Source organism: Cryptomeria japonica, chromosome 6 (genome assembly GCF_030272615.1).
Source record: "Cryptomeria japonica chromosome 6, Sugi_1.0, whole genome shotgun sequence".
Taxonomy (NCBI): Eukaryota; Viridiplantae; Streptophyta; class Pinopsida; order Cupressales; family Cupressaceae; genus Cryptomeria; species Cryptomeria japonica.
Window position 1 is genome coordinate 99,837,102 of NC_081410.1, and position 144,179 is coordinate 99,981,280.

The window sequence follows — 144,179 nt, forward strand, 5'->3', positions numbered from 1 at the left end:
TTTAATTGCTTCCCTTAAAGTCTTGAAACCTTTAATTGCTTCCCTTAAAGTCTTCTTAAGACTTTAATGGTTTCCCTTAAAGTCTTCAAACTTAATGGCTTCCTTCTAGAGTCTTCTTAAGCCTTTAAAGGTTTCCCTTAAAGTCTTCAAGCATTTAATGCTTTATCTTCCTTTGACTCATTTAAATAAATTAATATTTATTTGAAATGCAAATTACACCATTTAATTGAAATAAGTGATTTTATTTTAATTGAAAATCCCAAAATTCCCCCCACTTGTATTCTCCTACAAAATCCACTTGCAATCATAACCCCCTTCTAGATTCTTCTAACTCTTTCTAATTAGCCTAATTCATCCCCTAAATATTGTCACATTCCTAAGCAACTTGGAGTCACTTCTCAAAGCCCTCAAAGTCTTTAAAAGGCATTTAAGGCTTTATGTCTTCAAATGGTTAACCTCTAAAGTCTTCCAAACTATTAAAGGCTCTTACATAACCATTTATGGTTAACTCACCTTTTACCTTCGATTAGAGACTTTCCTCTAACTTAACCATCCTTTTGACTCATGGGTCTCTTCAAAGCATTTATTTCTTTGACTAAGGTAGCCATTTAACCCTTGCACATTCATTTATCCCTTGGATAAAAGGAATATCTATTAACCTAACCCTAACCCAACCCCCCAAGGTAACCATCATGTCCCCTCAATCATGTAATAATCCTTATCTCTCCTCTCAAGCCTCCTCATGGTGACACTTGTCAACATGGGATTGGATTGAAAGTCTCACATGGATTGAATATCTTTCAATCCTAACCCTTGTTAAGATTGTTCAATCTTAACCCTTCATTTCCCCATTTCTTCTATAAATAGAACCCTTCTCCTCAAGCAAAGAAGGAAGCATTAGAGTATTGTTGCTATACTGGTATTAGCATAGAGCTTTTCCATAGCATCACCATCTACACTTGCATAGCATTTTTTTATCACATCCAACCATCTTGAATCTCCATATGGCATCCACGGCTAGTGCTAAAAATTGAGAGCTACACTCATGTGGAACTTGGAGAGGAGAGGAACAAGGGAGGAGCAACTATGAGCATCTTGATTAGCATTTGGAGGAGTATAGTTTATCTATTCTATGTTTGTATGATTTCTATTTCATGCTTAATATCTCTCTTGATATGCCTGTTTAGGATAATCTTTTGTTGCTAACACTAACGTTTGTTTTTTGTGCTCTTGTGTGTGTTGCCATCAAATAGATTTTCTAATCATTTTTGCAGAGCATCACTAGGTTTAATTAGACAATACATCAATCACTTTTCCCTCTTTACAACAAAAGGAATAGGATCCAGGCAACTTGGCACTCCTTTTAGGACAAATCCAAGCATAAATACCTTTGGTTAATTCATGTTCAAATGTGTTGTGGAGAGAATGTTAATATAGATTAATTTACTAGTTAGTCTAGGATTATTTTTCACACATCACAAGTCTCGCTCTATTTTCCCCTAGTTTTGATTTGTTCCTAAAGTCTTTAATCTCATCATGCCTACAAGACACACACATCTCCAAATAGATTCAATGTCCGCACCTCAACTTTGTGTGTGTAATTTTTTCTTTATTGTGCTCTATAAGTGGTGTACTTGACCCTATCCACCCATTATTGATAACCGATCTGAGAAGTCTTTGGTTGGGTCCCCTATGTTGTGTAAATGTGTAAGGTTATTCATTCAAAGTGTTTTTCTTATATATCCTTTGTAAAATTTGTTATAGGGTACTTTTGTGGTCTATGCCTTGTAATTTGGCTTTCCTTTGGATGACTTTGCAAATTTTGAGATTTTGGAGTTTCTTATATCATCATACCTATCTAACCTATCATGTATGGCATGTCACCCCCAACAAGTTTGATTTTCCCCTCTAAGATCATTTTCCTTGAACTCCAAGATTCTAGGTTTTGTCTTCCATGCATCCTTTCCTCTACTGGCAATTTTTCTTCCTCAAGTTCTACTTTGCAAATTTTGAAATGTCAAAGTTTCTCATACTATATACCTATCTAACTTGTCATGCCTAACATTTAACACCCGACAAGTTTGATTTCCCCCTCCAAGCTCATTTTCCTTGAAATTCAATATCTTGGGTTTGGCCATCCATGTATCCTTTCCTCATTTGCCAACTTTTTCTTTACAAAGTTCCACTTTGCAAATTTCAAGGTTTTAGGGTTTCTCATACCATCATACCTATCTAAGTTGTCATGCCTAGCATGCCATCCTTGAAAAATCTAATTTTCCCCTCCAAGTCATTTTCCTTGAAATCCAAAATGTTGGGTTTGGTCATCCATGCATCCTTTCCTCAACCGTCAACTTTTCTTACCAAAATTCCACTTTACAAATTTCGAATTTTTGAGGATTTGAGATTTATCTTATTGCCATAATTATCTGAAATGACATGTTTGGCATGCCATCTCTATCAAGTCCAATTTTCTCTCTAAACTCCTTTCCCTTGAAATCCAAGATCCTAGGCTTCGTCATCCATACATCATTTCCTTAACTACCGACTTTTTCTCAAAGTTCCACTTTGCAAATTTTTGGGTTTCAAAGTTTATCATATTGTCATACATGTTTAACCTATCATGCCTAGCATGACATCCTCAACAAATCTGATTTTCCCCTCCAAGATCTTTTTCCTTGAAATCCAAGATTATGGGCTTGATCATTGATGCATCCTTTCCCTAACTGCCAACTTTTCTTCCCAAAGTTCCACTTTGCAAATTTTGAGATTTTGAGGTTTCTCGTACCATCATGCTTGTTAACCTGTCATGCCTAGCATGCCATCCTTGACAAGTTCAATGTTGGTTTCAAATTTTCTCATATTGTCATGCTCGTTGAACCTTCAAGTCATTTTTTCCCTTCTTCCCCTTTTGGATGCGAATTTTGTTGTTTGAACAAAAACCCCTACCTAACTTCCTACATGACCTGAGACACCATTAATGGCCTTGAAATGAATATGATTTGACACTTGAGGATTCTTAAAGGCCGTTGTGTACCTTTGGGCCCCTCTAATACATGATTGGTATACAAAAACATATGGTTGATGATGTAAAGGGCATGGCTTCAAGTGTATAACCATGTGAAGATGATGCAAGCAAATATGGAAAGCATGTACAACTACAAATGACCATGGTTCTTTCCTCAAGATCTCTAAGTAGTGTTGAGGATATATTCTTTCTATTGGTCAAAAAGGAAGGAAGGAGGAAAAGAAAAGTAATATTCATAGAAATCCTTAAGATTTCAATTTCCTATTTTGGTATTGTAATTATTTAGGTTCATCCCAAATTTATAATAAACACTTGTAACCTTCATAGAGTGAATGATTAAAGGTAGAATCAATCTTAGTTGATTATCTTCTTGTGTATAGTATATGTTTTTGAATGCTTGTTATTTAGTTGCTCAACCTAATGATTCTAAAATCCTTGCAACATCTTTGTAAGGTATCTTTTCAGCAAAATAAAAAGAATATATGGGTGCACTCATGGATTACTAAGTACACTCACTCAATATTCTACAACTATTTAATTCTTTTTTTTAAATGTGTGTAGAAACTAGCTAATCTATACATTTCAAAAGGCATAGTCTTTTGTGGTATCTTGATTTTAGTTATTGCACATTTTGAATGGATTCAAAAACTATGTTGCCCAACTGGATGATATCATCAATCTGCCACTTGTTCCAAGAACTATATATTAATTAGGTGTTTATCCTTACATGACTGACATGTAAGTGTATTGTGACACTATACATTGGGTTTTGCAATAAGGGAGTGCTTAATTTGTAATCATAAACCCAACATCTTAGGAAAACCCCCCAATCTTGTAGAGCCAAAAGTGAGTGAAAAAGGTCCCACCCACTTTAAGCATTGGTCCTTAACTGACAACTTGAAAAAAAGTAATCTTCTCAAATTTGACACCCCTCACACTTGGGAGATTACCAAGCCTTGGAGATTTGGGGCCGACTGCTCACGTCGCCAACAAGATCATTGGATTTCCTTCCTTGAGTCAACTTGGATTAAACGAACATTCTCTCAAACGAGAAAAAGTGTGTGCTTAAGAGAGATTGCATATTTGACCCAATGGCCTTTTATGACATGGCATTCCTCTCATTTCTAAAATAAATTGTTGTGAATTCTACCATCATGTTCTTCCTACATGGAATGGCATATTTTTTTAAATAAATATAATCATAATTGTAATTATTTTAAATTTTAAAAAATTACATTTCTTATCTATAAAGCAGCTAATCTCCGAATTGTCTATGCAGCACCCAGACTGTACCATTGACCGTGTTTGTTAATTAATTAAAAATTAAAATATGATGAATAGTCAATAGTAAAATATTGACATTGTATAATTAACAAAATTATCACAGCCAATAAAGTACAACGAGTTCAATAATTCTAAAAATCTCCAGATAACCTTGAAATTAGTTTTTAACAAAATTGGAACAAATGAGAACACCCTAACCAAATCTCAACAAATTTCAAAGCCAAAATTTCAGAACAATCAAACACTAGCAAAATGTTCCAGTTTTACATAAGTAGGCTCAAATACCCGGCCTAAAAGCTCTAATATCCTTGCGGTGTACATTCCAAATGATGAAGATCAATCTCCATCAAAAAAAATGTTGGAAAGAAAGAATAAAGAGACCATCAGAAACAGCAGTTACAGAATACATTTATTTACTAGGGAAGATTCTACATGCAGAAACATAAATTTAATGAAATCTCAAATATTATTCGACAGAAAACTAACAATCTTTCTTCTTGTCAAGCTCAAAAATGTTCTGCAGGAGTTGTGCAGAGCACATATCCCGATCTTGTGCACGTCTCATGCGAGTTGCTCTCACCCATGCAGGCTCCTTCCAGTCATTCACAGTGACAAACAAATTAGAGTAAGTCGATAATTTCTACTGTATGTCTCAAATTACAGTGGAAAATGAAATCATGTAAACTAACCTCGGGCACCAAGCAGCTAAACCCAAACTTCATCAAGAGTAATGCGTGCTCAATTAGGACAATGGTTACCAATCCAGGTCCTTTTTCCCATTTTCCATCTTCATGATGTAAACACACCAGAAGAGCACAATTTGAGCAGATTGCAATCACTCCCAGGAACTGAGTAGACACGTAACGAATCAAGCCAGTCAGCACAGTATCTTTCCACTATTGCTGTTACATTTATCAGAGATATAACCATAAAACATTTTCTGTGTATTTAAATTTGTTTTCACATTTTCAGCGGCCCTATTCTATGGTATATCTAGCACTTCCTAATCATTTGATATTATCAGCCAAAAAATAAATGGCAGAAGGTTTTTCCATGCAGTTTGAACATCTTCACTTGTATATTAAATTTGATGTATAATTGCTACAATCAGCTGTGCATGTCTTAGATGTCTCCTCTGATTTGATACAGTCAGTCAGTCTTCAAGGTAAGGGCGATACTCTGTAATGTCATCTAAACATATGTTTACAACGAATACCATTCCAGATAAGAATATAAAATCAAGTATACCTAAATCTTCATATGGGTGCTCTATATTTTAAGTGAAGGAATAAATAAATTTGGTGATGGGTTCATAGAATCAAGTTTGCAGACTCGGACTCAGAGAGTAGTCGGGAAAGTCCAACATTTTCAACTCAATACTCAACAATAAAATTAAAATTTTTAAAAAACATTTTTTTTTTTTACAAAATTCAATTACAAAATGTGTTAAATTGACATCTCAAAAGAGAAAATGCATAGTTTTCTAGCAAAAAAAAAAGTGTGAATATTGGTTTTAACCAGCATTTTACCTGCGTAGGCATTTTTACCAACGTTTTTCTTGTGCCTATAAGAACTTGCAAGTTAAACTTTTAGAAGTTTGCAGAGAGTACTTGGCAACTTAGAGAGTAATCACAGAATTTGCAACTATGCATAGAATGTTGGTGTATAGTAATTACACAACCTTTTCATGTTAAGTTTCACTTGGTTAGAATATAGATCTAAGTTTTCTTTTAATATTTGTAATAATATCCTAAAAATCCTAGTGATCTAGTTAAGAAGTTTTCTTTTAATTTGTGGTAATTGGGATTACTTCTAATAATATCCTAGTAAACTAATTAGTAGTAATTATCTTTTTTAACTGGTTAGATGGATTGAGTGTCAGTGACTTGGAGTCTCCTTGACACCTCACTCTTAGTACCTAGTTCACATGTCAATAGAATTTTCAAAACATTTTCGTGCAATGTAAGGCGTTTCCCACTAAGTTGGTTCTAGGAAATTTTGATCCAGTATTTTTTCTTCAAAGCTGATATTCAACCCTACAATTTATTCCGATATAAGATGGCTTTAATTTAATAAAAAATATCAGTTAGGCTTCCAACAGAAGATGGCTTTGCATTTTATTAAAAAATCACTTCGTTTTTTAAAGCATTTATCATCCATATATGGTTCCTTTTTTATTCAATTTGAAGTTAGTACCAAAAAAATGATGTAGAAAAATAATTCCAATTCCTCCACCCGGCAAAGATCATATAAAAACTTGAATAACAACTACATTGTACAGTAACATTAGTACAGAGTTGCAATATCCATGCTATCTTTGTCTGCATACCCCTGGTGAGTTAAGAAAGCACGCTTGTCTATGCATTGACAATTCTGATATCCACTCCTAGCCTGAATGTTATCAATAATAGCTGCAGTTAACAAAACACCTTAAAAACATATTGAATTGTCTACGCCATCTCTTTTGGAATGTACTAAAGTAAAGAAGCAAATCCAAAAATTATTAGAGCCATGTGGACCTAAGTACTTCACTATATAGATTAGCCATTGTCATTGTTCAAAACGAGGATAATTCTTGGAGAATGTGCTTAAATGGATAGATAAGGTATCTAAAAGAGAAGGAATCTAATAGAGAACAAAGTATTTAGAATTATTCTGCTTTGAATTGATGCACTGATAGATGGCCAAGTTGAGAAATTATATATATGGGTGTTCTGATACAAATACAATACCTCCTTCAGAACTTTACACGCTTTGTTAGACAGTAAATGGTTTCTCTAGTTAAGGATTGAATCTTTTATGTTGGCACAGAATTTAGCAATTCACTTATATGTCAACAAAGTATTCTCAATTCTGCCTATTATTGGGCCTATCCAAGTTGATCTGGAATCAAAGAAGAAATCAGGTGATGAATGGATGAAGCTGGATATGGACTGGATCAAAGTCAACTTTGATGGAGCTTCGAAAGGGAATCCAGGGCCCTTAGGTGCAGGATTTGTGACACAAGATTGGAATGGCAATATTCTTGCCATAGGGGCAAAAAGGCTAATGGATGGCTCAAATCATAGAAGCAATAGTTGGGGAAAAATCCCGATTAATCAGCAATCGGCGCTGCTCCCGATTAATTCCCCTAGAAAATTGGAAGCCGAGTTTCAACGATTTTTTCTGTTTTAATCGCCCAAAAAAAGAGATTAATTGCTGCGCGAAATCCCGCAAAAAAAAAAAACCGCAAAAAACCCTAGAATGTCCCCAAAATTCGATAAATAGCCGTCTGCTTTCAAGCTTACTCACTGAGCTCGTGGCTAAGGGTTAAGAGACAAAGTTGAAGTCGAAGGGAAGCAAATAGAAGGTTTTTTTTTGGTAGCACGACAGAGGGCATTACCGGCGACCTCATTCAAATTCTGAGGTATTTCTATTTACAATTCTTCCTATACTATTTACCACAGTTCTAAAGATTCTAAACTATAAATACCTCAGAATTTAGATTCTAGAACATACAAATATGTATCATTTATTCCGGTATTTCTATGTTCTAAACTAAAACATACCTCAGAACATAGATTCTAAACTATTTCTATTTACAGTTTAGAACATAGAAATACCGGAATTTACAGTTTTACCGAATTTACAGTTTAGAATAGGTATTTCTATTTACATCCCTCAGAATATAGATTCTAAACTGTATTCTGCTATCATTTAGATTCTAGAACATACAGTTTTACTATCATTTAGTAGTAAATGTTGCTATGTGTATTCTGATTACTACTATTTCTAATAGCAGAATACAGTTTACTATCATAGTTATTCAAACAAAATGATAGTAAACTGTATTATGCTCACTATGATTATTCAGGTTACTATATTACTGCTATATACAGTTTACTATAAATGATAGCAGTAATACAGGTTACTATGTTACTATAATAAGAATAGTTTACTATAGCAGATTACAGAAAACCAAAGAACTTGTCACAACCCTTAGCAGGTTAAACGGGTAATGTAGTGATAGTGTCAACGAGGATTATGTGAGCATAGATGATGTTGACACAGACTTTTGGAAGTGTAGCTGAGATAAATTTAATGTTGCAGCGTTGGTTAATATTGATGATGCTTGTAGGGAGGTGGAAAAATATAACAAAGATGTGTAACAGCAATTGTGTTTGCATTACACATTATAACAAGATGTACAAAATCCTACCATAGGCTAAAGTAATTTTCAGATTTTAAAAAACAATACAATAACAGGTGATGTATCACCTGACACAGATTTCTGATTAAAACATCTCACATCTGACATAATGCTGATTGGAACATAGTTTCTGATTTAGAGAACCCAACATGTGAAAAAAACTTAATCTCAATTACAACATAATTTCTGATTAGAACATCTCACATCTGACATAATGTTGATTAAAACAAAATTTCTGATTCAGAGAACCTCACATGTGAAATATAGATTCGGTAGCTTCTTTAGATGGACTAAAGCTTACTATGTTTAGAAAACCTAATTAAATCAATGAATTGGTGAAACATCAAGAGGGCATATCTATTTAAATGGTTAGCATCCCTTATGAAATGGTAAATCTATATTCCTCAAGCATATCTATTGAAATGGTTAGCATCCCTTATGAACATACAACTGTAACATTTAAATACTAAAAGACTGAACTAAAATGTTTTTGCAGAACTAATTCTTGATCACAATGCCATGTCAAAAAGACTTTGCGTGGACACACTGCACAGCAATTCCTGGTAGCACGAAGGTCAAGTGCAATTGGTGTCTAGAAGAGATCAGTGGTGGAATTTATCGTTTCAAATGGCATTTGTCCAAAGAACGAGGAAATAACACCTTGATATGCAAAGCATGCCCTGCAGATGTCTCATATCAGGCAAAGCAATCTCTTAACGGGATTGCTGAGAGTAAGGCCAAAAAGGCAAGAATTGGGGTTGAATTAAGTTCTAGTTTTGCAGATCCCAGGACGAACCATTTGGGTGAGGAGGATGGCGAAGATGGGAGTTTTAGGGAATGCGGATCAACACCTAATTCTATAGCACGTGGACCAAACACAGGTGGAGGAAACATTAATACTTTCTTCCAACCTTGTACTACAACAGGATCACAAACCACTTTGGAGAGTACAAGATGGAAGAAATTTGTCACTGAACAAGCAAAGAAGGCAATTGGTAATTTTTGGTACTCCTCTCACATGGCATTCCATGCTTCCAGAAATCCATATTGGCAACCCATGGTAGATGCTATTGCAGCTGTAGGACCTGGGTTTCAAGCCCCATCTTATGAGTCATTGAGGGTTGGTATGCCGAAAGATGCAGTAGAGGATGTTCAAGATGTTGTTAAACAACATCGATTACAATGGGCTAAAACTAGTTGCAGTATCATGTCAAATGGTTGGACATATATAAGGAACCAAACTTTCATTAACTTCCTTGTCTCTTGTGAGATTGGCACTGTTTTTCTGAAATTTGTGGATGCATCTAATATGATGAAATCCACAAATGCATTGTTTGAGATGTATGATGTGGTAGTTACGGATGTAGGGCCACAAAATGTGGTTCAATTTATCACAGACAATGTTGTTGCTTGTGTTGTTGCAGGGAGACTTCTGACAGATAAATACCCTTCCATGTTTTTTACACCATGTGCAGCACATTTCCTTGTTCTAACCCTAGAGGACATTGGAAAAATTGAATGGGTTAAGGTGGCATTTTAGAAGGCTCACAAGGTTACCAAATTTGTTTATAATCACACGAGGGTTTTGGCTATAATGCGCTCTTTCACAGGAGGCAAGGAGCTAGTTCAATCAGGGGTGACAAGATTTGCAACATATTTCCTTGCATTAAAAACATTATGTGAACAAAAAGGTAATTTGAGGCGAATGTTTGTTTCAGTTGAGTGGATGGAGTCTCGCTTCACAACTCAAGCAAATGGTATAGCAGTGGCAGAGTATATGTATTCTACCACCTTTTGGGAATCAATTGAACAGATTGTAGAATTTTCAGAGCCTTTAGTAAAAGTCTTGAGACTAGTGGATGGGGAAAACCCCCCATGGGATGTGTATGAGGCAATGGATAGGGCCAAGGAGGTGATAAGGAGTAAGCTGAAAAATAACAGGGATAGGTATATGCCATTGTGGGACATAATTGATAGGAGATGGGATGGACAGATGCACACTCCTCTCCATGCTACGGGATACTTGCTCAATCCTTTGTTATTCTATAAGACTGACTTCATGGAAATTGATGTTGAGATCAAACAAGGCTTCTTCAAGTGCATGCAAAAAACGTTTCCTAACTTGGAAAAATTTGATGCGGCTACGATAGTGTTGGAAGTGTACAAGCATTCTAAGGGTTTTCTCTCTTCTAGGGCTGCTATACAAAGCAGAAAGACCATTCAACCAAGTAGACTCTATAAACTTTTGACAATCTCTTTATTTTGCCAACATGCTCATTAAATTTGTTAAGATTGTAAGATATTCTTAGTCTTACAATATCACTCATATAATGTGTTTTTCAGCTGCATGGTGGGCTTCTTTTGGAGACGAAATACCAAATTTAAGGTGGATGGCAGTGTGCATTTTGAGTCAACCATGCAGCTCATCAGCTTGTGAGTGTAATTGGAGTGTTTTTGAACACGTACATTCCAAGAAACGCAACCGCTTATCACAATGACGAATGAATGACTTGGTATTTGTTCATCACAACCTCCACTTGAACATAAGGAAAGCTCAAGGTGAGAATATTAATATATAGTTGCAGTTTTTGAAATTGTATTCACTATTCATTATGTTTTTCACTTGTAAGGGAAACACTAATTTCTACATGGGCAAAATCAGGAACTATTGAGGAAGGCTTGCCAATTGACCTCGATGAGATATATCGAGAGTGTGAGTTGATTGTTGCTGATGATGATGATGATGTTGTTGTTGTTGTTGTTGTTGCTGATCGTCCGCTTGAGATTGAAGATTTTGATATCATGAGGCAAGCCAACTTTGGTCCTCGGGTTGAACGAATTAGGATAGGCTCTCACCCGGGAGCTTCATCATCAGGGCCTCCTGCCCTCTAGCATGTCATTGCCTACATTTGATATTTTGGAATTTTGTACTTAGTTTACAAGTTGACTTTGTTCAAAGCCACAAACTATATTGTAATTGACATTTTGACATCTATTACCATCTACATATTATTTATGGTGTATATTTTGTGCAACGTAATCAGTGATATGAATATAAACAACGAAAATCTATTTCCTGCAATTCATGTGTTCAAGTGTCTATTTTATTTGCCTACAATATCTCTATGCTATGGAAATGCCCTAAAATATCCAAAAAAAGTTTTTTTTTATTGTTTTTCTACAATTTTTTACGTTTTTTTGTAAATCCGATTTTTCCTAATTTTTTGAAAAAATCTTATACTTTTGTTTTGCCGATTAATTCCCCAAACAATTATTGCTTCCTTGGCTTAAATAATGAATCTGAGTTTCAGTCGGCTCTACTAGCAATAAAGTTGGCCAAGAGATTATCGATAGAAAATTTGCATTTAAAAGGTGATTCCTAAATTGTTGTTCATGCAATCATCAAGGGCGAATGCCCAGCTTGGAACTTAGATAAATTTGTCAATATTATTAGAAATATGTTGATGTCCTGTAAAAATTTTAAAATATCCCATGTTTTGAGAAATGGTAACAGGGTGGCAAACAGGCTGTCAAAATGGGCGGTATCATTAATGGAGGTTCAATTGGATTTCTTTTGGGATGATTTTTGGGAAATTTCGATCACTAAGTTATGATGGAGCGTGCGCCACCAAAAGCAGCAGTCATTATGGGAAAGGGTTCATGTTTAATGCGATGGGGATGGGGGTTACTTTTTAATACTGCCATCAAGGCTTCATTTGATGCAAAGTGCGGTTGTGGCAGCGAAGGTTGGTGAGAAGTAGTTTGGTGGTGAAGTGAGATAACATGGAAGTGAATTTCTCTTTGGTCACCCCTAAGCAGCAGTTGGCCTTTTTGGGTCGGATTTCTGAGAAGAGGCTTCACGGTATCTTTAAATTCAATGATCCTCTATTTGTGCAAATTTTAGACATATTATTTGGAAAGGAGTTCATGAAATATGAACATAGGTATCAAACAAATATTCACATAGTTTCAATGCTGGTTGCATGGGGTCTGGAACTAGGAAGTAAAGAGGACGTCCAATGGGTCATCAAGGAATGTGTTGAGGAAGATTGGACATACGAGCTGAGGCCAATTTTGGAATGGGAATGACCAAGCGAAGGCCTTCTTGTCACAGAGGGTGACTGGCTATGATGCCGGAGCATGCGGGTGAACGTGCTATCCACATCACCCCAAAAATAGAAGCAGTTACTTTTTTTTATTTTTTGTCTTGTTTTGTGTTTTCATCTGCAGGCTAGAGGTTACGTTGTAGGCTGTCCCAGTTTGGTATATTCCCATGAGTGGAGATAGTGTTTTGCATGGGCGGCTCACTCTTGAAACAGCTGTAGCGCCTATTTTAGGAGGACTGCGCATACTTTTAAAGAGAGACCAGCATATATGACAGCAAGGAGAAGTAACCCATAGGATGTGGGACAGCAGTGTTGGATTAAAGAGGGGTAGCATATATTTTTGTTGTGAGATTTGTCTGTTGAGGAGAGGGTAATCAATTTCAATACGGTTTCATATGTTTGGAGATTCTGGTTAATTCTGTAATTTTTCCTTTTGACTGTGTATCTCTGGTGATTGTGCCTCCATAAGAATTGATTTTAATTTTTTTTCATGTAAGAGATTTATTGTGTGGCTGCATCTCCTTTCTGTTTGATAAGACTCAGGTTTTGGTCTACATTAGGCTGAAAATTGGTGAGCAACCGTCTCAATTACAACCCTTATTACAATGGAGTTTGTTTAGCAATGTGGAGAAGAGGAAGGCGGAGGCGCATATTGGATGGGAAGCCTTGAAGGACTATCTTCGGGAGCGGGGTCTGCACCATAAGGACATGGGTGAAGTGTTGGTGATGCAAGGGAAAGTTGGTACAAAACGGGTGCAACAGGAGGAGGAAACGGTGATGGAGCGCAAGGACAGAGCACAAGACAAGTTCAATTTTGAAGATTATTGGGTCAATGGACCCCTCATGGCATGCAAGAAATAGATTTTGTTTAAAAACTACTATTAATTTTGTGAATTTTGTTCTTTCAGTCTAGTTGTAGCTAGATTTTTTAGTGTCTCTGGAATTTTGCATATGAACATTGTATACTGTAATAACTGTTGTCACTTTATGACACCCTTGGTCCATCACTGAGAATCAATCAGAGATACGATCCATGGACCGAGGCTGCCAGAGTTGATGAAGGAAAAAACTAGTGGATTTATGAAGTGTGAAGTGTTGTCTTGTCTGGAGGAAGTTCCTTTCCTTAGTCTTCTTTCCGAACTTCCCCGGAACCCCGAGGTTTCGAGGGTCCTTCCTTTCCTTGTCTCCTATCTTGTTCCCCAGAACTCTGGAACCCCAAGGTTCCGAAGTTCCTTCCCTTTGCCATCTCTTCTTCCCTTTCCCGGAACTCCAGAATCCTGAGGTTCCAAAGTTCCTCCCTTTCCTTCCTCCTCTTCCGTTCCCCGGAAATCCGGAACCCCAAGGTTCCGAAGTTCCTTTCCCTTGCCTTCTTCGGAACTCTGGAACCCCGAGGTTCCGAAGTTCCTTCCTTGCTGCCTTTTCCCTCTTCCCCAGAACTTCGGAACCAGAACTCCGGAACCCTGAGGTTCCGAAGTTCCTTCCCTTGCCCTTTTCTTTTCCCAGATCCGAAGTTCCTTTGCTAGGTCTCCTCTTTTCCTTTCCTTGTCTTCTTCCCTTTCTCGGAACTCCGGAACTTGTTTCCTTACCCTTCTCCAAAACTCCGAAACCCCAAGGTTCTGAGGTCCTTCCTTAGTCTTCCCCACTTCGGGAACCCGAGTTTCCGAAGTCCTCCGACTTCCTTCCGGCTTGCAACACTTCCGGATGGCGTGATCAACACTCAAAGCTTTGAATGCTCCAACGACTCTTGTGACTTGTGCGCCTTCTTTTGTGGATCTGCAGGGGTGCATTTAATGAGTTTGCAGGATTTCCATCAAGAGAAGTACACGGCCATGCTTATTGTGGTTACCGATGTCATGCCTGCATGCTCTGACTTTGGAATGTCAGTCAATCCACCTCCTTGAAGTGTCTTTCTTCTTAGGATTGCATTTTCAGAGTATGGCTAGGTTGCTTGTATGTACAGAATGTCATGTGCATGCACTTACTTGCATTCCCTGACTGACATTTCCCTACACACACAGGGGTCAAGGCTTCTCTTCCTTGACCAATGGTCTCTCCTCTGTGACCAGTTTTCTATACAAAGGCTATTAAGCCTCATTGTAAAGGGTTCTCTTCCCTGCTGGCTTGAGCTATTTTATGCTCTTTCACTTCTCTTGTATTTATCTTGCATTTCTGCAACTGTAAGTTTGGCCATTGGCCTTTGAATGAATTGAAATTACCATTCTTGCCTTCCTTCAACTTATGCATGTTGTGTATGTTTCCTTACCTTCATCATAGGTGTATGTTTTGTGGCTCTTCTCTCATATATGTTGTGTTAATTTATTTCTAAGTGGGACTTGTGGGAAATCTTCTCCCCTTTGACATTTAGCAAATTCTAACCTACATACATGCATTGGGGTCACTCATGCAACTGAAGTTTGTGCATCTCTTGGGTATTTCAGTTTATTCTTTGTGCCATTTTGGGTGGGGAGAGAAACATCTCTTATCTTGGTGCATCACCTCCTTTCATTTTAAGCATTTCTCTCTTCCCTTTTCCTCTGCAAGTTGTTAGGATAGGCTTGTGAGTAAGTTTTGAAGGGTTGAGTTGGTTCATCACCTGCACCTAGATTGAGAAGGAAGTCGGCCTTCTCCGGAGACTCAACCCCCTTGCGCAAGGTCCCACACTTCGGGGTTGTTTCCATGTTTCATGAGGTTGTTGAGTTGATAGCTCAGCAAGGGTGCAAGCTTTTGTGATAACAGTTTTTGGCATGCCCGGTGGGACAAACTTTCGATGTACATGCTAAGGATTCAGTGTTGTTATTAGTGTCTCAGCCTTTAGAGGCAGTCATCTCTCAAGCACTTGGCGACTCTGCTCAACAAGTCCAGTTCTTGTCCATGCCAGGTTCCTAGAACTTCAGAACCCCTAGGTTCCCAAGCCATCAACTCCGAAGTTCCCAAGTCCGGAACCCCGGAATCCCCAGGTTCTGAAGTGCCTAAGTCCTTAACTCTGGAACCCCGAGGTTCTGAAGTCATGCAGTCCTAAGCCCAAGCCAACTGAAGATTCGGTGTGTTCTTCAGTTCATCAAGCCTTTGGAGGCAGCATCTTTCAAGCACCTGGCGACTCTGTAATCATTTGGTGGATCTGTGGTATGTTATCAATCTCTGGTTGAGAGGGTCCGTCTTCTCTTTTAAGCATTTTGTTAAACAAGTTCCATCTCTTTCAAATGCTTTAAAATGAGTTCATATCATGGGTGTAACTTCTATTCACCCCCATTCTATGAGAATGCCAGCCATCATTTTTCCCCTCCTTACCAACAAGACCAAACTAGGACTGCTCCTAGTTTCAACCCAAATAACTTCACTTCAGCAGCAGGCGGACACTTTCCTAATGTTTGCCACCCACTCCTGCTCAACCTTCTTGGCAGCCCAACCAGCCCCAAGATGATGAAAAAAGGCAAATTGCAGAACTCAAAAGTGTGTTGCTTAATCTCACCAAGCAGCTGGAGGAGTTGAAGAGGCAACAAGAGTGGGATTTGCAACAGCAGGATCAGCTTGCTTATCAGGCTCAGCTTCAGCAACAACAGATGGGAGACCAACGACAACATGAGGAGTTCCTTGCAAGGCAGCTTGCCTCTACTAGGAAGAAAGAAATTAAACAACTAGCAACCATGGAGATGAGGCTCATACAGGAGGAGGTTTCTGCCCCTAGGGTTCCTAAGTTTGAAGTCCCAAGCTTGAGGCAGGGGAGACCTCCCAAGCCTTCAACTAACCACCCTAGTTTTAAAATTCCAAGTTTCAAGGGAGCTCCAACTATTGTTATACAAGAGCCTTCTCCTCAATGCCTTTTGCAAAACACCCCACCACCTAGGCCCTTTCCTGATGCTATCTCCCTTTTTAAGGGCGGACCTGTTGTATGGAGGATGGATGGTTCCCATCGTCATCATCATGAAGGGGTTCAATTAGCCATTGGTGAGTCTTCATATGCTCTAAAGGAGGAAGAATCGATGATGTTGTAGGAGGATATTGAGAACAATCAGTTGCAACAACAGGTCATTGAACATGAGGAGTGTGAAGGTAAAGAGGAAGACATTGTCCTCTCATTTGACAATCTTCCTTTGTTTATTGATCATGAGGAGAAGGACATGTCTACACCTCCCCCAGTGGTAGCTCTGGAGCAACAAGCGAGTGTTGAGGAGGGCACAGGGGGTAATGGTTTTGCTGTAGATTGTACGGTGGATGGATCGTGCCATGAACCTGAGGTTGTTGCATTCTGTTGCCAAGAGGAGGAAACAAAAACAAAGGGACAATCTGAAGATTTTAGATCTTCTTGTGAGGTGTGAGATTTGTGCTGATGAGTTGGATATCAACACATGTGAGTATGATGTATGTTGGTTCTCCCCTGTCCCTGAAAGTGATGATGTTGAATATGAAGTCTTCATTCAAGGTGAAGATGTTTCTTTTGGCATTGGGGATGATGTGCCTGAGCTTGAATGTTTCACTTGGGACCAACATACCAAGTCTGATGACGTTGAGCAACAACATGTTGGTCATGTCGATAGTCTTTTGGTTGCTCAACTTGACAGTATACCCGAGCTTCAAAGTTTCCAATTTGATGTGTTTGAAGAGCCCCCTTGTGCTGGCCTAGACAGAGATATGGTATACTTTTCATCACCATGTGAGTTTGAGGCCTTTTCCTTTGGTTTCAACTCACACCAAGAGGAGGTCGACTATTGTGGGGAAAATGATGCCCTCTTGTATAAAAGAGATGCCTTATCTTTTGCAAGGAGTAGTTCTTTTGATACTAGCCGACTCCTAAAAAACTCCCCCCCTGCTACTATGTGTATGCTTCATGCATTCCCGGATGTCTTAGGTGGCTATTTTCTATGGCTTCCTTATGGTGGCAAGGTGAATGGTGAAGTGTTCGGCAAGGTGAATGGTGAAGTGTTCTTTCACCACATGAGTAGTATGTGTGATCTAATGCATGCATACAAGAGATTTCAACCATTGCAGCTAGATGGTGAATGTAACAAAGGTATGAGGGGGATCGGCTCTCTCAAAAGGTTCCTCTTTGACAAAGGCAAAAGCATCAGTTGCCTCTTATTGTAACAATGTAAATATTAGTTAGGTTTCTTGTTTTCCAAAAAGTGCACGAACACAAGCTGTTCCCCTTCAGAATGGCTGATCTTGATCCTTTGCGGGTTATAGAGGAGAGAGTTTTCTTCTTTCTTGCAATTGTGACTCAGTGCCCAGTGGATGCTCAAGGCTTCTGGACTTCATGCTTAGCAAGCAAGCATCCCCAGAGGTCGCCAAAAATGTTGTCATTTTATGACACCCTTGGTCCATCACTGAGAACCGATAAGAGATACAATCCATGGACCAGCGCTGCCCCAGTTGATCAAGGAGAAGAGTACTGGATTTATGAAGTGTGAAGTGTTGTCTTGTCTGGAGGAAGTTCCTTTCCTTAGTCTTCTTTCCGAACTTCCTCGGAACCCCGAGGTTCTGAAGTTCCTTCCTTTCCTTGTCTCCTCTTTTGTTCCCCGGAACTCTGAAACCCCGAGGTTCCGAAGTTCCTTCCCTTTGCCTTCTCTTCTTCCCTTTCCCGGAACTCCGGAATCCCGAGGTTCCAAAGTTCCTCCCTTTCCTTGTCTCCTCTTCTGTTCCCCAGAACTCCGGAACCCCGAGGTTCCGAAGTTCCTTCCCTTTGCCTTCTCTTCTTCCCTTTCCCGGAACTCCAGAATCCCAAGGTTCCAAAGTTCCTCCCTTTCCTTCCTCCTCTTTAGTTCCTCAGAACTCCGAAACCCCAAGGTTCCAAAGTTCCTTTCCCTTGCCTTCTTCGGAACTCCGGAACCCCGAGGTTCTAAAGTTCCTTCCTTAGCCATTTCTCTCTTCCCGGAACTTCGGAACCCAGTTCCGAAGTTCCTTCCCTTGCCCTTTTCTTTTCCCGGAACTTCGGAACTCCGAGGTTTCGAAGTTTCTTTGCCAGGTCTCCTCTTTTCCTTTCCTTGTCTTCTTCCCTTTCTTGGAACTCCGGAACCCCGAGGTTCCGCAGTTCCTCTCCTTGTTTCCTTTCCCTTCTCCGGAACTCCAAAACCCCGAGGTTCTGAGGTCCTTCCTTAGTCTTCCCCACTTCGGGAACCCGAGTTTCCGAAGTCCTCCAACTTCCTTGCGGCTTGCAACACTTCCGGATGGCGTGATCAACACTCAAAGCTTTCAATGCTCTGACGACTCTTGTGACTTGTGCGCCTTCTTTTGTGGAGCTGCAGGGGTGCATTTAATGAGTTTGCAGGATTTCCATCAAGAGAGGTACACGGCCAGACTTATTGTGGTTACCTATGTCATGCCTGCATGCTCTGACTTTGGAATGTCAGTCAATCCACCTTCTTGAAGTGCCTTTCTTCTTAGGATTGCATTTTCAGGGTATGGCTAGGTTGCTTGTATGTACAAAATGTTAGGTGCATGCACTTCCCTGCATTCCTTGACTGACATTTCCCTGCACACACAGGGGTCAAGGCTTCTCTTCCTTGACCAATGGTCTCTCCTCTACGACCAGTTTTCTATATAAAGGTTGTTAAGCCTCATTGTAAAGGTTCTCTTCCCTACTGGCTTGAGCTATTCTATGCTCTTTCACTTCTCTTGTATTTATCTTGCATTTCTACAACTGTAAGTTTAGCCATTGGCCTTTGAATGAATTGAAATTACCATTCTTGCCTTCCTTCAACTTATGCATGCTGTGTATGTTTCCTTACCTTCATCATAGGTGTATGTTTTGTGGCTCTTCTCTCATATATGTTGTGTTAATTTATTTCTGGGTGTGACTTGTGGGAAATCTTCTCCCCTTTGACATTTAGCAAATTCTAACCTGCATACATGCATTGGGGTCACTCATGCAACTGAAGTTTGTGCATCTCTTGGGTATTTCAGTTGATTCTTTGTGCCATTTTGGGTGGGGAGAGAAACATCTCTTATCTTGGTGCATCACCTCCTTTCATTTTAAGCATTTCTCTCTTCCCTTTTCCTCTCCAAGCTGTTAGGATAGGCTTAGGAGTAAGTTTTAAAGTGTTGAGTTTGTTCAACACCTGCACCTAGATTGAGAAGGAAGTCTGCCTTCTCCAGAGACTTAACCCCCTTGCGCAAGGTCCCACACTTTGGGGTTGTTTCCATGTTTCACGAGGTTGTTGAGTTGATAGCTCAACAAGGGTGCAAGCTTTTGTGACAACAATAACATCGTAGTATACTCAAGGTAGCTAGTAGACAAGCTAGGTGGCGGATGACTCTCTGTGTCTGTACAGTTTGCTGGGATAGGTAGTATAGTATCTAGGGTTTTTGATGGTGTTGCTGAATCTGACTTTTATATTTAAAATATTAATAAGATAATAAAAATATCTACATTACCAATCAGAAAAAAAAACAAAGTATTTTCATTTCCACTATACAAATAATTTTGGATCGCTACCATTCCTTAATAGGGTCATTAATTCAAACTGTGAAACAATTCTTGACATTATATTTTTGGTACCTCAACTCATCAAACGGAAAAGGAAAGAACATATGTCAATCTCAAAGAATATGCAAAGAAATTCAGAAACAATCATAAAGGAAAAACTTTAGCAATTGTACAATGTCATATATGATATACCACATTGCACAACATTTAGGATAGTAAATTTATATTTTATGGAGAACACAACAAGCAGATTTATTTACAAATATCAAATTACTATCTTGAATGCACAGTCTTGCTTTCAACCTTTTATGAAACCATATCTAGAAATGTTTCTCAAGCTTTGTAGAATGATTGGATCACTATCCATAGAAAATCTTTTCCTTATTCTAAAAGATCCACAGAACTGTTTGCGGACTCTTTAAGTGTCTTCATTATAATAATTTGTTATCACCTATTCATTATCATGACTTGATCTTCAATAAACATAACAGAAAAAGGATTTAAAACTTTTTGGGTGATAAATTATTATCATCAATCCATTGCAAATTAAATAATCTATTTAGAATTGGATAGTATGTATGATTCAAAACTTCAATGTAACCTATAAGATTTTAGTTTTACAGATGATTTTTTTCATACATTAAAAGAAAAATGCATCTCTAATGTTCACCTCAAAAATGTTTAACCATGCTCCAATGCTTGATGCAGCACGTGGAATTGGCCTTCGTAGCAAGGCTAACAGCTTCAAGGAATCTGTACGAATCTCCATCAGATTATTCTGCAACAGGGCAGAACAACAGATTGAGAACATTGAAAATTTGAATCTATATGCACAGCTGCAATAAAGGAATTAATTGACTTGATCATCTTATTAAGTCTTTGCCACTAATCCAAATTTGCTTCTATTTTCTTCCTATCCTAATTAAAAGATCATTTAGAAAACACTTACCACAGCTGCAAAAACAAAAACCAAAGGAAATGCACAAGCAAACATGGTGACCATTCCAAACTGCAATGCCAACTCCAGAAAATCTGGGTAGTTCCGAAAACCACTATTAAATGTCCGTACAGTATTTTCATCATATTAAGCAAACATTAAAAAGAAATCAAACCGTCAATTTACCATCAAAAAGCCCATCTTCCATCCCCTCTCCTACACTCGCGGTATATGAAGGCTTCATGTATTCCTTTTCTATTCTCGATGTATGCTGAGGAAAATGTCCCTTACGTTCCCTTCTGCACAATACCAATAATATGATCCTTTATTATAATCCTTATCAATAGAAAAAATAACATCCTGTGAATTTATTTTCTGTAAAACAAAGAAAGTAACTTACTTGATGGCAAAGTATTTCGTATAGTGGTATTTTACGTAAGGACCTAGGTTCTCTACGACATTGCTCAACACCTGGAAGATATCAATCCATCTAAATCATCCAATGTTCTATCTGTATAATTAAATCCAAGGGAATAAAGCCAAACAGAAATACTCTTACCTGGGATACAATCAGTCGTTGAATCAAAAATGTTCTGAGAAGTTTGATATCCCGACGAAAAAATGCATGATAGAACAAGCCAATGTAATATTGCATGAAGTACAGGCCAAAAACCTGCAACATATCTTGTGGAAGTTGAAGCTAAACGTTAACTATAAACTAATTGAATTGAATGCACATCTGATGTAACAGTTTGACACAGTACTGTACCTTGTAAACTAAACAGTCTGCTCGAGCTTCTTTGCTATTGTGATGTTGGGTTTTAACAAGCCTTTCAGCAATGTTTCCACCAAACTTCATATAATATTGAATAGTCAAAACATACAAAACTGTTAATGCATACCTGAGAGAGAGAGACAACAAATAGTATGAAATTAATATAATATTCATTCACAACTGCAATGTGAAGAGTAATACATCAACAAAATACAAGTATTGCATTGCAAAACAAAATTCTGTTTGAAAAGATGTCTCAGCCTTGCTCCTAATGTTAAGAATGTAAAACGTACAACTTTCAGGCTACTGAATAGAAAAACTCAATTTCTGAGATCTACAAATTTTTAAAGAGGACCCAAACAGCCCCCAGATCAAAAGTTATCACTTCTGGAAGTCCCACATTGGAAATGTAAATATATCTATAACACGTAAAAGAGCAAATGGGACTTACACTTGCTAACCATCTTATGACATGTGTTACGACACATCATAAGCCATCTTTGAATGGAGATAATAGGGCCAAAATGTTGCCACCAAGTGTTGAGCACACCGATATACTGAGAGGAGGTGGATGAAGGGAGGGGAGCGGTTGTGAATCAGTATATGCCAATTTCAACTAGATTGAACATTAATTGCCATTAGCTTCTCCAAGCGTCATAAACAATCTCAAATCCAAATCATTAGAACAACTACCAGATCTTACTTTATCATTAGTGCAGCTAAGCAAGTAGTAAACACATGACACAACACATAAGAACACCAGATATATGTGGAAATCCAGAAGTAAAAAACCATAGTGAAAATAGCTGCTCGAGTCTACTGCCCAAATCTAGCCTTGCAAAGATATAATGAACAACTTAAAATATGAAATAGGTGCCAACCTATAGGAGACGCCAATCCCCTAAACCAAGATCTAGGCACCAACTCAGCATATGAGACACCAAACTCAACAATATAAAAGAGATATGAAATGTGGACCTTCAAGGCTGAATACCTAGCTTCATTCTAATTTGATCAACTTTAGAAATTTGTCATGACCCCACATTTTGTAATTATTTATACCTTCCATTTATAAGAAATGATTCATTGTTTTAATATAATAATCATGCTCTAATTATTAAATTAACGTTACCATAAAATATTATTAAATATATAATTATTGATACATAACATTTATTATATAATGTGCTACAAAATAAATATAAAATACACAACATAAAACTTAATACATTATAAATTATCACCATGCGATATCATTAAAAAGGAATCCATATTAATATATTAAAACAAAATGCTTATAAAATGTCAACACCTTAAAATAACACTAAACCTTAACTATTATCGGGTGTGTTGCAACCCGCAAAACACATGGCATACGGCGAAGGGTTTGAGGCGGATACGGTGCGTCGATTTAAGGCGCTGAAAGGAGTTGTGGGGGAACCAGGGAGCGGTGACTCCCATAGCCGCCACCTCACACCTCTCCCTCAGCAGTCGCGACCCATGGTTGGGTCCACGCGAACCCTTCCGTGGGTATTTAAGCATAATGCGCGGCGGGCGACAGTGGATGGCAAGGAGAAAAGGAAAGCGATAAAAGAAAAGGCAGGAGACGCAGGTAAGTAACTCATTTAGATCTGCAATAATATTCTCATACATCAATGGAGTTACATGCTTGTAAATAGATAAGTGTTTATTTTGTAGATGCATAAATTTGTGTAGCTATTAATTCAATATAATTATATTTAAAATGGTTAAAATACATTGTTTATATAGAAATTAGATAATGAAAAACCCATATAGTATATATTAGTATATATATATATATATATATATATATATATATATATATATATATATATATATATATATATATGGGTATACAATATGAATACATCTATACATACTAAATAAATTAATAAATAATATACAACTACTATTTAAGGATGAACAACATTATGCAATTAAGGACTTGAGGAATGATCACTACCAAGATAATAAATAAAGCAATTGCATATCCAAACCCAGTTAGATAGATGAGAAATTAGGCAACAGGGATAGCAGGAACTAGGCCTCTGTCAGGTAGGCCACCCACTGCAGTTGACAAAGGGCTTCTGGCAGTTGGGCCAAGGGGGAGTGTACCGCCCTTGGGCCTGATAAGCGCTACGGGCATCCTAAGGTAGCTTATCCTCTTGATCCCACTAGGAATTAAATATGGAATTGACTTATTGATAACAAATGAACTCAAATGAATTTTGACTAATTACGCTCTAGATAAATTAATCAATCATTAAAATTCATTGTTTACATGTTTTCTTAGATTGCGAAGTTGGGACATTACAATTGGTATCAAAGCCTGATTCTGCCATCCTGTTAAGGGTTGTTAATGCAAACTTATCAAAGGAGAACCAGAGGAAGTAGTAACCACATGGGTGAACCATTGGAAAATGAACTTAGAACATTCATGGAAAACAATGATAGAAAAACTCAAGCTCTAATAGAGCAAAATGAAAAAACAAGTCAGGCTTTGCTTCAAGCCTTACAAGATATGAATACCACCATGAATACTCTTAGAAATCATTCCAATGGCAGAGAAGAAAACTCTAACCATTCTGAAAACACTCATAATACATCTTCTAGCTCCAGGATACAAAAACCCAATTTCCTACCTAGAGAGGGAAATAATAGGGAAGAAACAAATAACTCCTCCATGAATAACACAGAAGAAATGGCCATGGCCTATACTAGATTAGGGCCAGAAGTAAGAGAGGTTGTATCTTTTAGGGAGTTTTGTGAAGCAAAGAAAAATGAGATCCCTAGGAGAAAACCATTCAGCAGGGATCTAAAACACAAAGTAAATAAACTATCAATACCTAACTTTGATGGCTCCGGAAAAATATCAGCCCAAGCATGGATACAAAAACTTAATACATATTTAAATCTCAGCCCCATGACAGAAGATGATGCAGTCCAATTTGCCATTTTACACCTAGAAGGTTTAGCCCATGAGTGGTGGTATCATGGCACCCTCACACAAGGACATGATGGTATAACAACATATGACGAGTTCACTCAGAAACTCATTAAGAGATTTGATGAGAGGAAACACCCACAAAAAGATTTCAAAGAATTAACCCTCTTAAGACAAAGGGGAACAGTGGAAGAATACATCACTGAATTTCAAAAAATTTCTGTAAGGGTCTCAGGAGTGGATGAGGACAGGCTCACCTATCTTTTTGTGGAGGGACTCAAAGACTCCATTAAAGGATTGATGAGAGCATTGAAACCTCCTACCCTAGACGATGCCATAGATAAAGCTTTGGGCCTAGAAGACACTTCAACTTGGGAGAAACCCTCCAAAACATTCACTAAAAATACACATACTAAAGAATGGCCTAAGAAGGGAAACACCTTTAAAGAAAGGGAAGAACTTAAGAGAAAGAACGTATGTTACCATTGTCATGAGAATTGGGAACGTGGTCACAGTTGCAAAGAGGGAAATGAAAGAGATATGCTTAGAAGAAAAAATCTGTGTTTTAAGTGCAAAGAAAAGTGGCAACCAGGTCACATATGTGGGAGAAAGGGCCAAGCCCACAACTTGGAAGCCTTATCTAGTGATGAAGAAGAAGAATTCAATGAACCCCCAAGAAAAAGGGAAAAACTTACCGAAGATGTGCAAGTATCATTAGCAGCAATTTCCGTAGCCTCAAAACACCATCCCTTTAGAATCAAAAGTGCGATCAAAGGGCAGAGAGTCATTGCACTACTGGATAGTGGGGCTACCCACAACTTTATTGATAAAAGCTTGGTTAAAAGGTTGAAGCTGACAACACAAGAGTTTAAGGGTTTCCAAGTAGCCCTTGTAGATGGATCCACTTCCTCATGTAACAAAAAAATCCTTCAATTAAACATAACATTAGGGAAATACCCTACCAAAGAAGATTTCTATGTGGTCGAGTTAGGGGATTCAGATGTAATCCTAGGAATTCCTTGGATACATTCCTTGGGAAGATTCTATCTCGATCACCCCAAATTGGAACTATGTTTTACTCAAAATGGACAGGAAGTGTTAATCAAAGGGTTGCATGATGGCACAACCAGAATGGTAACCTCCAAAAGAATGGAAAGGATTTTTAGACGTAATCAAGGAGAGTGGGCTGCCCAATGCTTGATACTAGACCAAAATTCAAACCAAGGGGAAGCCATCCACGTTGATATTAAACCCATTATTAGAAAACATAAAAGGGTGTTTGAGGACATCCCAAAAGGACTACCACCCAAGAGGGGGTTTGAACACACTATTGAACTTGAAGAAGGTGCAAAGCCAGTAATCTCCACCCCTTATCGCCACCCAAGGGGCTATAAGGAAGAAATTGAGAAAGCTATCAAAGAGCTTCTAGAAATGGGGCACATTCAACCTAGCTCCAGCCCTTTCGCCTCCTCCGTTGTACTGGTAAAAAAGAAGGATGGGACCATGCGGATGTGCATTGATTATAGAGCACTCAATAAGAAGACTATAAAGAACCGATACCCCATCCCTAGGGTGGACGAACTTATAGATGAATTACATGGAGCAGTATACTTTTCAAAAATAGATTTGAGATCAGGATACCATCAAATAAGATTGAGGAAGGAAGATGTTCCCAAAACAGCTTTCCGATGCCACTATGGCCACTTTGAGTTTTTGGTCCTTCCATTCGGCCTTACAAATGCCCCTGCCACCTTCCAGTCATGCATGAACCACATCTTCAGGGGACAGTTAAGAAAGTTCCTGTTAGTATTCTTTGATGATATATTGATTTACAGCAAAACTTGGGAAGCGCACTTGGGACATATAGATGAAATTTTGGGCCTACTTGAACAACATTCTCTTTTTGCCAAAATGTCAAAATGTGAGTTTGGGATGGAAGAAATTTTGTATCTTGGTCATAAGATCAATACCCATGGGGTAAAGGTGGATGAAGAAAAAGTTGAAGCCATCAAAAATTGGCCAAAGCCCAGAACCCTCACTCATCTTAGAGGTTTCCTAGGTTTATGCAGTTACTATAGAAGATTTGTTAAAGGATTTTCAAAGCTAACTTCTCCCTTAACCAATTTAACTAAGAAGGGAGCATTCTTATGGTCAGAAGAAGCCCAATCCACATTTGAAAAACTTAAAGAGGTAAGGAGTTCTTGCCCGGTCTTAGCAATTCCGGACTTTTCAGCACCTTTTGAGCTTTATTGTGATGCCTCAGGAGAAGGCATTGGAGCTGTCTTAATGCAAAAGAAACATCCCATAGCCTTTGAAAGCAGGAAACTTAGAGACATAGAAAGAACCTATTCAGTTTATGATAAAGAAATGCTAGCTATTATGCATGCATTAGAGAAGTTCAGACAATACCTGATCTGTGGGAAGTTTATAGTTAAAACTGATCATAACAGCTTGAAGTTCTTTCTCAATCAAAAAGATTTGAATGATAGACAACAGAAATGGGTGAGTAAACTTCAGGCGTATAATTTCGACATAGAATATATGAAAGGGAAATATAATGTTGTGGCAGATGCTCTCTCAAGGAAACCTTACTTGGGGTCTTTATCAGTCCTATCTATAGATTGGAAAGCAGCTCTAAGTACCGAATATGCCAAAGACCAATTCTCTAGCAACATACTAGATGGGAAGAGAACAGATGAAAATTACCGGGTAATTGATGACCTCATCCTCTACAAAAACAGAATCTATGTTCCATCAGGGTCTAATATGAAAGAAGACATTATAAGGACTTATCATGACCTTCCTTTAGCTGGTCATCAAGGGTATTATAAGACCTACAAGCAGATCAAAGAAAGATTTTCATGGAAGGGGCTGAAGGAAGATGTACTGAGGCACACCCAGGAGTGCATGGTGTGTCAAAGAAATAAAGAAGAACATACTTTCCCTTCAGGATTACTCCAACCACTACCCATCCCAAATCAAAAGTGGGAGAGTATATCCATGGACTTCATAACAGGACTCCCAAAGGTACAGAATAAGGATTGCATTTTTGTAGTAGTAGACAGATTAACAAAATATGCACATTTTATGGCCATTCCTTCAAGTTTCGAGGCATCACACGTAGCCGACATCTTCTTTAAGGAAATCTTCAAATTACACGGTTTACCCAAGACTATTGTGAGTGACAGAGATAGACGATTTCTTAGCATATTTTGGCAAGAACTATTCAAACTAGCAGGGACAGAGTTAACACCAAGTACTAGTTATCATCCACAGACCGATGGGCAAACAGAAATCGTAAACAAATGGATAGAAGGTTATCTAAGGAATTATGTTTTAGGTCAGCAGAATGCTTGGGTAAAATGGTTGCATCTTGGAGAATATTGTTACAACACAACCCATCATATGTCAATTCGAATGAGTCCCTTTAAAGCCCTCTACGGGTATGAAGCAACATCCTTTGGGGATCTCATCCGATCGGAAAGTCATGTACCCGGTGCAAAAGATTTCCTCCAGCAAAATACAAATATCATGAATGCCCTTAAAGATAATCTTCACCAAGCACAAAATCAATAGAAATTGTATGCGGACAAAAAAAGGATTGAAAGATCTTTTGAAGTAGGAGATTTGGTATTTTTGAGACTCCAACCTTATAAGCAGTCATCCATTAAAATCAATGGAGCTGAGAAATTGAAACCACGATTCTATGGTCCTTATAAAATTTTGAGAAGGATAGGTGAAGTGGCCTATGAATTAGAGCTACCTGATCACAGTAAAATACACAATGTCTTTCATGTATCCCGACTAAAAAAGGTTTTGGGTCTACACATTTACCCTTGTACCGAGCTGCCCCCAATTGATAATGAAGGGAAGTTGACTTTGGAACCTGAGCTCATCCTTGACAAGCGAGAAAGAGAATTAAGAAGGAGGACCATAACGGAGTATTTAGTCAAATGGAAGAACCTCCCTAGGGAAGATGCTACATGGGAGGGAGATGAGACCATTAATCATCTCAATCCCAGATTGCTTGAGGACAAGCAATTTTGAGTGGGGAGGGCTGTCATGACCCCACATTTTGTAATTATTTATACCTTCCATTTATAAGAAATGATTCATTGTTTTAATATAATAATCATGCTCTAATTATTAAATTAACGTTACCATAAAATATTATTAAATATATAATTATTGATACATAACATTTATTATATAATGTGCTACAAAATAAATATAAAATACACAACATAAAACTTAATACATTATAAATTATCACCATGCGATATCATTAAAAAGGAATCCATATTAATATATTAAAACAAAATGCTTATAAAATGTCAACACCTTAAAATAACGCTAAACCTTAACTATTATCGGGTATGTTGCAACCCACAAAACACATGGCATACGGCGAAGGGTTTGAGGCGGATACAGTGCGTCGATTTAAGGTGCCGAAAGGAGTTGCGGGGGAACCAAGGAGCGGTGACTCCCATAGCCGCCACCTCACACCTCTCCCTCAGCAGTCGCGACCCATGGTTGGGTCCACGCGAACCCTTCCGTGGGTATTTAAGCATAATGCGTGGCGGGTGACAGTGGATGGCAAGGAGAAAAGGAAAGCGATAAAAGAAAAGGCAGGAGACGCAAGTAAGTAACTCATTTAGATCTCCAATAATATTCTCATACATCAATGGAGTTACATGCTTGTAAATAGATAAGTGTTTATTTCGTAGATGCATAAATTTGTGTAGCTATTAATTCAATATAATTATATTTAAAATGGTTAAAATACATTGTTTATATAGAAATTAGATAATGAAAAACCCATATAGTATATATATATATATATGGGTATACAATATGAATACATCTATACATACTAAATAAATTAATAAATAATATACAACTACTATTTAAGGATGAACAACATTATGCAATTAAGGACTTGAGGAATGATCACTACCAAGATAATAAATAAAGCAATTGCATATCCAAACCCAGTGAGATAGATGAGGAATTAGGCAACAGGGATAGCAGGAACTAGGCCTCTGTCAGGTAGGCCACCCCCTGCAGTTGACAAAGGGCTTCTAGCAGTTGGGCCAAGGGGGAGTGTACCGCCCTTGGGCCTGATAAGCGCTACGGGCATCCTAAGGTAGCTTATCCTCTTGATCCCACTAGGAATTAAATATGGAATTGACTTATTGATAACAAATGAACTCAAATGAATTTTGACTAATTACGCTCTAGATAAATTAATCAATCATTAAAATTCATTGTTTACATGTTTTCTTAGATTGCGAAGTTGGGACATTACAAAATTCCTTACACAATGCATATGATCCTCAAATAAAACCGCACACTTTGATTGAGATGCTACTTGTTGTGACCATTTCACACATCACCCCATCACAAATGGTGACCCCTCTTTTGCTCAATTTTAGGAGTTTGTTAGGTTAGATTGCTAGATCGATCCTTTTGACAATGAGTAAATTTTGAGTTGATCCCATAGTTGGCATTTTGAGGGTCAGGATTTCGCATCATTCGTTGGTTTTGCACAAATTTGACTAGGGAAGGATACTTTTGGGGGATAGGCATTCCAAGTTTGCACTTCAAAGCTCAGTCATTGATCCCTCAAAAGTGCGACATAAGCTTCCAGACTCAGTCATTGACCCCCCAAAAAGTGTGACATAAGCACTGAAGCTCAATCATTGCCACATTGAAAGTGCGATTTAAGCATTGTAGATACTTTCTCGCACTAGCCTAGCACAGCGGTACTTTGATCATCATTGTTTGACAAGAACATTGCTAGGATAAAGCGATATCAAGTAAAGAAAGAGATCAGCCACTTCAAGGATACAATCAAAACTATGAACTTAACGTTTTGATCACTTCTTTTCCCTTTTGCAATCGGCGACATAAGAGATAAGACGATTTCCTTGGCTGGGCTAGATGTGCGATTTAGGCTTTGAGAGACTTTCTTTGATCATTACAATCAGTGACTAAGCATTTCCTTTGAGGATCTAAATGTACGACTTAAGGAATAAGGTGATTTCCTTTGATGGGTGAAATGTGCAACTTAAGGTTTTATCACTTCCTTTGCCCCTTTCAAAGTGTGACTTAAGGAATCAAGGCATTTCCTTTGCTACCCCAAATGTGTGACTTAAGGTTTTAGTAATTTCCTTTGCCCCCCAAGAAGTGTGACATAAGGATTAGCACCTAGCATTGCTCCCCAAGATCAGTGACTTAAGGAAATGTTTGCATGGGCCCCACGATTTGAAAGTGAAACGTTTTATTTAAATTTGAGTTTAGCAATTCAAGTCAGCCTTCGAGTTTTTATTGCAAACATTTAAATGATATTGGCCTTGTATTGAATTACCATGCCCCTTCAAGTAGATATAAAGATGCATTTGATCATTTCATTTGATCAAACTTGAACGATTTCTATTGAAGCCTGAGATTTCTTACATGCTACAGCAAATTAACCCCTTGAGCAGAGACGATTTTGATCAAGAAGCAAAGTGAAGTCATTAGGAGAATCCAAATTGATCATCTACTACAGCGAATTTGTCTCCAACTGAGGCAAAGGACATTCAAGACATCAAACTTGATCAATCAACCATAGCGAACTGACTCATTCCAATCAGTGATTTTGTCATTTGGGCAGTGACATTGTTTCTTCAAACATCAGCAAGCTGATCTACAGCAAATTTTGGAAGCAAATCTATCACCTTTACATCAACAACTTGACAAAATCCAGCAATTGGTATCAAGAGCGCACTCGTCTAGAAAGACAATTTTGTCAAGAGGCGACTAAATTGGAGTTCCCAATCTGTTTTGAAGGAATTCGTAGGTAGAACGTGGCCGGAGCATGACAAACTCTCATTAAGGAGGACCTAAAGGGAGATGCAATGGATTCCAAGATTGTATCATTTTGGAGCAACATGGGAGATATCAACTTCAGTGAAATTATCATTAAGAAGTTTCAAGGATCGCTATACACCACCACACCTTCCAAATACTCCAAGAAGATGATTGAGAGCGGAATAGTGAAAGTAGAAGGTTTCCCTCTAGCAGTGCAACGAGATGGTCGTTAATGTGCTAAGCACTATGATGCAAGTAAGAGGATGATAGTGGCACTAGATGGCAAAGAACTTGCCTATCTCTCCGAGGAAGCTATTAGGAAAGCATTCCATATACCTGAATTCAACAACATGATCTACAAGAGCAAGGACTCAACGCAAGCTCTCTTTGACGACGATCCTGACAAATGCCTAGTAATAATCAACAAATACTAGCTATTGAAGAGAAGGCTTGGCTTATCCAAGATACCCTCCAAGCTCCACAGAATTGACTTCAAGGAAGAATTCAATGATCTAATCACATTGCTCACCCGAATCGTAGGAGCTCCTCGTGCATCTCCATTTGAGAATTGGATGTTCTACTTCATGGAAATCATATCAATTGGAAAGGAGAGAATTTATTGGATGAGAATTATTAGCAACAACATTTATATACAACTCAAGAGGCTTGAGAAAACTAAGACATTCTACATGAGCTCATACGTCATATATTCACTTGCCGGAGCTCATGAATATGTCAGATTAACCTATAGAGGTCTAGTCGGTACAAGCATAGATGAACTACTCGGTGAGTAAAAAAATACTCGCAAGTTTTTTTTGCTCGCGATATTTTACAACTTAACTCACACTAAAAACTCGGCGATTCCGTGTTTAATACTCGACCGCTTGTGCATAAAGGTCAAAAATGTCAAAAATTAGTTTTATTTCATCGTTTCCTGACTTGTATTTTGCTGGAGGGGAAAAAGCTCTTCCAAAAACTTGACTACTGATTTCCATCGATTTGAAGTGGATTTGAGGTGATTTTTGAAGAAAAATCAAATTCCCAAGTAGGTTTTCTAGTTGTTGTTTTTTCTATGTTTTTTTAAAACATTTTATTTATTTTTTGTTGCATCTAGATGAATAGAAAATCATTCCTAAGTAGTCAAAAATGTTTTTGAGTGATTGTAACAAGATTTAACACTATTTTTGACAAGTTTTGTTGAATTTTTCACTCGTTTTTTGAAGAATCTCTAGTTTTTCAAAAAAAATCAAACCCTAATAGTTTTTTTAATTTGTTTAACTTTGAATGATGTATAAAAAATTTTAAACTAATTTAGATACTTTGCTAAATTGTTAAACTAAAATATTAACTTTGTCTTTCACTTTGTATGTGTAGGTTAACAGTTAACCATTAATTGAGTATGGCAAATTCATGGTATAATTGGCCACTAGAACCATGCCCATCTGGATATGTAGGCACTCGTCCTAAAGGTGCTAGAAATAGGGCTTGAAGGTATGCCTATGAAGGATCGGACCCTAGGTCGATGATTTCATTAAATGTGAAAAAGCAATTCATGGAGGCATAAACCACCTCAAATACCACCTTGCAGGCATCGAGAAGCATGATGCTAGAGTATATCCTAGGGCCACTGAAGAAATAAAAAGAGACATTAATGCCTTACTTTCAGCTGGGGAAGAGAAGAAATTGCAAAGGGAGAGGGCAAAACTAGCCATGAGAGAAGCCATAGTTGAATCTCCAGGTGCTTCAATTGACATTGAAGAAGAAGAAGCACTTCAGAGCATAGTGGGCTCTTGTAGTGGCCCACATGTCCGCAAACCCAGAACCACCTCGGCCACCACTTCTACTTCATCTAGTATAGTACCTACTGCATCACCATCAGGGACACAATCTATAGGTAGTTATTTTGTGCCTAGGAACACACCTGGGGCACAACCATCATTAGAGGCCACTGGATGGAATAGGGAGGCACATGAGAAAACAGACATTGCATGTGCTGATTTTTGGTACTTCAACAACATCCCATTCAACGTGGCAAACAATCCTTATTGGCTAAATTTGGTGACCGCAATGACAGTTTCAGGAAAAGGGTACAAGGCCCCTTCTCGCAGGGATTTGGGTGGGAGGTTAGTAAATAGTCCACTTGATTTCATTTTTAATTGTTTTTCTTATTTATTAAATCAAAATTGTGTACTGAGACCTAATTTCACTTTGCTCTTGTAGGTTGCTCACAAATGCAGTTGATACGGCAAAAGAAGTGGTGGAGGACCAAAGAAATGAATGGAGAAAATATGGCTGCACCATTCTTTCCGATGGGTGGAGAGATGGCAAAAACCGAAACATTATTAATTTTTTGGTTGCTTGCAAGGACAATGTGGTATTCTTGAAATCGGACGATGCCTCCAATAAGGTGAAAAATGCAGAAACATTGGCTGGAATGTTGGACCACATTGTCATGGAGGTGGGAGTGGAGAATGTGGTGCAAATTCACAGATAATGCAACAACATATGTGGCAGCAGGTAGAACCTTTTGAATTATCACCTTTAGCAATAACTTCTTGTTTTGGAACAATCTCACTTGTAGTAATCTTTTCTTTTACAACTGGAGTATCTTGTACTTTCTTCTTGTTGTCTCTTTTAAGCAGCGTTTTTCCTTGCAGGTAGAATCCTCTAAGATAGGCACCCCACTCTTTTTTGAACACCTTGTGCAGCACATGTCCTTGACCTTCTTTTGGAGGACATAGGAAAACTTGATTGGGTAACTCCAGTTGTGGAAGATGCAAGGAGGATCACGAAATATATTTACAATCACCCTTGAGTTCTACATTTGATGAGAGAGCACACCTAAGGGAGAGATTTGGTGAGAGTCGGTGTCACAAGGTTTACAACGATTTTCTTGACGTTGCAAAGGATTCTTGCTGCATTGAATTCTTTGAAACAAATGTTTGTGAGTCAAGCATGGCTAGACTCACCTTATTCAAAGAAGGTTGAAGGAGAGGGTGTCGCATGCTTAGTCTTCGACAACCATTTTGTACAAAAGGTTGTAAAGATTGTGAAGGTAACTTCAAAACTTGAATTTTTAATTATTTTTTATTCAAGTCTCTCATTATTAATTTGTAACTTCATTAATTAATCTTTTTGTAATTTGTATTTTTCAATTGTAGGTGTCATAGCCCTTGGTTAGAGTTCTCTGCTTGGTAGATGGGGATAAAACCCCAATGGGGCATATTTATGGGCCATGGATAGCGCCAAGGAGTCTATCAAAAAATTACTAAAGGGGGATAGACTCAAATTTGATCCCATTTGGGAAATTATTGATAAGAGGTGGAACAGTCAGCTCCACCAACCCAGTCATGCAGCAGGGTACTTCCTCAACCATTGTTTTAAGTTCAGGGGTTCTTACTCAAATCCTAATGGAGAGGTCATGGAGGGCCTCACTACATGCATTCAAAGGATGATACCTGAGGTTGAGGTGAGAGACCTCGTTGTGGCCGAACTCCAAAATTATGAGGAAGCAAGGGGTAAGCTATTCTCTTCAGAGCTAGCCAGGAGAGGAAGAACTGCTCAATCCCCAAGTATAACATTTGCCATTTGGATTTTGGGGTCTAAAGTGATTGATAAATTAATAAATTATGTTTTAACTTTTCTCTTTCCTTTCTAAATTTTCAATATTTTTTTATTTTTCAAATGCTTGGTGGCAAAGTTGGGGTGGAAATACCCCAAATCTCAAAAACTTTGCCCTCGGAATCTTATGTCAGCCTTGTAGTTCATCCAGTTGTGAGCACAATTGGAGCTTGTTTGAAACCACCCACACGAAGAAGAGGACAAAGTTAGCGCAAAAACGCCTCAATGACCTTGTCTTTGTGCAAATATAATCTTCGATTGCGCATAAGGAAGGTAGAGGAAGGACCAACTGGTCCAATTGACTTGGATGATATAGATCCTTATAGTGATTGAACATCACAGGAGCAGCCTCCATTGTTTACAGAGAATGACATCATTGATTTGGAGAGGCAAGCTATGGAGGAGGGGGTGGATTTGGTTTCACACAGGATGACATTGAGGAGGATGAGGAGGATGAGGAGCCATTGCCAGTGTCGAGAGCAGGTAGAGACATAGCTTCATCTAGGATGGAGGAAGAGCCACAACCTGAGCCAGACATACCGAGCGAGGAGGCACAATCATGCCCACAGTAGACTTCTAGGACTAGACCCTCTAGTTCTACATCTCCCCTAGTTTTTACTAGAGCTGGGAGGAGGAAGATGTAATTGTAATGATGTATTTACTTTTAGTTTTACAAAAACTATTTACTGTTTCGCTTCCAGCCATCAGCATTCCTCATGAAGATGTGATTTTGTACCCACTTTGCATTTAAATATATCTAGACTCGGCTTGTTCCTTTTGTGTTCTCATTTATTGACTCATTGGATGCATCTTCTCATTGAATTTTGCAAAAAAAATAGCAATTTTTTAAGTTGTCGAGTTTTTTGCCGAGTACTGGCTGAGTTTTTCTCGAGTTTTTTTTCAAGCCTTGGCGACTTTTTGCTAATGGCAAGTAGTTCAACTATGGGTACAAGAGCTAGGGAATTGAGGGCATGTGAGTCATACATATAGTTACAGTATCTTGGCAAGACACATTACAGAAGAGTGAATGATGCCTTCACTATGCACATCACTAGGACTCTACAAGGTGGCATTCATCAAAAGCTACCTCCATGGGCGAAAGAGCTAATAGAGAAGTTCGGTGCTTGGTTTATCCAATTTTCCAAATTCACCTACATAAGAATACAAGGATGCTCTTGCCCGCCCTATATGCTACCAAGATATCCTACCAACAAATTGAAATTGCTTGAATTGGAGAGGCAGCTGATTGCATACAACAAGGTGCAGAAGAACAAACACAAGACAAGGATTCCATTTTCAATCTCAGTCCGACAATCATTGGAGGTGTGCCCATCCTTGCAAGTGGCAGAAAAGGTGGATGAAGAATTGAAGTCCCTCCATCTTATTCCATACTTTTCCATAGACAGTTTTGATCCCTATGACAGCATCAAGAGATCAAGTGGAAGGAGGCATAAGATAAGTTGCAATTGGAGGATCATTTCATGAATGCTAAAGATGATCTAGATATAAGGAAAATAATGTGTTCGAGGCTACTGTTGTCATTTTATGACAACCTTGGTCCATCAGTGAGAACCGATCAGAGATATGTTCCATGGACCAGTGCTGCCCAGTTGATCAAGGAGAAAAGCAGTGAAATCATGGTTTAAAGTGTTGTCTTGTCGGAAGTTCCTTGGCCCTCTCTTTTGCTTCTCCAGAACTCCGGAACCCCAAGGTTCCAAGTTTCTTTGCCTTAGCCTCTTGCTCTTCTCCCCCGGAACTCTGGAACCCCCAGGTTCCGAAGTTCTTAGTCTTCAACCCCAGAACTCCGGAACCCCCAAGTTCCGAAGTTCCTTAGTCTTCAACCCCGGAACTCCGGAACCCCCAGGTTCTGAAGTTCCTTCCCCAACTACGGAGACCCCGGTCCCCGAAGTTCCCCAACTACGGAGACTCCGGTCTCCGAAGTTCCCCAAGTTCCTAAGTCTTCTACCTCGGAACTCCGGAACCCCCAGGTTCCGAAGTTCCTTGTCCAACTACGAAGACCCCGGTCACCGAAGTTCCCCAACAACGGAGACCCCGGTCCCCGAAGTTCCCCAACAACGGAGACCCCGGTCCCCGAAGTTCCCCAACTACGGAAACTCCGGTCCCTGAAGTTCCCCAAGTTCCTAAGTCTTCTACCCCGGAACTCCGGAACCCCTAGGTTCCAAAGTTCCTTGTCCAACTACGGAGACCCCGATCGCCGAAGTTCTCCAACTACGGAGACCTCGGTCCCCGAAGTTCCCCAACTACGAAGACTCCGGTCTCCGAAGTTCCCCAAGTTCATAAGTCTTCAACCCCGGAACTCCGGAACCCCCAGGTTCCGAAGTTCCTTGTCCAACTACGGAGACCCCGGTCCCTGAAGTTCCCCAACTATAGAGACCCTGGTACCCGAAGTTCCCCAGCTACGGAGACTCCGGTCTCTAAAGTTACCCAAGTTCCTAAGTCTTCTACCGAGGAACTCCGGAACCCCCAGGTTCTGAAGTTCCTTAGTCTTCAACCCCCCAATTCCGAAGTTCCTTGTCCAACTACGGAAACCCCGATCGCCGTAGTTCCCCCCGGTCCCCGAAGTTCCCCAACTACGGAGACTCCGATCTCCGAAGTTCCCCAAGTTCCTTAGTCTTCAACCCCGGAACTCCGGAACCCCCAAGTTCAGAAGCTCCTTGTCCAACTATGGAGACCCCGGTCCCCAAAGTTCCCCAACTACGGAGACCCCAATCCCCAAAGTTTTCCAACTACTTCTGACTTGCAACACTTCCGGATGGCGCGATCGACACTCAAAGCTTTGAATGCTCCAACAGCTTTGGTGACTTATGCATTTTTTTGTGGAGCCACAGGGGTGCATTTAATGTTTTTGGCAGGATTTCCATCAAGGGAGGTACGGGGCCATGCTTGGTGACTTATGTCATGCCTGACTTTGGAAGGTTAGTCAATCTATCTTCCTCAGAATTGCCTTGGAGGTATGGCTAGGTTGCTTGCATGTATAAGCCAAGTGCATGCACTTCCCTGCACTTCCAGACTGACATGCAGGGGTCATGATCACCATTGTAACCCATTTTTTCTATATAAGGTTGTTAAGCCTCATTGTAAGGGGTTCTCTCCCTATTTTGCCTGGAGTTTTCTTATGCTCTCCTCTTCTCTTGAAGACTTGTAATCTTTGCATTTCTGCAACTGTAAGATTGGCGTTTGGCCTTATGATTAATTGAAGAACACTATTCTTGCCTTCTTTCAACCTATGTATGTTGTGTATGCTTTGTTACCTTCATCATAGGTGCATCTTGTGGCTCTTTCTCTTCATATATGCTGTGTTAACTGGTTTTCTGAGTGTGACTTGTGGGAATCCTTCTCCCCTCTTGGCATTCAGTGGATTCTAACCTTCATCTATGCATTGGGATTACTCATATAACTGAAAGATGTGCATCTTCAAGGTGTTTCAATTAATTACTTGTGTCATTTAGGTAGGGAGAGGAACTATCTCTTCTTGGTGCATCACCTCCCTTGTTTCAAGCAATTTGTCTCTTCTCTTTTCCTCTGCAAGTTGTTAGGGTAGGCTTAGGAATTAGCTTTGAAGTGTTGAGTTGGTTCAACACCTGCACCTAGATAGAGAAGGAAGCCGGCCTTCTCCGGAGATTCAACCCCCTCGCGCAAGGTCCCACACTTTGGGGTTGTTTCCATGTTTCACAAGGTTGCTGAGTTGATGGCTCGGCAAGGGTGCAAGCTTTTGTGATAACAGTTTTTGGCACGCTCGGTGGGACCTATTCAATTCACACGCTAAGGATTTAGTGCTATTCTTAGTGTTTTGGCCTTTAGAGGCAGTCCTCTTTCAAGCACTTGGCGACTCTGCTCAAGGACCAGTTCATGCTCACACAAGGTTCATAACTCTGGGACCCCAAAACCCCTAGGTTCCCAAGTCATCGTAACTCTGCTTACTCCGAAACTCCCAGGTTCCGAAGTCAGTGAGGCCATCTTACTCCGGAATCCCGAAACCCCCAAGTTTCGAGGTGCTTAGGTCCAGAATCCCGAAACCCCAAGGCTACGAGCTCCCACTCCACAACTCCGGACCTCCAAGTTCCCGAGGGCGGTTGCAGATTTCATGCCCAAAATTCATACAAGGGCATCTTCTGGGGGCAGTTTCCAATTCATAGAGCTTCCATCTGCAGGCTCTAGAAGGAGGAGAGGTAGACCTTCATTATCACTAGTCAAGGGTGACGAGGTTGTAAACACTCCATCTCCCAGGTCTCGTTCTACTCCATTTACAAGACATTTTCTATCAAGGGCTCCCACCACTCATATCAATAGACCATTGTTTCACATGGCCAGAAATCAAGTCTTTGTTCCCTTCAATGGGGGGAGTCCCCTTGTTTTGACTCAATGGAATGACATACCAGTGGCTGCGTTGAAGAGTATACCATACTTCACTGGTGAAACAACTACCACACCCATTGAGCACATTCAAAACATTGCAAACATCTGCTCCGTCCATAATAACACTCAGGATGATGTTGCTGTCAGACTCTTGGCCACATCTTCAAAAGGCAAAGCCTTGCAGTGGTATAGAGGGTTGTCTTCTAGCTCCATCCACAATTGGGACGAATTGGGGGAGAAATTGTGCAACCATTTTGAAGACAAAAGTGATCACCTATCACTTGTGGAGCAGTTAACCACGATCAAGAGGGCACCCCACGAGTTCATGGGAGACTTCAACTTTAGATTCCATAAGGCATGGAATAGGATCCCTGCTCTAGTGAAGCCATCCCCAAATCGTGCCTTCTTGTATTATCTTAGAGCTCTCAACAGCGATATAGCTGTCATGGTACAATCGATGGGTGGAGCCTCTCTACCGGGTGCATATGACATAGCCATAAGAGCAGAAAATTGTTTGATTCAAGCTGGGAAGATAGCTCCAAGGCTTCCAATGCCTCTCTTCCCAGAAACTCCCACTCAACAACCCACTTTGGCTCCTATCCCCATGGCTCCCGCAGGGCAACAATCCACGCCATCTACGTCCTCTAATGAGCTTCATGAGGTCAAGGCTCTATTACAAAACGTTGGCAATGAATTGGTGGCACTAAAAAGACAACAAACTCAGTATAGCAGACCTTACCAAGCACAAGGTCAGAATTATCAGCAAAATAGGCCAGCCTTCCAAGGGCAAAACCAATGGAGCAATGCCAGGCCATTGAATAGTGTGAACCCCACAAACGCAAGCAACTCAAAGGCGATAGTTCCAATGCAAAATAACCTTGCCCAAGAGCAAGATTGGTGTCAACCATGTAATCAGCCACACAACCAAGGTGCATGCCAAAGTGGAGGGTTTGTCCAAACTTTAGTAGTGCAAGATGAGCCAACCACTTCTAGCCAGCAATATGACCCAAATCAGCCTAGTGTGGGTCCCCAGGCTCACTTACAAGGGGATTCTACCTTTGTCAATTGGCAGGAGGCGGAATTTTGTGGTTTGAACCAAACAAATTGTGAGTCCATGCTGCAGTATGCAAGGTCAAAGAAGAGAGCCATGGAGGCGACCTCACCTTCAACATCAGTCCAAGCTCCAACACCCAATGTAGCCATCCATGATACAAGCCAAAGTACCATGCAAGGGAACAAGAGGCAGGAAGAGGTCCAAGTCATCCAAAGAGAAAAAGTAGACCTTGTAGCCTCAAAGGGCCCTCTAAAGTCAGTTGGTGTTCCTTTCAACATAGTTGATCAGATGAAGAAGGCCAACCTCAATGTCACTATGTGGGAGGCCCTTTCAATCCCATCCCAAAGGGATTTGCTTAAAGAGGCATTAAAGGATGTCAATCAGTCGGGTGGTGAGGCAACAGTCAACGAAAAGGCAGCCTCCACCAGCTTGGTGCAGCCCAAGGAGGAAGAAGATTCAAGCAAGATCAGCAAGCCTCCCCCTTTCTATCTCTCCTTAATCATAGGAGACAACTTGGTTCACAACTGCATGAGAGATTGAGGAGCTAGTAGCTCAGTCATGCCTAAGAAGGTAGCTGATCTTCTTGGCATAGAATATGAACCCGTGACCAAAGGGGTGGTCCAATTAGATGGCACTTCTATTAAGACAGTAGGGGTGGTAAAAAATTTGAAGTTGACCTTGCATGCATGCCCTGGTTGCACTATCTTGCAAGATGTATCCATCATCGACCTCCCTACCTTCTTTGCCATCTGCCTATCTAGAGACTTCACAGCCAAGATAGGTGGGTACTTGTCTTCCGACTGGTCCCATATGCTATTTCGAACAAGGTATGGTACCAAGGTCACCATAAGGGCAAAGCCCATTGCCCAAAACCACATTGAGCCCTACACCCCTAGCCCTATAAACATGAATTGCACTTTGCATGACGAGGGGGAGGAGTGTGCTGTCCGTGAGCGTACTACTCTCTTGCAAGAGGTTCCTGATTGCTTGTTGGACGAATGGGCCAATGCTTTTCAATTTGATCCCTTAGCTGAGACTGAAGAAATTGGGCTTGGCACTAATTGTATCCATGAAAACGATACTCCTATCCCTAACCTCATCAAGACACAAGGAGATTCAGAGGGATTATGGAGCATGTTTTTTGATGGTTCAAGAAACAAGAATGGTGCAGGCATCGGGGTAATGCTTGTTTCTCCTGAGCAAAAGAAATATTTTTTCTCTTTTAGGCTTCAATTTGGTTGCACTAACAATGTCGCTGAGTATGAAGCCTTGATCCAAGGTCTCCAACTTGCACAAAGCAGAAAGATCTTATCTCTGCAAGTATTTGGAGATAGTGAGTTGGTTGTTAATCACATCTGAGCCCAAAGTGTGGCAAAAAACAACCTACTCAAATCATACAAACACAGGGTTTGGGACTTGATTGAAGGATTCGAGGCCTTCAATATCCAAAGCATTCCTAGGGGTCAGAACAAGCATGCTGATAGGCTTGCAGCAGTTGGTGCTCAGTTCGACATACCAACGCATGTTGCACGAGAGGAAGAGCAACACATCAGACTTGTTGTGAGGCCTGCTGTCCCGGACAATCAAGTGAATTGGCAAGTGTTTGAAAGCGATCAGCAGATCGTCAACTTCTTGCAAAATGAAGCAGAGTTTTCTGCTAAAAATCAGTCCAAGCTGCAAGACCAATATGGAGATCAAATCATGCAGCTCAACTCCAACAAGTTGCCAAAAGGTCTAGTTACCTTGGAGGGCATTTTCAACTCGGATAATCAGTTGAAAAAGAAGATGAACCTGGCTGCAAAGAGGGGTGATTACAAGCCAGTCGTTGTTGCTGAGGGTAGGTCCTTGAACTTGGGCAAGGTGTGTTCCTCAATCGAGCAAGAGGCCTTCGTTGAGCTTTGCCAACAATATGATGACATAGTTGCTTGGACCTATGAAGACTTGAAGGGTTTTGATCCTAGCTTAGCCCAGCATACCATAGAACTAAACTCGGATGCAAAGCTAGTAAGACAAAAGCAAAGGCCAATAAATCCCAAAATTGAGCCATTAATGAGGAAGGAGTTGACCAAGCTCATAGAAGCCAATATCATCTTCCCTATCAAGCACTCCTCCTAGGTGGCCAACCTTGTCCCTGTAAGGAAGAAGAATGGGGAGATCAGACTATGTGTCGACTTTAGGGATCTCAATAGAGCCTCCCTCAAGGATCACTATCCCCTTCCCTCTATGGAGCAGATTCTCCAAAAGGTCAATGGCTCAGAAAGATTTTCATTCTTGGATGGGTATTCTGGCTACAATCAGATCTTGGTCCAGGAATCAGACCAATACAAGACTGCATTTACTACTAAGTGGGGCACCTATGCTTATTGTAAAATGCCCTTTGGGCTAACCAATGCAAGTGCCACGTTCCAAAGAGCAATGGACATGGCCTTCAAGGGTGTATTAGCAAGGTTTGTGCTTCTATACCTTGATGACATAACTGTTTATTCGAAGCATGCAGCTGACCATCTTGGTCATCTTGAGCAAGTGTTCATGAAATGCAGGGAGTATGGTGTGTCCTTGAACCCTAGCAAGTGTGTATTTGCTACTGATCAAGGAAGATTGCTAGGACACATCGTATCCAAGGAGGGTTTGACCATTGATCCAGAGCGAGTGGAGGCTATTCTTTCTCTTCCACTCCCCAGTCACAAGAAAGGATTGCAAAGTTTCCTTGGTAGGATCAACTTTGTGAGGAGGTTCATTCCCAACCTTGCCACCATGGTAAAACCCCTCACTTCCATGTTGAAGAAAATTTGGCTTTCAGTTGGACCAAGGAAGGAAAGGTTGGTTTCGAAGAGATCAAACAAGCAATTGCTCAGGCCCCTACCCTCGTCAATCCTAATTATGAAAGGGATTTTATCCTCTATACCTTCGGAGGAGAATCCAACATTTCAGCTGTCCTAACACAGCTGAACGATGACAGGTTGGAGCAACCTATTGCTTTCTTTAGTGAGGGGCTAAAGGACTATGAACTTAGATATAGCTATGTAGAGAAGCAAGTCCTCATTGTTGTAAGGGCATTAAAAAAGTTTAGGCACATGTTGTCCAACAACAAGATCCAGCTCTTAGTTCCGCATGCAAGTGTCAAGGATTTCCTTCTAAACAAGGATATCAGTGACAAGAGGGCTAGGTGGATAACCAAGGTCATGGAGTATGACATCAACATCAAGATCACAAAGCTTGTAAGAGGCAAGGGCCTATGTGAACAACTTGTCTCATCTCTTGAGACTACTTCAGAGGTCGCCCTTGTGTTGCAAGAGGATCAACCAACTGACAACAACACTCAATTCAGTTGGGTAAGTGACATGACCACCTTCTTAATGGAAGGTAGATACCCCCAAAGTCTGGACTGGACCAAAAGAAGACATTTCAGGTTGCAGCCCATTCCCTATGTCTTAGTGAATGGCACTCTTTTTTGAAAAGACTCCAATGGAGTCTTACTAAGATGCATCGAGCAAAACCAAGTCAGCAGATTGTTAGAGGAATTTCATAATGGCTCTTCAGGGGGCCACTTCTCTGCAAGGACTACGGCTATCAAAATAATGAGGGCTGGTTATTACTGGCCATTCTTATTCAGTGACTCACATAGATGGGTGAAGAATTGCAAGAAATGTGCTCTCTTCTCTGGGAAGCAAAGACTAGCTACCCTACCCCTTCATCCCATCCAAGCAGATCAACCATTCGCCCAATGGGGTTTAGACTTCATTGGCATGATAAACCCACCTTCTAGTGTTGGCCATAAGTGGATCTTGGCCGCAACAGATTACTTCACCAGGTGGACAAAGGCAGTTGCATCGAGGGATGCTACTGAGGCCTCGGTATTAGAATTCCTCGAGGGAATTGTGACAAGATTCGGTATCCCCTCCACCATCATATCGGACAATGCTAGGGCATTTGTTGGAACCCAAATCAGTTCTTGGGCAGTTAAGCATGGTGTATACTTGAAGACATCATCCAATTATTACCCTCAAGGTAACGGCTTGGCTGAATCTTCCAACAAGAACCTCATCAGGATAATTAAAAGGACAATTGAAGACAATCAGAGGGCATGGCACACTAAGTTGAGGACAGCCTTATGGGCTGACAGGATCACACCCAAGAGGGCAATTGGTAACTCCCCTTTCATGCTAGTATATGGGAAGGAAGCAAGACTCCCAGCTTCCCTAGAGTTACCCTCTCTTGAGCTAGCACATCAGCTGGAATTAATAGAGAATGATGCCATGACAGTAAGGCTAGCTGAGCTGATGGAGCTGGAGGAGGTTAAAAGTCAGTCTATGCATACACTTAAGACTCATCAAGAGCAAGTTAAGAAGGTTTTTGACAAAAAGGCTACTAATAGGGTCTTCAAAGAGGGAGATCTAGCTCTCAAGTGGGATGCAGACAGAGCCAAAGTTGGGTGACACTCCAAATTTGACGCTATATGGAGCGGTCCATATGTCAATACTAGTTGCAAGGAGGCCAATGCATTTCATCTCTCCAAGCTTGATGGCGAAGTTCTTCCAATTCCAATGAATGGGATTCATCTCAAGCCTTCCTTCTAAAGAGGGTGTTGATGACTATGTAAATATTAGACTAGAGGTTGTTTTGCTTTCATAAGTGCTTATGCACATGCTGCATTCTCCTTAAGAGGGTGTATGCTCTAGTTTTCAGTTTTTTTCCAAGTGATGGTACACACATGTTTGGGTCTTCCATGACTCAGTGCCCAGTGGATGCTTAATGCTTCTAGACTTCATGCTTAGCAGGCAAGCATCCCGCAGAAATCGCCAAAAATGTTGTCATTTTATGACAACCTTGGTCCATCAGTGAGAACCGATCAGAGATATGTTCCATGGACCAGCGCTGCCCAGTTGATCAAGGAGAAAAGGAGTGAAATCATGGTTTGAAGTGTTGTCTTGTCGGAAGTTCCTTGGCCCTCTCTTTCACTTCTCCAGAACTCCGGAACCCCGAGGTTCCGAGTTTCTTTGCCTTAGCCTCTTGCTCTTATCCCCCGGAACTCCGAAACCCCCAGGTTCCGAAGTTCTTAGTCTTCAACCCCGGAACTCCGGAACCCCCAGGTTCTGAAGTTCCTTAGTCTTCAACCCCGGAACTCAATCCTTGTCCAACTATGGAGACCCTAGTCGCCGAAGTTCCCCAACTACGGAGACCCCGGTCCCCAAAGTTCCCCAACTACGAGGACTCCGGTCGCCGAAGTTCCCCAAGTTCCTAAGTCTTCTACCTCGGAACTCCGGAACCCCCAGGTTCCAAAGTTCCTTGTCCAACTACGGAGACCCCGGTCGCCGAAGTTCTCCAACTACGAAGACCCCGGTCGCCGAAGTTCCCCAACTACGGAGACCTCGGTCCCCGAAGTTCCCCAACTACAAAGACTCCGGTCTCTGAAGTTCCCCAAGTTCCTAAGTCTTCTACCCCAGAACTCCAGAACCCCCAGGTTCCGAAGTTCCTTAGTCTCCAACCCTGAAACTCCGGAACCCCCAGGTTCCGAAGTTCCTTGTCCAACTACGCAGACCCCGGTCCCCGAAGTTCCCCAACTACGGAGACCCCGGTCCTTGAAGTTCCCCAACTACGGAGACTCCGGTCTCCAAAGTTCCCCAAGTTCCTAAGTCTTCTACCCTGAAACTCCGGAACCCCCAGGTTCCAAAGTTCCTTAGTCTTCAACCCCGAAACTCTGGAACCCCCAGGTTCCGAAGTTCCTTGTCCAACTACGGAGACCCTGGTCGCCGAAGTTCCCCAACTACGAAGACCCCGGTCCCCGAAGTTCCCCCAGTTCCTTAGTCTTCAACCCCGGAACTCCAGAACCTTTCCTTGTCCAACTACGGAGACCCCGGTCCTCGAAATTCCCCAACTACGGAGACCCCGGTCCCCAAAGTTCCCCAACTACGGAGACCCCGGTCTTCGAGGTTTTCCAACTACTTCTGACTTGCAACACTTCCGGATGGCGTGATCAACACTCAAAGCTTTGAATGCTCCGACAGCTTTGGTGACTTATGCATTTTTTTGTGGAGCCACAGGGGTGCATTTAATGTTTTGGGTAGGATTTCCATCAAGGGAGGTACGAGGCCATGCTTGGTGACTTATGTCATGCCTGACTTTGGAAGGTTAGTCAATCCACCTTCACAGGATTGCCCTTTGTGGGTATGGCTAGGTTGCTTGCATGTACAAGTCAGGTGCATGCACTTCCCTGCACCTTCAGACTGACATGCAGGGGTCATGATCACCATTTTAACCCATTTTTCTATATAAGGCTATTAAGCCTCACTGTAAAGGGTTCTCTCCCTGCTGCCTGAAGTTTTCTTATGCTCTCCTCTTCTCTTGAAGACTTGTAATCTTCGCATTTCTGCAACTGTGAGATTGGGGTTTGGCCTTATGATTAATTGAAGAACACTATTCTTGCCTTCTTTCAACCTATGTATGTTGTGTATGCTTTGTTACCTTCATCATAGGTGCATCTTGTGGCTCTTTCTCTTCATATATGCTGTGTTAACTGGTTTTCTGAGTGTGACTTGTGGGAATCCTTCTCCCCTCTTGGCATTCAGTGGATTCTAACCTTCATCTATGCATTGGGATTACTCATATAACTGAAAGATGTGCATCTTCAAGGTGTTTCAATTAATTACTTGTGTCATTTAGGTAGGGAGAGGAACTATCTCTTCTTGGTGCATCACCTCCCTTGTTTCAAGCAATTTGTCTCTTCTCTTTTCCTCTGCAAGTTGTTAGGGTAGGCTTAGGAATTAGCTTTGAAGTGTTCAGTTGGTTCAACACCTGCACCTAGATAGAGAAGGAAGCCGGCCTTCTCCGGAGATTCAACCCCCTCGCGCAAGGTCCCACACTTTGGGGTTGTTTCCATGTTTCACAAGGTTGCTGAGTTGATGGCTCGGCAAGGGTGCAAGCTTTTGTGATAACAGCTACCAATTGATATTTTTAGAGAAAGCAAGGTCTTTGATGTTCCTGATCAAGCACAAGACAGTGGAAGGTGCCTCTTACCAGTATATGAGCAAGACAAAGATAAAGAAGTAAATATCAATTTGATTGAGGTAGAGATCACAAACTTAAAAGAACTAATGAGGCCAGTCCTTTCATACACAAAGTGATGGGTAGATGCTCAAACCCGTGTAATGAAGAATCAGGGCACTCAACAAACATTTGAATTGATGGGAGAAGTGGAGTCTTCTGATGATGAGGCAAAAAGTGAAAGTCAGAGGGGAAGCGCTAACCAGTCGGCTCATTCCAAGGGATCCAAGAGGAGAGAGATCAACAAAGAAGAGCCTCCAAAGAAGAAGCATAAGCCAAGTTCAGGGCACTGCCCTTCCACCAGTACTTCTTCCATGCATGAAATGGAAATGAATCAAGCAGTTGTTCAAGAAGATCATCCATCTAGAGAAAGCATTGATCACACCATGAATGAGTCTATGGACTCTACGATCCAAAATAGTAGGCAAGAAAAGACAAATAAGGGAAAACAACCAGCAGATCAAGACAAGATAGTCTCACCTAGGCCAGCCAATGATAGAACGGGCAATGGTGCACATGTGAGCATTGAAGATGAAGATCAAGAAGTGACATCGCCACCCCGAGAGGATCAGCAATTGAATGAAGTGCAAGTGGGAGAAGAGAGATCAGCTATTCCTGCATGGCTTAGGGAAAGACTGGCAAAGGAAGTGATAGTGGAGGAAGAGGAAGATCCTTCTGATTTGAGCGGCTACTTATATAGAACTCAAGAAACTGAGAAGAAGAAAGCAACCAAAATGTCAAAGATGACAAGAGATGGTGTATGATCCGGATAATTCAGATTGCCACTCCAAGAGTTGACAAGCCCAAAGATGAGATCACAGTGGAAGAGTATGACTTGGAGACTATCGATCTAGGTTCACCCACCACTGATCAAGCATTGGAAGCTATCGACACGATGAAGGCAGTTCATGACGTGCTTAAGCTTGAAGTGTAGAAGAATAAGAAGTTGGAGAAAGAAAACAGTATATTAGGGAGTCATCTCCAACAACTCAAGCAACCACTGAGACATCATGATCCTTTGGCTACGCCACCACCATTGCCTCCTCCGGACACAGTTGATGATTTTGAAAAGATGAAAGCCTCAGTACAGTTGATGGATACTTGGATTAACAAGATTTTCAAAAGGGCGAATGCATTCATAAGGGAGTTAGTAGAGATATTTGATAGAGCTATGAGTATTCTTGAAAGGACTCAAGCGCTCATGACAACATATGATACTTGTCTCTACACTAGAGACTTTACCATACCCATATTGCAAGTAATGAAGAGTACACCAAGGAAAACGTTGGTGAAAGAAGGAATATTGAAATATGGGCAATCACCTAATTTCCAATGGTGGTGTAATTTGCTCCGCATGAGGAAGGTTATTTTTGAAGATATCAGTGGTGGATGCACTCAAGTGGATCGAGCCATAAATTTGATAAATGACAAGATCTTGGAAGTGGCTGAGATCATTCTTAAGAAGAAGAAGAATGAAGGGATTGATATTGTAGCCGAAGAGTTAATTGAGGGAGTAAAGACTATCTTCTTTGGGACAGATGGATCACCTTCAAAAAGGCAGCTAGATGATATCCATTCATTCACCATACTTGCCAGTAAGATGAGATATTTTGGGCCAGGTTCAGAGAAAACTTTCGTCTCAAGCTTACATGAAGTCAGTTTCTTGGAAGAACAATTGAAGAACCCACCTGCAACTCCAATAAATGAGATTGAATCAATGATGTCCAGATTCGTTGAATTTGCCAAAAGGGAAAAGGATAAGGGCAACAAGATTCTAGAAGATAGTTTGTTATGATCCCATGTAGCGTCAAATTTTCCTATTGGGGGATTTTCCCTTGTATTTTGTGCCAAATGGATGTCACATTCCCATTGGCGGATATTTAATATTTTGCAATAATTAGGCATTTTGGTTGTAACAAACCCTAATTAGGGTTTAGGTGGCAAAATTTGGGCCCTTGATTCTAGTTTAATCTTGGCCATTCATTGTAATTGAGAGCTCTATATAAGCTCAACTCATTTCATTTGTAAGGGATCGATTCAATGAGTTTTGAAAAATTGAAAAATTGTTTCTCGATGCTGCAGAAATTAATAAAATCATTTAAGTGTTGGTGACTTATTGAGTTTTGGAGCATTTGCTTGTTTCTTCATCCTTTTATGAGAGAAGTTAAAATTGAAAAGACAAAAAAAAAGAGTAAAATTTGATTTAAATATCTTAGATGAGTGAAAGATATAAGTGTATGATTGAAAGTGAAGCTCGTTGTTCATACTACTAGTACTCCATCTATGGTGAAGTATCTTGCGTAGTCAACTGAACCTATTTTAGCCAAAGCTTAACTTCAATTGCTATTCCATCGTGGATATGCTTCATTTTGAAGGTGTCTATGATTTGTGATAGTGATTTGAAAATCACCAAGCTATCCCTAGAAGATTGCACTAGCGTTGTGGAGATGTTCATAGCATGTCAAAGCAAAGCTTAGTTGTTCTCACTTGAAATTGTCCATTGTCTTGCATTCCTAGTTTTAGAGTAGAATCCCTAAACCTTACTCCTTTTTCATTTTTTTTTATCAAAGACCAGTAGAAGTAGAAGAGAGTGGTATGGCAACATCATTCGAAGAACGTCATTCCATTGAACTTGAATAGAACAACTACATAAGTCCCCTTGCAGGTACAACAAATCACATCATACCATTGAAGCTATCCAACACGTCAAGACCTGACATCGAGAACCTTGGAGTCATCTCAAGTGATCCTTTTGCCAATCTTCAGCATTTGAGAAGTCTATGTTCAAGAGAGGATAGAGTATTCAATACTTTATTATGTGTTTGATTGTGCATAAAAACATAAAAACACCATCAACACTACTCACACAGCATCACCCACATACTTGCACGTCAACTACACCTTATGAATATTACAATAATGGATACACTAGGAATGAACCTAGATTACAATGATAGTTACATTCACATGTCATCCTAGAACAAGATTATTGCATCTACAAGTCAGCCACAGGAATAAACCTTAAACCAAAGGTATAATAGGCCAAGTCCAAAAGCCCACATGTTACTCTAGAAGAAGGGACATGCTATGCATTACCCAATATACATTCTACTAGCCCCAATGAACATCCACATGCTACCTCCAACTAGCATACATTACAATCCTCTGTCACATCCATCTGGAACATCAACACAATTGACCAGCGAACACTCTGTCATTTCTAACTTTCTGTTTGTTGAAGCTTAGCCTTTGAAACTCTAGAATATGATACATCACAAGTAGCTTTGCTCTACTTCCAAACTACAAGCCATAACTCTCAAGTACGGCAGAATGCAGAGCCAAACATCATGAAAGTGCAACTGGGTGCACTTACAGTTTCCATGCAACAGACCTCAGAAACATATCGAAGATAATTTCATACAACAATACATGTAATATACAACCAGGAACAACAGATACCAAAGTAAGATGAACATTAATAGAGATATCAAACATAGCTTATCGCATTCCTTCAAGAACACAAATGCTCAAACATAGACATGACAATTATTGCACTCTTTCGGATGCCTTGACATTAATGACAGATCTGACCAACACCTTTAAGAGCAATGATAACCTATGCTCAACACCAAGTTGGTGAGTGGATTATGATAAGACGGAATATGTTAGTTTTTAACTTGTGGACTTATCTTGGGATTTTGGGTGTTGGATTTCCAATGAGGGATCTAGATGCACATTTTGGGTGGTTTCAACTCATGTTTTCCTAATTACCATTTGATGGTTTCTGTTGTGAGGTATTCACACATCACCCCATTGCAAATGGGGACCCCCCCACTCTTTTTTGCTTTCTAGGATAGTGTTTGACTCCTTAGCTAGTAGCCTTTGCATTGAAGAGGTATAGATGGTCAAGAGGCCGGGAGTCAGGAGGATAGCTCTTCTTTTGGGGGTGAAATGAGATCAAAATGAACATAAAAAGAAAGAGGTCCGATGGAGGAACTCTTCAAGACCATGCCCAATCAAGCAATGCAAGGAAACATCAATTGAGTCAAGTTGGAGTGAACTTCATGTGCACCCATCTTGGAGTGAACTTCATGTGCACAGCATTTGGAGCGAACTTCATGTGCCTCTCTCTTAGAGCGAAATTCCTCCTAAAACCTCATGTTGAGCATGGCATGACACATTAGAGTTGAGAGTGAGTGAAAGTGAGTGAAGGAGAACTAGAGTTTTGATTCGAAATTCACTTCAGGTGCATAGCTTCAGGAGTGAACTTCTGGTGCATGACCTCAAGAGCGAACTTCATGAGCATCACTTTTGGAGCAAATTTGCCTTAGAAGCCTTGTTTGAGTGCGAATTGAAGCGTTTGAGTTATCATGAGTGAAGATAGTGAACATGATTTTGATTTGAATATCACTTCAAGTGCTCCGTCTTTGGAGCAAAGTTCACTTTATGTGCTCTTTAATAGGAGCAATTTTTTCCGTTTAGGCCTTCATGAGGTAAGTTTGACATGTTTTTGTGAATGAAGGTTCCAAAAACCTAAGGATTGAATTGACGAAACAATGAAGTTATTGAGGGCAAGTTCAATCTTGACTTGAAATTCACTTCATGTGCCTGCCTCCAAGAACGAACTTCATGTGCTCACCTCCAAGAGCAAACTTCATGCGCCTTGGTTTGGGAGGGAACTTCATGTGCATGCTAATTGGAGCGAACTTCATGTGCATGGGTTTAGGAGCGAACTTCATGTGCTCCACTCTCAGAGCGAAATTCCTATAGAGGTCTTCCCTAAGGTTTATTTGTCATGTTTTCATCAATAAATGGTTGAAAGACTCAATGTTAGAACCCATAGAATGAAGGGAAATGAGTGAAAGCAAGTTAAATGACGAGTTTGAAGATCACTTCATGTGCATCAAGGTGAGAGCGAACTTCAAGTGCTCCTTCCTTGGAGCGAAATCTACTTCAAGTGCTCCTATCTAGGAGCGAAAAAACACTTCAATTGCTCCTTCATGAGAGTGAATTCTCTCTAAATCCTCTTATCAAACCTACAAACCACATAAAATTAGAATTCTATCAGATTAGGAGGTTATATAGAAGGTATATATTATGTGTGTTTGATGCTCATTTGTTTTGTTTTGCAGGAGATGAAGAAAGAAATCAAGGGGATTACGATGGAAGAGGATTGAAACAAGTCTCTCAGTGAACAAATTTCTACATACAAGGAAGATATCTTCAAGGGAACTTCATAAACAAGCACAAGAAGGTGATTACACAAGAAGCATTCACTTACACAAGGACATGACCTACAACACCAACAACATGAAAGGAGTCACAGAGAAGGAATTCCAAAGCAAAGAAGTAGTTGTGCCATCAAGAGTTTGTTCCAAGGCAACATCAATACTTCGAAACTAAGAGGAAGTCAAAATATATACCTTGCACTTCCATGATTGAGGCATTCAAGAGATATCTCTCAACATCCCTTCATGATGATGAATCAAATCCACAAGTGCAAAGTCGAGGTGGCATCCCAGTCATCACTCACCAAATCAAGGAGTTCCACATCAGCACGTCTTGATTCAATGAACCAGACTCGTCCATGATGGCACAAACTCCGAGGCACCTACCCCTATTATCTATTGGTCGTACAAAGTGTTGTAATTATTTCATTGCCCATAATTGAGTTTGTTGTAACAAACCCTAATTAGGGTTTTTATTGTAAAATCTCGCCCATTGATCTCAAATTGATTTGAGCCATTGAATTGTAGTGAGAGCATTATATAAGGCTCAAGCTCTCCATTTGTAAAGGTTAATAGTTAGTAGCAGGGGAATTAGTGAATAAGAGAAGAATAGTTTAGTAGAACTTAGAAGTTAGAATAGATTAGGAGAAGAAATTATTGTTAAAGACTTGTAAATGAGATACTCTTTTCATTGAAGTTATGGTGAAATGTATTATTTCAACAAGTCTCATGGTTTCTACTTCCCATTTGCTTTTGTGTTGATTAGATTGAATGGAGGAATTTGTTGAATGCATTTGTGTGGAATCTGTTTAGTCCATACCAGTAGCCTCTCGCTGATTGTAAGTGTGCCTTGCGTGGTCAACTGGAATGATATGAGCTTAACTTCAAATTGTTATACATCCATTGTTTATGCATTAACTTGAATGGTAATCAATGCCTGATGGTAATGATTTGAATATCTTTGAGTTATCCCTTAGAAGATTGCATTGAGCTTGTGTCAAATTGTTCAGTTTGATGGTGAGACCTCGCCCAGTAGGATTCCATCAAATCATTCACTCGTTCTCTTGCATTTTTAGGATTAGAATAAACTCCCTAAACCTTATGCCTTTTTCTCTTCTTTATTCTTCAAGCAAGTAATTAGGATCTAAGTTCCAACGATTCAAGCATTTAACAATTCAACGTAAGTCCCGTTTGTGATTCCAACATAATCACATCAAACCAACGAGCTTATCCACACGTCGTGACCCGACATACCAGAACCTTGGAGTTGTCTCAAGTGATCCTTAAGCTAATCTTCAGCATTTGAGTAACTTTGTTCAAGAGAGGATAAGATACTTTTGGGTATTTTATTTTGTGTTTGCATGTGCATAAAAAACACATCAATAGTTTCATATATCACATCTCCTATTTATTGTGTGCTTATGAAGGAGGTTTAGATAGTGTGTTTTGTAGGTACTGTTATCACAAAAGCTTGCACCCTTGCTGAGCTATCAACTCAGCAACCTTGTGAAACATGGAAACAACCCCAAAGTGTGGGACCTTGCGCAAGGAGGTTGAATCTCCGGAGAAGGCCGGCTTCCTTCTCTATCTAGGTGCAGGTGTTGAACCAACTCAACACTTCAAAGCTAATTCCTAAGCCTACCCTAACAACTTGCAAAGGAAAAGAGAAGAGAGAAATTGCTTGACAACAAAGGGAGGTGATGCACCAAGAAGAGATAGGAAGCCGGCCTTCTCCGGAGATTCAACCCCCTTGAGCAAGGTCCCACACTTTGGGGTTGTTTCCATGTTTCACAAGGTTGCTGAGTTGATAGCTCAGCAAGGGTGCAAGCTTTTGTGATAACATTTTTTGGCACGCCCGGTGGGACTTATTCAATTCACATGCTAAGGATTTAGTGCTATTCTTACTGTCTTGGACTTTTGAGGCAATCATCTCTCAAGCACTTGGCGACTCTGCTCAAGGACCAATTCATGCTCACGCAAAGTTCATAACTCTGGGACCCCGGAACCCCCAGGTTCCCATGTCATCGTAACTCTGCTTACCCTGGAAGCCCGGAAGCCCCAGGTTCCGCAGTTCCTAGGTCCACTACTTCAGAAGTCCAGAACCCCCAGGTTCCGAAGTACTTAAGTCTGGACCCCCCAGGTTTCGAAGTCATGCAGTCCTAAGCCAAAGCCAACTGAAGGTTCGGTGTATTCTTCAGTTCATCAAGCCTTTGGAGGCAACATCTTTCAAGCACCTGGCAACTCTACAAACATTTGGTGGATCTGTGGTATGTTATCAATCTCTGGTTGAGAGGGTCCGTATGCTATTTTAAGCATTTTGTTAAACAAGCTCCATCTCCTTCAAATGCTTTAAAATGAGTTCATATCATGGGTGTAACTTCTATTCACCCCCATTCTATGAGAATCCCAGCCATTTTTCCCCTCCTTACCAATAGGATCGAACTAGGACTGCTCCTCGTTTCAACCCAATCAACTTCACTTAAGCAACAGGGGGGTAATTTCCTAATGCTTGCCACCCACCCATCCCTGCTCAAACTTCTTGGCAGCCCAACCAGCCCCAAGATGATGAAAAAATGCAAATTACAAAAATCAAAAGTGTGTTGCTTGATTTCACCAAGCAGCTAGAGGAGTTGAAGAGGCAACAGGAGTGGGATTTGCAGCAAGATCAGCTTGCTTATCAGGCTCAGCTTCAACAACAATAGTTGGGAGCCCAAAGACAACATGAGGAGTTCCTTGCAAGGCAACTTGCCTCTGCTAGGAAGGAGGAAATTAAGCAACTAGCAGCCATAGAGATGCGGCTCATGCAGGAGGAAGGGTCTACCCCTAAGGTGCCCAAATTTGAAATTCCAGGTTTCAGACAGGGGGCACCCTCTAAGCCTTTGATTGAACCTCCAAGATTCAACATCCCAAAATTTGGAGGATCCCAATCCACTCTCACAGAGGCGCCCGCCTCAGGGGTCTTCTCCTATGCGAGAAATTCAAATGCCTCAACTTCCCTTGCAAAAATTTTCACCCACTCAACCCTCTTGTCCTGATACTATTTCACTCTTCAAGGGCGGACCTATCATATGGAGAGCTGATTGTGCTAGCGAGCAGGGGAAGGGAGAGTTGCAACCTACCATTTGTGAGCTTTCACACACTCATGAGGGTGCATTGTCAGGCTTGTTGCATGAGGTGATTGAAGATAATCAATCTCAGGGAACCTCTATCCAGGCAAACAATGACAACAAGGAAGAGGATTCATTCCTCTTATTTGATGAGCTTCCTTTCCTCCTTAAGAATGAGGAGGAGGACATGCCCACGGTTGATAAGGTCTCGAATCATCAGCAGATGGAAGTCAAGGATGAGGGGAAGTTGCAACATGAGCATGAGACTGAACTGGAAGTGGCAAAACATGAACACATTTTTTCCCTCAAGGATGAGGAGGTTGACATGCCTAGGGGTGTCTCTAAACCTATGCATAACATCACAATAGAACCTACGTTCCAAAGGGAGGAGCTTCATACTTCTCCCAATAGTCATCATGATTGTTGTGATATGGGGGCACTTCCTAGCATGGAGCGAAGCATGGAGGAGATTGATGAAGATCAATTCTGGGATGAATTGGAAATTTTTTGCTCATCCATCCACATCCAATCATCATCTCCTCAACTGGAGGAGTGTTGTGAACAACAGCAGGGGATTCACGCTTCGTTAGATGAGTCATCAATACCCACCCTTGCCAGCCAGCAAGATATCAAGGCAGTTGAGCAAGATAGCGAGATCAATGTTTTTTGCTCGAACCTAGAATTATCAAGAGGGTGTCCAATCAGGCATCTCGCACAGATTGAGAGGTCGTCCCATGTCATGCTTACCTCTAAGCATGAAGTTGAGCATCAAGGAGAGCAAGTTCTTTTCACCCATCCACCTGAGGAGGACAACATTCAAACATGGCTAAGCTTCATTGCTCTCAAGCTTTGGGAGGCATTCCAACAGCTTGACGGGTGCCTATCTTTTTTCTTTTTCTATATGGTTGTCCACAAACATGAAGAGCATCAGAGGAGGCTGGTTAGGAAAGGCAGTTATTTTGATAAGCCTGCCAATAGCTTTGTTTGATTTTCCTTTCCATATAAAGCTATGTAAATATTAGACTAGAAGTTGTTTTGCTTTCATAAGTGCTTGTGCACATGCCGCATTCTTCTTAGGAGAGCGTGGGCTCTAATTTTCAGTTTTCCTCCAAGTGATGGCACACACATGTTTGGGTCTTCCATGACTCAGTGCCCAATGGATGCTTAAGGCTTCTGGACTTCATGCTTAGCAGGCAAGCATCCTGCAGAAATCGCCAAAAATGTTGTCATTTTATGACACCCTTGGTCCATCAGTGAGAACCGATCAGAGATATGTTCCATGGAACAGCACTACCCAGTTGATCAAGGAGAAAAGTAGTGAAATCATGGTTGGAAGTGTTGCCTTGTCGGAAGTTTTTTGGCCCTCTCTTTCTCTTCTTGAAACTCCGGAACCTCGAGGTTCCGAGTTTCTTTGCCTTAGCCTCTTTCTTTCCTGCCCCAGAACTCCGGAACCCCCAGGTTCCGAAGTTCTTGCCCACCTACGGAGACCCCGGTCTCCGAAGTTCCTTGCCCAACTATGGAGACCCCGGTCTCCGAAGTTCCCCAACTACAGAGACCCCGGTCTCTGAAGTTCCTTGCCCAACTACGGTGACTCCGATCTCCAAAGTTCCCCTTCTCTCTTTAACCCTTTCCCTCTCTATCCCGGAACTCCGGAACCCCGAGGTTCTGAAGTTCCATTGAGCAGTTCCCCGGAACTCCGGAACCCCGAGGTGCCGAAGTTCCTTCCCCTTTTGCCTTCTCACCCTAGTTCCTCTGGAACTCCGGAACCCCGAGGTTCCGAAGTTCCTTTCCTAGCCCTCCTTTCTCCTATCCCGGAACTCCGGAACCTCGAGGTTCCTTGCTCCTTCCCTTGTCTTCCTCATTTCGAGAGTCCGAACTTCCAAAGTCTCCAGGCCTACTTCCGACTTGCAACACTTTTGGATGGCGTGATCGACACTCAAGGCTTTAAATGCTCCGACAGTTTTGGTGACTTGTGCATTTTTTCTGTGGAGCCACAGGGGTGCATTTAATGTTTTTGGCAGGATTTCCATCAAGGAGGTACGGGGTCATGCTTGTGTCATGACTGTCATGTCTGACTTTGGAAGGTTAGTCAATCTATATTCCTCAAAATTGCCTTTGGAGGTATGGCTAGGTTGCTTGCATGTATAAGCCAAGTGCATGCACTTCCCTGCACTTCCAGACTGACATGCAGGGGTCATGATCACCATTGTAACCCATTTTTTCTATATAAGGCTATTAAGCCTCATTGTAAGGGGTTCTCTCCCTATTTTGCCTGGAGTTTTCTTATGCTCTCCTCTTCTCTTGAAGACTTGTAATCTTTGCATTTCTGCAACTGTAAGATTGGCGTTTGGCCTTATGATTAATTGAAGAACACTATTCTTGCCTTCTTTCAACCTATATATGTTGTGTATGCTTTCTTACCTTCATCATAGGTGTATGTTGTGGCTCTTTCTCTTCATATATGCTGTGTTAACTGGTTTTCTGAGTGTGACTTGTGGGAATTCTTCTCCCCTCTTGGCATTCAATGGATTCTAACCTTCATCTATGCATTGGGGTTACTCATATAACTGAAAGTTGTGCATCTTCAAGGTGTTTCAGTTACTTGTGTCATTTCGGTAGGGAGAGGAACTATCCCTTCTTGGTGCATCACCTCCCTTTGTTTTCAAGCAATTTCTCTCCTCTTTTCCTTTGCAAGTTGTTAGGGTAGGCTTAGGAATAAGCTTTGAAGTGTTGAGTTGGTTCAACACCTACACCTAGATATAGAAGGAAGTCGGCCTTCTCTGGAGATTCAACCCCCTTGCGCAAGGTCCCACACTTCGAGGTTGTTTCCATGTTTCACAAGGTTGCTAAGTTGATAGCTCAGCAAGGGTGCAAACTTTTGTGATAACAGGTACCATTATTTTGCTAGAATTGATACAGGTCTTTGTTGGTCATACTCCTATAAAGGCTTAGACTTTGTAAGTGTACTGTAATTGTTGACTACTAAATAATACATATATTTTAGTTGGAGTGTTGTTTTTTTGTAATTGTATGATTAATTTAATTTTTGTAATAACCTCCTCTCATAGATTAGTTTATTCCACAACTCTACTTCCTTTCAAATTCTAAACCTTAGAGCAATGCCCTTCACTAATTGAAATTTTAACATCAAAGCTTGCTTCATTTTCAACACTAGAGAAGTGAAATAATTACTCAATATCTGCACATTGCCACATATGGCTAACCTGATTTAGATTTATCAATAAATCCCAATGAAAAAAAAGTTATCTATAGCTTAATGTATGAATTTGTTGTGACGTATTCACACATCGCCCCATTGCAAATGGGGACCCCTACGTTTTTCGCTTTGTGGCGTTTTGCTTTCTAGGTTTTAGAGTTTTGTCTGTTAGCCTTTGCTTTTCGAGTGTCGCCAGGGGGATCACCTAGATAGCAAGCTCTACTTGAGCTAGGTTGAGTCTTTGGGGCCCCAGAATTAGGGTTTCTTTGAAAGTCTTCCTTAGGGCCTGGTTTTGATCTTGTTCCTAATTGTGTCTTGCTTGGTGAGTGAGTATCATTCTTGAAGGTCCAAGCTAGGTCAAGTTGGTGAGTGATGAAGTCTGGAATGTCACCCTAATCTTCAAATGCCCTTAAATTTGGCTAAGTCTAGAATGTCCTGATCCTGAAATTTGGCTGTCTGGAATGTCTTGATCCTGAAATTTGACTAAGTCTGGAAAACTAAAGAATCCTCCAAAAACTAGATTTTGCAATATAACTCCTGGAGGTCCGAAACCACTCTCAAACATCCTGACAGTATATATGGAACTTATACTTAAATGTTATATTCCATTAAATAATCCTGACGGAGAGACCAAAATGTCAAATTTCGCTCCTGACCCTTCCAAAGGGTCCAAAGCGATTTTCGCTCCTGACCCTTCCAAAGGGTCCAGAGCGAAATTCTCCATAAGACATTCTACTTTGACCAAAACCTAGAACTAACGCATTCCTAGGCTTGAATGAAGGTAAAAACGCTTGTTTGAATGAGGAAATGTGAAAATGAAGTCAGGATTTGAGCCCAAGGATGATTTTCGCTCCTGACCCTTCCAAAGGGTCCAGAGCGAAATTCATTTTTATCCACTTTGCTCTTTGACATGACCAAGTTTGTTGACTTCTGGGGCGTGATGGGAAGGTTTTGATGCACATTTGTCTTTGAGAGGAGATTTGAGGTGACAAAATGATGGAAATTAGCCTAAAGTAGGAATTTCACTCCTGACCCTTCTAAAGGGTCCAGAGCGAAATTCTTGAAAACCTCATTTTCTCCCTTGTTTAGACCAACGTTCTAGTTTTGAGGTGATGGGATGTGAAAATGTGAAGGATTTTGGCCAAGATTAGAAATTTCGCTCCTGACCCTTCCAAAGGGTTCAGAGCGAAATTCTTGAAAATACTCATTTTTCTTTTAGCCAAAGTCAGGACCAAGGTGGAAATGAAAGGAAAGTAGTCTATGTTTGCCTCCCAAGGAAGATTAGAGTTTGAAAAATCAAGAATCAAGGTCAAAACATGATTTTCGCTCCTGACCCTTCCAAAGGTTCTAGAGCGAAAATCCTTATATCTCTTTTTTTCATCCTTGTTTTGGCTAGGCGTTGGCATGATGAAGGAGGAATTAGTATGTTCTTGCCCTTAGAGGGAGTGGGATGCTTTAGAAAATCAATTTTTTGCCTAGGAGATGAATTTCGCTCCTGACCCTTCCAAAGGGTCCAGAGCGAAATTCATTATATACTTCATTTGCTCCCTTGTTTTAGCTTGAAACCTTGCTCCTTTGATGAAGAATGATCTATGTTTGATCCCAAAAGAGATTGAAAGTTTGAAAATTGAACAAACAAGCCCAAATCATGATTTTCGCTCTTGACCCTTCCAAAGGGTCCAGAGCGAAAATCTTCTTAGACCTCATTCACTTCCTTGTTTGACCAAATTTTGACTTGCAAGGTATCTTGAAAGGAAGAGTGGACATGTTTGGCCTTTGGAAATGTTTGAAAGCATTGAAAAATGAAGGATTTTAGCCAAGAGGGTGAATTTCGCTCCTGACCCTTCCAAAGGGTCCAAAGTGAAATTCTTGGAAACTCATATTTTCTTCTTGGAGATGGTCAAATTCTTGAGTTTTATGGCATGGTTAGAAGGACTTTGATGTGTTCTTGCCTTTGAATATTGGATTGAGGTAATGGAGTAGTCAAAACAAGCTCAAAGTAGGAAATTCGCTTCTGACCCTTCCAAAGGGTCCAGAGCGAAATTCCTAAAATCCCTTATTTTCCTAGCAAAGTCAAGTCAAACTTGGGTTTTTGTAGCTTGGGTGAGTGAGGAGAAGTGTGTTTTTGCCTTTTAAGGTGGATTCAAGTTGAAATTATGGAGGAATGAGCCTAAAACAAGATTTTCGCTCCTGACCCTTCCAAAGGGTCCAGAGCGAAAAATCCTAAAACCCATTATTTTCTCCAAAATCTGTGCCAAGCCATGCCTAGAATAAGGTTAGGGATGCCCTTGAGATTGCCCTTGAATTGATTGTTGTCTCAAAAAATGATGATTTTGGGCTAGAGGAAGAAATTCGCTCCTGACCCTTCCAAAGGGTCTAGGGCGAAATTGTGCAAAACCTATCTTTTCCCTCAATTTTATGCCAAATCTAGTGTGGATCAAGATCAAAGGAGGCCTTAGGAATGACTTCAAATTGCCAATAATTATCAAGTTTGAAGGAATTGAGCCAAATGATAAAAATCGCTCCTGACCCTTCCAAAGGGTCCAAGGCGAAATTCACAAAATGTCCTTTTTCCTTCAAGTTTGAGCTAAGCCAAGATGATGATCAAGGCAAATTGGACCTAAAGATGGCCATAGGCATGTGTTTCAATAGGTTTTGAGTCCAAGAGGTAAGGATTTTAAGCTAAAGAGTGGATTTCGCTCCTGACCCTTCCAAAGGGTCCAGAGCGAAATTCCCAGAATCACCTAGTTTGCCCATGAGGAAGGTCAAGTTGTGGATTCCTAGCCTTTGGTGAGGAGAAGACTAGTGTATGCTTGCCTTGGAAGGCATTTTGGAGTAGAGACATAATGGATTTTGTCCTAAAATACAAATTTCGCTCCTGACCCTTCCAAAGGGTCCAGAGCGAAATTCTTAAAACCTCTATTTTGCCCCAAATTTACATCAAACTTGGTATTGGTTGAGAATATAGGGATCCTTAGGCATGCATCTAAGCAAGTACGGTCAGAAAGTGACGTCTAAATGAGCCAAGAATGCAAAATTCGCTCCTAACCCTTCCAGAGGGTCCAGGGCGAAATTCTTATAGGGCCTGTCCCTAGAAAGAATCTTGAACAAACTTCATTTTGATGTCTTCTTGTTGATGATTCAAGTTATAAAATGCTATGTTAGAATAAATATATTATGTGTCCTTAATCATCTTATGGTTTGTCTTGTAGATGAAAGAAGACCAAGCCAAATCAAGGACGACCTCCACAAGACCAGGCCAAGGCAAGGACGACCACTTCCAGTCCAACATCATCGAGGACGACCACTTCCAGCCCAGCATCATCAAGGACGACCTCTTCCAGTCCAGCATTTGAAGGAAAGGTACACCATCCATCCCGCACATCAAAGACAAAGGAGGTTAAAGCAAGGGTCTGTTGGAGAAGCAGATAGTTTCAAGAAGAGTTAATTAAAATTATCTTCTCAACGTCATCAAATTGAGCATCTACCAAGTTACAAGTGTCAGACAAGGTGGCATCCCAGTCATCACTCCTCAAGTCGGATTGGTCCACCTCAGCATGTCCAGATTCAGTGTACCTGACTCATTGGGGATGGCACAAACTTCGATGTACCTCCCCTGGTTATCCATTGGTCGAATATTCCAAAGAAGACATGTATCCAAATAATGCAATTATTTCATTGGAAAGAATTGAGTTTGTTGTAACAAACCCTAATTAGGGTTTTTATTGTAAAATCTCGGCCATTCATCTCAAATTGATCTGAGCCATTGAATTGTATTGTGGGCACTAGATAAGCCCTGGCTCCTCATTTGTAAAGGCTAATAGTTAGTCAATAGTTAATAGTCGGTGAATAGTTAGAAATAGTGAATAGTCAGCTAATAGAGTAGCAATTAGAGTAAATTAGGAGGACAAAACAAGAAATTGTTGCCAGTGATCGTAAACAAACTCCATTTTCATTGAAGTTATGGTGAAGTGTGTTGTTTCGTTGCAATATGCATGGTCTCTTGTTGAATCTTCATTTTAGATGATAGATAATTAAATTGAATGAAAGAAGTTGTTGAATGCACCTGTGTGGAATCCGTCTAGTCCATACCACTAGCCTCTTACTGATTGTAAGTGCGCCCTGCGTGGTCAACTGGCATAAAAATGAGCTTAATCTTAAGTCGTTACACGTCTATTGTTCATGCAGTATCTTGAATGGTGATCAGTGTCTGATGGTGTACGATTTAAACGTATTGGTAGCATCCCTTAGAAGATCGCACTGAGTTGATGTCGGATTGTTCAAGCTTGATGGTGAGACTCAGCCCAATAGGACTCCACCTAGTTGTTCATCCATCTTCTCGCATTTAGGTAGTAGAGTAGACTTCCTGAACCCTGCATCTTTTGCCATTTGTTTGTCTTCCAGTTAGTAAATAGGACTTGTGATTCCAGCAAATCAGACATTCAAGTCATCGAGTGTAAGTCCCCTTGTGATTCCAGCAAAATCACATCATACCACGAAGAGCTTATCCATGAGTAGAGATCCTACATAAAAGAACCTTGGAGTTGCCTCGACTGATCCTTCGGCGATATCTTCAGCAGTCGGGAAACTTTACTCAAGAGAGGATAAGGTACCCTAGGTATTTTATTCTGTGTTCGCATGTGCATAAAAAACACATCAAAAATTACAACTTTCAAGTTTCAACACTATGGAAGAATAAAATAAACGATTTCTCTCAAATGCTCCCAAAGCTCTCATATGTATTATTTAAGATCATGGTGGGATCAAACATAGATTGAGCAACCAATATAATACATTATACCAAAGAATCCTAGTTTGGCTTCCAAAGCACCTACTAGTGCAAATTCAAAAAGCGCCAGGGTTTGTCACCTTATAGACATAGTCAATCTGCACTAACCTTTATTTCCATTGTAAAATTCAGAAGCATACATCATCATTTGAGAAACCTTCACTTAATCATATTTTGAAGTACCTCCAAAATATGATCACTCCAAACTCAGAATTTCATTAAGATTCAAAAGGTTTTGAGTACACATATAATGTCTCTTTAGCATTTGCATCAACCTACCTCTGGTTGTCTTTGCAAATATGTTTGACTCTGATTCTTCACTTCCTCAAAAAGCTCCAACAATGTGACTTACATGGCAACTGAGGATCTGTTATAATGATGTCTTTTCATGATCCCAAAACTAACATAGAGCTATGTTACACAAAACTGGGGAATGGCACTGATCAATTTGGTAGCATGACTCAAATGATCAGCATCAAAATTGAAAACAAATATCCTAGTCAGAAATATCTTGTTGATGCTAGCATCAAGTGTCAATACCACTTGCTACTTAAGCATCTACGTCCCACCACAGTCAAGGGGGAATGTCATGCAATCCATCAATGATCATTACATTAGGTAGAGAATGGAAAAGCAGTACAAATAAATCTTTTCATATACTCGGTTTTTCTATCATCATATTCTAAAGTCATCACCATCCCCAAAAACATCCAATAGAGATACAAGAACAAAATGACTATGCATATGCAGCCCACTCACATGTTCAAGAAGTTCACTCAACTCTAGATGCACATCTCAATTCTCAATGATGAAATACAGGGCTCCTGCAATATCCCATGGCACATGCACGCTGTGACACTATGCATTCTTCGTATGTACAAGGTTACAGCAAGCAATATTTTGGCCCTTGGGAACATGGCCTTCAAAGTTTTTAAAACTGGAGAATCAGGGGTGTTTGTGTGTGCATGTGTGCGCATATAGTGCATGCATGTTAGATTATTTGTAACATCTCCTATTGGAAATTATACTAATTAATAGCGATGGTACCCAATTTGCTGTATTTCTATTGCATGTCCACTACCCTATATTTATTAATTAACTTAATTTAATTTTCTGTTTATATATGTGTGTGTGCATATGGGTGTGTAGGGCACAACAATGTGTGGCTGTGCGCACACACATATATCCTGGTAACAGAGAGTCTGGTAGCAAAACAAAGCACACGACCATCTTCTTGAGCTAAGATAACACCAAACAAGACTAAAAACCTAAGGTATGGGTACACTGGTGTGGTGAAAAAATTTGGAGGATGGGTACGTTTGGGTATGCTCATACAGAAAACATATAAAATCTTAAATATATACAAATTTGCAGCCTAAAAACAAAAATTAAATGTAGGATACCACATATCATGCATATGCTAAACAAAACTACCATAAACATTACAAATTTGAAATACAATATCCTAATTTGATATCATTTTGTTAAAATTTGAATGTTATGATAAATATTTTGGATTCATTGTTCACTGTTGAATGTCTACTCTTCTACTCATGTGCTACCCACATCCTGGACTATTGCAGTTTATTTCCTTTTTTCCCTACTACCCACATCCAAATCATGGATATATCTATTTTTATGCAGTCGCCTGTGCTGTCAAATGCAAACAAAAAATAAAAACGAAAACAAAATGATTTGTTAAACAGGCGAAGGTTTTCATTTTTCACCATTTGAAAAAAGTGAAAAAGAAAAACTATGAAACTTGTGTCAGCATTCTGAATTGCCTTACTATCTCGTTGGAATTGCCATGTCAATATTGGGTACATCAGGATTTGGGAAAAAAATGTTTCAAGCCCTAAAATATCAAACCATGTCTGAATGCGCAAGGATTCTAGGCCGTACCAGATTCTGGGATGAATTGTACCCGAAATCAGCAAGTAAATAGAGGAATTCAGTAACTTAGCTAAAATCCAAGGCAAAGAACTACAAATGTGCTTCATAAAGAGGGCAAAATAACATGTACTGATGAAGAGATTATGTCCACGAAAAGAAATGATTTTTGAAAGGGAAACCAAAAACAAAAGTACAATCTTTGTAGAATGTAAAACTTCATTTATAACCACAAATAAGGTATCTAAATAAATTTAGGAACCAGTAGAGCCAAGTAAAGAGTTAAAACCATAGACAAGCTAGTATATAGAAAAACCATACAATCCAAAACAATCCTTGTGGTTATAAATGAACTGTTCTAATTTAAATAACATTTCATTTATAACCACAAGGATTGTTTTGTATTGTATGGTTTTTCTATATACTAGCTTGTCTATGGTTTTAACTCTTTACTTGGCTCTACTGGTTCCTAAATTTATTTAGATACCTTATTTTTGGTCATTTGGAATCCCTTTAAGCATTTCTGATTAGTTATCATTACTTCCTGTAATTTCCTGTCCCATTGACCTTCTTTGGTCATTTGCAGCATAAATATAATCTATTTCTTTGCATATCAATAGTACCTAACTTCCCTCTCTGGAAATTCCTGCCTGCCTTTACTCCACGAAGCAAGCAAAGTTGCTCCCAATTTTCTCTAGCAAAACCCTGCTAGGTGTAATCTGGGCTGGTACAAAGAGATCCTAGTCATATCGAAGATTCCGATTCTAACTCCAACAGGGTGAGAGCTCCAAATGGCCATATGAGTTTGATGTTATAAATACATACAGATGAGTTGAGAAAAAACGAAAAAACTACTACAATATAAAGCAGGAGAACCCTTAAATTTGAAATTTTCTGAAAATTAGCTTCAAGTTCAATGGGTGCTTCACTTTTAGATTTTTAACTGAAATTAGTTAAATCATTCTTAGCAAGTGGATATGGATTTGTAGCACAATTGGCTAATGGTCAAAACCCCATCGTACCCTTGATTCAACATTAAGTTATCAACAAAATGCCGTAACACAGAGCATGAAAAGTGATTGATTGATTGAGAAATCTCATTCAGAACAAGATGTGCACAAGAGCTCTACTGTCTTCCTTCAGAAATAAAAAATAAATTGAAAACTGCTAAATATGGACCAAAAACTTTAGAACACTTAAAAGTAAGAATTTTGAATGAATGGAGTTATCTAGAGTTGTAAATGTTGACGGGAATAATCATTATGTTATGTTGTTATATTATGTTTATGTTGTCATCGGTAATAATGAGTTACAGCGGTCAGTTAGTTGGCCGACGGGTAGGTAGTTGGAGTCGCGACAGTTGTGTCGCACCCCTTCAAGTATTATATATTGTGTACCTTTTCTTCGAAGTATCAAGTTAGTCGTGTCAGATGTAATGTTATAAGCACTTATTGTACATGGACTGTGGAATTAATATAGAGGCTGGTTATTTAATATATTTCCATTATGTTCTGTGCATTTACTTTCTGCATTTAACCGTTTACCCGAGAGGGCAAACATTTGGCGCCGTTGCCTAGACGAACTCGGGAACGGAAGACACGGATGGCGCACAGAGACAATGGGCCTACCCGTTGGTGAAGTAAACCCGGAGGCCGACGACGCGCGGACAGAACTTTACACAGGAGAAGACACGGCAACGCGAGAATTTTCAATTTTGCTCCAGGTAGCCATTCAGACATATGTTTGACGAGAAGCGGCGGAGGCAGAAATCCCACCAAGTGCCGTGTGGACAGCGCTGGAGGTTAGCCCGGCAGTAAACCAGTTGATGAACCACCTCCCCCGGTTGTTTGCACAGGCATCGTTGGCACAACAGGCCCGCCTGGAGGAGATTGCCCAGGAAGAGCGACAACAACAAATCCTGCAACGCTACAAAGAGAACAGCCGACAGGTAACGGAACGAGATGGCGCCAGGCCAAGAGGAAATTGAACCTTGTAATAATCCCTACACACTGCTGATATAAATTGCGGCCGAAAGGCAAAATAAAAAATAAAAATAATAAAAGTGTTTTTGTGTACATGGCGTGTGTTTGCTGTGTATGGAAGTGACTTATGCCCAATAGACTAAATAAGGACAAAAATAAAAAGATACAGAGTGACGAATGGGAAGTGGCACAAACCGCGTTGAATCTCAGACAGTAGATAGAACGAAGGCGTAGGCTAAGGCAGCTTGCCGAGGGACGACCGGCCGAGGGGTTGCCCGAAGGGAACCCAGGAGGTGTCACGGAGGTTGCGGAGGCAGAGATAGACGGAGAGAACTACACTGTCTACACTGTTGTAGGGCTGCCAGAAGGAGTCACGGAGGGTGCCGAAGGAGAACTCTACAGTTCGCCAGAATACCACCGTAGGGTAGGGAGCCGCAAAGAGTTGGTGGAACAAACAAGGCGAAGTCTAAACCTGATCGACGCTACCAGAGACTTGCTAAAGAATTTGTCCATTTCAGAGGACAACTGGAGGGAGACAACCAACCGGAGGGAGACACCGGAAGGTGACGGTACGACCGAAGGTGCCGAGGGAGCACAAGGGTACCGTACGGGAGGCAATTTGGTTGGTTCGGTGTCAGCAACTTTTTCCGAAAGACCCACAAGTGGAGGTTCAGTTGCAGGAGGCGGAGGATCGCCAGGTACAAGCACACAAGGAATTAGAGGAGCGAGACACAGCGGTGGGATGGCGAGTAAACAAAAATTGCCAAAGTTCACAGGGGAGGGCAAGGAAGACCCCTTACGGCACTGCCGTACATGTGAAACCATTTGGTCCGCCAACGGAGTTACAGACCAGGATGACTGGGTACAGCAGTTTCCAGCCACGTTACGAGGAGTTGCCATAGATTGGTACTCCGATGTGGACAAGCAAAAAGTGGCCACGTGGGCCAATCTACAAAAGGAATTCACGAGGGAGTTTCGGTTGCTCCGTGATGACAATGAAATTGTAACGGAGATATACAGTACCAAACAAGGTACCAGGGAGACTGTACGGGCATACAATCGGAGGCTGAAAGAACTCTTGGGTAAAATGGAAAGTCAACCTGCAGATGGATTGAAGAAACGATGGTTCATTGAAGGGTTGAAATCCTCCCTACGGAGGAAGATGAAAATTGTACCCCCGACGTCATATGACGACGCTTATAATATGGCGATGGACCTGGAGAGCGAACACAAAACATCAAAGAAGAAGAAAAGTAATAAATCCTCATCCGAGGACAATGACTCTTCACAGGAAAGCAGCAGCGACAACGAGGCTGGCAAACGGGTGCAAGCGCTCCAGAAAGACATGGAGCGAATGAGAAAGGAATTCAAAATAATGAGAAGCACTGGTCGGAACGAAGGGGATATATGGTGCACTGAGTGCAAAGAGGAAGGGCACACAAAGGGTACTTGCCAAAAGAAGGCATTCTGTGAGATTTGCCAAGTGATGGGACACTCCACCAAGGAGTGCCCATACAACATGAAAACCCGAGGTACGCAAATGAACCAGGTGCTGTTCACAGAGCAGGCCACAACATCCGCACCAGTGGGTACCGGCCAACATACTAACACAATGACATCATCTGGAGGATACCAGGACAACAGACGCGGCGGTGGAAGGAATAGCAACAATAACAATAATGGAAGCCGTATCCAGTATGACGCCAAGGGCCGGCCAATTATCTAATGTAGGGCTTGTAATCAGTGGGGGCACTTCGCCCGTGATTGCACGAAGGAAGCCACCCCTCAGCACCTCTGTCGTTGGTGTGGGCCAGGCGACCATGAGGACGCAAATTGCCCGCAGGCAGGGGTTAATCTCCTCAACATTGAGAAGGCTGAGAAGACTGGTGAGAAAGAAGTACTGGTGATCACCCGCGCCCAAACGAAAAAAGCCACTTATCCCGACCCCCGTACGAAGAAGGAGAGATTACGGGAGGCAAAGGCCAATATTGAACGTGAGATGACGACCGAACGACGGGACAACGAGGTGGCGAGTACATCATCCCGTACGGAAGCGAAAAATAACATCATTGGGCAAATCTTGCAGATAGAGGTGTCGATAAAGGTAAAAGACCTTCTAGACTCTATGCCACAATTGAGGACTGCCATCCTCACCAATGTGCAAAGCACCGCATTATCGAGTACACCACAGGTAGGGGTTCCCACCACCGCATCGTCGAGTGCACCACAGGTAGGGGTTCCCGCCACCGCATCGTCGAGTGCACCACAGGTAGGGGTTCTCGCCACCGCATCGTCAAGTGCACCACAGGTAGGGGTTCCCGCCACCGCTTCAAAGAGTACACCATAGGTGGAGGTTTCTGTCAGCCCTTCGACTGACCCGATGTTACTAGCCTTGAGCAGTGGTAGACACCCAGCTGTGGTAGAAATGGGTATCCATGGGACCATTCTGAAGGACACCATTGTGGACGGGGGATCTGGGGTGAATGTACTACCAAAAGAAACATGGAAGCGGCTGGGGAAGCCCACCCTATGGCCACCCACATTCAACCTGGTGGGAGCGGACCAACACGGCATTAAGCCACTCGGCCTGTTGATGGCCCAGCAAGTGACAATTGGTACGCAACCATTCTTGTTAGATTTCGTGGTTATTCCCTCGAAGAAGAAAGGCTATGACGCCATCCTGGGGAGAGCGTGGTTGATCAATGCGAGGGTAAACCACAACTGGAAGAAAAATACACTTTCCATGGAGAAGGGAGGGCGAAAATATACCATTGACCTACACACCCAAGATGTCAGCGAAGAGCTCGCCTCTTCAAACTCGGACTTAGAGGACTCCAATAAAGGGGAAGGGGGTCCCGATGAAAGCAAGGGCAAGAACGCGATGGAGCCGAACAGTGAAGGGGTGCTCGAATTGGAGGGATGTTCTGAAGAGGAGGTATGCTCACTTAACGGGCTCTTCCACTGGCAAATGGAGGATTATGAAATGTTCCAAAGCTACAGGCTTGAAGTAGAGGAACCAGAGCAACCAATAGAGGTGTACCTGCCGGAATACAAAGAATATTGGAAGGGAGACGCCCCAAACCCTGGCGACGTAGATAATTCGAAGAGTGTTGGCAACGATTGGAACCCTGTGTGGAAGACCACAGTCTTCAAAATCTTTATTATTCTTCTTCTTCTTATGTACAGGAAGGAGGTCGTGGTCCCTGTAGAATTTGTGGTTCCAGGTCTTCCGATGGCCATTGAAAATAGACTTTCCACCAACGGGTACAAATTGAAACCCTACCATGCGAAGCGCGCAGGGGACCCGAGAGGCCGGACGGACACCCAAGAGCCCGGAGGGGGACCCGAGAGGATGGAGGGGGACTCGAGAGGCTAGGCAGGCGACTCAAGAGGCACAGGACCACAGCAGGAGACTTTTGGGCGAGGAAAACCGAGAAGGATGAAGAGCAATCCCAGAGACAGGGGACTCGAGCCGAAGACTCTCTAGACAACTTATTAAAAAAAAAAAATTGTGAAAAAAAAAAAAAAACATCGTCGTACGGCAGATGACTGTACGGTTGGAAGAAAGAAAAAAACGTATGGCAGGCGACCGCACGATCAAAAATCTATTAAAAAAAAATTTGAAAAAAAATCGCACGGTCGTACGACAGTGACTGTACGGTAAAAAAAGAAAAAAGAAAAAAAGAGGGGAAAATGACCACCGTACAGTGGGACCAAGGTGACACCACCGTGCGGTGAAACCACCAAGGTGACACCACCGTGCGGTGGAACCACCGACGGTGACACCATCGTGCGGTGGCTCCCACCGAAGGTTGTTGCCACGACATGAATCAACCGCACACCCAGCATAAACCCCCGCACAGCCGCACACAAAGCGCAGCCGCTCCGTCGTCATGGTCCGCCGTACGGTGGAGGGGTGTAGGCCGCACGGGAAGGTGGCTGCATGATTGGGAAGGTGGCCACACGATCGAAGGTGCCAATGCTGTTGTTGACCGTACAGGGAGGTTGTATGGTCGGGGTGCCATCGAGGACATTACAGTGCCTAAAAAAAAAAAGAAAAAACGACGACGACGGATTGAAAAATGATTCGATGACATCTGGAGCCTAGACACTGAAAATATTGGAGTGTAGAAGAAGGGTTTTGACATCATAAAATATCACAGAAATGATGCGCGCCATGGACTTTCGTGGGGTTCTGAAGGTTGTAAATTGGTGTTGGCGGCGAGGGCGCTGCCCCTTGACCCCGCCCTGTACTGCGAGCGCACAGGGGCGTTGCCCCAGGACCCCGCGGGGGCGCTGCCCCTCGACCCCGCGGGGGCGCTGCCCCTCGACCCCGCTGGGGGCGTTGCCCCTAGACCCCCAGTTTATTTTGAGCTACAGAAGACCACGGGAAGTGTTGTGGTTGTCCGTATTGTGAGAAAGAAGCCCGCAGCTAAGCATTGGCAGGGAAGCCATAAGCCGTAGAGGGAGGCGGATTTGGAGGTTGGGAACAAACAGAGTTCGAGAGAAGGCATTGCAGGTCTGCGCAGTTGTATGACACTAGGGAGTTATTCAGTTCAGTTTTTGGCCTTTGGGGAGTGTGATGGAGGATTTGAGGTGTCTCCTAGCATTTGTGCCAGCGGATTGTGGCCACCTCCAGGCATGACTGGTACGCTTTGAGGAACTCGGAGTATGTCTCAGCTGGACGTGAGGTTGCCTTGGTGGATGCACAGAGGGCTCGGGAGGAGCTGACCACCAGGTTGGAGGCAATAGTCGCGTGGGACTTAGTTCAGCGTACCCAGGAGTTGGATGTCGGGAGAGCAGCATGGGTGGCTATCGAGGACAAATTGGCTAGGGAGACAGTATCATTTGAGTAGCAATTAGTGGAAGCTGAGACTGAAAAACGTGTTTTGCAGCCAAGTTTGGGTTAGGCACAGGAGGACTGTGATGGCAAAGGAAGCAATATTGGTGAAATCCGCACTTGAGCATTGGATGGTAGCAGAAAAGGGTTTTCAAGCGAGGACACAGGAAGTGTATAAGATTCGGGCCCGACTGGCGCCAGTAGTTTCTGCCGTTCATCTCTATTTTGTATTAAGTCATCGGAGTCGACTTCTTTTCTTGGGGGGGATGATGTTGACGGGAATAATCATTATGTTATGTTGTTATATTATGTTTATGTTGTCGTCGGTAATAATGAGTTACAGTGGTTAGTTAGTTGGCTGACGGGTAGGTAGTTGGAGTCGCGACGGTTGTGTCGCGCCCCTTCAGGTATTATATATTGTGTACCTTTTCTTCGAAGTATCATCAGGTTAGTCGTGTCAGATGTAATGTTATAAGCACTTATTGTACATGGACTGTGGAATTAATATAGAGGCTGGTTATTTAATATATTTCCATTATGTTCTGTGCATTTACTTTCTGCATTTAACCGTTTACCCGAGAGGGCAAACAGTAAAAGCATTAGAACTTGCAAAGCAGAGGCCTAGATTCAAATCCCTAGGAGATGAGTGATTGTTGAAACCAGATAAGATACTGAATCAGAAAATTCAATTTCTGAGTGAAGTTCGTCTTGCAAAGGATATTTAACAAATCAGAAAATTGTATGAAACTTGGAGATGAGCTAAGAAGCTCATTTTCTTCTGATAACTATCAAAGAAGGTATATTACCATCTCTGAATAGTTTTACAGTTGATATGTGTTTCAGAAAGAATTGGCAAAACAAACCCATAACATTGCAATCCTGCAAACAGTCTGCAACTATGTTTAACACCTAATTGCAGATAAATCAAAACACAAGAAAAAACTGAGAAATTGGTGTGAATTTGGACATGAGCTAAAAAGCCTATTTTTTACCAAACATGATGGAGCACCATGGAGCACTTACCACCCTCCCAAAAGTGTTTTAAAGTTGATATGTGATTCAGAAATAACTGATAGAATGAACCTGCAACATTACAATGCTGAAAATGGTCCAGAAACAAGGTTCGAAACCTAATTACAGATAACTTAGAAGTTAAAACAGAACAGAAAAACAAAATTACAAATCATAAAATTGTATGAAGCTTGAAAATGAGCTGAGAAGCCAGTTTTCTCCAATCATGATGGAGAGCCATCAAAATGGGGGTACTACCTTCCCAACAGAGCTTGAGATCAATCTGTGATTCAGAAAAATCAGGTGCAGCGAACTCTCGAGATTCGTAATGCTCTAAATGGTCCACAACCATGTTCAATATCTCATTGTAGATAAATTATTAAATAGAACAAAAAACAATAAAATATAGAACAAAACTAAGATCAAACTTTGCTACATACAAGTAAACACTCACAATGTTGCTATCCTACATGTAGAAGAAGACAAGCTTTTTCAATCTTGTAAATATATTAAGAATCTACCTAAAAATATAAGCAAAAGCTAGTCATTACTTTCTGTTACATAAGTGAGGCAAAGTAGTTTTGGCGGTTGTAAATGTGCAGCTCCACGAAAAAAATACATCAATAAGAAGAGAAGAATCAAAACTATTTACACTTTTAGGGTCATGTGCTTTCTATCACAGTTGTTTTCAACTATCTAATACTTATCAAATCAATTATAACTTTCATAGCTCATACAAGTCAAAACAAATGGTATTGTATATGTATAGTATAATACATTATATCCACGGGAGAAATATTTAACCAAATACATTTGGAGACAAGAAATTCTGTTCTGTTTTAACCATTGAAAAAAAAATCTTTATCATTTTAGCATACTCTTGAAATAATTGAAATCTCTATGAAATCCAACTACTGTCTTCCATCAGAACTAGTGACAGACCAATGGTATCAAAGCTACAAATCAAAATTCCTTCAATTCAATTCAATTCATCTATAAACACATTTGAATGCAATTGATTTCTTGGAGGGTATTGTTGACGTGTATTTTGTACACTATCAAACACAGAATAAAATACCCAAGGGTACCTTATCCTCTCTTGAGTAAAGTCTCTGAATGCTAAAGATATCACGAAAAGGATCAATCAGGATGACTTCAAGGTTCTTGTATGTAAGATCTCTACGTGTGGATAAGCACCAGTGGTCGTTGTGAATGTTGTTTCTTCAAAGGGTCTTACGCACTTTGAAAGCTGGTCTGTGTCGCTCTCACTCGACTGCAGGAACAGGATTTTTCCTAATACTAACAAATTCTCAAAAAAAGATCAAAAGATAAGGTTTGCAAGAGATGAATTCTAATCTAATCCTAAGAATGACTCAATGTAGACTAGGCTTGGTAAGATTCTACCAATTTCAGTATTGCCAAGGAATTACAACTTTACTGGAATTGATGCGATCTTCTAAGGTGATTAGTGATTTTCAAATCATCAAGAATTATAGATACTACCATAAAGATACATATCAATATTTCAATAATGACTGAAGGTTCAAGCAATCTAAATATCTCCAGTTGACCACACAAGGCGTCCTTACAATCAGTAAGAAGCTAGTGGTTTGGAACATGAATCTCACTAAAGATCAAGCACAACACTTAGTCCTTCAAACTTAAATACTACTTCGACTGAGAATGATTCAAGAAAGTAAACAGCCATGAAGATAGCCAAGTAAACAACCATGAAGATAGCCACAAGAATTGCAATAAAACACCGTAACTTCAATATTCTATTGATCTCAAAGCCAAAATAGACAACAATTGTTTGAAATTCTTTCTTCACTACTCAATCTTGCTACAAAATAACTTTCTTCTCTCCAAAGCTCTAACTATTATCTATCTCCTTCACATCTAATTTTCTAATGACAAAATAAAAATGAGTGAGGGTATATATAGCATCCTCAATTACAATGAACGGCCGAAATCAAAAGAAGATCAATGGTTGAGATTCTGACACCTAAACCCTAATTAGGGTTTGTTACAAAAAGCTCCCCTTTTAGATGAACATTATTAAATGCATAGCCAAATATTTAATTGGCACAAAAATCGAGGAAACATAGACCAATGATAATTAAGATGCCACATCATTCTATAACAACCTTTCTTCTAGAACCTTATTCCCTTTCCAATGTTCTTTCCTAGCATATGCAACGAATATGGACACAATTCCTTCAATTTCAGCAATAGGAATCTCAGGAAGATTCCTCATGCGTTCCTCCAAGTGGATAACCTGATCAAAGGCAGTGAGAAGAGCAGCTTCCCATCCAGATTCGAGTTCTTTGATCTTCTCAATCAGGAGCATAGTAGTGAACATTAGATCACGTTGCTCATTTGTGATGACATTCTCATCTTTGCAAAAGATGACCTTGACTCTCTCTTCCAACTCTTGGAGGTCCACATCCGTCTCAACTTCGATCCTCCTGCCGAGAATGGTACATAACACTTCAAACACCTTATCCTGAATTGGATGGATGACACCTTCAACTTGATTGCATTTGGTGCTAATGTCCTCGAAAAGAACCTCTTTCATCTGGAGTAGAGTTGACCACTAAAGTAGGTTATGAGCTCCTCCATCCATTATCTTTGCTTGTGCTAGGATCTTCCTTGGTGTTTGCCTGATTACTTGAAGAACAGGAATGATAACATCTCTAGTGTGAGCGAAAGCAACTACAGTTATCATTAGGTTGTGGACGATCTCAAGGACCTGGATAGCTCGGTGGATTGTCTTCATCATTCTTGTTGTAAATTCAACGGCTACTGTGTGGGATTTGTCAATCCAAGAGCTCATAAGTTGAACCAAGCTCTTGACTCTTTCTGCCTCGCCAACTGATTCGAGGGGAAGGGCTTGCACAGGAGATACTGCCGGATCCTGACGTCCCAAGGGCTGATTGAGATGGGTAAAGTAGCCTCTCCAAGCACCGACTTCTCTCTCAAGCTTTCTATTCTTTTCCATTTCTTCTTTAAGCTTGTCTTTAAGTGCTTCAAATGAATCGGTTGCCTCATCCAGTGCCTGTTCAGTAGTGAGGGGACCAAGCTCAAATGTTTCTACATCATACTCATCTGCAAGGATTTCACCTTCATATTTGTCCACTACTGGTGTAGCTATCTGCAATTTCCTGGATCCTGTCTCATCTCTGATCACCTTGGACATCTTGGTGGCCTTCTTCTTCTCCGTTACTTCTTGAGAATTTCCTATAAGGCTCTCTAAGTCAATTACATCATCTTCATCTTCAACCACAATCACCCTCGTCAATCTCTCCTTTAACCAATCCGGAATGGCAGATCTCGTCTCTCTTACTTGTATTTCTTTAGGCAATGGTTCATCTTCTCGAAGAGGAGATGTCTCTTCATCATCATTCTTCTCTTCATGTAGCTCATCAACTTGGGGAGATTGACTTGATGAATGTTGAGGTGTCTGCCCCTTTTCAGGCTTATCATTCTGTACCATGGACTCCATAGATTCATCAACCTCAGGCACCGTCTTCTCTTGTCCTTCAGCTTGACTTGCCCTCTTTCCATGTCGAGAAGATGTGCCTAATGAGCGATCTTGATTGGCCTCTTGCTTCTTCTTGGAGGGTTCTCTTTTCTCAGGTCTTTCTTTCCTCTTTGCGCCTCTAGGATGAGAATTTTCTTCACTTACGCTCGCTCCTCCTTCTTCTGGTCTTTCCTCCAAAGTAAAAGTCATTGGTATGTTATGCTCTCTTAGCTTCTGATGTTGTACATCCACCCATCTGCGAGTACATGACAAAACTGGAGCCATCAAAGCTCTCAAGTCCAAAACCTCAGGTTCATTCCAATCTATCTTCACTGCTTTGTCTTCTCTGTCATAAGATGACTGGAGATGTCTACCGCTATCCTGTGCTTGATCTGCTACCCTATAAACTTTGCATTTCCTGATAAGATCTAAGGGTAGCCTGGAATGCATCTTTCTTTTAACCTCTAAATCACTTGAGAGATTCATCCAAAAGTCCTCTACTTGAAATTCGTGTTTGTACTTCTTACCAACTGTCTCCTCCATATAACCATGAGGATCAAAATTCTCCCTCGAGGCAAAGAATGTGAATGAATATAAAGCCAATTCCTTCTCTGCATCATCCAAGGCTTGAGTATTAGGACATACCTCAACTGAATTCCCCAATATGATGGGCACGGGAATTCCATTTCCATGCTTGTGTCTGAATGCCTTTGCATAAGCTGCCAACTGTCTAGTCACCTCAAGTAGCACTATCCTGTCTGTCGGATACCTCGGCAACATGTAGGGAGGTAAAGGACACCCATGAATTCTGATATATGTAAACTTTTGAAACTGGATGAACCATGCACCATACTTCTTCACCAGTTCTTGTGCATCCAGAGATAGTCGATTATGAATCCCACCTTGCAATATCCTAGTGATGCTCATCGTGAAGGTGTCATTGACTAACTTGTAGTCACCTCTAGGAGGATGATGCAAATGAACATAAGAGTCACAAACTCTCACCTCTCTGGGTCCTCTTCCGATCACTCCTCTGTGAGGTAGCCCTGCATACTCGAAACTCCTGATCAAGGCATATATGACATATGAGCTCATGTGGAATGATTTAGTAGGTCTTAGCCTTCTCAACTGCACATCCAGACAATGGCTAATAATTCTAGCCCAATGAATCGTTCCTTTTCCTTGGACTATCACTTGGATGAAGTAGAACATCCATTTTTCAAAGTAGAAGGCCTGAGGAGCCCCTGTAACTCGATTGAGCAAAGTTATCAAATCTTTGTACTCCTCCTAGAAGTCGATCCTATGTGGTGTGTTGGGAACCTTGCTCAGGCGAGGACGACTTTTGAGCAACCAATTCTTATTGATGAGATTCAGGCAAGTGTCGGGATCATCCTCATACATTGACCTGGCTCCTTCTAAACTTTTGTAAATCATATCTTTATGCTCTTGAAGATGGAGAGCCTCACTTATAGCCTCCTCTGAAAGGTAAGCCAAAGTGTTTCCTTCCTTGGATACGATCGATCTTGATTGTGAGTCATAATGGCTGGCATACTCGATCATCAGCTCATGACACTGGACTGCTGGAGGGAAACCGGCCGCCTTGATGATGCCACTTTCAATTATTCTCTTCACGACAGGTGATGGCTTGCCAATGTAGGGGACCTCTCGAAACTTCTTCATACTGAAGTTTCCCAAGTTGGTATCTCCGATATTGCTCCATTTAGACACGATCCTGGTCTCCAATTCTTCATTCTTCTGATCTTCCTTCATGAGAGTCGGGCGACTAGTAGATGCTCCTGCCTTTGGAGTCGCCATCTTGACACCTACACAACATTTCACAATTAGTAATATACCTTGAAGCGTAGAAATATAGAGTAGAAAGGAAGATTTAGGATTTTAATTAGGAAACATCATGATAAATCTTGAGTTATCATTTCCTAATTAAGTATGCAATACTTGGAATTTTCAAAACCAAAAGTTCAAAATTCAAATCTTCAACAATGGTGTCAAGATGATTTCGCCATATCTCCTCTTGAGTATTAAACTCTAAGGAATGATGCAAAAATAGATGAATTTCGCTAGGCAAAATGTAGATCAAAGTTCTCCCTTGAATAAAAATGCGCCTCCTTTAGTCTTCACAAGAATCAATTCCACTTCCTTCTAGTCTCCAACACTTGAAATAAATTCGCTCCACATAGACCAGATTTCGCACCTCCTTCTTGCTCTCCAAATTCGCACTTGAAGCAATGATTGAATGATTTGAATGATGAAAAAACACCTCCAATATATAGAGCGCCCACCCCTTTGCTCCCTCTAGGCTGACTTGGCAAAAAGAGGTTAAAAAAATAAATAAAATTGCAAAAAGGAGGGGCCGACTTGATAAAATAAATAAAAATAAGACCTTAAGCGCTCCATATTTAATTTTAATTTCATAAAAATTAATTTTAAATGCCTTAACAATAAAAGTTCGATTTTTTAAGGCTCAAAATTAATTTATTAAATGTCAATATGTCCTTTATTAAATGCCAATTTAATTTTAATTAATTTCTTTTTCAAAGGCTTCGAAATTTTGAGGAATTTGGGGATTATCAATGCTCAAATATGGTAAAATAAAGAATGCTACTAACTTCGCCCTGGACCCTTGGCAAGGGTCAGGAGCGAACTTTCAATTTTGCTCTTGCATTCCTCATTTTTCTTGCCCAAAACTTCATCTAGGCATTTAAATGGCATTTCTAATTGGAGTTTTGAATTTGATTTCATTTGGTCTTTAGGAGGAAAGTGCTATTAGGATTTTTTCGCCCTGGACCCTCAAAGAGGGTCAGGAGCGATTTTTCACTTTTTCTCTTAATCCTTCATCTTTTAATTGTCAACTCTCCTTCTGGGATAAGCGATGATCTCCTTCACTCGTTCCATGCATGCTTGATTTGCTTTTGCAATGCAAAATACGGACTTCAAAGATTTTTGCTCTGGGCCTCCAGTGAAGGTCAGGAGCGACTTTTGCAATTTAGGCCAAGATCATCAAGTTTTGGAGGTAAATCCTTGCTCATCATGTTTTGGAGGACCTTGCCACCTTAGCACAACCTTGCCTTAGCGCGATTTTGAAGGGAAGTTGTTGGTTTTGCAAATTTCACCCTGGGCCTTCAGTGAGGGTCAGGAGCGATTTTGCACAAATTCTTAATCATTCCAACTTCAAATTACTCTTAAGGCGTAGAACATCATACTTCACTCCCTGCTGAGTCTTGAGAACAAAAATATCATCTCGAAATGCAAGGAAAGTGGGCATACTTGGAAATTTCGCCCTGGACCCTCAAAGAGGGTTAGGAGCGATTTTCCCTATTGTCATCAAAATTTGCAATCTTAGCATCTCAATTCCACCTCAAGGCATTTCAAACATCGTTTCAAACTTGTGTCTAGGCTTAGCTTTGCTCAATTCTGGAGAAAAAAGCTGGATATTAGGTTTTTCGCCCTAGGCCCTCAGTGAAGGTCAGGAGCGATTTTGCAAATTCAAGTTTATCCATCTTTTGCTAGCCCTCCAAATTATCTTCAACGGGCAAAACATACCCTTCTTCATTCATTCAAGCAAGATTTTGTCTTAATTTTTCAAAGAAAGGAGAGGAACTTAGAAATTCGCCCTGGACCTTCAGAGAGGGTCAGGAGCGACTTTTCAAACCTGGCTTGATTGCCTCCTTGTTGATCGTCCAAATTATATTCAATGGGTAAAACACACTTGCCTTTATCTATTCCAATCATAAAAAATCACTTTGACCTAGCAAGAAATGTGCCTTTTGAAAATTTCGCTCTGGACCTTCAAAGAGGGTCAGGAGCGAAATTTGCCTTCTAGACCAAAATGCTTCACTTTCATCATGAAATGCCTTTGCTAGGGAAGATTTCATCTTGTTTCACGCTATAAATAAAAGTTCATGTCCAAGAAAGGTCTAAAAATGTATATATAAAGAATTTCGCTCTGGACCTTGAGAGAGGGTCAGGAGCGAAATTACCCTTCTTGGGCAAAACTCCATCATTTCATTATCTTCAATCAAGTTTGGATGCTTTATCATGCTCATTTCGTCCTCCACCACGCCTTTGATATCTCAATTTGACCAAACAAGGTCAGGAATGACTCTAATAAGTTTTTTCGCCCTGGACCTTCAGAGAGGGTCAGGAGCGATTTTGATGATTCCAACAAGATCCTTCATCATCTCAAGTTAAAACTCCTTCAGGTGGATGGAGAAAGTCATTGATTTTCCACTCATGTCCAACACTTGGTCCTTTTTTCACTATAAGATGAGGGAAATCAAAATTTCGCCCTGGGCCCTCAGCAAGGGTCAGGAGCGAATTTTCCCTTAGCCTTCAAAATTCATCATTTTCCATGCCTTCAAATCTTCAAAAGCATCAAGTCACATCCAATCATCTCTCCTGGAGACCCTACACAAAACAAATTAGAAAAGTCAGTGACAAATATGTCTTAAATAACATTTTCGCCCTGGACCCTCGGCAAGGGTCAGGAGCGAATTTACCCTTTTTGGCTAAACTATCCAAAATTTAAGTCTCCAATCACTTCACAAGGCAGAGTTAGGTCATTCTCAAGGCTAGGAACCAGTTAGCAAGCCTTCTCAAAACAAGAATTTGCACTTAGGATGAATTTCGCCCTAGACCTTCAGAGAGGGTCAGGAGCAAAATTTGTGTTTCAGGCATCATCTTACTTCAAAAAATTGATCAAAACTCACTTATGTAAAAACACACAATCTCACCTTCAAAATGCTAACACTTAGTCGAAATTTGGATTTTTACCCTAAAAAACCTTGATTAGACCTAACCTAAGACCTACTTGACTCCCCTGAAAGGCTTACCTTACTTCAATCGTCTCAACTCTTCGGGAGGACACTTAATAACTTTCAAAATTTGACTGGACTCAACTTGAATAATATCCAAAAAAAAACCCCTAGGGTTTAGCCCTAGCCCAGGCAGACAACTCACTCACTCAAAACCCTAAAAGCAGAGAGAAGAACAGGCAAAAACAAAAGCGAAAAAGAGGGGGTCCCCATTCCAATGGGGCGATGTGTGAAATGGTCACAACAGGTATGCAAGTCCAAACTCTTGTAGAGATGTAGTCTAAAATACCAAACCAGATTCTATCTCAAATTCATGCCAGAAAGTAAGAAACCTAGGGAGAAGTCCGAATGATGGAAGAGAAGAAAACCAAGATATCAAAAGAAAATGTTATATCTACTCTAGAGTAAAAAAATAAAAAATTGAGCAGCTCTGCAAAGGGATAACAAATGAAATAAAATTGTAGCAATGTTATACTAAGTGTTGGAGCTATTGGAATGTTGAATTTTCTAGGGAGGTCCTTAGGGTTTTCCTGTACTATCTTTTGCTAAAACCCTAAACCATTTGAGTTTTGGCACTTCGTATTGCTGTTGTAGCTTTTCTAGTTTCACATAGATTGGTTTATCCAATGTAATCACTTAAATGCTATAATTAATGCCCTTGGGGGATCATGGAATTACCAGCCCCTTGTCTTATTCACCAATGTGTGCCAATGTTAATTGTTTGTTTTCTTCAAACCTTTCTGATCATAGACATTTTATTAAAATGTGCAGCACTCTTATTTGTAAAATATTTATCTATCTACACAGGGTGTCCAATGTGAAGGTAGAACCACGATTTTGATGTCCTATGAGCCATTTTCATAGCCATGACTATGTATGCATCCATTCAGCTACTACAACTGCCAGGTCCACCATTATGGTCTGATTTGGATTGTGTTGTTTCAAATCTTTACTTCTTGATCAAATGAAGGATATCTAATGTTGAGGAAGTTATTGCAGACACTTTTTCATTGTTTTGTTGAGCTATGATGTGGGCTACTATCAACACAGTTGGTCAATTTGAATTGTAGGAGCCATTGCAGATTTTTGCAAGCTTTTGGAGTCGTCATTTTCCATTTTCTATATGTAGATGTTGGTTGTTCATCAAAAGGGAGTTCATAAACGTTTCCAATGGGCTTCTATGAGTGTTACGAATATTTTTTAGGGTCTCAACTATTGAATATCAGGTTTTCAAGAGTACAACAAGTTCTAAAGCATCTGAAGGTCAACAATTGTTATGGATGTCTGAAATAGAATGTCTCCAAGGTTGTATGGATGGCTTCAAGGGAATCTATAAAAGTTTTATAGTTTCTCTCTTGCCACATTTTTATATTAAAATAGTTCAAAACATATACATCATACTATCTGGTGCCCTGTTTTTTACATATATTTTGCTTTGTTCTTCAATTTCTTGCTTTGTACAATATCTTTTTCACATGTATATCAAAACAGGCCATAGCCTTGTGTCAATTAACTAGGTATTACAATATGAACAACATATAAAGAGGATTACTACAAAATGCCTCATATGTCGGTATATAGATATCAAAATAGCCACCCTGTTCACTGTTCTCCTGTGCCATTCTCCCCAGTTCTAGGAGAAAGCTCATCTGAGTCTTCAAGTTTGAGCTTATGCATGTACTGTACCAAGGCCTCGATCTCCTTCGGATGCAACATATCTATATGTTTCTTGAAGTATTGGACACACTGGATATCTTCCTTGTAAATCTGCAGAGCACCTTCACGAACCAGAGTCATGAACCTGTCTTTAGAGATCCCCAAGACAGTAGAAACTTGTGACATAATATAAAAATGAGTGAGTTAATTATTAAACTTAGTAAGCCTCCTCCTCTTGTTTTGAAAAACCTCTCCATTTCTTTCTTTCCAAAGAAACCACAACACCTCACAAGAAAAGACAGACCAGAACCGATTCATCTTAAAATCAAAAGATTCTACAAAACCAGCAAGGAACTCACTCCAGGAAGGGCCAGGCCGGTGATTCCAGACAATAGAGGGGCCAAGGAAGATAGACCACACACCACGGGAAAACTCACACTCAAAAAACAAGTGCTCAAAGGATTCTTGGACATTACACACAGCAACCTTAATAGACATGAGACCCTCAGCAGATAAAAAGGAACCAACAACTAGCTTTTTTAAAAGGAGCCATATAAAACAAGACTTCTTAGGGTCTATGGAAGAATGCCAAAAGAAATCAAAAACAAATTGCCACTTGGATTGGGCCAGTCTAAACCCCAACCTTGATTAACTCTAGAGAAGATTGAGTAGTCCTCCTTCAACATCAAATAAATTTGTTTAGTAGAGATTTCCAAGAAGGAAGAACCATCCAGCCATTTAAGTTGTTTCAAGAAGGAGACAGTATCCAAGATCTTACCAGGGAAAAAACAACCTGTAGCCTTACCAATGAGAGAATGTGTTTTCTTTTGTGAAGCAGGGATCCCATATTTAGACTTAATCTCAACCCAAGAACCAAGTCGGTTGTCAATCAGTACATTGCTAATCAGAGAGATACCCTTATCATTCCATATCTTAGCAGAGCAGCTTTGAGTCAAAGCAAGGGGTTTATTGTTCAAGTTCACCCCCCACCAGATAGATCTATCCACAATAGCATATGCTGAAGAATTGCCTATTGCATCCTTAGAGGGGAGTAGCCTCCTTACCTGTGACCATGCCTTCCATAATGAAGCAAATACATTAGAACCGAATACCTTCATGCTATAATCCCCTAATACAATATCACATAAAGGGATATTCCTCCATTTTCTACCTTTCTTAACAACCGACCTTTCAATATTATTTATGATCAGTATCTTCCAAGGTTCATTGCCATATAGGGCTTTTACAATCCATTTGGAAGCTAAAGCAATGCCATGAGTCTTGATATCCTTGATACCCAAACCACCCATACATCTTGGTCTGCAGCACCAATTCCAGTTCACACAGTGCCTCTTCTTGTGCCCCATCCCATCAGACCATAAAAAGTCCCTCGTAATCCTCTCAAGCTTATTGGTTTGATAATTGGCAAACACCCATGCAGAGGCACAATAAATATGATGGGAGGAGAGAACCTTTTGGACAATCTACACTCTACCAACCAAGGAGAGCAGGTGGGTCTGCCATTTAAGATGCTTCTTTTCAATTTTAGAGTATATCCACTGCCACATATCTTCAGTAGACGGATTAATAGCAAAGGGGATACCAAGATATCTTACAATAGAGTTCGGTCCTGCCCATTGCCAGCCTTTGCATGGGATCCAATTTGGAGGAGTCTCAGACAATCCAAGCACTGTAGATTTGTGAGGAGCTATCTTAGCAACAGAGGCCAAACAAAAAAACTTAAGTCTCTCCATGGCATTATCAAATTTTTCCTCATTCAAGGCTAAAAATAAAGCAGAATCATCAGCAAATTGAGCATTAATCAAATCATCATCATTAGGAAGAGTAAGACCTTTGATAGAGGGCCCAAGTTCCGAGGCCCTTAGAATGTAATAAAGAGCATCAGCAGCAATGACAAACAGGATCAGGGCAATGGAGCACCCTTGCCTTATAGACCTCCTTAAGGGAATAGACTCAGACAGTTCACCATTAACCTCAACAACTGTGGAGGAATCCTTAAAAAGAATGTATATCCATCTACAAAAATATGAAGGAAAACCAAAAGCTTGTAACATTCCTCTAACAAACGGCCACTCAATTTTGTCATATGCTTTCTCGAAGTCCAAAAGGACCATTGCAACATTCTGATTATCAGCTTTAGCCCAGTGCATTGCCTCCCAACTGGTAACCAAGTTTTCCAGAATATACCTACCTTTTATGAGTTCAGTCTGTGTGGTAGAGATGAACTTATCTAACAATCCAGCAATTCTCCTTGCCAGTACTTTAGCAATAATTTTGTATGAGATATTCAATAAGGTGATAGGTCTCCAATTTTTAACCAGTCTCTTATCCCCACCTTTAGGTAACAACTTGATAACACCTTTATTAATATTTTCTCCAAGGGAACCCTATATAAAAACATCTTCATATAATGCAAATTGTTCCAAGCTTACCCAATCCAAGTGCTTCTTATAGAATTCAGCGGGTAAACCATCTATCCCCAGGGACTTACCATTGGCTAATGAAGTAATACTTGTTCTGATATCCAAGGTTAGGCTTAAAATATCTTCTAACTCTCTCTTCAAATCTTGAATTCCTTTCAGGACATCTAGATGCAAAATGACCAATCTTGAAATTCTCGTTTAGAACTCAGCATATATAATATTCCCAATATCTTATACATGCTGAGTTCTAAACGAGAATTTCTCCTCTTGAAGTGTGCCATAGCTATGAGAGCCAAGACCACTAAAAACTTCCTAGGGTGAGAGTGGCCTTTCCAAGTACTTTGATTCAAACAGGTACTAAAAAGTTAAAAACCATTGATGTCATAAGATATTGGGAATATTATATATATCATTTTGATATTAATTTCATTAAGTTGCATACCTATGTTAATAATTTAATTTGAAATACTTACTAAATTATCAAGTGTTTTACACTAGTTATTCATATCAATTTTTAAAAACATCACATACTATAAATTATCTTAACTCTAATATTTAATCCATTGCAAATACTAAAATAACTTTAGGAGAAAGTGACATTACAATTACTCTTGATATTTAACTTTTAAGTATGTTTTGTGTTTCTACTCTTTGATGCATTTATGTTTACATCGTCCTTCTATGTTTCCATTCATTATTTCTCCCCTCTAGTAAACCATGACTCTGTTACCCATTCGAATAGGTACCAATCCTATGAAACAAGTGATTCAACCATGCTTCTAAACAAACAAAATCATTAGCTAATGTTTGAAGTTAATTTTCATATCTTTGCAATTCGTTATACAATTATAAAACAAGGAAAATACTATCTATGAGCATTACGAAAAGAAATACTTTGTGAATAATGTCCTTATGTCATCATCATGCATATCCTACAATGAATTTATTATCAACTCTATACGAGGTATATGTATAGTTGGCTAGTCTTTAACCTAGTGAGAACTTTTGGGGTTGAACTAGCCCTAGATACAACTGCAAAGCTATTTATTCTTTTACCTTCCCACACCTTCAAATCAATTTAGGATCGCCTCTAAGAATACCCTCCTAGGTATAAGTTGGGCCTAACATGACCAAAAGTTTATCCACTCTCGTTTATTTGACTTTAACCCTCCATTATCTATGGATGAACCTTGGTTTTACTTTCATGATGTCCATATCCTTGAAAGTTAAATCGTGTTCTAACATTTTAGAGAAATGGTTTTGGGACCCAACATTAAGTTCTCTTCATCAAGAGGTGCTTCATTTCAAACATTCAGACCAATCTTTAAAAGCACGAGTCTGTGCAAATGCAAATACTAGATATCTATAGCTATAGAAGAAACAAGTTGAAATCATTGACAACTAGATTACACAGGTCAAGTCCTACTTCACACTTTACCACTTTTTTAAAAGAGAGAAAAATACTATCGCCACTTCCAAGTCTTGATCAATACACTACTAGTGACTTTTGGTAGTAGAGGATGCAACAAAGAGAAGCCATTTGTTCAAATGATTAAAAGTTTAGAAGCTTACGTCAAGATGGTCTCCATCATAGAAAAATGTGATATCCTCATAGTTAAAATATTTAGTGAGGCTTATCCTATGCTCTCGATCTATATTAAAGATTCAAAGAATAGGGCACTTTATCTAATTTCTCCAATTCTTCTATAAGAAAAAAAGCTTTAATGTAAGAGGAGATATTAGAGATCCTCCAAAAAGTCCAATTAAATCAACATCGAGTATGTCTCACAAAAAATCTCTAGAAAAATGGCAACATAATAATTAAGCAAGACGAGAGGATCTACTCAAAGTAAATCAATTCCTATTAAATGACTAATATCAGAAAATCAAGTGATAAGACTTGAGTTGAATGCTAGAGGAACATTCTTGGCCGAGCTATTTGATTCCTATAATCCACCAAGATCCCTTTTATAGAAAGTGGGTACGAATGCACAAAGGGAATGCCTAGAACTTAGAAGTACTACAAAAATACTAGGAACAACATTTGAATAAGAAAACAGCACACTGACAAGATGAAAGGACCAACCATGAGGACGTATCATGGAGCATAGCTTGATTCCCAATCAAAATTCTCCGTGCTCCACACCAAAGCCAAAGGAAAGGTAATTATATATAGTGAACCAAATGCTAGAACATTGATGGATCCAACTCAAAGCACCTTCTCTACAAGAGAGGATGGAGAGAACAAAAGAGAGACTATTTTGCACTTAAATGGAGGTTAACGAAATCCCCTATACTTTACTATCATAAATGGAAATCAAAACAACTTCATTGTGATCTTTTATGTGATTGGCTACTATTCTTTGTCTTAAAAATATCATCACAAGTTGAATAGGAGGAGGAAAATGTCCAAAGATTGCTAATCATGTAAGACGTCATATTAAGGTTCCTCTTGATGTTCAGATGGACTATTAAGAAAACTTTAATTTTATGAAATGTAGAAAAATAGGACCTTGAAGAGCAAAAGTGAAAGTAGAGTTAAAGTGGTAATGATTACAATAGATTTTTCCAAAGAATTATCTTTCTCTGGTATCAATCAAGAAAGCCAAGAACTGGTAAATCACTCATTGATCTTTGGTTACTTATGATCATACCTTAAATTGTAAAGGAAGCTTGAGCTACAACCCAAAATTGTTCCACTAAGTCAAGTATTATAGGCAATTGGATTTAGTAATGGAAGGATTTTTGGCAATTTTTAGGAACCTGTTGTGACGTTTTCACACATCGCCCCATTTAAATGCGGACCCCCTCTTTTCGCTTTTGTTTTGCCTGTTCTTCTCTTTGCTTTTAGGGTTTTGAATGAGTGAGTTGTCTGTCTGGGCTAGGGCTAAGCCTTAGGGGTTTCTTTTGGATATTTTTTAAGCTGAGTCCAGACAAATATTGAAAGTTATTAAGCGTCCTTCCGAGGGTTGATTATTAAAGTAAGATAAGTCTGTCAGGAAGTCAGATATGTCTCAGGTTAGGTCTAGTCAGGGTTTTTTTGGGGTAAAATTCAAATTTTGTCTAAGTGTTAGCATTTTGAAGATGAAATTGTATATTCTTGCCTAGGTAAATTTTGATCAAATTTCGGAGGCAAGATGATGCTTGAAACAGCAAAAGTGCTCCTGTCCCTCTCCAAGGGACCAGGGTGAATTTCATTCTAAGTGCAATTTCTTATTTTGCGAGGGCTTGCTAATTGAGTCCTGACCTTCATGATGACCTAACTCTGCCTTGTGAAATGATTGGAGACCTAAATTTTGAATATTTTAGCCAGAAAGGACAAAAGTGCTCCTGTCCCTCTCCAAGGGACCAGAGCACAAATGTTATTTTATGCATATTTATCACTGACTTTTCTATTTTGTTTTGTGTAGGGTCTTCCGGAATGATAATTGGACATGACTTGATACTTTTGAAGATTTTGAAGGCACAAAAATGGTGAATTTTGAAGGTTGAAGGAAAAAGTGGTCCGTCCCTCTCCAAGGGACCAAGGCAAAGTGCTCCCGTCCCTCACTGAAGGACAAAGGCGAAAAGACTTATTTGAGCCATTCCTGGCCTTGTTTGGTCAAATTGAAACATCAAAGGCATAGTGAAGGACGAAATGAACATGATAAAGCATCCAGACTTGATTGAAAACAATGAAATGATGAAGTTTTTGCCTAGAAGGTGAAAAGTGCTCCTATCCCTCACTGAAGGACCAGAGCACTTTTCTTTATATGCACAATTTTAGACCTTTATTGGACATTAACTTCTACTCATAGCATGAAGTAAGATGAAATCTTCCCTAGCAAAGGAATTTCGAGGTGAAAAGTGAGACAATTTGGCTTAGAGGGCAAAAAGTGCTCCCGTCCCTAACTGAAGGACCGGAGCTTGAATTTCAAATTTGCACTGCCTTTGCAAGATTAAAGTGATTTTATGATTTGAAGAGGTTAAGGGAAGCATGTTTTGTCCATTGAATATAATTTAAGCGGTTCATAAAGGAGTAAATCAACCCAAATGACAAAAAGTGCTCCTGTCCCTCACTGAAGGACCATGCCACTTTTTCAAGTTTCTCCTCTTTGTTTGATATTTTATGGCAAAACTTGACTTGGATGGGAAGGACGAATGATGTTTTATGCCTTGGACGCGATTGAAGGTTTAAAAGAACAAAGAAATACACCAAGATGTAAAAAGTGCTCCTGTCCCTCTCCAAGGGACCAGAGCGATTTTCCAAAAAGTGCTCCCGTCCCTCTCTAAGGGACCAGAGTGATTTTCCAAAAAGTGTGAATTTCCTGCAAGGCCAAGGCAAGTTTGTGATTGAAATGAATGAAAGAGGACATGATTAGCCCATTGAAGATAATTTGGGAAGCTAGCAAAGGACGGATAAGCTTGAAGTTGAAAAAGTGCTCCTGTCCCTCACTGAAGGACCAGAGCACTTAACATGTTATCTAGCCTTTCTCACCAATTTTGGACAAATTGAGGCCAAGGCGCAAGTTTGAAAAAGTGATTAAAATGCCTTGAAGTGGAATTGAGATGCGAGAGTTGCAAATTTTGACGACAATTGGCAAAAGTGCTCCCGTCCCTCACCAAGGGACCAGGGCGCAATTTCCAAATATGACCATTTACCTTGCATTTTGAAAGGATATTTTTATTACCAAGGCTCAAGATGGAGTGAAATGTGATATTCTACGCCTTGAGGGTAAATTGAAGATTAATGTGATCAAGAATTCATGCAATGGACTCAAAAGTGCTCCCGTCCCTCACTGAAGGACCAAAGCGCTTTTTATGAAAACAACAAATTCCCTCCGAGATTATGCTAAGGCAAAGTTGTGTGAGATGGTAAGGATCCTTTAAAGCATGGTGAACGAAGGTTTGACTTCAAAAAATTGAGAATCCTAGCCTAAAAATGAAAAAGTGCTCCTGTCCCTCTCCAAGGGACCAGAGCGCTTAACATATGCATTCTTTATTTTTTGCCATATCCCAACGTTGATGTCCTCCAAATCGCATGAAATGCCAAAATTACCAATTTCAAAATATTTGAAAAAATTTAAATTAAATTGGCATTTAATAAAGGCGCATGGCATTTAATAAATTAATTGTGAGCCTCAAAAAATCAATTTTTTATTATTAAGGCATTTAAAATTAATGTTTGTGAAATTAAAATTGAAAAAGGAGCGCTTGAGGTATTATTTTTATCCATTTTATTAGGTCGGCCTCTTGTTTTTGCAAATTTATTTATTTTTTGGCCTATTTTGCCAAGTCGGCCTATGGGGAGATGAAATGGTGAGCGCCCTATATAATGGGGGTATTTTGAGCAATTTTAATCATCATTCATTCATTATTTCAAGTGCGATTTGAGGAGCAAGGAAGGAGGTGTGAAAGCTAGCCTATTTGGAGTGAATTATCTTAAGTGTTGAAGACTAAAGGTGGTGGAATTGATGCTTGAGAAGATTAAAGGAGGCGCATTTTGCTAAAGGAAGGACTTTGATCTATATTTCGCCTAGCCAAAATTCACCCTATTTTTGCATCATTTTTTAGAATTAATTCTCAAGTGGAGGTATGGCGAGATCATCCTAGTCCCAATGTTGAGATTTTGAATTTTGAACTTCAAGTTTTTGAAAGTTACATGGTTAATTAGGAAATGATAACTCAAGATTTATCATGAAGTTTCCTAATTAAAATCTTGAATCTTCCTTTTAAAGTTTAATTTTTAGATTTCAAGATATATTACTAATTTTGAAATGTTGTGTAGGTATCAAGATGGCGACTCCAAAGCCCGGAGGATCTACAAGTCGGCAGGTTCTCATCAAGGACGATCAAGCAAGGACAAGGACGACCTTCTTCGATCCAGCCTAGCATCGACAAGGGCGACCTCTTCCAATCCAACATTCCAAGGCGAGGTACATCAATCATCCTGCCAATCAAGGACACAAGGAGTTAGAGCAAGGGTTCGTTGAAGAAGCAGATAGTTCCAGATGAATTAATTAAAGCTAGCTTCTCAACAACATCAAGTTGAATATCTACCAAGTTACAAGTGTCAGACAAGGTGGCATCCTAGTCATCACTTCTCCAGTCAGTGTGGTCCACCACAACAATGTCCAGATTCAATGTACCTAACTCATGGAAGGTGGCAAAAACTTCGATGTACCTACCCCGGCTATCCATTGGTGGAATTTTCCAAAGAGGACATGTGTCCAAGCAATACAATTATTTCATTGGTCGAGCATTAAATGTTATGTAATGGTTGTAACAAACCCTAATTAGGGTTTTCATTATTGAATCTTGGCCATTGATCTCAAATTGATCTTAGCCATCGAATTGTATTGTGGGCACTATATAAGCCCCGGCTCTTCATTTTGTAAAGGGAATAGATAGAAAGAAATAGTAAGTTGGAAGCAGTTAGAAGACTGATAGAGAGTAGTTAGAAGGTGATTAGCTAGTTGATAGAATAGCAATTAGAGTAGAGTAGAGAGAGAAGGCAAAGATTGTTGCCAAGATGTTGTTGTAAAAGACTTGTAACTTCATTGAAGAAATGGTGAAATTTATGGGTCGATTCGACAATTTGCATGGTCTCTATACTTCTCGTATTTGATTTCATGTTATTAGATGAGTGGAAGAAATGTGCTTGATTGATGGTGGAATTCGTATATCCATACTACTAGCAGTTTGTTGATTGCAGACTTGCCTTGCGTAGTCAACTGGAATCATTTAGCTTAAGCTTAACTTCAATTGTCGCTTCTTCATTGATATGCATCAACCTGATGGTGTCTATGCCTGCAGTGATGATTTGAACATCATAAAGCTTTCCTTCGAAGATCGCACTAACCTTGTGGAGATGGTCCTGGGATGTCAAAACAAGACTTAGTTAGAATTTCATCAAAGATCATTCATTGCTCCTACATTCTTAGTATTAGGATTAGATCCTCTCCTCGCCCTCATCTTTTTTCCCTTTTTCCAAATCAAAGCTAGTAAGAGCCTGTGTTCCAGCAATATTCAAAGCAGATCAGGCGTTCAATCATCAAATGTAAGTCCCCTTGTGATTCCAGCAAATCACATCATACCACAAAGAGCTTATCCACACGTCGAGATCCTACAACGAAGAACCTTGAAGTCATCCCGATTGATCCTTTTCGCGACATCTTCAGCATTCGGAAGCTTTATTCAAGAGAGGATAAGGTACCCTTGGGTATTTTATTCTGTGTTTGATAGTGTACAAAATACACCTCAACAGAACCCTGACATGTTTCCTTGCACTAATAGGTAAGGCACTGTATAGACTTAGTTCTTGGCTGTTCCTTGCCTATTGAAGGGAAATTCTAGGAACCCTGACATGTTTCCTTGCACTAATAGGTAAGGCACTGTATAGACTTAGTTCTTGGTTTTTCCTCGCCTATTGAAGGGAAATTGTACTTGAGAATTATGAACAAAAATGAACATACACACTAAATGGAACACAATGAGATAAACTACATGTTGAACCATCACATCACTAATGGAAACACAACATAAGACAACATAATCAACTTATGTTAGCCTTGAATAATTTAAAAATGTTATCAAAATTAAGTACTAGATGAAGAACCTTGATTAGTCACATTCAATCCATAAGTAAACTTGTCCAAGGCGCCGATATTGGGGTTGAAAACACCCAAAACTTGGAACAACGCACCATTGCATACAATAAATCTCGAAGTTTTAAATTTTGTACTTTAATCGAAATTTCTTATGATCATAGTCTATGTTTATCCCCCTTTTAGGAGTGATCATCATCCTTGACAGCTATCAATTCGGAAAGTGGCAAATGTTCAAAGTAGTTTTAGAATCAGGCTCAAATGTAGCTACCTCAAATGGCAAGGTTGTGCTAAGAGGAGTTAGAGTGTGTGATATTATCATGTTGTTTTGGGAAGCTCAAGGAATTTGGGCTAGAGAGAGATGTTGAAACTATTCACTTGTGCTCTGGTAATTCATAATTACCTATTTTCCTTGTACAATTCCTTCACCTTTGTCATTGCACCTACATGATGCTAATTAGTCTTGGATAGAACCAACTCAAAATTTCCAACTTTGTTGGAAGTTTCTTAACTTTACTTCCTTGCATGCTCCACCTTATCCCGTTGATTCTCTAACTATACATGCTTAAAAATTGTGTACTTCTCTAACTCATTAGGTCACCTCTTCCTCTTGACCTCCATGGTGAGTTCTCCACCCGAGTCTACAATATACTTTCCATTGCTAAAAGGTTGTTTGGCACTTGTATTTGAGCATGCTTTCCTTCTTATTTGCCATATTAGTGATGTCATAATGTCATGTTCTCATCCATTATCCCCTTAAGCATACCAATGACCAATTCATGATGAAGGATTTTAATGTCTATGAATTAATATTTAAGTAATTAATGTCTATGATTTAATATTTAAACGTAAAGTAGTAAATTGTTGTTACCAAGTGCCATACGCGTACGCGCTCCTACGCCTTATAAATGTTATGGCAGCGAACCCAAAGTTTTATTCTTTGCCATAGTCCTAGAAATGAATAAAAGATGAAGAAACAAATTAGAAACTTGAAGATAAATAAACTACAGAAATAGATCCCCTTGTTACCAAGTGCTTTTCATGTGTGGTCATCTCAACCCAAAGTTTTATTCTTTGCCATAGTCCTAGAAATGAAAAAAAGATGAAGCAACAAATTAGAAACTTGAAGATAAATATAAACTACAGAAACAGATCCCCAAAACACCATGTTTACTTTGGAGACACACATTTTTGGTGAAACCCCCAAAAGAATATGGGTTATGATTCCTCTTCAAATCACCAAAATATAGATTACAATAAATGGTTTAAATGTGGCAACTAAAATGCAGATTAAAAACAAATAGTTTAACTATGGCAACTAAAGTGTAGATTACAATGAAAACTCTCCTATAGTGACAAACATTACTTTCTTACCGAATTCACACTACTCATATTGATAACTCACACACACACACATCCTACTCTCTATTATGACTCTTATGGTTCCAAGATCGAAAACTCTAACTTGGAAAGTAACTAAAATAAATATAGGCACAAATTGCTCGTCTACTAGACTTCCTCTTCTTTCCCTCTAAAAAATGTTAGGCAAGTACAATTTGTTCTACTTCATAAAAGTACCCTCAACTATTAGGATAATTCTTGGGAATAAAGGTAAAAATCAGTAAAATATCAGACTGCTTCAAGGGGGTGACTTCCCAAATTCAAAATATGATTATATGGATTCAATATTATAACTTATGATGATTTGGGAGAGCCTTTCTCTTCCTTATTTATAGGCATAACTATGTAGGTATATCTATGTAGGTACAAACCCCTTCATCCCAATTAAGTCAGCCTAATGAAATAACTAAAACTAATAAATGGAAATATTAAGGATAAACATGCCACAAGTGCCTAGCATTATTAAGCTTAGAAAGATAAAATATTAGGGGCATCATCCCCTTCAAAAAAGAGTTTCCCTCACGCTTAGCAACTCTGGATGCTTTTGTATGCATTGTTCATCTTCCCATGCTTTACTATAGATGAAGATATCATCAAAGAATCTCAACACAGATTTTCAAAGAAATGGGAAAAACACTAAATTCATGAAGCTTTGAAAAGTTGATGGGGCATTAGTGAGACCAAATGGCATAACTAAGGATTCATAATGACCCTCATGTGTTCTAAAGGTTATTTTATATGCATCCTCCTCCTTTAGTTGAATTTGATGATAACCTAATGCAAATCTTAGTAAGGAAAACTGCACCATTCAATTCATCTAGTAATTCATCAATACAAGAAATAGGAAGCTTACCTTTAGGAGTGAGCTTGTTGAGCTCCCCGAAACTTGGCCACAAACACTATGACTCATAATTCTCTTTAACCATAGCCATTGGAGGTGAATAGGCACTTCTACTAGGAAGAATGATGCTTAAATTCAACATTTCCTTGACAAATTTTTTTATTTCTGACTTTTGATCATATGGACAGCAATAAACTCTACTATTAAGAGAGATACTTCTTAGTATTGATTCAATGGAAAAATCATGGTGTCTAACTACAATCAAACCCTTCGATTCTTGAAAAACATGTTGATAATATTGAATGATCTTTTGAAGCTCTAGTGGATATTGAGATTTCACATCTTATGCTTCTACAAAATATTGTTGTGCCACTATGCCATAAGAATCTTTCTTAAGTAATTTCTCCATCCTATGGGAGCTGATAATTTGACTTGGTAGTGATCGTAACCCTATGAAAAAATACTTTTTCCATTTGTACTAAAAGTCATGAATAACTCCTAAAAATTGAAAGACCATTTCCCTAACTGTTTAAGCCATTGCATACCTAAAATTACTTTGCTCCCCAATCAGGATAGCAAACATTTCTAAATCTAGCTAATAATCTCCCATTGATGTTTTAATATGATAGCATTTACCAACACAAGAGAGTTGTTTCCCATCAGCTATCATGACTTAAAAGTTAGAGACTAGATGCACAAAACAATTGAGCTTATTACCCAATCTTCTATGTAAAGTTGTCTATACTGGTTGTATCAACCAATACAATCAAACTTTCACTTTTTTTACATAACCAATCACTTTTGAGTGTTTGCGGTGTGTTTGTGCCATTCAATGCATGTGGGGAGATAGTAGCACCTTCTTCCTCTAAAATTTCATGCTCAGTTTCCACATTTAGTTCTTCTATAGTTTCCACATCAAGGCTATTCTTAGGTCATAACACATCGCCTGGACTATTGGCAGTTCTTGAAATTTGCAAAATAATCAATCTATAAATTTGATGATTTAAGAAAATAGTATATTTGTCCTAAATTAATTTTTTGACTAACAAATATGGAAAAGGTGTGATTTAAGCTTCTTTTGATGATTTCAACGGCTTTCAAACATTAATAAAGCCTTCAAATTCAAAGCTTTAGCATTGTTCCTATAATTCATTTTAGATACGAAATGAGAAGAACCATTCACATAGGGTTACATCCATATTTGATATGTAAAAGATATAGAACAGAGAGAGAAATTCCTTACTTCCAAATCTGTGAATGAATTATGTGGTTGAAGTGAGCATATGCCAATTCAAATGGTAACTGGAGGCAGAGGATTCCTGCAATAACAATTACATTGTTTCTCAAACTTTTGAAATTTTCATGCCATTCATGTCTCTGTAGGGTAGTGCGCTGCTCATTTGGAGGCATGTTATTTGGTCCTATAATCACTCCACCAGGGGTAAGCTGACTCAAAGCATGCTGCTCAGATGCATAGGATCTAGACCCTGGTTCCACATTTCCTGAGTGACTCGTATTCCACCTGTCCCATACAAACCAACTAAAACCTTTTGAGGAGAAGAAAGATTTACATTTATACATCCTTCACACGGCATTGGCTGTGCATTCATACATAAATACTTGACTTTTATTGATAAAGATAGGACAACGACCTGAGCAAGAGTTTAGCATTCTTACGCCTCCAAAATTGTAAAAATAAAACACTCCATAATATTACTATCATGAAAAAGATGGATAGTACAACCACCCTCCAAGACCTGAAAAATGAAATAATGGAAGGTTAAAAAACTTGAAGGACTACAATATATATAGAGGCATTATATCACAAGGTTAAAATGTAAATGCAAGCAGTATATACATGTGATAATTCAGATAAAATTGCAAGAGAAATTATGACTTACCCAAAATTTACAGAATGGAAAAATATCCCCAACACGCTTGGAAATAGTATCCATTTGGTGTACATGCCTAAGAAGGAAAAATACGTAGCTACCTGAAAGAAAACAATCAAACTCCAGGCATTTACTTGTTCTAATCTCACTTCAATAAAGATAACAAAAAGGTAAAGTCAAGACAATTTAGTGCAATTCTGAATGTATTGCATTGATACGTAATGATTGAATATTAATTCAGTGATGGACTAAGCTGCAAATTATCTTAAATATAATTGCATCAAATGCATTATTCAGAATCACAATATTCAAGCTAACTGTTTTGCAGGGATCTACCCAATTCCCCAAGCAATCATTAATATAGTTATGAGAATGTCAATGCTTCAACAACCATAAAGCTCATGACATGACCTCTTAAAATACCCTCATACTTTTACACTTCAAGACACTAAAAAATCTAACGACAGAAGTTGTAATGCCCCAGTTTACAAAAAGTATTTAAAAAGATCCAATGGGAGTCAAACCAGGTTTGAACTGTATTAAAAAATGTAGCCCATCCATCTCACTGGCTTCATGGTCATGTCCTATTGTCAATGTTGGAAACTGAAATCCATAGTCAATGTAATTTTATTGACATGTCCAACAAGGATAGGTATATGACTTGTTCGGAAAATTTCTATCCTGAAATTCCAATACCTCATCTTCACAAATCATATAACATTGTTTTCCCCAAAATTAGTAAAACCATATCTTGACCGAGCTTAAATGTGTATAACTATAGATTATATTTAAAAAATTATGGATTTTGTGGGCATCGTATATGTCCAAAAATACATTCACTTTAAAGTGTAACATCAAAAAAAAAACTTGTGAAGTGTTAGTCTCACCTTAGCTCCAAAGTACGAATAAATTGCATCTATTGGCTGTGAGGTCAAGTCCATCCAATTGTATGCCCATTTTTGCAAAAGCTCATTCCTCTGATTTTCATCTATATATATTATAAGCGGAAAACAGATTTTAGTATTGACTAGTCACTGAAACCCAAATAAAATCATCCATTAACAATGGTCAATAAACTATTTGAGAACCACACACCATGAAGGGGAAATACTTCTTTGACAATGCCCTCAATTTGCAGTCTTTCAATCAAAGGCTCCTCAGATTTCCATTCAATGTCCCGACTTTCTTCAACAATAGTTAAAATTACATGTACATTCAACTCATTAACCTGCATGAAATTCCATGGGAAGATGGACTCTGATTCTTTTTCATTCACACAGCAAAAGAAAATTACAAAAAATTCAGTATATATTGATTTTAATGAGAAACTTCAGTCTATTGTCTCCAACATGGACATAGTCAATTATCTGCCTACATAGGCATCCAATGAAAATCTTTACCGCCCATACTATTTGTTGCGTTTGAATATATTTTTAATCTGCAGTTTCTGTCTTAACTTTCAACGAAGAAGAAAGGATATATGCAAGCAATATTAATCATAAAAGAACAGAAGCTAGCGCTTCGAATTTATGTCAACACAAATTAAACCACAGTAAAGAAATGCAAACCAGGCTTTTTCCCCATGAATGCAATAATGCATAAATCGAAATAAGTTTAGAATTAAATATGAAAAATTTTAATCCTATCAGTTGATAGAAGTCAAGGACGATCTAATAATCATTGACAACACTGCAAAGAAATGAGTTGAGTAGCTGTGCGTAGTGAATAAATATTATGTCAACCAAAGACTTTATTTTTGGATACTAGACTCTAGTTATCCAACAAGAAAATAGTTGGCGCACATTTTGCAGATAATGACTAAAAGGAATTTCTACCTTTACCAAGCATACTTTGTCTTTAAATTCATTATACATCTTTTCAAGTTTTTTTGGCTATATGCCAGTGCAACATACCACACCATAGCTTAAATGAATCAGACACTGATAACGTTCGGACCAGCTGAACAGTGTGCCATTTGGTTGCCGCACAAATGCATCTCTTCGTTCCCAATCAAACTGGATATCCATACCTAATTCAAAAATCATTCCAATGTCACAATGAAAATCAACAATTAATAAGAGCAAATTGCACTTCATAACAGGAAATTGAGGGTGGTATACAAATCCAGCAAATATTTCCAGTAGAAAAAAATTAAGGAATATATGCCATTATAAGATGATAGTTTAGAAAAAAAGTAGAATTTAGTTTTAGTATTTGTAAATTTTAAGCTACTTTTATTTATTTGCACATATGTGATTAAAAAACATGGGAATGTTTTTCAGAAAACAATTTAGCAGGGAAATCTGCAGTTTAAAGTTTAAACTTTTTTTTTATAGGTAAAAATACCAATTAGATATTTTGTTAGACTAGTTTTTCACAAAATCTTATCTGGAACACGTATATGTGAAAACCAGATATAACACAGTTGTTTCCTATAAATGTTTTAAAAATCAACTAACTTCCAAAAAAGAAAAAGGAAAAAAGTCTATAAAAATCATATGGCATATGAGATTATTTTACCATCTTCTAATCATCTAGAGAATTGTCAAAAAGAAAAGGCTCTCCATTATATTTTGGATTTTTCATACCAACCAAAAGAAAACCCAAAATTCCTGAAATTCAATGCTGCATAAATAAATAATTATCTTGGGCAACTGACCAATGTAAGTTTTTTTTTTCAACTGCAATTCTTCAGCAGTCCTACCAAGAACCTCAATTGGCGCTGTCACCTGAATTTCAATGCACAAACAGCAAAAGATTAGTCAAATGCCCTTGCTATGTAGGACAGTATTGCCAAATGTTAGGGGATCTGGTGTAATGGTAGTTCTTAATTGGCGTGGTAACCTGAATTTCAATGCACAACGAACTGAAAAAAATAATGGAACTCCCTTGCTTCTTGTATAACTTCTGCGCAAATTAAAGGTATTGTGGTGCAATGATAGTTCTCCATTGGCACTCTAAGCTGAATTTCTATGTACAACAATGAACAAACCACCAAAATTAATAAACTTCCTCGCTAACTCCAACATCACTGCCAAATTTTAGGTCATTTGGTGACCTGCGCTCTAAGAGTCTACCCAAGGTTCAACTCCAGGTTGTCGGATAATGATTATTGGAAAAATTTAAGAATGACTCGGATTTGTGTAGAAATGCCTTAACCGTCTCGAAAAGCTCGTATTGTTCAGCTATTTGGTCTGATCTTAAAAGTACATTGAGTGTGACCAGACTCATATGTTTTGAAACTGTATTCAATGTATCCAGGTTGATATAAGTACATTTTAGCGTAACTCACACTCATATACATAGGTTATATAAAGGCTTGAACCCAAGTTAAAAGAGATAGGGGAAGAGCAAGTAGTTGAGCATGTATCAATTGTTGTGAAGGTTGTTGATACCTTTTGTTTCAAAAATTGAACAAATGAAACCTATTGTTTGAAACATAAAATATCATTTTTTGTTAGGAAATGTACTAATATTGTAAAAAGTAACCAATCAGGTGATGCCATATCAGCTGCACAACTATTGGGGCCTCTAGCATGTTGATGTGGCACCATACTTGATGATGTAGTGCTGAAAGCTTAGTTATTAATAATTCATGATGTCAAGTAGTACTCCTTGTAGGAGGCACCTAATTGTGCTACAAATGAGGCATACATACCACCCTTGTGAGATTTGAACTTGTGACCTCTCTTTCAAAAGTGCAAGTTCTCTCCACTAGGCCAATAAGACGAAAGAGTATTTTTTTGCACTTACAAGAAAGTGAAAACAAAAACCTATTTTATTTTAAGGTGTGATGCCTTCAAAGACGGGGGGGACAAAGTATGTATTTTTTTGCACTTCCAAAAAAGTGAAAACAGAAAAACATTTCTTTTTAGAGTGGGAACATTTCTTTTTCGAGTGGGACACATATATAAATATCTAGTGAAAACAGAAAAACATTTCATTTTAGAGTGTGATTCATTTTAGACTATGATGTCTTCAAAGACAGCAAGGACAAGTATGTAAATATCTTGACAGCTGGCTTCTGGTCTAATTTATTCAACAAGTTGGAGACCCTCGTCATGACTTTACATAGAAAAAGTATTGAATTGTAGAAATTGTTTGATCCGAGTTTGTCCAATAAGCTATATTTAGCTTCATGAAAAAATTTAAAAAATTCTACACAATCTTAAAAGTAAATTTTTGAGCGACCCATCACCTAAATTTATGTCTTACAAATACCATCATTTGAATCAAGTTTTACAAATAAGTTTATTTATTTTTAGAGTATATTGGAGTGTGAGCCAGGTTTATACATTTTAAAATGGGAGGTTGTGCAATGATTATGGGGTACATTCAATGTGTGACCAAAGCTTTTTGATTAGTGGGTTTGAGTTCATTCCACGGGCTGCTAGGGGCCTCTATTAAATGACACTTTTAAATGAAATTTTTAATAATATTTTTTACATACAAAATTTAGAAGCAAAATTTAAGGCAAATAAAAAAGAAAGGAAAAGAATTTGTTGAAGTAATGTGTCATTTTTTCATAAGCAATTGTTGCTTATTTCTAGCTCCTCTTTTTTTTTCCAGCTTATTTTTTATTATTAAACAAGAGCTGCTCCACAAAACTAAAAACAGATTCCAAATTTTCTTTTCCCTTTAATTAAAAAAAGGAACACTTTCAATGCTTAAAAATAAGAAAAAAATATACTTAAGCAGCAACATGTCGCCATGTAGTAATAGTACCTTTGAGCATGATGCAAATTTAAATACCCTAAATATATAGCATAAATCCAAATACTGATTGAAATGCTGTTCATGATACCATCCAAGACTAAATCCCCATATTAGTACTACGGGAAATGTAATTTTGGGGTACACTGTAATAATCCTAAGAAAATTTCTGTAAAAGTTCAAACCTCAATGAAGGTCATATCTGCCAAACTGCCATGAACCATTTTCAACAGAAGGCCTCGTTTCCTGAACTCTTCCATGAGACGTTCAATGGCGTCATGTGGATGTTTTGCCTCTTCATTCTTCTTCTTTGAAAGTGCTATTCCAATGTCAAAGTTAATGGGAGCTTCTTGGTCGTGAAGCATTTTATTGCCTTCTTCTTCCATGGCTTGCAAAACTACCAAATTCTTTTTTTTATCCTCTAACGTTATGCCAATCAGTTATTCTCTGCGCAACTCTTATGCTGCTCTCTGTAAGGATTATGTTTTCGTTTTCTATCTGATAACAATAAACTTGATTTTATCCTTGAAATTGAAATATTTCTGCCACCTTGCATGATTTTAACGTAGCACTTATGTGAAAGGCACGTAGCACAGCTGACTCGTTAGCAGTAATATTACTGTTGCGCTGTCCTCCACTCGGCGTGTCAAGGATGAGCAGACTTGTAGTTCTCCTTCCTAAAGGACTCGTGACTTTACTCCGGATGTGTAAAATCTGGATTGACCACCAATAAGTTTTTAATAGGGAGAGGATCTACTAATTGACCATCCTAATTTCAGGTTTTTCAAGATCTTATGTTCAAATTTCAAATCACCTTAATTTTTTAAGTAACTTACTTGGTAAGTCTCTGTATGACTAATGTTTCAGGGTCACATCTGAATGTTTTTTTGTCGAAGTGTGAAAAAAGTGAGACGGATACTTGTGCAAAAGTGAGACTATCCTTGTGTGCTGATGTGGCATCACATGATTCATTGTTTTTTAGTGCTTAGGGATACATTTCACTCAATTGTGGGGAGTCATCATCACAATAGCAACTTTAAAAGTTACAACTATTGGTGCAATATTGTCAAAAATAGTGGGCATTATACCTCATTTACTCTTTTAGTTGTCTTATTTAAATTAATTACTTTTGTTTTATAGTTTATGATATGGGACAATATGTTTTTGGGTCTATATATGATTTAAATTAATTTATGAGGGGTATAGTTTATCTCAACACAATAATATATTAAGGGTGAGCCCCATTAGCTTCTTAAAAAAATTTAGTAGGTGTTACTAAAAATTTTAAGGATTATTTTTAGGGGTGGTGTCATAAATTTTGTAATGTAGTTTAAGCTCTTAAATTATGGAAGTTGGTGGTTTCATGAATTGTGTTATTGTGTGTATTCAATTCAACATAGTAAATATTAAACAATAAAAAAATTAATTGGTGGGAATTTTAAAACTCCATGCGATTAAGAAGCATTGCACAAAAAAAGTTTAAGGTGGTGGGGCAATTTCTAGCCCAACCCCAATTGTACCCACTTAAATTTTTGAACTAAAAAGTAAGGTTGCGGTCCCATGGGAGGGGTTTGGGCTCAAATTTTATGGAAAAGGCAGTCCCATGGAAAAACAAAAATTTGGCTTCAAGATTATTTGGAATTTTCTCCTAAAATGTAGAAGCTCCTACCCCTATAGCTTAGGGATAATTTATGCCACTTGTCAATTATAATTCAATAAAAATTTATTGTTAAAATTGCACACTACAAAAATAGACATAATTAATTCTTAAATTTAGGGGCTAAAACTTTTAAGCTGAATTGCACTATTCATGGGACCACCAACTTCCTTCAATTTAGGAACTTAAATTTTTAAGCAGAAGTGCACTACAAATTTCATGGGACCACCTGCTTTAAAAAATTCCTAAAAAATCTCTGCAGCACCCGCTCTATATTTTAGGAAGCCCCCCTCCATGTGACCCCAACCTAAGGGTTGCTATTGTTGGGGAAAAGATTCTTATTAATCATGAATCATTTTATTTTTTTGCTTAACTGAACCTCCTACTCCTTCAAAATAGATCCTAAAGCCCCCTCATGGGACCCTAACATAAGTTTTAATATGATGAGGGAGAGAATCATCTAGGATAGGATGGTAGATAATGATGATATGACAATTAAATCAAGCTAACCAAGAACCTCACACACCCTTGCTAAGTTAGCAAATGAGTGTTATGTTGATGCATGATCTATCACACTTTATCGTAGGTCATGTGTGTTAAATGCATTTTAGTATTTGTTGAAACATCGTGATGTAAATTTTTTGCTTATGTGCATTTGAATGTTCACTTGACATATGATGTAGATAGTTTTTGCATTTGTCTAATCAAATTAAGTCTTGTCTTAAGTAGATATAAAATTGAAGGAAAAAAACATATCAATATAGAGTTTCAGCTCTTTTTATTATACTTAAAAATACATAATATATTACAAATATCTAAAATAAAGTTAATAGAATTAGATCAAGTAAAATAGAGCTACTACTCTTACAAAAAAAAAAGGAATAGAATAGAATATATATATATATATATATATATATATATATATATATATATATATATATATATAGAGAGAGAGAGAGAGAGAGAGAGAGAGAGAGAGAATAGTTTCTCTTTTTTCTATTGTCTTAAGTACACAAAATAACAATAATGTGTATAAAAATCATAACTCTTTTCAAAAAAAAACCTTTGAACTATGGGTTGTGTATGGACTTAATAATAATAATAATGGAGTTTGAGAAGGAGGGTAAAGCAAATAAGGATAAGAGAATCCATAACATAATTCATATACTAAATGAAGTAGTGATGCCTTGTCTTATGGGATGGGAGGATGAATATATTATGGTAGTTAGTATTCATGGTTCCAATATTCCCCCTTAATTATAGCTACTACCATTTAGGATACCCAAACAATCTCACGAATAGTCAAAAAAAAAAAAATCTCAATGGTTTGTTGAAACTATCTGCATACAAGCCTACAATATTCTGAATAAATTTCCTAATTATTGATTAACTCTTTGAAATGGTATTTGGTGTCCATATGCTTACTTCTCTTGTGAAATATAAGGTTCTAGGATAGTGCAATTACTAAGTTGTCATCACTTCTTTTTTTATTGCTTCTTCATGTTTATGTTTCAACTCTATTAACAGTCTTCTCATCCAAATTGCCTAACATGCTACTCTCATTCTACTTATGTTGATGAAAGAGTGACAATGGATTATTTTTTAGATGCCCATAATATTGCACCTATTCCAAAATTAAATATATAATTGGATGTTCTCTTCCTATCACTAGTACTACTTGCATAATCACTACCTGTGTATCCTATTAATTTGAAGTCATCCAACCTTGAATATTAAATTTGAGACTCACATCATACATTGTATATGGCCTTATGGCAGTCAAGTACATTAAATGGTACCAAAGAATCTTTTGTACAATGTTGCATCAATATTTAGTCCCTTGTCATCCTTGCTTGACCTCAAACTTGTCACAAAAAGTTTTAGTTTTGACTTATAGTTTATCATGTTGAATGTTTTTAAAATGCCATTGTAATATTTGACTTATGATATGAATATGTCATTTTTATTTTGATTCACCTCAATGCCAAAAAATACTTATAAGACCCAAATCAAAAATTTCAAATGTCTTCTTTGTAGCTCCTTTGAATAAGTCAATTGATAAATCCCATGTGAATATCGTGAGTCATTAACATACAAACATATAAAATTGGAATTTAACCTTGTTCATTCATCTTTTTGTACAATGTAGGCTCAATACTATGCCTATTGAAGTTATTCTATAGAGGGATATTCTAAATTCTATGGTATTGTTCTCTAGGAGCTTGCTTGAGTCTATGGAATGTCTTTCTGAGTATGTAGACCTTGCCTTCATGACCTAAAATCTCAAATCCTAGTGGTTTCTCCACATATACTTCTAAGAAGTCATTCAAAAATACAAATTCAATATTCATTTGATAGACTAGCCTCGTGTTCTAAGTTGCAATGACCAATATTGTTCTCACTATGTCTAAATGAGTTATTGAACAAGTGTTTCGATATACTCAACTCTATATTGTTGTGAATAACCATTGTCTAAAAGTTTTGTATTACGCTTTGACACATATCCTTTTGCATTTATTTTGGTCTTGTGAACCTACTTGACACCTATCACATCTTTTCTTTCTAAAAGATTCACCAAGTCTCATGTATTTCTTTTATATAGCATCAATTTTTTCATCTATGACATATGTACATTTTTCATCTTTAATTGCACCCTCAAAATGAATTTGGTCATTTACTAGTGAAAATGATGCTAAAAGATTAATTAAACTAGCATTGGTCACACCTTCATTTTGATAATAAATATCCCTTAAACTTCTTAATTTTTCTCTTTAAGCTTTTCAATGTTGGATTTTACATATCACTTGAAGTAGAATTTAGAGAATGTAGGCTTGATATTCCTACACTCATAATTCCTAATATAGTAGATGGTTTTTGTTGTTCATTTGAGGGAGTACTAGTCTGAATGCATGATATAGTGGTGCAGTCACGGCTAGGAGGGACCTTAATGAGATCTATCCAGACCATGCAACAAGAGTAAACACAACGAAAGAAAGACAAGATGATGGAGGCAATGCAGAACTAAATGAATTAGATCATGAAAACTAATTAAAAATGGTCGGTAACATTTGGACTTCAAGATTCGGCTCACTAGCCTTCTACATACATGCTCAATTACATAATTGGTCAACTCCGGACCTCTAAATCTTAAGATATATCTCCTATATTTTCTTGAATAAATTATGATGCTTAATTATATTGATTTATATGCTCAAGAGAGATTTGTGTCGACCCAAGAGGGATCAAATGTCAAAGAACAAGATCAAATGTGTAAAACCACCAGGTCGCCCATCGCCAAAGAGAATCCTCTAGAAAATCCAAAAGATGAAGTGCAGATCAAAGGGAAGGTCGGCCACATGCCAAGGAATCATTGGAATAAATGAATTGAAGCTCTGCAAGCTACATAAAGGATCTGCAAGATTTTCCAATAGAAAATAGGTCCAAGTAGTTCCGGGTTCTAAGCCAGAAAACTGTCTCAGAATCCGAAAGTGATAACTTGCCTGAAAATTATCCAAACATCCCACGGTTTAGGAATAAGGAAGATAATCATGTTTACAAGCAAAATCTAGCTCCGCAAGATCTGGTGAGAAAATGCAAGAAAATGCAGGAAGAAATGCTAAAATTGCAAAACATAAAACAAACTGAAAAAGAAATGTTTTTGGTTGATGCAAGATTGCCAAGAACCGGAGATGCTCCTGCATCAGACATCCGAGGTTGTTGAAAAAAAGTGAGTCCCTCACTTTTGGGGGGTCAGAGGAAAACCAAGGCGTTCCACCTCTGCCTAAGAAATCCAAGATGAATCTTCAACTAGTCTATCTTTTCATTTCACAAGATACTCCTTGTACTAATTTCTCTGAGTTATACACCCAATCCTACTGTCCAAAATGTCTTCAATCTGACCTGGTTCCTTCTGGGGCAACTGCTTCTCCAAGTTCTCAACATTGTCTTCACTGAATTCTAATTCATGATACTGATGTAGATATGCAATGTTGAATATAGGTGAAATATTTAAACTATCTGGTAGCTCCACTTCATATGCATTTTTGAAACTAAACTTCCTCAAGATCTTGCAAGGTCCAAACTTCCTCATCTACAACTTGTTATAGGTTCCAACTAGAAATCTTTCTTTTCTTAGATACACCATCACTTCATCCCCAACTTCAAAGTCCTTATGTCTTCTCTTCTCATTTGCTTTCTCCTTATATTTGATGTTCATATCCTCCAATTGTTGCTTAACCTGAATATGTAAGACCTTCATGTGATCTGCAAATTCTTCTACTTCTGCACTCGTCTTGTCTTCATTGTTGATATCCCTTGATTCTAATATACCTCTAAGGTGTGCTCTGATAACAATTTCAAAAGGTGTTCTTTCAATACTCATGTTCACTGAATTGTTGTAGGCAAACTCTGCTTGTGTAAGAATCAAATCCCAACTTCCAATCTTCTCTCCAACTAAACATCTCAACAAGTTTCCAAAACTCCTATTTACTACCTTTGTTTGTCCATCAGTCTGTGGGTGAAAAGTAGAACTGAATTTCAAATTTGTCTTTATCTTCTTCCAAAGTGTTCTCCAAAAATAACCAACAAACTTAGTGTTTTTGTCTGAAACAATTCTCTTAGGTAACCCATGCAGTGTCACTGCCTCCTTGAAAAATAAATCAGCTACATGCACTACATATGATGTCTTCTTACAAGTTATTAAATGAGCCATCTTCGAGAATCTATCCACCACCACAAATATAGAATCATTTCCTCTTTGTGTCTTAGGTAATCCAAGTATGAAATCCATGCTTATGTCCTCCCAAGGTCTCTCTGGTTGTTTCTCCATACTCATCTCTATGAATTCTAGATTCAGGATCTCCCTTAAGCTGTTCGACTTACTCCAAGGCACCAGGCTCTCATACCAATTGTTGGAATCCAAGAACATTGAGAGGGGGGGTGAATCAGTGTTCTACCGGTAAGATAATTTTTAACCTTATTAACAAAGTTTTTCAGTAATCGATAAGCATAAAAGAATATAACATCAAGTATAAATAATGCCACCACAAGAATATACACCAAAACATGGAGATTTATACGTGGAAAACCTTAAAGAGGAAAATCCACAGTGGGATTGGTGACCCACAATATCTATCCACTAGCCAAATGAATAAATATTACAATAGGGTCCTGCACATGCAGGAAGGCCAACAACCTAGAGCACACTGCTCATCACAAAAGGAGCCTCACTGACTACAAATACCAAATACTGGTTTACAAACCAATTTCTAAACTTAGAGAATGCATCTACTATGCTAGATGAGTTCCAGTTCAAGCACTGATTATACCGGTTTCCACTGTGTCCTCCTTTACCAGTAACTTGCTCTACATCCCAAACCTTTAAACCAATAACCAAGACCAACTACAGAATATTATATTCGCATACAGTTGATCAATATTGTTCGCACAATATCACGATATCTCGCATCATATATATATATATATATATATATATATATATATATATATATATATATATATATATATATATATATATATATATCATCTATCATATTCAAAATATCCGAACTGACTTAAATACCCTTCCCAAACATAAACATGAATGCCTTATGTCGGCTTACAATGATATTATAATTTATTTACATGTCGTCCTAGACAAAAATAAATGCATTAAACTTCATGACCGATGCCATTGATTGCTACCGTGTAGACCTGTCGAATCAATCTCCTATGTCGACCTCATATACCGGTTCTTAGTTTGTCGGTTTCCCTGAATGTCGGTTGTCGAATCATGAATACCAGTGAGTACCGGTTAAGTGTCCAACCCAAAATGATATGTGTTGCCGTCAATGACAACACAACTGAACTGGATGAGTGTCAATTACCAACAATCTCTCCCTTTGGCATTTATGGCAACACTCATGTGAAAAATGAATCGCTGAAGTGTTGTCCCGGTTCCTCAAAAAATTGATGACCAAAACCGACCCTGCTCCCCCTAAGCTATACATTACTTCTTTTGTCCCTTGACATTTTTCACAACAACCACTCCCCCTTTGACATCAATGACAAAGGCGGGGAAAAAGAATGAAAGAATGAAATCAAAATGTGTTTATTAGATCTAGATGTACTTGAATATATTTGGGTAAGCACCCTTCAAAAATCCTAAGTAAGTATCCCAACCAGTTTTCAAAGTTCCAAAAATAGATACAAGCCCATTAGGAATGTATGCATGTAGTTTTTCTTTTGTTAGATCCGTCGGTGTAGGTTTATACATCAATTATAAACTTTCTCTCTTATGAAGTAATAAAGTGTTCAACCGAGGACTTACCAATCCTCTCAATTCCCTAGCTTGCTGGATTAATCTGTCCATATCTTTCTCCAAGGTTGATATCTCAGATTTTGTAACCAAAATTTGACCTCAATGATGCTGGTCAATGACTGAGTACCATCAAAATTGTTAGCCAAATGTTCCAACTGGGCCTTTGTCGCTTTTGTTTTCACCTCCAAGTCAGTTGTAAGTTTGTCGGTGTTAGTACAAGACATGTATATACAACTACACTGATTCAGAGGCTCATCAATCTTTGTAAGTTGCTTTGTCATCTTGACCTTGTCTGATATGATCATATTTTCATAGGTGACCTTCCTAGTTGCATTGTATCTCTCTATCAATTGTCAGTTTGATATCTATTGAAGAGTTTGAAACTCTTTTGCAATATGTTCAATCAAACTCTTAAGCTTACTAGAGGGGCTACCTACCGGACTAGAGTATCTTGGAACTAGCTGCTGCAAAATCAGAATGGCCTACTCAATGACCTGCTTGTCTTCGGATCCTTCCTTCCTCAACTTCTCAGCTGCAACAAACATTAATTAAAAGTTGCTAAGTTGCTCAATGTTCTTCTGCCCAAAATCAACTTGACCGGATGAGCTAAGTGCCAACAATGAATGATTGGACTCACCAGCCTGTTGACTAGCACCGGTGGCTTCGCCACTTGGTGCAGTAACCATCTCAACCTCTGCCTCTTTAGTATGTACATTTTTTGTTGGAGGTTCAACATCCTCAACATGTTTATTATATGTATCCACATCAATAACCTCTACATTCAGAATGTTCTATTCTGGTGTATCTTGCTTATCATGCGCAACTTCAAAGTTATCTATCGATTTCTCTACATTATGTACAGGTGATACTGCCAAAGGAATATCCTCTATTAGTTTATGTCCCAAAACTGGTGAATTTGTACCCAATATACCTTTTCCCTTACCATCAACAGATATGTCTTCAATACCAGACTTAGGCGGAAATATCAGTGCAGTAAATAAATCTAGTTCATCTACAAAGAATTTTACCTGTGCCTCGTGGGTCTCCTTAACTATTTCATTTACTCTACCTACCATGAGACTCACATGTCAGTGTTTGCTCCGAAAAATTATTCTATTAGCATATTCAAGACACTATTACAACTCCTCATCAGTTATAGCACCACAAATAGTTAATAACTCCTGCAACTTTATATATTTTTATCCTCTTCAACTGTAGTTAGTCAAAGGGGGAGTGACATCTATGGAAAAACACATTATCCTTTGAGGAGAGATTGGTATGGTACACAAGGAAACACATGTTACTCTCAGGGGGAGAGATTGTTACTGTAAGGAGATTGTTGGCTTTATTTTGGTATTTGGCATTTCTGTCTTGGCACTTTGATGGTTTTTCCATCTTGTGTTGCCATCAATGCCAAAGGGGGAGATTGTTGGTATTTTGGTATGGTTTTGTCATTGATGTCAACACCTACTAAAACTCTAGCACTTTGGAGATCCAACAACATTCACCGGCAAGCAAGTGACTTTTGCACAGTCACCGATATATGGTACGCCGGCAGGATATAATGATCACCGGCACTTGGAATGGCATGGAAAACACTTGGTAATATTGAAGACATTGTTTGGACATCTTATCTTGGAAAAATGTTTATTGTCATATTCGTATTTGCATATTTGTTGTTACCAGCAAATAGGTCCAGGGTATACACCGACAAGTTTATCTTATCTAGATCAGCATGCCACGCTATGGAGATGATTAATTATTGTTGTAAATGTATTAAGCCAACATGTTGAATCGGTTATTGCATCGGATATTGTATTGTTTGTAAAATGTTTTTATTGTAATATCTTGTAGAGCCGACCTACTAAAATTGGTCTTAGGTTAAGGTATAAATATAAGATCTTAATTGTAAGATCATGTGTGGAGTGAGGAAAAGAATTGTGTGAAGGTATATGCGAGATTAAGTAGAGCTATACACATAGACATCATTTGAAGGTGAAGCTAGGTTTTTGTAAGGACAATCAGAACTACACCGGTACTAAATCCAGCATATGAAGAGGCTATTTTGAGTAGTACATTCTTATTGGATTTAACCATCCAACTATAGTCAGTGTGACTCCCATTTGTGTTTGAGCAGTGAGCTCTAGGCACTTGGCCTTTCTGCATGTGCAAACCCCATTTATGTACACTTACTATCTACAGTAGTATCATCTGATTGTGGGTAAGGTTTCCCACCATGGTTTTTCCCCTTATAGGGTTTCCACGTATAAATATTGGTGTTATGTGTTGTGGATGACTTTGTCCTTTTGTTTCATGCATTAATCTTTACCGGTATTGCATTTATCTGTTAAATCTGTCCACCAGTATAATTGACTGGTTCACCGGTATTAAGTAATAATTTGGTTAAGTTGTTTTGGTTTAAATTTTTATTGGACAACTGATTCACCCCCCCCCCCTCTCAGTTGCCTCTGGGACCTAATAGAAGTAAATAGCATGCATGAGATTACTACAAATTGAATTAACATGCAAATGCATAATTAAATCAACTAAGAAAAAATTAAATACGAACATGCATGCATGCGGAAAGAAAACTAATCTACGAAAAGTAAATCATGCATGTTTTTTATTAAGGAAAATCAGGTTTTAAGGGACCCGAAACCCGCTTACATAACGAAGAGATAAGCAATAGAGAAACTAGAAAATATAGAACAAAGAGAGAAAGGATGCAAAAGAACAACAAAAAGAATAGCTGCCAAAGAAAAGAACAGCTCAAGGCCAGCGAGAGACTAGCACCCATAAAACAAAATTACATATAAGATGAAACTCTTTATAGTCTCTTCCGCATCCTTGACCAGCATCATCATCACATTAGCTGCCTCTTTCAGTTCTTTATTTTCTTGCATCTGTTGATTGCCTTTGGTCTTCAGCTCCAACTCAGTTGCCATTTGCCTGGTGCTGCGTCTGGAAGAGTGTAGGACAGAACTAGAAGTCGGCTCGTCATCAATAATCACCATTTCTTTATTTTGCTTATTCCTCTCTAGGCAAGCAACCAACACATTCATGTTTTGAGAGGACGCCTTCAACACAACTAGACTATGCTCCATGAATTTCTTCAAAGCATTCTCATTTTTTTGAATCCGGTTATTTATCAGACAATTATCAACCTCACCCTTTTCTTTGATAATCCTCACCACATCCTCAAGGTGCTTCAAATCTCCCTTTATAATTTCACATTCCAGCTAGTCTAAAATTTACTTTTCATCCTCTGCAACACTAGTATCCTCTGCACTATCCTCTTTACCTTTAATGTTGATATCCTTAATCAAATTTTCAATTTTAAAATCCATCTCTCTCTGTTTATCCTGAATGCTAGTGATGTTATCAATCACCCATTTCTGGAAATTGAACATTTTCAGGGTGCTATTTCTAGCAGCATTCAGAACGGATTCCACATTCTCCAAATCTGGGGCAGAGTCCATAGACCTAGGGTTTCCCTCCTCCATGTTATGTTGAACATCATCCCTGTTATCCAAGACATAGGGATTATCCTTCGCCTCTGAATCTTCAACATCCTCTTCTCTTTGCTCATCCCCTTCCTCACCCTCAATCTCCTTCTCCTGCTCATTCTCTGCCTCTTCTTCCACCTCCTTCCCTTGGTCCTGCTCAGAACCAACATTCTCTTTAGTTTCTTCTTTAGCTTCATCACCAAGCCTCGACTTCTTATTTGGAGGAAGATTAGAATAATCCTCAGAAATGTGGGCATTCTCCACAAAGGGATCATCCCTATTAGCCTTAGCTTTACCCTTTAGATGCTCATATATTAACAAAACTAGGCCTTGGTGAGCAATGGGGTAGGAATTAGGTTTCTTGGCATGGTTGGCTAGGCTATCGTTAAGGGAGGAGGCCAAGTAGAAGGGCAACGATATCTTTGATCCATGGCGAAAATGGTTAAGGATAACAATGTGGTACTTTTTAACTTTCGAAAACCTTCCATCAACCATAAGGTATTCCATTAAAACTTTCAACATTTTCTGCCAGAAAGATTTTACCTAGTTGGTGAGATAATAGGAAGCATTATCATTTTTAGCGAGCTAAGCCCTTTCTTCTTCATTTTTGGGGAAATTCTTGATGGCTTCCACTGAGAATTTGTGGTCTCTATAAATTTGACACCATCCTTCTGCAAGCCGGTCACCTCCACCACCATATCTTCATCCAACTTCCATGTCTGACCAAACATGGTCACTTTATTATTTTTCCAGCCCTTGGCAAAACCACGGGAAACAACCTTCTTGCTCCCATGCAGTTTCTCCATGTAATCGGTGAAGCCATATCTGTGCAACCTTTGCCATATTTTCATTTCACCTTTCCAGCTATCATAACTGGTATGCTCGTTGCGGTTAAGATTCCCCCCCATAATGTGATGGTTATTCAAGTCGAAACCCTCAGAAGAGCACAAACTAACCAAATGCTAAAGAAACAAGACACTAGAATTGAAAAACAAGGTGATTTTCTTGTTATTCAAGTAGTCTTTTAAACCATTCAAAATAACCCATCACTTAATATGATAAGGCTCGTCACACTGGTACTCATTATCGCAATGCCTGAGACAGGTAATCAATTGACAATCTGCCTCACTCCAAAATCTATCATTGAAGTTCGAACCTAGAAAGGTAATAATGAAATTAACATGTACCATGGATTCTGTCAAAAAATAATTGCTCTCGGACTCCGTTCTTACATGATAATTCTCCAATATACTTAGCATCCTCCGCTAAAATGACCCCCTCATTGGCTAACAAATTGGCTACCCTGTTACCTTCCCAAAAGCTTTGGGTAATAATCACACTATCATAGGCATCTAACAATTATTTAGCATTATCAATGATATTTTGGATGTTCCAAGAAGGGGAACTAATACCTTTAACAATCTGAATTATATTGAGAGAATCCCCCTCCAACCAAATTCTTTTAAAATTAAATATTTGAGCAAGCTGAAGGCATTTTAACATTGCTAGAGCTTCTGCCACATGGTTATTTTGAACTCCAAAGGGAGAGGCAATCGCAGCAACACAAAAACCATAAGAGTTTCTGATGACCCCTCCCCCTCCAGCATTCCCAAGATTTCCTTTAGCTGCACCATCAAAGTTCACCTTAACCCAGTCATGAGGAGGGAACCTCCACACAACATTATCTCTTCTACTCTTCATATCAGATTTCCAGACCTTGTGTATCAAATTCCATTCAGTTAGGATGCTTTTCTCATTATCAGTCATGCTAATATAACTACATTGCTTGTTACTTTTGTGAATGGTATTGATGTTTTCTTTAATAGCCCTACAAATCTTTTCAAAAACCACCTGAGAAGAACACTTAGTCTCCCTAAAAATTCTATTGTTTCTCTCCTTCCAGATATGACAACATGTCATAAGAAAGACAAAGGACCAGAGGGTCGTAATCATGGAAAGCTTGGTACAGAAAATCCATTGCCAGATGACTTTCTTAAAACTATTTTGCACTACCCAATCTACTTTCCATTGCATCCACACTTTTCCCCAGATCTCCTAGGTAAAAGAACAATGAATGAACAAATTATCCATAGACTCAGCCTCTTTCTGACATAACTCGCACCTATTAGGAATCATGAATCCTCTTCGAACTAGGTTATCAATGGTAAGTATCTTCTTGTGAGTTGCAAGCCAAAAAAATATGTTAACTATTAGGTTTCAGAAACAACTGAGAGGGGGGGGGGGGGGGGGTGAATCAGTTGTCCAACAAATTCAAACCAAAAACAACTTAACCAACCTTAATGCTTAATACCGGTAAATCAAACTTTATGCCGGTAGACAGTTTATCAGTTAATTACAGTACCGTTTATCAGTTAATTACAGTACTGGTTAAGATTAATGCATGAAATAGAAAGACAATAACATCCACAACACATAACACCAATATTTGTACGTGGAAACCCTGTAAGGGAAAACACTACGGTGGGAAACCTTACCCATAATCAGATGATACTATTGTAGATAGTATATGTATACAAATGTGGTCTGCACATGCAGAAAGGCCAAGCGCCTAGAGTTCACTGCTCAAACACAAATAGGAGTCACACTGACTACAATTGGATGGTTAAATCCAATAATGATGTACTGCTCAAAATAGCATCTTCATATGCTGGATTCAGTACTGGTGTAGTTCTGATTGCCATCACAAAAACCTTGTTTCACCTTCAAATGATGTGTGCGTGTATAGCTCTTCTTATTCTCACATATACCTTCTTATAATTATTTTTCCCAATCGCTTATCGATCTTACAAATAAGATCTTACATATATACCATAACCTAAGACCAATTTTAGTAGGTCGACTCTAAAAGATATTACAATAAAATGATTACAAGTAAATCAATAACCGATGCAATATCCGATTCAACATGTTGGCTTAATGCATTTACAATAATAATGAAATCATCTCCAAAGCGTGTCGTGCTGATCTAGAATAGATAAGCCTGTCGGTACATAACCTGGACCTATTTGCCGGTAACACCAAATATGCAAATATGAATATACCAATGAGAAATTCTCCAAGACAAAGTGTCCAAACAATGTCTTCGACATAACCAGATATTTTCCATGTCATTCCAAGTGCCGGTGAACAATATATCTTGTCGGTGTACCAGATACTGGTGACTGTGCATAAAAACACTTGCTTGTTGGTGAACATAACCATTTCTCCAAAGTGCCAGAGTTGATAAGTGTTGATAGGTGTTGACATCAATGACAAAACCATACCAAAATACCAACAATCTCTCCCTTTGGCATTGATGGAAACACAAGATGGAAAAACCATCAAAGTGCCAAAAACAGAAATGCCAAATACCAAAAACCAACAATCTCCCAAAAGAGATCATATCCAGAAATCAAAATATAGATACAGAGAGTAACAGTCTCTCCCAAAATAACAATCTCTCCCAAGGTAACAATCTCTCCCCTTGAGAGTAACATGTGATTTCCTTGTGTTTTTCCATATCAATCTCTCCCCCTTTGACATCAAATGCCAAAGTTAATATAGAAGCCAGGTTCAAATACAAAATACCAACCAATTCAGTATGCCAACTACTCCCCCTGAGAAGTAGCTCTCTTCATCAAAGCCGGAGAAAAAGATTTCTCTATTAGTTCTGTCGGTTGATGACAAACATCAACTATCTAAGTCTCTACTGGTGGGGGTATGACCCCAAGCTGGTCTCTAAGATATTCAAAGGTCTCCTTAGGCAAAGGCTTAGTGGAAATATCTGCAATCTGCTCTTTAGTATTCACATAAACCACTTTTACTTCTTTTGCTTCAACATTCTCTTTCAGAAAATTCAATTTGATAGAAACATGTTTAACTTTAGAATGTAATACCGGATTCTTAGATATATCAATTGATGCAGTGTTATCACAATAGATAGTTATAGGTTCCTTGCATTTTACCTTTATATCCTTCAACATTTGCTTAAGCCATAATACCTGTGTACAGTTTGTTGCTGTTGCAACATATTCTGATTCTACTGTTGATAAAGATGTACAACTTTGTTTCTTACTCAACCAAGAAATTAATCTGCTTCCAAGAAAAAATGCTCCGCCGGTGGTGCTTTTTCTGTCATCCACATCTCCTGCCCAATTTGCATCTGCATATGCACATAATTCAAAGTTTTCATCTTTAGGATACCATAAACCAAGATTTGTAGTGCCTTGTAAGTATCAGAAAATCCATTTTACTGCTGATTCATGATTTTCTTTAGGATTACTCTGAAATCTTGAAACAATACATACTGCATTCATAATATCAGGTCTTGTTTATGTCAAATACAGTAGGCCGCCTATCATAGATTTGTATCTAGTCGGATTAACAGGTGTAGATTCATCCCTTAGTGATAATTTGTCATTTGTAGTCATAGGTGTGCTTACTGGTTTAGAGTTTTCCATCTCAAATTTCTTAAGTAACTCCTTCAAGTACTTGGATTGACTTAAGAATATACCTTTATCAGTCTGTGAAATTTGCAATCCTAAGAAGAATTTTATCTCTCCAATCATAGACATTTCAAATTCATGCTGCATTTCAATAGAAAAGTCTTTACATAATCCATCTTCTCCTCCAAAGATTATATCATCAACAAAAACTTCTATAACCAAGATGTCATCATTAGTCACTTTGTAGTATAAATTGTTGTCAACAATACCTTTAGAAAAACCAATCTTCAAAAGATATTTATCCAATCTAGCATACCAAGCTCTGGGAGCTTGCTTCAACCCATACAAAACTTTCCTTAACCTGCAAACCATATCTTTGTTATTTGTTAAAGAAAATCCATCAGGTTGCTCAATGTAAACTTCTTCTTCAAGATCTCCATTCAAAAATGCACATTTAATATCCATTTGATATACTTTGTAGTTCTCGTGTGCTACAAAAGCCAAGAATAATCTGACTGCCTCAATTCTAGCTACTGGTCCAAAGGTTTCATTATAATCAATTCCTTCTTTCTGAGAATATCCCTTACACACTAGTTTTGCTTTATTCTTGATTACCTTCCCATCTTCATTAAGTTTGTTTCTGAATACCCATTTTGTTTCAATCACATTTTTGTCTTTAGGCCGGGGAACTAATGTCCATGTGTTGTTCTTCTCAATTTGTTCTAGTTCCTCTTCCATAGCTTTAATCCAGTGCTCATCTTCATATGCCTCATTAATTGATGATGGTTCAATTTGAGAAATAAGACATACCTCTTCATTTGCCAGTCTTCCTCTTGTCATAACTCCTTGATACTTGTTCCCAATTATCTGATTTTCAGAGTGATTCAGTCTTACATAGTGGGGTGTCTTCATTTGTTGTTGTTCCTCAGTTACAGTGAAATTTTCAGATGATACTGGTGGAACTAGATCTTCATTTTGTACTAGTAGATTCAATGCAGGTTCATTTGTTAGTATCTTTATTGCTGGTTCAAAGTCTATATACCTTGAAGTTCCTCTAAACTGTTCATCAATCTTCACATTTGTACTCTCAACAATTTTTTATAATCTTTTGTTAAAACATCTATATGCCTTGCTCTTAGATGAATAACCAAGAAATATTTCTTCATCACTTCTAGGATCAAATTTGCCAATATACTCATCTCTTCTAATATAGCATTTACTTCCAAATATTCTAAAATATTTAAGAGGAGGAGTGATACCAAACCATAGTTCATGAGGGGTCTTACTAGTTTCTCCTTTGATGTGAATTCTGTTGAATGTATAAACCGTTGTGCTTACTGCTTCTCTCCAATATACATGTGGAGGATTTGCGTCTGATAACATACTTCTAGCTGCATCCAAGATAGTTTTTTTCTTTCTTTCTACAACTCCATTTTCTTGTGGTGTCCAGGGTGTTGATAACTGTCTTTTGATTCCATTCACTTCACATAATGTATTAAATTCCTTAGATGTGAATTCATCTCCTTGATTTGATCTCAGACATTTGAATTTTTTATCAGTTTCATTTTCTACCATTGCCTTGAATAGTTTGAATTTCCCAAGTGCTTCTGATTTTTCTCTAAGAAAAGTAACCCAACACAATCTAGAATAGTCATCAATGATTAGCATGAAATATCTATCACCTTGTAAACTTTTAGTTCTAGTTGGACCACATAGATTAGTGTGTATTAAGTCAAGAGCATTATTAGATTTTTCTGGAATACTTTTAAAAGATGCTCTAACTTGTTTTCTAAATTGACATTCCTTACAAACCGGATTGTGAGGCTTAACAATCTTAGGTAAATCTCTAATTGCCTTAGTAGTACTGATTTTTACCATGCAATCAAAATTTACATGACAAAGTCTCTTATGCCATAGCCAACTTTCATCAATATGTGCAATCAAGCATGTCTTTTCACTATTATTCAAATGAAAGATATTTCCTTTAGTTTGATTACCAGTTGCAATTTCCAACCCAGTTCCGTTCATAATTTTGCATTTTTCATTCTTGAATTGTAATTGAAATCTTTTTTCAACTAATTGACCAACACTCAAAAGATTATGCTTTAAACCTTCTACATAGTAGACATTGTCAGTATTATGCTTACCATCAAGAGATATAGTACCTTTTCCTTTTATCAAACAAGCTTTATCATCTCCAAATCTTACCAGACCTCCATTATATTCTTGAAAGTTCAAGAATTTACCTTTATCACCAGTCATGTGATGTCAACATCCTGAAAAACAATGATCCATTCATCCTTAACTTCAACTTTAGCTACCAGGGCCTGCTCTACCAGTTGAACAGTAGGTGCCGATTGATCTTCTATTATAGCAACAAAAACCCATCCATTGTCTATCGGATCTTCATCAGAATCATCAATGACTCTTTCATCAGCAAGATAACAAGATTTATCTTTATTCTTCTTAAATCTGTATCTCTGATATTCAAGGTTAGACTTGTATATTCTTCTAGCTTCTTATCTTAGTCTAGCATGTCTATTAGGGCATCTTGAAGCCATATGACCAATCTTATTATAGTTAAAACATTTAAAGGGTGCTTTACCTTCATACTTACTTCCAATTGGGCCTTTAGGCATTTTCCTTGCAAACAGTGCTTCAAGTTCTTCAAGTTCTTCATTTTCTCTCCTGCTTTCCACAAGTTCTCTTGCATAAAAGGCTTTCCAATCAGATTTGTCAAATGATGGTGCAGATGATGTTGATGCCTTAAAAGCTAAATCTGTCTTTATAGTAGCAACAGGACCAAATTCCTCAATTTCAAAAGATGAAAGTTTTCCAATCAATGTATCCTTAGTTACTGATGTATTGGGCATTATTCTCAACTCATTTATAGCAGTAACTTTCATTTTATATGCTGGTGGCAATCCTCTTAAAACTTTTGAAACAATTTCATCTTCACTTAAGGTTCCTCCACAACATTTAATACCCAAAACAATTTCATTTACTCTTTCCATAAAAATAGAAATCCTTTCATCTTCTTCCATTTTCAGATTTTCATACCTGACCCGGAAGCTTTCAAGTTTTGCAATTTTGACTGTGGAATCTCCTTCATTCAATCTTTCCAAATGATCCCAAATAGCTTTAGTAGTAGACCTATCTGATAATCCCATGATTTGTTGATCTGATAATGCACTCAAAAGTGCTTCTCTTTCTTTGCAATCATTTTCTTCATCTTTTCTTAAGGTAGGTGGATTAGGCTGATCGGATGTAGGAGCAATATAGCCATTCTTTGTAACATCCCAGATGTCCTTTCCAATGCAACTCAAATGTGTCTCCATTCTGATCTTCCATATGCCATAGTTGGTTCCATCAAGTTTAGGACTGTCCTTCCTGAAATAGTTAGTAGACATTGGATCTCCTTAAGTTGTTAAACTTCTGCAAAAAGAGGACTAATCTTTGATACCAATTGTTAGGTCCCAGAGACAACTGAGAGGGGGGGGGGGTGAATCAGTCGTCTAACAAATTCAAACCAAAAACAACTTAACCAACCTTAATGCTTAATACCAGTAAATCAAACTTTATGTGGGTAGATAGTTTATCAGTTAATTACAGTACTGGTAAAAATTAATGCATGAAATAGAAAGACAATAACATCCACAATACATAGCACCAATATTTGTACGTGGAAACCCTGTAAGGGGAAAAACCACGATGGGAAACCTTACCCACAATCAGATGATACTACTGTAGATAGTATATGCATACAAATGGGGTCTGCACATGTAGAAAGGCCAAGCGCCTAGAGTTCACTACTCAAACACAAATAGGAGTCACACTGACTACATTTGGATGGTTAAATCCAATAATGATGTACTTCTCAAAATAGCATCTTCATATGCTGGATTCAGTACAGGTGTAGTTTTGATTGCCTTCACAAAAATCTTGTTTCACCTTCAAATGATGTCTGCATGTATAGCTCTACTTATTCTCGCATATACCTTCTTATAATTCTTTTTCCCAATCACTTATCGATCTTACAAATAAGATCTTACATATATACCATAACCTAAGACCAATTTTAGTAGGTCGGCTCTAAAAGATATTACAATAAAATGATTACAAGTAAATCAATAACTGATGCAATATCTAATTCAACATGTCGGCTTAATGCATTTACAATAACAACGAAATCATCTCCAAAGCGTGTTGTGCTAATCTGGAATAGATAAGCTTGTCGGTGCATAACCTGGACCTATTTGCTGGTAACAACAAATATGCAAATACAAATATACCAATGAGAAATTCTCCAAGACAAAGTGTCCAAACAATGTCTTCGACATAACCAGATGTTTTCCATGTCATTCCAAGTGCCGGTGAACAATATATCCTGTCGGTGTACTAGATACCGGTGACTGTGCATAAAGTCACTTGCTTGCCGGTGAACATAACCATTTCTCCAAAGTGCCAGAGTTGATAAGTGTTGATAAGTGTTGACATCAATGACAAAACCATACCAAAATACCAACATTAACTTTAGGAATGAGGAATCTATTCCAAACTTTAGTCCATATAGGGTTGCAGGTTTGAGTAGCAATTTTTTATAAGCAGAGGCAACAGTAAAATTACCCCTAGGACTACTCTTCCATAAGAAAACATATCAAAATCTTTGTTGGCAGAAAAAGATAGAAAATCATGTTGGAGCGACAAAAAACCAGCATAAATTGCATCAAGTCTAACCCATTTATTCTCCTTCCAATAATTACAGACCTTAGAACCATACCTCATTTTACATTCTTCAATAAAATGGTTGCAATCCTAGTTAAAAAGAGGCTCATCTTTAATCCAGACATCCTCCCAAAATATGATTTTATTACCTTTTCCAAGGACCTATCCAGCTCCAGCTTTAGCAACTTTAATAGATTTGATCATACTATTCAATATAAAAGATCCAAATAGGGATATCTTTAGAATAGAGAAGAGAATGAATGGGCTGATAATGTATGTATTTATCAAACCACACCCTACTCCAATCTTTCTTAATACCATATGCCCTCCAAATCTATTTGGCTAACAAAGCTTTGTTGAAAGGTTTGAGAGATTTAATACCTAACCCCTCATTGCTTATAGGAGAACAGAATTTATCCTAGGCAACCAAAGCAATCATTTTCTTATCTTCCACACCAGACCAAAGAAATATTTTCTGAATTCTTTCTAAAACTTTAGCAAATTTGACCGGTATACTAAACAAACTAAGAGCATAAATAGGCAGATTCTGAAGAGTGGCTTGAAGAAGCTGAAGCTTACCAGCCTGTGATAGCATAGAACCTTTCCAACCTGCCAATTTTTTTGTTGAGCTTATCAATTAAATAATTCTAGAAAAAGTTTGGAGGAGCCAAACCAAGAGGGAGACCCATATAAGTAGAGGGGAGCAGCTCAACCTTACAGCCAATTATGTTAGTAATCCTCTGCTGCCCCAAAAATGGGGTATTGATGAAGTAAATAGCAGATTTCTCCCAATCAACCTATTGTCGAGTAGTAAGGGAATAAGATCTAAGAGCACCTTTGAAGGTAGAAGCTTTGCTAACATAAAAATATCCCAACAATATTGTATCATCAACAAATTGTTGCTATGTGCATAAGACATTAGCAGAAGAGGGTTGCAACCCTTTGATGGTTCTATTCTTTTTCAACTTTTGAATCAATCTGCTTAAACATTCCGCCAAAATAGTGAAAAGAATAGGAGATATAGGATCTCCTTGGCTAAGTCCCCTTGAAGATTTATAAAATCTAGACGAAGATCTATTAATAAGGATAGCAAAATTTGGGGTGGATATCAGCTCTCTAGTGATTTTAATAACCTTCTCATCAAATCCAAAGGCCTCCATGATCCTAAAAAGAACATGCCATTCAACCCTATTATAGGCTTTTTCCAAATCCAACTTTATGAGAAATCCCTCTTTGTTTGCAGCATTGAGAGAGTGGATATTCTCATGCACAAGAATTATAGAATCCAAAATCTGCCTACCTGGGACAAATCCTTTTTGCTCCTCAGAGATAACAAGGGGAATAACAACCAACCATCTAGAAGTCGGGACTTTTGAGATTATCTTGTAAAAAGAATTACAAAGACTTATTGGCCTAAACTTACCCATAGAATCAACTCCAACCACCTTAGGAATTAGAGAAATGAAAGTAGAGTTGATTTCTTTAAGAATTCTTTTGGATCCAAAGAATTCTCTGACAACATTGGTCGTATCATCCCCAACAATGTGCCAATATTCCTGAAAGACAAACATTGGGAAGCCATCCGGGCCCAGAGCCTTATCCCCTTGAAAGGAGAAAACAACTTTTTTTAATTTCATCAACTGAAGGGATAGTAGATAATATCTTATTTTGATTAGGTCCAATAATCTTAGGAATATTATCAACCAGATCTTGTTGCTTAACAATGTCGATTTTCTTGCTACCTGTCAGGAGGTTGGAGAAGAACCTAACAACTTCATCACCTATGTCATCATCTTTGACAATAATTTTGTCATCAACAATTAATCTGGAAATTTTGCTAGCTGCTTTATGCTTCATTGATGTCATATGAAAAAATTTAGTATTTCTATCACCAGCTTCTAACCAAATAGCCCTAGATCTCTACCTCCAATAAATTTCTTCCCTTGATATAGTGTTGTGTAATTTGGCTAGAACCTCATCTTCTTTAGTCTTGGGGAACTTCTTATAACCATCTTCTTGAATAGAGTTTTGAATATGTTCTAATTCCTCCTGAAGCTTCCTCTTGGATTCAAAAATATCTCCAAAAACCTTTTTGTTCCAAATCTTAATGTTGTCTTTGGTATTTCTTAATTTTTAGCAACTTTGAACATGGCAGAGCCATCCACAGTAATATTCCACCATTTGACAATGGAAGTTTCTAAAGAGGGGTGTGAAATCCATATTTTTTTAAACCGGAAAGGAAAACAACATTTTCTCTTAATAGAATCAGCAACAAAAGAAATGGGATAATGGTCTGATCCTATTTTGTTAATAATAGACAAAGAGCATCTATACTTAAGTACCCAGTCAGGAGTAATAAGAGATCTATCTAGCCTTACCTGAATAAGATCTCCTCCATCCCTTCGATTAGACCAAGTATAGGAAGCTCCAGATAGGCCAACATCAATAAGGGCATTGGCTTTGATGAAGTCCATAAGATCAATCCTGCTATCCAGTTGAGCTTGAGTTCCTCCAGATTTGCCAATCTCTTGCAAAGGGGTGTTGAAATCTCCCATCAACAACCAACTATTTTGGGGAAAAAACCCTCTTTTCTGCTAGATTTTGTCCCCAAACTTACTCCTATCAGCTTTATAATTTGGAGCATAAATGTTGGTGACCACCCATTCCTGTCCTTCAACAATGCATTTCACTCTCATAGAAATGATATTACCATCTTCATTAATCATATATCCATCAATAGTTTTCTTATTCCAAAATATCGCCAGTCCACCAGATGCCCCTTAGAACTACTAACACAAACACCCCCCTGTTTAAAGAAATTTAATTTTTCATCTTTTTCCTTACTCATTTTAGTTTCCTGAACCAGGATGATGTCCGGTTTATGATCTCTAATAAAATTCCTTAGCACATCCTGTTTATGGAGACCATTTAGACCTCGTATGTTCCAGGAAATTACCTTCATTTGGAAACCTGGGAGCAGGATTCCTGAATGGTTCGCTACCTTCCATCAGCTATATTTTGTTTGCTCTCTTGGTCCCTATGCTACTTCATAGTTTTACGTCCCTATGGGGATTTTGAAAGACCAGTATCCACCTTAGACCTTGTTCTAGTTTTAACCCCATTGGAACAACCTGTTCTCTTGTTTTTCTTTTTTCCCACTCCTATCGTTTCATCTTCTTCATCTTTATATGTAGATTGCTTACTATTCCAAGGTTCTTCTTTTCTCTGAGAAGAGGAGGGTGATTCAATTCCAACACTCTGAAATAGAAAGTTAAGGTTAACCTGGGGTGATCTGAATTGGGTCTTTTTTTCAATGATAACATCTAGACCTTTAAAGTCCTTTGGACACACTTTATTACTTTCATGTTATGTATCTTTTGGAGACTCATGTTGTGATTCATTTATGTCACCAATCTCACCATCTTCGAGAATTTCTTCTATACTTACATTTTCTTCCTCCTGAATCTGTAAAACTTCAAATCCATTGATTGTTTTAACTTCAAATACATTATCTTCATCCTTTCTAACTTCCTTCTGAAGAGTATCCTTGGAAGGACTAGCTTTCCTATCATCCTTTGTTATATGTTTTGAGTTACTAGGAAGTCCACTTCTTCCTTCCGCTCTACCCTCCTCATTTTTGTTCATCTTCTCTTTCTAAATCTGTTTAACATGATTGTCATGCTTCTGAGCATTCTTGGGGTTACTAGGACAAGCCTTTTCCCAATGTCCTACTTTCTTACAAGAGAAGCACACAAAAGGGAGGGATTCAAACCCTATAACTTGTTCCCACTTCCCTAGCTTGGAATTTATTTCGATTGAGCTAGGAAGGTCCATATTCTATGAGATATTGACACATATCGTCGCATACACCAGTCTCTTTCGTGTTGTTGTTATAGAATCTATAGCCACAAGCTCCCTGAAGGAGTTAGCAATGCCTAAGAATACATCCTCCAACCAAAATTCAAGTGGCAAACTAGGCAACTACACCCAGACTGGAGAAGATTCAAAAAAGGAATCATTGAGCTCCATATTTGGAGATCATTTTCTTAAGGATAAAGAAGATTTCCCAAGCATCTAGGGTCCTCCACTCAGAGCCATTTCTAAATCTTCTCCACAGGAGAAGGAAAAGACAAAGAATCCCCTTAACAGGGCTGAGACATCAACCTGTCCTTTCAACCTCCATTTTCTCTTCACAAAAGACCTAACAACTTCAATATTAGGTCTTGGTCTAACAAATTTTCCCACTAGAGAAAAAGCCATTAGAGAAATATTGTGGTCTATGACCACATCAGGTACTGCAATAGCTAATCTGCCTACCTTTCTATTAGAAATATCTTCCACAGAGGGAAAAGATGATTTACCATTGGGTTTGTTTGCAAATAAGTTGTTCCAGGGTTTGAGAACCTTCACCTCAGCCTTCTTTTCCAACTCAGCGTTCAAGATCTCAGGACCCAAATTTGAAGAATCTTCAGTATTTTTAAAGTTAAGAGGAGGGTCCTGATGCCGTGGGTCCCCATCCTTTTGACTGTCCTCATCATCCACCATAGATCCCAAAGAGACAAGTTGTCCTTGAGCTATAGAGGCAACAAAAGCCGCATTGTTCCCTCCATTCATAGAATTCAAATTTCCCTCCACCTGCGTCATTCCCTCCATTTTCCTTCGTAATCGAGTGTCATTGGTTATATGTTAGTGGGTTAGTATGTTAGTAGCTTTTCTCTTCTTTCTTTTATTAGTTACATTGCATGGTGACTTCCTATCGCTTTTACATCATAGACGTTATAGGTCTTTTACATAAATTTTACATGTGACCATTTTGGTCTTTTACAATAAGATACAATGTATATCATTAATTATTACAAAAAATTTATCTAGAATCTCCGATTCTCTGTCTCTGGATGTGTTATCTCCATTTGTTCTGGATAGCCTCCTCTCGCAAACCAGATGACGAACATATGACCCAAGCATTTTATCCACCCAACCAAACGAATCTTACGCTTCCCAGATGCCCATAAGCTCTCGTCCCTCATGATGGAGCTCCCTAGCATGCTGGTAGAAACTGACAGTAAAGGAACTATATGCATTCATGTAGAACTAACAACCCATCCTGGTTGAACTAACTACATGTGCTATGGCAGGGAGAAAAATAAATAAGTATGATGGCCATCATTACCCTATTGGGGAGGTGAAGAAAATCACCCTTCCCTAGTTAGCCCATAACAAGCACCATATTCTATAATCATCCCTCATAGACAAAAAAATTAACCCTTCCCAGATTAATATTAGAAATTATTATTATTATATATTTCAAATTTTCTTAATTCCTTTTCCAAGTAAAAATCATTTTTTTTAATCAATCTTCAAATTAGAATTTTACTAATATTAAATTTTTAAAATAAAATAACCTCTATCCACTGTTATTTTATTCCCCTCTTTACATTTTTTTCTATTTTATTGTATGTCTTTAAATATAAATAGTTAATTTATCCCATTTAAACCATTTCCACAAATACAAGAATAATTCTAAATTCCTCACTCCAGGTAAAATAAAAAGTCAAAAGTCAAGTGCACATAGTAGGGTTTGAACTCCTAACCCAATGATCCCCCAAAAAACACACTCTTGCCACTATACCAAAGGTTAATTATGAACACAATATTTAGGAATATAACTAAACCATATTCATAAAAATTAGAAAACTGCATATGGAAAATCAAGCATACATTTCCAGTATAAAAACTAAAATCATAAACAGATAAAATTGTTAGACAGTTCAAATAATTGAAAGACAACTGAGAGGGGGGAATCATAAACAGATAAAATTGTTAGACAATTCAAATAACTGAAAGACAATTGAGAGGGGGGAATCATAAACAGATAAAATTGTTAGACAGTTCAAATAACCGAAAGACAACTGAGAGGGGGGGGGGGTGAATCAATTGTCACCAGATTACTGGAACTTCAAGCAATTAAAAATTTAACTGAAACCCAAAAGATCAATACCAGAATATATAAACCAATTACCAAAATAGTAGATGTAGTCACATAAATCTGTCCATTTTAATTAAATGAATATTTCATATTTATTTGATTAAAAATCCACTAGCCATCAGTTAATTAAATTAATATTTAATTAATTCATCCCCAAACATTCTTCTATTAATTAAATAAATTATTCAATTTATTTTAATTAATTCATTAAATCAAATACAAATCAATTAAATAAATAAAATCTATTTATTTAATTAAATCCCCCTATTCCTCTTTTAAATAAATTAAATAAAATATTTATTTAAATCATTATCCCCCCCCACTTGCATTTTCCTACAAATGCAACTTGCACACATTTTGAAATAAATGAATTTTTATTTCAATAAAATCCTATTTTCCCTCACCCACCAAATCCACTTGCAAAATCTAATCCCCTTCTAGATTCTTCTAACCCTTTCCTAATTTGCCTAATCCATCCCCTAAATATTGTCACATTCCTAAGCAAAGGGAAGTCACTTCTCAAATGGCCCAAAGTCTTGGATAACCATTGAAGGTTTTCAACCTTCAACCACCAAAAACCCCAAAGTCTTTGAAAACCATTAAAGGCTTCCAACTTTCAACCACTTAATCCACAAAGTCTCCAATAACCATTAATGGTTAACCCAAACCCTCCTACATGGTTAAAACATTTGTTTTGACTCAACCTCCACCCAACCCAAGGGTCTCATCAGGTCATTAATGCTTTGACCATGATTATCTCTTAATCATTTGCACAAAGGTTTATCCTTGGATTAACTCCTAATCCAGTGGGTAATCCTAATTTAGACTTGACCCTTAGCCTTTAGATAACCATGAGGTCTTCTCAGGCCTTTAATGCCTCCAACCTCTTCTCTCAACCCAATCCTGTGTTGACACTTGTCACTATTTTATTGGTGCCAATTGTGCACATGGATCCCCAACTTTCAAGCTTGACCCTTGATTAAACCTTTCAATCCTGGCCATCCATTGCTCCATTTTTCTTATAAATAGAGCCCATTCCTTCATAATCCAGATCCTGAAAACTTGTAAGCATTTAGACTATAGCCATTTTAGAGAGCATTTAGCATAGCATAACTAAATCTTGTCTTTTTGGTAAAATCAATCATTTTAGCATTAAAAATAGCTTTTCATTTCATGTTTGGAGCTATTCTACAAATCTCAATCCTCCATAAGCATCCATAGTGCAAAAAGCTGCTGAGAGCTACACTATTTTGGAACTTGGAGAGGAGAGGAACAAGGGAGAAAGGAGCTAATATCATGTTAAGAGATAGTTGGAGATATCTCATTGTCTTACTTCTTTAGTTAGATTCATTAGCATGTTTTTAGTGTCTCCTTTGGAATGCCTTCATGTTTTAGTTTTTTATTGACTAACTCTAACGTCTTGTGTGTTTTGTGTTGTTTGATCATAAACTAACATTGTGTCATTTAGGAGGGCATCATTTGGTGAACCCGGCGTGAATCGAACACGCAACCTTCTGATTATTTTTTTGTTACCTAACATGTTTGAATGTTGAACTTGACACACAGGTCGCGCTTTGGCGCTTTTGTCACGTTTTAGCGCTATTGTTTTTTGTCTTTTAACGCTTTTGTCTTGTTTTAGCGCTATTGTTTTTTTGTCTTTTAGCGCTTTTGTTCTTACAATAGAGCTATTGTCAAAGAATTAGCGCTTTTGTCAGTATTTTGGCGCTTTTGTTCATTAATTAGCGCTTTTGTATTTATATTAGCGCTTTTGTATTGTTGTAAAAATCTGTTATTTTAGCGCTTTTGTATTGTTGTAAAAATCTGTTATTTTAGCGCTTTTGTAATATTCTAGCGCGTTTGTGTTAAAGTAGCGCTTCTGTTTTCACACAGACTAGCGCTATTGTAACAGAACGTTGTAAAAAAAGGCCTTGTAATTGATAAAATTATTTTTCTTAGGTTTGTGAGAGGCCTTATAAGTGACATTTCCTCTTCTCTTTTCTCTTTCTTATACTTTAAGTTATATTCCATATATACTTTCAGGATGTTTGAGAGGGGTTTCAGACCTCTAGGAGTTGTAATGCAAAATCTAGTTTTTGGAAGATCCTCCAAATTTCAGACTTAGTCAAATTTCAGGGCATTTCAGAATCAGGATTTGTAAAATTTGTAACCGAAAAATTGAGTATCTTAGGCTTGTGGAAGCCCCCCTTGAACACCGATTTTTACTAATTTGTTTTTGTTGATATAGATTAACAACTCACCATAAAAATCACAAATTTGTCATTTAGTGCTTAAAAAGAACTTAAAACTACAAAAACAAAAAAAAGAGAAGTTTCATTGTTTTCTAGTTAGGACTCATCTTTATTTTTGGTGTTTAAAATCAACAACACAAATTTGATTTCCTTGCATCAATTCGGACCTAAAATTTACAAACCACACTTCAAATTTTGGTGCAAATAAAATACACAATCCACTTGTTTTGATTTTTGCAAGCGATTTTTACTTCATGCAAACGTGTTTTCCATTAAGTTGACCAGGATTTCAAATTCTAGAATACAAAAACACATTGCTTTTTGAAGTTAAAAAGAACACCATGACTGTTGGAGCAACATCTCCAAATAGTTAAATCATCTTTGCAAATGCTGGATTAAAAAGAACAAGTGTTTTACGTATCTGGCACGCTTGTGCACAAAAGTCAGTCGAGTGGACCTACTTCTAACACACACTATCCTCTCCCTTGGCTCTCGTGGTCCTAGGTGCAAGAGAAAAGTGTTAGTAACACTCAAATTTTATCTTTTTAAGAGAGGCCTGCCAAGGGATCGATACTCTTGGGAACGACCTCGAGCGGTAAATCCTTCGAGCCGCTATAGAAATCAGGTGAGAGCGAAAGTTGTAGCTTTGGGTATAGCTATTCCTACAGTGTAACTGGCCGAAAGGACAAATGGGCCCCACCACTAGTTACAAGGCTCTTAAGTGAGTCACTGCAGAATGAACTTATGTCCAAAGCCATCGAACATGACTAAACACCTTTAAGTAGTAGCCCACCTGTTCTATTGATTGAGGATATTTGAGGTATAATTTAGTGCAAGAGCATAGAAGGTTTTGCTCCCAAGATACTCACCATACATATTTCCTTGAGTAGAAACATAGCTTTTTGAAAAGTCACTTGTGGCTTGATAAAAGTGGTGACTCCCCCATCATAGGGATCATTTATTTGTTATGCTCGTGCAAGACTTAGTATATCACATCCTTACCTACCACGGCGGGATTCATAAGGTATGTAGTACCAAAGTCGAAGAAATATCAAGATGTGGGCTAAATTTATCACAACTGGTCATTTGACCATAGGGATAAAAAGTGTTTGAAGTGTGTTCGTTTTACAGACCTAGTGCGAATTGAGCCGACTTCAGGCTTTGGAAATACACCTTAAAATACATCTAAAGGAAGGGTCAAAAACAAGTCCAAGAATTGGGTTGATCTAGACCCATACTCATTTGTGCCTTTGAGGCAACATTCTTGTGTTTGTGTGCTTGCTTTGTTTTCTTGTCAAAGAAAAATCAGAAAATCAATCCCAAAAACATAGTATTCATCCAACATTTCTCAAAAACAAACAAAAATACCAAAAACAAAGTGCAAACAACAAAGAGTCAAATTTTATGACCATTCTTCACATCTTGCGAAAGAACAAGTGTCATCAGAATATCACCTTGAAAAGGAGACCACTAAGCTCAAAGGCTTTAATCAAAAGGAGGAAATTCTTCTATCTAAATAGACAAATCTTTGTCTCACATAGAATCTTTCTACATCGCATGCGTCTATACCTTCAAGGAAAAACAAACGAATTTGATTCTGAATCATTGAACCACAGAGCTTTTATGCAATATAGAGCTCTAAGTTATCACAAAAATCAAGGAGGAAAGATTAATCCCAATTTCTTCCCAAACATCTGTATCACCTACAACACAGCTCGAGAAATACCTCCAACACCTGAAAGGGAAGAGATAGAGTTTGTCCCATTTGTAACACAAAGTTTTTATTGAAGTTGAAAACATTTTCATCCATCATCTCACTCATACATCATCACTTCATCATCAATCCGTCCCAACTCTCAAAACATTAAGAGGTTCTTGTCTCAAATTCCTTTTTAGATATTGCTTGAAATCAAAAACATCGCATCACTTTTTAGATTGTTTCTACATCTAGGATAAGCTCATCCTAAGAGACACATCTACGCAGGTTAAAACTAGTTCATGAGTGAATCCTCTCATTACTAGGTAGTCAAAATCTGTAACACATCTCAGATTTCTCTACACCTTATCACATCCAAAATCATCAAAACAAACAAGCAATTCAAAGAAAGAATTCTGGTTACATTTACCTTTAGAGTGCTAGAGATCTACAATCCACTAATCATCCATCTTTCATCGAACAACTCATCATCATCTTCAATCAACTTCAACACAAACTTGCAAACAAAATGGCTCACACCCGATCGCGATCAAGGCAACGAGAAATAGAAATTGAGGAAGAAGAGGACAACCTCAATGAATTTCAAGAAGCACTTGGAGGAAATGTAAATGATGAAAACCCAAGTAGTCCCACTCCTTCAACAATCGAAAGGGTTCAACATAACCCTCACTTTAACAGATTGTTTGATGAAATACTTAGGAGCAATGCGGATGCTCACTTCTTAAAACTCGCTCAAGAAGGAGCCAAACTCCCCTCTGACTTTGATCTTGCCCCATTAAGACAAGCATCAGAAAGACAAAGTCGCCATGAAGAGGAAAGGCGTAGAGATCCCATCAGATATAACATCCCTCGAGGTAACCCACCACCTCCTCCTCCAAATGAAATGGAGATGTTGCGGCAACAAGTCGCGAATCTCGCCCAACAACTTCATAGTGGTGTTAAGACCAATCAATTTTCACTTAATGACATCTGTCCCTATCCGTTTGATAGGAATCTTTATATGCCACCCTTTCCACGTGGGTTTGAAACACCCAAATTTGAAAAATATAGAGGAAAGGGGGATCCCCGTGATCATGTCCGAGAATTTCATTCTGCTTGTCTTGAAGTAGCTTATGAGGACACATACCTAATGCGCCTTTTTCCCCAAAGCTTGGGAGGAACAACCACATCATGGTTTTCCCGACTTCCAGGTGGCATTAGAACATTTGAGGAACTCATCCAGAAGTTCCTATCTCATTACTCTTATAATATTGAAGGCGACATCACCATGGCCGATATGTGCAACACCAAACAAAAACCAGGTGAACTATTCTCAGTATTCCTGCAACGATGGCGCCAAATGTCTAGCAGACGTTCTCTTCAGTTACCTAAACGAGAACTAGTGGAAATTTTCATTTCCAACTTAAACGAAGAAATGGAATTTCACCTGGATGTCAAAGACACAGACTCCTTTAACGATATGATCACCAAGGGTATAAAATGTGAAAGGGCACTCATCAAAAAAGGACTCATCAAAATCTTTAATGAACCAAAAGATGCTCCTCGCCCGCGCTTCAATAGCGATAAACCGAACTTCTGGAACAAGAATAAGAATATCGTCAACGATGGAGTTGTGGATGCCAGGACTGTCCAAAATGCACAACCTGTGGTTCGGTTTGCAGGACAAAATCCTCCACCTCAAAATAATACACATGGTCCTCCTAATCAAGGTCGCATCACATCTCAAGATGAACCAAGATCTTGTCCACAAAAACAAAAACGCACTTACACTCCCTTAGGGGAACCCATTGAAACAGTGATGCGACAACTCATTTCTCAGAATTTGATCACTCTACCTAAGCTATCCAACTATGAGCCGCAAGTTAAACCGGCATGGTGGAGAGATACTGAACACTGTGAGTTCCATCAAGGAAGAGGACACAAGACAAGTAATTGTCACCGATTGAAAGATCTCATTCAAGATCTTATTGATCGAGGAGAAATTGAGATTGAAGGACATGATCCAAAAACAACCAATAATGATCATCAGATGTTCAAGAATCCACTTCCATCACAAGATCAAAGGGGTCCTTCCACTTTTAGGCGAGGCACTAATACCACTAATTATACGCAGGCTGCGTATAATTATACTGTAAATCACCTGTATGATGCCAGTGAACAAGTTGCAACTATAACCTTCAAAAATCCCACCTCAAATTGCAATGTTGTTACACGTCGTGGCAAGGTCACCATCAAGGCATCTCCACAAGGCACCACCTCCGTCCCAAAGCAGTACAATCTTGTGGAACAATTAGATAAAACGTCTGCGCTCATTTCCATTTTAGAACTATTGCGCCTATCGCCATCTCATAAAACTATCTTGGATCAAGCACTCCAAGAAGCATTAGTCCCTGCAAACCTGAACACAGACCAATTTCAAGCCATGGTTGGAAATCTAAAGTCATCACCTTGTCTCACTTTTTCCGAAAGTGACAACTCTTCCTTCCAGCAACCTCATAACGCCTCACTCCACATTGAAGGCTTTGTCAACCAACACAGGATCAAGCGAGTCTTGATTGATAATGGAGCAGGCCTAAACATCTGTACACTACAGTTGGTCACAGCATTGGGATATGCAATAGAATCAGTGGATCCTCGCAAGAAGATCACCATCAAGGCCTATGATGATGCAGAGCGTTCATCCAAAGGAGCTGTGGTACTACCAATCCGAGTGGGCCCTGTGGTAAAGCACATCATCTGTCAGGTTCTGGACCTTCCTCTGCCATACAATCTATTATTAGGGAGACCTTGGATACATGCCATGCAAGCCGTTCCATCTACCTACCATCAATGTATCAAGTTCCCACATAATGGTGCAGAGATCACAATCCTGGGCGATACAAATCCCTTTGCTTTTTGCCATAATATCAGCCATCAACCAGAGATTACTGTTCCTAATAATAGGGAAGCCATTTCCTCCACATCATATGTAAATCCCGCCTCTCTTGCCAGTTCAAACACCCCTATACCCAAGCAAGAAAAGCTTAAGATGAAAGTCGCAGAGGAAGGTCCTGGAGAATACAACTTGAGTCAGCTCTTTTGTGTGGGACAAATGCCTACTTCTCCTAGAACACATGGTAAACCACAGCAGTTACTCCAACAACCACTAATCACGCCTACATGTGCCTTAACGCCTTTCATCCTTGGAAAGAGTCAAGAGGAAGAAACACAAGATGAGGACCTAGCGGAATGGATCTATAAAGATCCCATCACCACTGACAAACCGCGAGTTACACTTCCTACAGAACAATATGGTAAAGGCCTCCTCATTATGCAAAGAATGGGATATGATGGTCAGAGTGCTTTGGGATACTGCAAACAAGGACGACATGAACCTCTGCTGCCGGAATTCAAGCCCAAAGGTAATACAGGCCTAGGTTTTGAAAAAGAGATCCTTCCTAAACTCAGATTCAAAGGAAAACCTAGCAAACCATTTTGCCCGCCTACTGCAAAGAGGACACCTTTCATAATCAAAGCACCATCAAGCACTATCCCCACTGCCCCATCGAGGCTCACAACCCCACCGCAACCATCACCAGTGCCAAACATCCCACCAATCAAATCAGTAATCCCATCCGCAGCAGTCATCACATCAATAAAACCATTCATAGCAGCATCTATGGCACCAGCCATTCCAATAGAAGCCACTGAGGCAACACGGCCGATACTTCCTGTACCAGATCTTTTAAACCCCATCACGGTTCCTGCAGCACCGATCACTACAAAGATACATAAACCAATCACACCTGTCGTGTTTAACTCCAAAGACATCCCAGTATGGTATAGCAATCGGATGCTGGAAAGTGATTTAGAGACCGACTCACATGAGTGGGAATTTGATTCTGTACAGCTTAATACTTCAGATGAGGAAGACACATCACCACCTCCACCACGCAAAGACATCCCTGTTTATGGAGAAGCACAGATAAAGACCACTTGGGTACCTGAGCTGGAAACATCTTCCACAGACCCTACGTCTCATCCTACGCCTGATTCTGACAGGGAGAGTACCATCAACGACCTTCACCACACTGTCTTAACCCTCACTGATACCTCTAACGAACTTAATCTAATCGATGAAGTAATGCCCATTATCCACCCTGAACTCATCGAATGGAACCAACCAAATCCCCCATGTCTTGACCTCTTCCAAAACGATGAGGCTATCATTGAATTTTTGGAATTAAGGGATAGTCTACCAAGCGGGGATCACAAAGCTAGATTCGCCATTCAACTTAATAGCACAGCATACTTCGGGGCGGATGCCAAACCCTTCAGCTGCAAAAATATAACATTAAAACATGGATCTTCCAGTGAAAACCACACTGTGGCACTGTTTGATCTGACAATAGTAAAAAGAAAGAGCGTATCCAACGGTGAAAACCTCTCTGAGGCACTTGAGGATGAAGGGTTTGACATTCTCCCTGCAAGCACACAATAGGAATGATCAACGATCCTCATTGAGGAGACTAAATAATCATATGTGGGGACTCCTGAAAACCCTCATATCATACATCTGGCATCTCTTCTCACTCCAGAGGAACAGCCTCAATTCATAGAGTTCTTCCAGCAGCGTCAGATCAACTTTGCATGGTCATATGCAGACATGCCTGGGCTTGATCCGGATTTAGTTATGCATCATCTCACAGTAGCAAAAGGAGCCAAACCTGTCAAACAAAAGCTTCGTAAAATGCATCCTCAGATTGCCGTGCTAGTCAAAACAGAACTCAAGAAACTCCTGGATGTTGGTTTCATTAGACCAATTGATTATGCAGAATGGATCTCCAACATTGTGCCAGTCGGCAAACCAAAAGGGGGCATCCGCATTTGTATAGACTTTAGAGATCTGAATAAAGCATGTCCTAAGGATGACTTCCCCTTACCAAATATCGACATCATAGTGGATTTGATAGCAGGACATGCCATGCTTTCACTCATGGATGGCTTTTCCGGCTACAATCAGATAAAGATCGCACCCAAAGATCAACATAAGACAGCCTTCACATGTCCATGGGGCACATACTGTTGGAATGTAATGCCTTTTGGTTTAAAGAATGCAGGAGCAACCTATCAAAGAGCAATGACCACCATCTTCCATGACATGATGCATACTATGATGGAAGATTATGTGGATGACTTACTAGCAAAATCACTTACTAGAGAAGGACATCTCCACATCTTAGATCAAATCTTTGATAGACTGGAACAATACCATGTTCGACTCAACCCAAAGAAATGTGTCTTTGGAGTAACCTCCGGGAAGCTTCTAGGATACATTGTCTCAAGCAAAGGTATTGAGGTCGATCCAGCAAAGGTAAAAGCAATCATGGACATGCCACCACCAAAGAATATCAGTCAGCTAAGGACATTACAAGGACGGCTTCAATCCATCCGAAGATTCATTGCACAATTGGCTGATAAGTGTCACCCATTCACACACTTGCTACACAAGAACATCCACTTTCAGTGGGATGCCAGATGCCAACAAGCATTTCAGACGCTTAAAGACTATCTCATGAATCCACCATTACTGATGCCACCAGATCCAAGTAGACCGTTGTTACTTTATATCTCAGTGACAAGTACAACATTAGGTGTACTACTGGCACAACATAATGCAGAAGGCAAAGAATGTGCTATATACTACATCTCTCGCACACTGGTTGGCTATGAACTCAATTACACACCTATTGAGCGAGCTTGCCTAGCAGTAATCTTGGCAGCCACTAAATTGCGGCACTATCTATTAACACACAAGGTACAACTCATCGCAAAGATTGATCCACTCAAGTACTTACTCAGCAAAGCAGCATTGACAGGTCGCTTGGCCAAATGGGTGATGATTCTAAGTGAATTTGACATCAAGTATGTGGACCGTAAAGCTATCAAAGGTCAGGTTATTGCAGATCAGTTGGCCGATGCACCACTCATAGGCGATCATCCCCTCATTTCCAATTTTCCAGATGAAGAGATATTCATGATCACAGAAGTACAACCATGGAAACTATATTTTGATGGTTCATACACTAGGCATGGCTCGGGGGCAGGCATTTTGTTTATCACACCTCAAGGTGATAGCATCCCGAAGTCTTACAGGCTCACATTTCCATGCACAAACAACATAGCAGAGTATGAGGCTTTGATCACAGGACTCAGGCTAGCCATACAATGGAAATTACAAGAACTGCAAGTATATGGCGATTCCCAACTAGTCATTCGACAAGCAACAGATGAGTATCAAACCAAGGATGATAAACTCATGCCATACAAACAAATGGTGGACAGTCTAAAGACATCATTCACTACTATCACTTTTGAGCAGATACCAAGAGATCAAAATAGAGCTGCTGACGCCATGGCTACCATCGCATCTCTCCTAGATCTTCCACAAAATTCAACACGCTACGAGTTCTTGGTAGAACAGCTTTGGATTCTCGTTTATGATATCCCCGAATCCGAAATGATATGTCGCCTTGTCGGTTCCGAATCCCCATGGTACGGTGAGTTCTACACCTATCTCCGCGATCATACCCTTCCTCCCAACCAATCAAATAACCAACGAAAAACCTTCATTCGCCAAACTACTCGATATACCATTATTGCCGAAACCCTATACCGACGTAGTCTTGATGGTACTCTCCTTCGGTGTCTGGAACAAGATGAGATAACAAAGGCTTTGGAAGAGGTACATGAAGGAATTTGCGAGACTCACTCAAGTGGTCCATCACTAGCCAAGAAACTCATGCGAGCTGGATACTATTGGCCATCTATGGAAAAGGATTCCTACTACTTTGTCAGGAAATGCAAGAAATGTCAAGTTCACGGTGACCTGATACATGCACCAGCACAGGAACTGCAACCAATCACAACACCATGGCCTTTTTGTCAATGGGGCCTTGACCTTGTGGGTAAGATTCATCCATCTTCATCCAATGGCCATAAATTCATTATTACCGCTACCGAATATTTCACAAAGTGGATCAAAGCTGTTCCACTTACCCAAGTCACCGGCAAGCAGATCGCCTCATTCATCCTCAATTACATCATCTGCCGGTATGGTGTACCCATGTCCATCGTCACAGATAACGGTCTTCCTTTTAAAAATCAGGATGTCCGTGAACTTTGTGAGAAATTTCATATCCAACACCGCTTTTCCACTCCCTATTACCCACAAGGCAATGGTCAGGCCGAAGCATCCAATAAAAACATATTGAGGATCCTAAAGAAGACAGTCAATGATGCCGGTCGTGATTGGCATGTTCAATTGAGTCCAGCGCTATGGGCATATCGAACTAGCATTCGAACCCCTACAGGTGCAACTCCTTATTCATTGGTCTATGGTGCAGAAGCTATCTTGCCTATTGAAGTCGAGATACCATCCTTACGGGTTTCCTTGCATAATCTCATTGATGATGAAGCATATAGAGTATCCCGTCTTCAGGACTTAGAGTTACTTGATGAGAAGCGACAAGCTGCATACAATCACCTCAAAGCCTATCAGCAGCGCATGAGTAGAAGTTACAATCACCGAGTTAGATCTCTTACATTTGAGGTAGGTGATCTTGTTCTTCACGAAAATCCTCGCAACCAACCAAATAGAGAACATCAAGGCAAGTTTGAATCAAATTGGCTCGACCCATATGTTGTCACTGCTGTATTCGGGTCCGGGGCATATCAGTTGGCTACATCAGAAGGAGAACCGCTTGCAGATCCAATCAACAGCATGCACCTCAAAAGGTTTTATACCTAAGGTGTACAGAGCATCAAGCTCCACTGCATATCAGAAAAATACCAAAAACATTCAGAAAATGTCCTGAAGAAAATACAAAAACATTCAAAAAAGTAAAGAAAAATAATGCATCCAAACGGTGAACAAACACTCCGGTGGCACCTTGGGTAAGTACGATGGTGAAAACCTGGCAAACAGGCGCCACTCATAAAGGCAATGGCTCCAGTATCTTTAAGGCTCATTACGATCACATTCATGCACACATACATCCATCCATCCCAACCATGGCTTGTTATTTGATCTACAATTAAGAAAGTACTCCATGCGTCTAGCATCCCACCTTTTCATAGTCAGGTCTACAAACTGGGGGCAATACCCTTACCCTAGTGATGGAAGTGGATTCTACATTGTCTTATATATCATTACGCTCTTCATTCAGGCAATCATCAGAAAATATAAAAAACATTCAAAAATGACTCTCAAAATACCAAAAACATTCAAAATTGTTTCACAAAATCCAAAAAACATCAGAAAACCCATCAAAAATCACACAAAAACATGGCAACACCTTGTACATATTTATCCGATCAGATACAAAATAAACATTGACAACTACTCACACACTGACCATTTACCAATCAAACCAACACAATCGACTTCAACAATCCAAACCTGTCTTTAAAACAAGGATGCATCCTTCCTTACCAAAACAAAGACAAAAGTGACGTTTTCTTTGACAAGAAAATTATGTTAAGCTATCAAATGCTTGGTTGATTCATGAGTAATTCATTTGTTTATCTGTATCGGGATCTTTTCAGCATTATTTTGTATCGTTTGCGCATTATTTCCGATGAAGTTTTGGGGCATGTACTAATGGTGTCTACGTGGGAAGTTCACCAAGCTACGTGATCTTATGCCAAATGCGGTCATAGATCACTACGGCTTGCTGACTACAGCGTATATCTCAACCATATGGACATGAACCATTACCAAGGATCCTTATTCTTTATTCTTTATGTATATACTGTTTGGTTGCAGGTACAATGCTCATTCTTTGGTTCCTCTTCCTCCAAATTGGATAAAGGTTTTATTTTCTTAGTACGGTATGAACTTGTCTCAGGATCTGATCAGCCTAAGATCAAGGAGGACGATCCAAGTCATGCACGAAAGGAGATAATCCTTGTCTGTTCCGCAAGCAATACTCCGGTCGACTTGACCCTTATATCAAGTCGTTTGTATTAACTTGCTATATTAAAATCCATGAAAGGAATACTTAGGTCATCTTGAATTATTGTGTCAAGATGCTTGTATTCTCTTCCAACATTTTAAAGCTCAATGATGAAAATAGAGCACTATGGATCGTCATTTCACCTCATCTGTTTATATATTGCATTCCGTTGCATATCACCCATCCATTCATTCATATGTAGCATTTACATGCAAAAATAACTAAAAGCTGGTCTTGGATACAAATCACGACCGAGTACTCTGATACATCATCAATGCATCATGCAAAGTCTTACAAGATCTTGCATTCTTCATGATCATATCATCATTGCATTTAGGTGCATCTTGCATTGCGACCATTCATGTCATGTTTAAACTTAAACATTGCATATAGTTCATTATTGACATTAGTTTTCATTAAACAAAATCATTTTCATCATGGCATCAATCATAAATAATTAGATTCATTCATGAGATTAACTTGTCTTTGTTTGTTTTAAATCATTTACTAAGCATTTCATCCAGTGTAAATTATCCATTATCATGTTATTAATCTTTTCACCATTTATCATTTTGCATACATTTCTTTATATGCATTCATTCATTACTAAGTATCTTCTTATGCTCATTGTAAGATTCATTCACATTGCATTCATTATCATTACATTAAGGTGCAGTTATTATACTCATTAGTTATAGTATCATCCCGTTATCATTTGTACTTACAAACATATTTTAAACGCATTTTAGATTCATAAGACCATTTGTTTACAAAACATTGGTTCATACCATTTCATATATCCATTTTACATATGCATTCATTTAGGCATCATCATATAAACACTTGTACTTTACATTTGTTTATCCATCTGCATTCATTTTAATATCATCATATAAACACTTGTACTTTACATTTGTTTATCCATCTGCATTCATTTTAATATCATCATATAAACACTTGTACTTTACATTTGTTTATTCATCTGCATTCATTTAGGCATCATCATATAAACACTTGTACTTTACATTTGTTTATCCATCTGCATTCATTTAGGCATCATCATATAAACATTTGTACTTAAACATTTGTTTATCCATATTACATTTATCTAAAAAACACATCTAGATGCATATTTATACATATACATCATTCATTCAAAACCATTGCATTGACATCATCACATAAATCGTCTTATCATTGCATCGCAATAGGAAACACCATCAAAATCCTGTTCATAAAATCCAGCATAAGCATATATCCTCATCATGGCATTCCATACATAAAAGCATTACATCACAAATCAAATACATCAATAAACACATCTAAACCTGCATTCATATGTCAGTATACATCATCATAAAAACATGCATAAAAGAGACATCTCATCAAATGCATACATGTACACATATCCATCTAAGCAATAAAACATAATCATGCATAAACGTCCATACATCATCACATGCATAATCATCACAAATATGGGTTCTCCTCATATATATCAACTCATATATCCAAGTACAATGAAGTCTACAAAATCGGCTACCAAAGAGCCATCCAAGATACAGTCCAAAAATAGACAATGATACAATACATGTATGCAAAAATGCTCTCTCAGATGCCGCTCTGGCCAGATGCTGTACCTGCCCCACCCCTACCTACTCCACCACTGGTACCGGCACCACCTGATCCATCTCTCCGTGGAGGCCTCATCGAACCCCCACTCCCTCCTGCATCTCCTGATCTATCCTGCCGCAAAGGACCCATCACTCCCCCACTGCTCTGCATCCTCTGTGATCGCTCGGATCTGGCCTGCCGCATCTGGGTATAACTGAGAGCTCGCTGGCTAATCGGTACCACTTGCTCATATAACCCTCGCCAGTACTCTATCTCCGCCTGTGCTCACCGTATCTCCCTCATAACCTCTCCTGAAGGCCCCTGTACACCAGTCCGCACTCTCTCCTGCAGCTCCGCCAATCTC

The 144,179-nt window shown here is 39.0% G+C and overlaps 1 protein-coding gene across 4 annotated transcripts; it reads right to left on the reverse strand.

The window, feature by feature from the left end:
• Positions 1–4,430: 4,430 nt before the first annotated feature.
• LOC131039742 (anoctamin-like protein Os01g0706700) lies at positions 4,431–103,091 on the reverse strand. 4 transcript variants are annotated; one of them, XM_057972579.2, is made up of 16 exons: positions 102,787–103,091; positions 100,548–100,617; positions 99,802–99,917; positions 98,984–99,116; positions 98,776–98,876; positions 97,898–97,989; positions 97,649–97,753; positions 97,240–97,518; positions 21,731–21,863; positions 21,521–21,634; positions 21,362–21,432; positions 21,148–21,260; positions 20,974–21,056; positions 20,695–20,802; positions 4,999–5,157; positions 4,431–4,901 (listed from the first exon to the last, which is right to left on the reverse strand). In XM_057972579.2, exons 1-16 carry the CDS (start codon positions 102,985–102,987, stop codon positions 4,791–4,793), a joined length of 1,989 nt encoding a protein of 662 aa, XP_057828562.2. In that variant the 5' UTR covers positions 102,988–103,091; the 3' UTR covers positions 4,431–4,790. The 4 variants fall into 4 exon arrangements, 3 of the variants coding, with proteins under 3 accessions (XP_057828562.2, XP_057828563.2, XP_057828564.2); XM_057972580.2 differs by lacking the exon at positions 102,787–103,091 and adding an exon at positions 100,733–101,076; XM_057972581.2 differs by lacking the exon at positions 100,548–100,617 and having other exon boundaries at positions 102,787–102,873.
• Positions 103,092–144,179: the final 41,088 nt, after the last annotated feature.

Coding starts and splice junctions, on each gene's coding strand:
- LOC131039742 (XM_057972579.2), bottom strand. CDS start 102,987: ATGGAAGAAGAAGGCAATAAAATGCTTCACGACCAAGAAGCTCCCATT. Junction 99,117..99,801: donor TTCATTTAAGCTATGGTGTG/GTATGTTGCACT, acceptor AATTTCATGCAG/GTTAATGAGTTGAATGTACA. Junction 97,990..98,775: donor ATTCGTACTTTGGAGCTAAG/GTGAGACTAACA, acceptor GTTTTCTTTCAG/GTAGCTACGTATTTTTCCTT.